Source organism: Hemiscyllium ocellatum, chromosome 2, assembly GCF_020745735.1.
Source record: "Hemiscyllium ocellatum isolate sHemOce1 chromosome 2, sHemOce1.pat.X.cur, whole genome shotgun sequence".
Classification (NCBI taxonomy): domain Eukaryota; kingdom Metazoa; phylum Chordata; class Chondrichthyes; order Orectolobiformes; family Hemiscylliidae; genus Hemiscyllium; species Hemiscyllium ocellatum.
In genome coordinates this window covers 74,103,623-74,247,801 of record NC_083402.1, presented here as the reverse complement: position 1 = coordinate 74,247,801, position 144,179 = coordinate 74,103,623, and the positions used below count along the sequence as shown (strand labels likewise).

Here is a 144,179-nt window from a genome sequence, read left to right as displayed (position 1 = left end):
GTACCAGGCAATGCTAAAAATGAGGTGTCACTCTAGTGATGCTAGAACACAGGACTAAGTGTATGCTAAACAGGGGAAGCTGTATGTCAACCAACAGATCAGATCTGAGCCTCTACAGTCTTGCCATATGCAGTTATGAACTGTAGTGAGCAATTAAACAACCAGCTGAAGGGGAAGACTTAAATAAAAATTACCCTATTGCCATAAAGGAGCCCAGCAATTCGGTGCAAAAGAAAGGCTGAAGCATTAGCAACAAGCTTCAGCCAGAAGTCTATGTCAACCAGCACCTGAGGTGTCCAGAATCACAGCCAGTCTTCAAACAATTCAATTCAGTCCACGTGATATTAAGAAAAGCTAAAGGCATTGGGTGCTGCAAAGGATCAGTTAGTACAATTCAAGTTCTGTGTTCCAGCATTCCAACCCAAACTATTCCACCAAAGCTGAAACATTGACATCTACCTAACAATGTGGAAAGTTGTTCAGGTATATCCTGTCCACAAAAAGCAGGCCAAACTGAACTGGACAAATTACTATCCTATCAGTATGTTCTCAATAATTAGCAAAGAGATGAAGAAAGTCTTCAGTGTGCCACACCTGAGTGAGGCAGTGTGCTGGTAATCAAGCCCTGCTATTCTTGGAATTATCATAAAAGTTAAAGGTTTTATCAAAGCACACAAAACTCACTAATTTTCCTGTTTTGTGAGATCCTTGTTAACAGAAAGCATGGACCAGTTTTACATAGGTTTAACCATGTTAACAAGAATGACTTTTTATTACACATAGATACAGGCTATAGACAGACAATTATGAACTGTCAACATATAAAAAACAATTAGCAATTCTAAACCCCTCATAAAATTCAACCCTCCAATCCCATACATACACATACAGACAAACAAATGGTGGAGGGAAAGACTGGAAAGGGAATATAATGATCCATTAGGTTTTGCTATGATGATTCTTTAGCTTACCAGGACTTGTTACTTCTCATCCTCTCTTATCCAGGTACTTCCATTTGCTTGCAGGAGACACACTGACTGGTTCACAACTTATTAAGTCTCTGATTTATTGGTTAAAATCAACAGCTGAAAATAAACGGTGAGGGAAAATAAACTGGCTTGCTTCAGGTTTTGGGTATTTTTTTGAGACAGAGAAAGACATTATCACTCTTTTCTGAAATCTGAAGGATTCTGATCCTATAGTGCACATCAAAAAGGTGTTCATCTATCTAGGAGCTAATTGCATATATGTTGGCAGGCAAAAGGCCTCACTTATTGTTAACTGATCACCATTGCATAGACCAATTCGCAACATTTTGCTAGCTGAATCTCCCTTCATACATGCTGCTTGGCTCTAGCAGTAAACTTCTCTTACTGCTTGAATAAAAAGCAGTGTAAAGAACACTTACAATGTGTGTTGTAGAGTCATAGAGATGAACTGCATAGAAACAGACTCTTCAGTCCAATTTGTCCATGCCAACTGATATCCCAACCCAATCTAGTCCTACCTGCTAGCACCTGGCCCATATCCCTGCAAACCCTTCCTATTCATATACCCGTCCAGGTGCCTTTTAAATGTTGCAATTGTACTAGCTTCCACCACTTCCTCTGGCATCTCATTCCATACACGTACCACCCTCTGCATGAAAAAGTTGCCCCTTAGGTCTCTTTTATATCTTTCCCCTCTCACCCTAAACCTATGCTCTCTAGTTCTGGACTCTCCCACTCCAGGGAAAAGACTTTGTCTATTTATCCAATCCATGCCTCTCATGTTTTTATAAACCTCTATAAGGTCACTCCTCAGCCTCTGACGCTCCAGGGAAAACTGCCCCAGCTTATTGAACCTCTCCCTATATCTCAAATCCTCCAACCCTGGCAGCATTCTTGTAAATCTTTTCTGAACCCTTTCAAGTTTCACAAATCCTTCTAATAGGAAAGAGACCAGATTTGCATGCAATATTCCAAAATCGGCCGAACCAATGTCTTGTATAGCCGCAACATGACCTCCCAACTCCTGTACTCAGTACTCTGACCAATAAAGGAAAGCATACCAAACGCTTTTTTCATAATCTGATCTACTTATGACTCCACTTTCAAAGAGCTATGAACCTGCACTCCAAGGTCTCTTTGTTCAGCAACCCTCCCTAGGACCTTATCATACGCCCTGCTAAGATTTACTTTTCCAAAATGCAGCACCTCACATTTATCTAAATTAAACTCCATCTGCTAGTTGATAATCTACTATTCAAAAGTGCCTTTCTGTGAAGTTTGATTTTTAAAACAGTTTTTTGTTCATTTCAATTCACAGAAAATCTAAAAAGGTATCTTTTTTACAGGCCCCATCAAACATCACTGATGCTCAGTTTGGTTTGTGGACAGGGCCAGTCAGTTCCAGATCTCATTGCAGCCTTGGTCCAATATGGAAAAAAGAGATGAACTCCAGAGATGAGGTGAGTTTGACTGCTTTTGACATCAAGACAACATTCAACTGGTATTAAAGTGCCATAGCAAGACTAGAATCAATGGTGATTAGAAGGAAAATTGTCTCCTGTTTGGACTCATACCTAGCACAAATAAAATTACTTGTGATTGTTGGGGATTAATCATGTCAGCCCCAAGATATAACATCTCTCAGGCCCAACAATCTCCAACTGTTTTTTCAATGACCTTACCTTCATCATACAGTCAGAAGTGGAGTTGTTCACTGATGATTGTACAATGTTCAGCACTACTTGTGACTCCTCAGATACTGAAGTAGTCCACATCCAAATACAGCAAGACTTGGGCTGACAAGGGGCAAACAACATTCAAGCCATACAAATAACTGACAATTGTCATTTCCAACAAGATGGAACCTAAGCAACACCTTTTGACATTCAATGGCATTATCATCACTGAATCCCCATTGTTAACATTCCTAGTCCATTGACCAGAAACTGAACCATTCCAGCCATGGGAATACTCTGGCTCCAGATCAGACACTAGAAATTCAATGTTAAGTTACTCACATTCTGTCTCCCCAGTGCCTCTCCACAACCTACATGATGCACCAAAGTAACTTGTCAAGACTCTTTCAACAACACATTCCAAGCCTGTAATTTGTACCACCTGAAAGGACAAGGGTAGCAGCGGCATGGGAACACTACCACCTACATGTCCCTCTCCATCACCCAGATTTGGAATTATATCATTGTTCCCTCATGGTCACTGGATCAAGTGACCATGTTTCTTCAGGATTTGGAGATGCCGGTGTTGGACTGGGGTGTACAAAGTTAAAAATCACACAACACCAGGTTATAGTCAAACAGGTTTAATTGGAAGCACACTAGCTTTCGGAGCAACGCTCCACTATCACCTGATGAAGGAGCGTCACTCCGAAAGCTAGTGAGCTTCCAATTAAACCTGTTGGACTATAACCTGGTGTTGTGTGATTTTTGACTATGTTTCTTCATAGCAGCATGGTGGGTACTCCTACACACCAAGGATTGCAGCAGTTCAAGGCAGCTGCTCACCTTCAACTTTTCCATGGCAATGAGGGCTGGACCCACATTCCACTTACAAAGAAACAATAACATTATACTTAATTTTGATTAAAATATTGTTCTGCTTCCAACTGATGGTAATAATGGATGAAGCAGATCCCAGATAGAAAATTGACTTGACAGGCATAAATTTAATATTTGCTATTTTTATTTATTCTTGTGCTCAGTCAATGAACTTATTCACTAGGGGCAGCCAAGTAATTTTACAAAAGAACATCAATGTATATTGTACACAAATGGAAAAGAAACAGAAACTGTTTTACAGAAGAACTAATGGAAACAGAAATGTACAAACATCAGAAATAAAGTTTCGACCTTTTACCTTCAGCAACCTTACAGATACTCAGACCTCAGTGAAGGAACTCCCTGCTTCCACTTTAAAAGCTTCTTGTGCAATTGGCTGTACTCAGTTTCTTGCTGACAAACTGCTGCATTCACTTGCTGTTACCTTCTTTCATTAATGACTCCTTCTTTCATTAAAACCCCTAAACTAATTGCTAACATTGCTTACTTACATCTTAACATGTGTTCCTTCAGCTCATATATTCGAAAGTCTTGTGAAATAGCTTCCTTACTGGCACCTTTAAAACTTTTGTTTTTGAAGCTTTTCTCTCATTAACTTCTAAGTCACTCAGCCCCTCTTTTTGTCTGCCAACACTGTTAACTACTAACCTAAACTGCTTCTTTTCCAGGCCTTGTGTGACATGCTTGTTTCTTTGAAATAAAATCCCTGCACTTTCACTAACCTTCTGGAGATGTTCTTTTTCTAAAAAGAAGCCTTTTTCTGTCTCTGTGTCACAGAATACTTTGCCTCTTCTCCCCAACATTTTCTAACTCTATTCACCTCAAAGGTAAATTTTTTAAAGACCTCATGTAAAACATGCAAATAAACTCCAAACAATGATGCACAACACTCAAAATTTAAATTCTAAAATTAAAGCAAAACTACTGTTTCACCCTCCTGAACAAATAATATAACATCACGAACATTCGTCACAGTACTCCTTCAGAAAAGACCTAAACTGAAACCACTGGGAACAATTTCTCGGAGGTAATAATCCCCTAATTAAAATACCAGAATTTATTCATACAATAGCCTCAAGTCACCTCTTAAATATTTTACCTTGAATGATGGTGTTCTCTTTCCTCACAAATTCATTTTTTCTGGCCATCCAATGTCTTAATGGTGTTTTGATTCAGTTCCAGTGAAGGAGAAAAATCTGTTATACATTTACTTTAGCACAGAGTGATCTTACCTTAATCATTAAATCATTAACCTTTACCAAGTACTACAATACCAACATGCATCTTGCCTGAAGCCTGGAGCTTCCAGAATGCTACAATACTCTGCACCATGAAGACATACTGTTACCTTTCCAAATGAATGTCAGCATTATTCTCCAAAAAAACGATCTTTTCAAATTAACAGTTATCAGCCTGACTGGACTTCTTCACTTTTCTGCAATCACTTGAGAAATACAATAACATCATAACATCATAATCCTTTTGTCTCTAGTGGCCAAAGAGCAAGAAAAGGAAAAACAAGGTATAAATATACTATCCTATGAGATGGTAACTCACAAATGATAGCTGAAGGAACATGTCTACCAGTGAAGGTTGAGGTCACCATACAAATCCACTTTAAATACTATTGAAATTTTTCTATGTCTGATTTAATACCTCTCAGAAGAATTTTATTTCTTTTAGAGGATTTATGTATATTGTGCTCTGCCTACAGCTGAGACTGGATGTTTAGGGGTTTGATGCCATTCCGCCATTAGTGGTTCTGCCTAGTTATAGAAATATCTAAAACATTCCTCCAGTGATAGCCAAGATGAAAAATCTAGCAAGCAGTAGAGACCTTTATCCTACTAATCCAGGAAACACACTGGGTCTCTGGTGAATCGTGAGTAACTTGACCATTATTTTATTCTGTAATGACCTACAATTTACTGAAAATTTGAACTACAGTATTCCTGCATCTATGACATTTGGGTGGAAATTGTGTGTGATTGATCTAGGCTAGTTTTACTACTCCACTGGAACCATCATTAAACCCATTTATTAATTATGCAAAGTTTTTGTCCTCCCCATTCAAAATAGTGGGACTGTGAAATTAGTGGATTTGCTTACTTTAACCAGTACTTGCAGAAATAGAAAGGCAGAGATAAGTTGCTATATTACTGAGAGAAAGCCTTATGGTTTTGATTGACTTCTCAGCAAATGGATCAATAGGGCTTAGTTCTGGCACAGGATTCCAAGAGGAAAGTGCATGAGAAACAAAATTTGCTGTGTTGATAAAAATGAACTGAAATAAAATAATAAAACCATTTGCAAATTGTTACAATTTCTGATATAATATACAAATATGCACAGAAAACCGATCACTTGCAAATCCACTTGTGACCTTCTTACATTATGTTGCATGGTAGGAATAATATTGCAATAGTTTGCGCAGCGAAAACCACAACCCTAGATAATAGCAAGGGGAATCCTAGCTGTTTAATCGAGGATGTATTATATCTGATTCAAAATGAGAAATTCACCAGTTTAAAGAAAACTACATTGGTAAAGATTATTCAGATCATGAAGAATAGTTGTCTTATGTATATTTCAAACAACAATGGCAAAGCTGGTTAAAATGAGGCAAAAGAGTCAGGATCTTGCTGCTATTTACCAATAAGATCAGGATAATTTGTTGTGATGGCATAGATACAAGGCCAGATATATAGATAGTTGCAATTTCATGTTAATTCTTTCCTTCCTTTCAGGAGAATACAACTTAAAAGGGAATGCCTACTCTGGAAGATTACATCCCTTTACTGTAAATCCTGCTTCTAACCAAACACATCATGAAAACAATTAGGATAAATTTAGTGAAGTGAAGAGATTGTACATACAACAATGTCAAAACACTAGATTTAAACCTTTGAATAGATATAACAACTCATTTATTAAAAGGATAGAAGAGACAGTCAGTCATTCTGTTTCTACATAGTCTTTGTTGTCTCTCAAAGAGTGTTGGTGCACAAATTGTTTCAAGATATTTGTTGTGAGAATTCCCAAGAAAGCATGCATGATATTCATAAAATGAATCACAGATTTACACACTTAAACAAAAAACCTGTGCGTGTATGCCAGATCATTATTTGCGTACAATATGAAAGATCGGTGCTGGGTCCTCTGCCTTTCCCAATTAATATCAATGATTTAGGTGTGATCATAGGAAGTACAGTTAGTAAGTTTGCAGATGACAGCAAAATTGGAGGTGTAGTAGACAGTGAAGAAGGCTACTGCAACAGTACAATGGGATCTTGATCAGATGGGCCAATGGGCTGGGGAATGGCAGATGCAGTTTAATTTAGATAAATGTGAGGTGCTACATTTTGGAAAGGCAAATCAGGGCAGGATATATACTTGATGATAAGATCCTGGGGAGTGTTGCTGAACAAAGAGATCTTGGAAATCACGTTCATAGTTCCTTGAAAGTGGAGTCGCAAGTAGATAGAATAGTGAAGAAAGCGTTTGATATGCTTTTCTTTATTGGTCAGTGCATTGAGTACAAGGAATTGGGAGGTCACATTGTGGCCATACTTGTCATTGCTTAAGCCACTTTTGGAAAACTGTGTGCCATTATGGTCTCTCTTCTATTAGAAGGATGTAGTGAAACTTCAGAGGGTTCAGAAAAGATTTACAAGCATGTTGCCAGGCTTGGAAGATTTGAGCTATAAGGAGAAGCTGAATAGGGTGGGGTTGTTTTCCCGGGAGCTTTGAAGGCTGAGCAGTGACCTTAAAAGAGGTTTATAAAATCATGAGGGGCATGGATAGGATAAATAGTCAAGGTCTTTTCCCTGAGATGGGAAGTCCAGAACTAAAGGACATAGATTTAGGATGAGAGGGGAAAGATTTAAAAGGAACCTAAGGGGGAACTTTTTCACACAGAAGGTGGTGCATGTATGGAATGAGCTGCCAGAGAAAGAGGTGGAGGCTAGTACAATTACAACATTTAAAAGGATGGGTACATGAATAGAAAGAGTTTAGAGGGATACAGGTCAAGTGCTATCAAATGGAACTAGATTAATTTAGGATATCTGGTCAGCAAATGACAAGTTTGACTGAAGGGTCTGTTTCCATGCTGTACATCTCTATAACTCTATGACTTCCATTTATCCCATAATTGGTAGCTGTCCTTTTAGTTGCTATTGCCCTGTGCTCACATAATCTTTCCCTGAACTTTTTTGCCTCTCACCTTTCTGTCTTTTAATCCCATCTCCCCTGTCGCCTATCACTGTCCTTCTGGTCTTTCTATATCTTGGCATGCCTTTACACCTTTCTGGCACCTTCAAAGAAATAAATGTAAACACCTCAGCAGAACTGGCAGCAATTGTGGAGACAGAAACAGAGTTAACATTTCAGGTTGATGATCTTTCATCAGAATTATTTGCTGATACTTCATATAAATTAATGTAAATTCTCTCCATATATAGGCTACATATGACAGCATGGAACACTTATAGTACCAAGGAACTTCACAGGTGACAGGTGACCAAAACTTTTTGTAAAGAGCTAGTTTTTAAGGATTATGATAAAGGAGAGGTAGGGATTTCCTGTATTTTCTAGATACCTGAAGTCATAGCTGACAATGGTAGAGCAAAGCAAGTATCAGGTGCCCAGAATTCAAGTTAAGGAGCTCCCTGCAGGCTATAAATGGCGTGTACAATTTGTTACTTAGTTTGGCACAACTACTGTGGAGAAATAAAAACCTTTATTGCACCAAGAGCAATTACATGAACATTGTGCATTGATACACTGTAAACATGTCAGTTTCTTGTGGAGTAAAGCAAGGGCAATATAATGCACTATTGAAGAAAAAGAAAAGGTCAAAAGGATAAAGGAGAGTCAATGAATTAGTGGTGAATTCCTTTGGGTTCTACTAATAAATTATTTTTAATTTGTGCATCATCAGTGAGCAATTTATGCTAAAACCTCCAAAGACATTTCTAATGTAAGGCAGGATTAACTCTAATTGGCAGAGGCAGTTCTAATGGTGGCCTTTATTTATAAATCCTGGCAAATGGCAAGGTTAGGATAGGTGACTCTGCACAGTTAACCCAGATGACACTTTTGACATTTTCTCATAGATTATTGTCTGTACAGCTGGGCTATCAATCACTTCTCACCCCTCTTTTATAATCAAGCATCCAAACATTTGAGATGTAAGTAAATCTCTGGTAAGATTAACTTTTTGAATTCTGATTACCATCGACTGTATTTGCATCAATTTTAAGTGGGATTAAAATGTAGAAGTAAAATCCTTTTTATTGTCATGTAAAATATATTAAATAAGAAAAGAATTATGTTTGAAAAATGTGCCACAACAGGAGAATTCAATTTTCAGGGATATGAAAGACACAATTAAGCTTTTCACAAGAACAGTGGTTCCAAAGTGGCGTTTGGCAGCTCTGGGGCGAAGCAGATGACTGTGGGAGTTACTTGAGAGAAACTAACTTTTAGTTAAATTAAACTAAACTTAAAATTTTGTTTTAAATTCATCAATGTGTCCATGAACTAGGAAATGTTTTATAACCATGCTGTCAAAGTTTTGTAATTAGGTTCATTTTCTTAAAATTTAGCGATAGAATATTTAACTTTATTCCCAAATATGCCACTAAGTACAATAAATACAAATATTAAAAATTACTGTACTGTTAATAGCTAATGAGCATAAAACATCACATCAAACTGTTTGTTCCTTTGAAACTTTTTGACTGAAACTTTTCCAGTTGTATAGTGTAATTATACAGTGCAACTATACAATATAATGTGATTGAGGATATAACCCTTTAAAATGGAGACATGGCTAAAATCAGGGAGTGTTTTTCAAAAAAGCCACCAGCAGTGAGAATGAAACTACAAGCTACAGTAGGATTATCGTGGGCACAACAGAAGTAATGACTGATTCCATGTCTGTGCTCCTCTCTAGACTTGTGAAGCAAAACAGTAACTAACATAAAACAAGATAAAAGAAGCTTAAGTCAAATGGAAAATATATTGAGATAGGACTCACTTGAACTAGATCCAATAACTATCCTCAGCTACTGCGTAGTCTATGTGGAAAAATACATTTTTTAACATAGGCATTTTTGATACAAAGACAAACCATGAAAATGTTTCGAAAAAGCGTCATCACAATTTTTGACTAGCAAGAAAGACTGAGGCTCTGTTTCAGTCAATGTCAAAGGCCCTTGAAGGATCATATCTGGGAAATTATCGTAATGCAAAGTCAGGAAGCCTCATTCTGTAGTCAAGAAATCAATTGCATCTGCAGGCAGAAATGCAGTTGGTACTATAACTGGAGAGAAAACCATAAAGGCTGATGAAACTGTTCTATTGTCAATGACACTGTCACACTCTGCATCGCTGAATGACTGATAGCATTCTGACTAAATTTGTAAGTCAAATATTTAGTAGCAATCATTTTGGTCTGTACTGGATTAACCTACGGATATGCTACCTTGATTTATTTTAGGATAGTCGGGATATAAGAGCATTTTGAGTTGCAAAACACTACCTAATCACGCTACAGCTGAAGAGATTTCTGACCACTAGTCAGCTTCATCGCTAAACGTGGAGTTTTGTGGTCAAAGCGTGTTAGAATCTGCATAGGTGGGAGTTCAGTGAATGATATAGAGTGACAGTGGAGCAGTGACATATATGAAAACAGTCGTCCTAAAAGCAAAGGGATGCTGTGTAACATACAGAGGGAGATATTGTTACTAATAATGTGCTTGCCAATTTACAGGAAATGCTGGACAATAATGTGAGAATAGTTAATTTTATAAATACATATCCTATCAAAAGGACATGCAGATGGCATGGGGGGGGGGGGGGAAGGGTTGCCTTGTTAACAGGAAATAAAATTAAATTGATAGCAAGATGTGCTGCAGATTTGGAAGACATAGTAAAATCTCTGCAGGTTGAGTTGAGGAATGACAAATGAAAAAAAGACCCTGATGGGAGTTTTCTACAGGCAAAATTAGAGTGATGCTGGAAAAGCACAGCAGATCAGGCATCATCTGAGGAACAGGAAAATCAACGTTTCAGGCAAAAGTATCTAAAGTTCCTAGCAATAGTCAGACAGTGGGGAATAAATCAGAAGATTGAAAAAGTATGAAAGAAAAGCATTATTACAATAATCATGGGGTACTTCATTATGTAGGTAAACTGGGAAAATCAGGTTTGGTAGCCAATTTCAAGAAAAGTTATTCGTGCAATGTCTACGAAATTTGTTTTAGAGCAGCTTGTGATAGAGTTCACTTGGAAACAGACAATTCTGGATTTCGTGATGTGTCATGAGGCAGACTTGATCAGGGAGCTTGAGATGAAAGGACTGCGAGGATATGGAGTGACCATAATATGGTAGAACTCACCCTGCAGTTTGATCGAAGAAGGTGGAATCAGATGTAACTGTAGTACAATTCAGTAAAGGTAACTACAAACTCATGAGAGAGGTGTTGGTCCAAATTGATTAGAAGGGACGTTTAGCAATGAAGACAATGGAGCAGCAATGGCAGGAGTCTCTGGGGGTAATTTGGAAGGCACAGCAGAAATTCATCTCAAGAAAGAAGATAAAAATACTAAAAAGAGGATGAGGTAACTGTGGCTGTCAAGCGAAGTCAGAAACAGCATGAAAGCAAAAGAAAAAGCATACAATGTGGTGAAGATTAGTGTAAGCCATTGGATTTAAAAATCAGCAGAGGATAACTAAAAACGCAATAAAAGGGGAGAAGATAAAATATGGCGGTAAGCTAGCCATGAACATAGAAGATGACAAGAATCCTTTTCAGATATATAAAAGGTAAGAGAGAGACAAGAGTGGAGATGATGTAGAAAATTAGTAATGGGGAAAAAAGAAATCTGGAGGAACTGACTAGGTACTTTGCATCAGCTTTCTCAGTGGAAGACACCAGTGGCATACCAGAACGTCGAGATAGTCAGAGAGCAGAGGTAGTGTGGTGACTATCACTAAGAAGAAGGTGCTGGGAAGCTGAAAGGTCTGAAGGTGGATACATTACCCAGACCAGATGGACTACGTTCCAGGGTTCTGAAAGAAATAGCTGAGGAGATTATGGAGCCATTGCTGGAGTAAGGGAATGCACCATGGGACTGGAAAATGGCTATTGTAACATCATTGTTAAGAAGGGAGGAAGGCATAAGACAGGAAACTATAGGCTGGCTAGTCTGACCTTAATCATTGATAAGAACATAAATAATAACATAAAAGAGAGTAGGCCATCCAATCCTTCACGCCCGCTTCGCCATTCAATAAGATCATGGCTGATCTTTTTGTGACGTCAGATCCATTTAACTCCATTCTCACCACAGTCCTTAATTACTTTATTGTTCAAAAACATCTACCTTAGTTTCAAAAACATTTACTGAAGTACCATAATTTACTTCATTGGGCAAGGAATTCCATAGATTCACAACCCTCGGGGTGAAGAAGTTCCTCTCAATCCAGTCGTAAATCTGTTCCCTCTTATTTTGAGACTATGCCCTCTTGTCCTAGCTTCATCTCTCTACTTCTATCTTATCTATTCCCTTCATAATTTTATATGTTTCTGTAAGATACACCCTCATTCTTCTAAATTCCGATGAATATAATCCCAATTTACTCAGTCTCTCCTCATCAGCCAACCCCCTCAATTCCAGAATCAACCAAGTGAACCACCTCTGCACTCCCTCCAGTGCCAGTACATCCTTTCTCAAGGAGACCACAGTACTCCAGGTGTGCACTCACCAGCACCTTGTATAGCTGTAACATAACCTCCCTACTTTTAAACTCAATCCTTTTAGCAATGAAGGACAAAATTCCATTTGCCTTCCTAATTACTTGTTGTACCTACAGACCAATCTATGTTTTTTATGCTCAAAGACACCTAGGTTCCTCCGCATTGCAATATGCTCCAATTTTTTTACAATTCAAGTAATAATCCTTTTTACTGTTACTCCTACCATTTATTAACATTGTATTCCATCTGCCAGGCGTTTGCCCACTCACTCCATGTTCCTCTGCAAATTTTGATAGTCCTCTGCACACTTTGCTCTGCCACTCATCTTAGTGTCATCTGCAAACTTTGACACCCTACACGCGGTCCCCAACTCCAAATCATCGATATAAATTGTAAATAACCTCTGAGTCACAACACTAGTCACAGATAGCCAGCCAGAATAGCACTCATTTATCCCCACTCTTTGCTTCCTGTTAGTCAACCAATTCTCTATCCATGCTAATACTTTACCCCTAACGCCATGCATCCTTATCTTATGCAGCAGCCTATTGCGCAGCACATAATCAAAGGCCTTTGGAAATTTAGGTACATCACAACCATTGGGTCCCCATTGCCCACCTTGCTCGTAATGTCTTCATAGAATTCCAAAAGACTTGTCAAGCATGACTTGCCCTTCATGAACCGATGCTGTGTCTGCCCAATGGGGCATTTCTATCAAGATGCCTTGCTATTTCTTCCTTGATAACAGACTCAAGCAACTTCCCCATGACAGAGGTTAAGCTAACCGGTCTATAATTCCCTATCTTTTGTCAACTTCCCTTTTTAAACAGTGGCATCACATTTGCTGTTTTCCAATCTGCTGGGACTGCTCCAGAGTTAAGCGAATTTTTGAAAATTACCGCTAGTGCACCTGCTATTTCTCCCGTCATCTCTTGTAATAGCTGGGATGCATTCCATCAGGGCCAGGAGACATCTTGAAAAATGCCCATAATACAGATGAGGAAGTGCTAGATGTCTTGAAACGCGTGAAAGTGGAATACAGGGAGAACTAGCCATTTGGATACGGATCTGGCACAAAGGTAAGACAGAGGGTGATGGTGGAGGGTTGTTTTTCAGACTGAGGTCCTGTGATCAGTGGAGTGCCACAAGGATCGGTGCCGGGTCCTCTATTTTTTTTTTATTTACATAAATTATTTGGATGCGAGCATAAGAGGTACAGTTAGTAAGTTTACAGATGACACCAAAATTGGAGGTGTAGTTGACAGTGAAGAGGGCTACCTCAGATTACAACAGGATCTTGACCAGATGGGCCAATGGGCTGAGAAGTGGCAGATGGAGTTTAATTCAGATAAATGTGAGGTGTTACATTTTGGGAAAGCAAATCTTATCAGGACTTATACACTTAATGGGAAGGTCGTAAGTAGTGTTGCTGAACAAAGAGACCTTGGAGTAAGGTTCATAGCTCCTTGAAAGTGGAGTCGCAGGTAGATAGGATAGCGAGGGCGGTGTTTGGTATGCTTTCTTTATTGGTCGAGTATTGAGTACAGGAGTTGGGAGGTCATGATGCGGCTGTTTAGGATATTGGTTAGGCCACTGTTGGAATATTGCATGCAATTCTGGTCTCTCTCGGAAAGATGCTGTGAAGTTTGGAAGGGTTCAGAAAAGATTTACAAGGATGTTGCCAGGGTTGGAGGATTTGAGCTATGGGGAGCGGTTGAATAGGCTGGAGTGTCAGAAGCTGAGGGGGGACCTTATAGAGGTTTATAAAATCATGAGGGGCATGGATAGGGTAAATAGACAAAGTCTTTTCACTTGGGTGGGAGCCCAAAATTAGAGGGCATAGTTTTAGGGTAAGAGGGAAAAGATATAAAAGAGACCGAAGGGGTAATGTTTTCACGCAGAGGGTGGTAAATGTATGGAATGAGCTGCCAGAGGATGTGGAGGGATATGGGTTGGGTGCTGGCTGGTGGGGTCTAGATTGGGTTGGGATATCTGGTCAATATGGACAAGTTGGACCGAAGAGTCTGTTTGTGTGTTGTACATCTCTATGATTCTATGACTTACCCATCCTTAGCTCCATTAGCTTGCCCAACACTACCTCTTCCATAATAATGATTGTTTCCAGGTTCTCACTTACCTTTGTTTCTTTGTCAATTACTGGCATGTTATTAGTGTTCTCCATGTGAAGACTGATACAAAATACCTGTCCAATGCTTTGGCCATTCATCATATCCCACAGCTAAAATTTCCCTTCTCATCCTCTCAAGGGCGTACGTTTACTTTAGCCACTCTTTTTCATTTTATATATTTAAATACATTTATTTATTTATAAGATTTTAGAGGTCATTATTAAGTTTGTGTATGGTAAAATAGCTGAGTTATATAAAATAGCTTAGTTTCATCAACGGGAGTTTATGTCTGACAAATCCAATAGTATTATTCGAGCAGGTAGAAGCAAGTTAAACAAGGAAGAACCAATGGACGTGGTCTATTTGGTTTTCCAGAAAGTCTTTGACAAGTTGCCGCGCATCAGACTGCTAAATAAGAACGCATGGTGTTCTGGGAAAGGTACTGGCGTGGATAAAGGATTAGCTGACTAATAGAAGGCAGAGAATGTGGATAAAGAGAACCTTTTCAGGATGGCAGCCAGTGACTAATGGAGTTTCGCAGGGGTCAGTGTTAGTACAACTACTGGTGTTATACAGTAATAATCTGGGTAAAGGAACTGAGGATGTTGTTGCTAAGCTTATCGATGACATAAAGATAGGCAGAGGGTTACGTAGTATTGAGGAAGCAAGGAGGCTGAAGAAGGACCTGACAGGCTAGGAGAGTGGGCAAAGATGGAATACCATGTGTAAAATGTGAAGTTGTGCACTTTGATAGGAAGAATAGAGGCATAGACTACTTACTAAATGGGGAAAAGCTTCAGAAATCTGAAGCACAAAAGAACTTGGGAGTTAAGGATTTTCTTAAAGGTTGACATATAGGTTCAGTTGGCAGTTAGGAAGACAAATGCAATTCATTTTGAGATGGCTACAATAGAAGAGCAGAGATATACTGGTGAGGCTGTACAAGGCTCTGGTCAGACTGCAGTTGAAATATTGTGAGCATTTTGGGTCTAGTATCTAAGGATGAATGTGCTGGCAATGGTGTGGGTCCAGAGTGGTTTACAAGCATGAACAAAGAATGAAGGGCTTGTCATAGAGAAGCAGTTGAGAACTCTGGGTCTGTACTCAGTGTATAGTAGGATGGGGGAGGGAATCTGATTGAAACGTACAGAATACTGAGAGGTCTGGATAAAGTGGATGTGGAGGAGATGTTTCCACATGTAGGAGAAACTGGGGCCTGTGGGCACAGCCTCAGAAGATGGGACGATCCTTTAGAACTGAGAATGAGGAGGAATTTCTTCAGCTCGAGTGTGGTGAATCTATGGAACTCAGAGGGCTGTGGAAGCCAAGTCATTGAGTGTATTTAAGAAATAGATAGATTGGCTCCTGATTAGTAATGGTTCAAGGAGAGAAAGCAATAGACTGAGGTTGAGAAACATACCTGCAATGATCAAATGGTGAAGCAGACTGATCTAATTCTGCTCCTTTACCTTACAGTCTAAGAGATTGTCCCTCAAATACACATACTTTTTCCGCATTACATAATAAAATGGGAAATAAACCGGTCAATCTGTTGCTCCACATTAATGTTAATTGTTATTGTAGAGGTAAAACTTGAACTTCATTCTGAGATTAATTATTTTGTACAAGCAATCTTCTCGGCAAGTCTGCTTGACACATCTTAGATGTCTTGTTTGGGCTACCTGTCAGATGTTTATTGTACCTATGTTAAATTTATGACTCCAAGGACTGAGCATGCCAATATTCAAATGTCCTTGATAAAATTGAGGCCATGAATAAAAGGCTGGAATTTTGAGCTCATTGTGTGCAGAAAAATGACACTTAAATATTTCCAAGTCTGCACAAATTCTTGGTTATTAATGAACTAACTTTGCATAGCATTATAGGTGACGTCAAGCACCATATTTAAAATTGAGATAGACAGATTCTTGATCAATGGGGGAATTATGGGTTATGGGAAAATGCAACAAAGTGGATGTAAGGAATGTTGGATCAGCTATGATCCTATTGAATGGCACAACAGGTTCAAGGAGGCAAATGACCTATTCCTTTCTGTTGCTTATGGTCTTATATGACTGAATGGGTACAACAACAAAATGGTTACTCCCCAGCCTCATCAATGGAGCACAAAAACATCTAGGAATGCTACCTTTTCTCAAATTTTCCTGCAATTTCTATGTCACACAAGGTGACTATAAAAATAAGAGAGCCTTGCTGACAATAACAACTAATGATGTGGAGATACCGGTGTTGGACTGGGGTGGGCAAAGTTAAAAATCACCATAACACCAGGTTAGAGTCTAACAGGTTTATTTGGAACTACTAGTTTCGGAGCACTGCTCCTTCATCAGGTAGCTGTGGAACAGGATCATGAGACACAGAATTTATAGCAAAATATTACAGTGTCATAAACTGAAATAATTTATTGAACAAAATTAGATTGTTTTTAAGTCTTTAATCTTGTAGAATGGGTTGCAGGTTTTGGTTCATTGATATGTAAATCCCAGAACTTCTTTTAAGTCACATTCTTGCGATAACTGAAGGTTTTATTTAAAAAAAGTGACATCTCAGCTCAGACAACGCATTAAAGGTGTGAAGTTAGAGTCTGTTGTATCCCAATTTTGACTCAAGACTGATTCTACTTCCAGAGTAGGAATTTATAAAATATTACATAGATTGATTGCCTGCAGATTGTGCGCTTTTTGAGCAAAATAGAATGTATCTGCAAATTTAATAACAGGATAAGATACCGTTGACACTGTAATCTTTTGCCATAAATTTTGTGTCTTATGATCCTGTTCCACAGCTACCTGATGAAGGAGCAGCGCTCCGAAACTAGTGTTTGCAAATAAACCTGTTGGACTATAACCCGGTGTTGTGTGATTTTTAACCACAACAACTAATGGGACACTCAAAGTTGAGGTTCAACAAAAGCAACTGACAGATTCTTGTATCCAAATGCAGTGATATTTTTAATCAACCTGTTCAGATGTGTTATGACACATCTATGCTGCATAAGTAGGAAAGCTATCCTTGCACCACAAGAATCTCTGAATACAAGCAGGATATCTGCAGCTGTCATAGCTGCCAAAGCTTTCATTCTGTTCATGGCAAGGTACCTCCGTGAAAGAGGATTTTTGATATTCGCTCGAATGAAATCATAGTATCATTACCCTACATCTGTTGAAAGCAGTTTGTGTCTGAAATCACCATGTTGTAAGTAAAAAACTATTACAGACATAGATTTTCCTGTGATATGCAATTATAAACTGATTTACAAAATCTGCAGTTATTAGAGAGGTAGTTAAAGAGAAACTGTTTGTAGGGTATGCAGGATATTAGTAAATCTGAATAAGACATAAAGGTATGGAATAAATGTATTATAATAATCAAATGGAATTTCTCACTGATGATGCATAATAAATAGTATCCTCGGGATTTCATCAACACATTTATTGCATTTTGTGTCCTAATTTTTGTTCTTTCAAGACTTCCAATAACTCATCATTTTGCTTTTCTCAATACCTAATTTCTCAATATTTTATTTAACAGATTTTTTTTTGGTTTGCTAATCATTACACTTATTCGAGCAGTTATCTCAACATCAATAACCATACATGCAACCGAATTTTATAAAATAATTGTGGTTTTGTATTCTGTGGCATAAGTACAGATGGAGGTGAGACATGATAATTGCAGAACTATATTTGGATCTGTGATTTCTGAAAGCAGGAAAGTGGTAGTAGTTGCAATCACAATGGTTAAGTGTAACATCAGGTAATGTCACCCCCCAAAACAAGCCCTTAAAGCTGTTACTAAATTAAAGACCGGCCCTCATATCATTAGGAGAATTTCTATGCATCAAGAAAATCCAAGAGACTAATAATCCAGGGATCTACCAACAAGGATTCAGAGTCTCACCATTGTGGCAGGAAGCAGAGAGTGATGGTCGAAGTGTTTTTTTTGTGATTGGAAGCCTCTGTCCAGTCAGGTTCCGCAGGGTTCAGTGATGGATCCTTTGCTATTTGTTGTCTATGTTAATGATCTAGACAGGAATGTAGGTGGTATGATCAGTAAATTTGCAGATGACAAAATTTGGTAGTGAGGAAGACAGCCTTAGTCTACAGGATGATATAAACAGGCCAGTCAGATAGGCTGATCAGGGGAAAACAGAATTTAATCCCGATAAACGTGTGAAGTGATGGATTTTAGGTGGATCAAGAAGGCAAGCAAGTACACATTGAATGGTAGGTCCTGGGATGTACAAACGATCAAAAGGGCCTTGCCGTGCATGTCCATAGATCCTTAAGGGCAGCAGAATACATGGAATACCTGCCTTTCTTATTCAAGGTATTGAATACATGAGCATGGAGGTCATTATGGAGCTGTATATAATGTTAGTTAGGCCATAGCTGGTATACTATGAGCAGTTTTGGTCACCACACTGTAGGACAGATGTGATTGCACTCAACAGGGTGCAGAGGGGAGTCACCAGGATGTTGCCTGAGCTGGAGGAATTCAGCTGTGAAATTTGAATAAGTTGGCTGGGGTTGTTTTCCTTACAGCATAGAGAGAGAGGAAATAATTTGAGGTGTACAAAGTTCTTAAGGACATAATCCGAGTAGATTGGAAGAAACTATTCCACTTATCAGAGTTGTCAATAACTTGGGGGCAAATTTTAAGATAAGGAAAAGGACGTTTAGAGAATTTGGGATTTTTTTCACTGAGAGGGTTGTGGGTATTTGGAACTTACAGCCTGAAAAGCGTAGTAGAAGAAGGAACTCCAAAGACATTGAAAAACTATTTAGATGAGCACTTGAAATGCCATAGCATACAAGGCTATGGGCCAAGTGCTGGAAAACAGGATTTAAATGAATAGATGTTTGATGATCGGTGCAGAGATGTTCAGTTGAAATGTCTTTCTGTGTTCTAAAATCCCTTTAATCATGCTTTCACATTTTCAATACAAAATGCTGTAACATCTAGGACATTAGGATCATCCAATAACAAGATTATGTTTGGCAAGGGTTACCAAAGAATCTGTCCAACCAAACTACCATGTCAGGTACTTAGCACAAACAAATATAATCTTCAGACTACTCCAGTATTTTTCAACTGAAACAAGTTTTAGCCAAAAATATTATAATTTCTTGAAACATTATTTAAAACATAAATGGTAAAAAAATACATTCATCTCCTGGTCAAAACGTTGGCTCATTTGAAAAGCCTTCTGAGATACAAAACATATTTGATAAATAGAGATTTTTGATTTTTGGAGTGGACAGATCCAGGGGTGAAAATGGTAAACAAATTGCTCCAAATTTTGCACCGTCAAAATCGATATTGGATAACACACAGGCTTGAAGTGACACAATGTAAGCTTCCCCCAATTACAATTATCTAGGATGGTCTCTAATAATTTTATCTCATGCTTTTCTTTCCAGTGAATTGAAATAAGATTCCAGAAAGACATTTTTCTCAAGAAGATTAGTGTAAAATGTGGTGCAACTGTCAGTTCTCCTAATCCAATAATTTTGTCTCATGTTCAAATTCTTGACAAAGACATGATCTTTGTCTACTACTTGTGTTTCTGAGTAATAATGCAGCTGTCAATTTGGCTGCATTCATCAAGTTATGCATAGTAATACTTTTGACTTTATTCAGGTCACTGAATTTTTAATCAGTTCTTGTATTAAAAAGTCCAGCACTGGCGTACTGGTTTCAGTCTGATCCATACTTTCCTTATGTCACCCTTTCCCAAGGGTACATAGTTTATAGATATAGTTACTGTTGTTCAAGACATATTTAAACAAACTTTTAAATGACTTGTTAAGTTCTAGATTTTTATCACAGGGCCCTGAACCAAAGAATGCAGATGCCCTTCCACTGAATGTTACGGTTACAGCTACCATAATTTACAGGAAGAATTCTGGTAACTCTGTTGACTCCATGTTTTAACCAAAGATATTCTTCACCATTGAATTCTTCAGCATTCACTAAAGTGGCTGTGCCTACAACAACAAAATGATTAAAACACAGTTAGTTATCCACAGATTTAATTATCACTAGCAAAATAACTTGTCAAAAAATTCAGAATGATGCAATATTACTGCAGTATTGCTAACATCAGAAAATATGGTACCCACAATCACACACAGAAATGAATTTGCTTATTTGTTTCGCATTTTGACTTCTTTTTGTACCATCTGAGTAACCCACTTCTTTCTTAGTCAAAAATCTTGAACAATAATAATCCAATCCAAAACCAGCGATGACAATTTTAAGAAATAGTGATCACTGTTGCAAGTTGGCCATTGAGGCAGGCTGACCTAATACTTTGAAGAAAATAATATCTACTTACTAGACTATTTTGCTTTTCACCTTTTCTGAAAAACAAACAGACCTATCTAATGTGATTATGTCATTTGCACTCAATTTATTCAAATGAGACTTTTTTCACCAACAGTAACTTTCTTTAAGATTTAAACGAGAAATCTGGAAATGAAAATGGGCCTTAATAATCAGACACATGTGATTTTTAAAAAATAAACATGAAGGTTAAACTGCTTTTTTTTCAGGAGAAACTAAGTTCAACTTACTAAAGACAGCAGATCCAGATTCTTCATTCATAAAAACCATTTAGGCAGACTTTTCTGCTTATTACGATAATTGACAAAGAACTTATTAATATTTTTTAAGCTGATGGGACAGAAATACCACTAAAGGGCAGCAATCAATACTTCTGAGAATTATCTAACTTATCATGTGGGAAATGCTCAAACTTTTTCCTTCTATTATAAGGATTGATTGGCTGGGCTACATTTTACATTTTAGCTCATCCTAAATTGTAGTGAGAAAAAGTTTCTGTATTATTCATTTGATTTTAATCATATTAACTTGTTTTTGTTTAAAATTAGTGAAAAAAGAACCTGACTGAAAATTGTGTCTAGAACGAAAGAGGGAGCATATTATTTTAAGGTGCAAGTAATCATTACCTAACCTCTAATTAAGTGCTCAATTAGTAGAATGGATAATGCAGAAGTTGCAATAAACATAATTTGTAGATTGAATACATCAGGGTAATAATTAAGATTAAGTCTTACTGTAGTAAGGAATGGGTATTATTTCGTTTAAAACTTAAGGGTTTGCAATAAATAAATAGTAACAATTCCTCACTTGGTAATTTTACATCACAAAACATGAGATTAATGAACATATTCTACACACTTTGTATCAACAGCCTAAATCAACTAAGTGCCTATAGGTAGCATTCAAGCATACCATGTCCCAAGTTCTCTTAATTAGTAAATATGCAGAAGGAATATCATTGCTGTGAAAGTCCCAGGCAGGTAGAATACTCAATCAGAAATGCAAGTAAAAATAGATGGTTTTAAAAACCCAGTTATGTAAAGACATGCAAAATTAAGAATATGCAATTCCCATACAAATTAATAAGAAAGTAATTTTTAAAAATAAGCATATTTCTTTATTTGCAAACTGGACTAACAAATGAGACTTTATATATGTAGGGTAACAATAAGAATACCATGGTACTAACTTCCAGTTGTATAAAATCTTAGAATCATTCACTCAAACAACTGGTGCCCAGGCAGCAGCTGCCTTAAAGAGATATTATACTTGGAACACTTACAAATTGTTGTATCCCATATGGACTTGAGTTTTCAACAAACTATAATTATAACTAAAAGTTCTGTTCCCACCTGTTTGCATTCAAAGTTTTCCCTCTGTCAATTTTAACAAGGAGGAATTAACGTATTATTTGCATTGATCCTTTGTGCTAAGATTGTGAATTTACTACACATGAATACTTTTAAATTTCAGAAATTGCAAAAATTTTGCTGAGCAGCAATTCCAGGAAAATAGGAATAGACAATGTTGATATTTTAAATCAGTAATTGGTTAGAAAAAAAATAAAGAAATTGTTTGAAGAGAGGGATAACGTGCTGACAGATCAAACCATAGTAGATTATTTAGCACCAGAGTACCAGGTGGTATGCACAGAGATAATAAGCATTTTTAAAAGCAAGTCCTATGGAAATAGTGCAGTCACTACTTCTGAAAAGATAAAAATAATACAAATTTATCATGAGTATTTTCCCACAGGGCTTTATATAACATTCCATTCATTTTCATCAACCATACATAAATGTATGAAAACTTTCATCATAAACAAAGTTAAAAACCTAAACAGAAATACTCCTCATGATTAAATGATCAACTTGTCCAGTGTATCTATTAAGCAATCATGTAGAAATATGAGGGTGAAATCCTACCAGGCTCTGAACAATATGAGCTATGGTAAATTGGTTATCTCAATGTTGAGATCAACTCACTGCAACTTTCCCAATTTACTCAAGTAGGCTGGCGAGATCCTTACCAGGGAGTGGTAGTTTCTAATTGATTGTTAGTTAAGTGGCTGGTTAACAGTCCAACTCGACAGGTCACAATTGTACCAAATTCACCATATAAAGTAGTGATTATGAAAACACTACATGGAAACTAAAGCAAGTTCATTGCAGGTTCAACTCACTGTTTTCTCCAAAAGACCTGTGTTGTCCATTGGGCACCAACATCTCAGGCACACTCCAACTGGCAGCAACCACATGCACCTCATATCGATAGATTTGATCTGATATATGTCAGCCTTTATCAATCCACTTACAGGATGCTTCTGCATTTCAATGTTTCACCTCGGGCTGCACTGTCACCTATCTTTTGTAAGACTGTAGCAAGGCCATTTTGTTCTCAGGGACACACAGGCAGCTAATGACTGGATCAGACTGCATCTCTAAGTTCTTCACTCACCGTTATTGTGTTCACTCACTCTGAGCCTGCTGGGATGCTCGCAGATTCCTGCCTTGCTCTTTTTTTGCATTTTGCCCCCTCACCTGTCTCAAATTATTTTGGGCTTGCAATGCCATTTGGCAAAGACAGAAAGACAGAAAGCTTGTTACAGTTGTCAACTGGCATTAGTCCTGTCAAGGGGGATAGCCTTTGCTCAGAGGATTCTAGTAGTAGTACAACCTCTGATAACAGTTCAGACTGGCCTTCAGTCAGTTAGAGTCAGAATCATATCCTCATAAGAGATAAGGAACAATTGGTCTTGACTCTTTCTTACCTAATATGGGCTGGTTTTCTCCTGGAATGAGAGAAATAGAGGTAATAAAGAAGAAGAAAGTGGATGTCACAATTATTATTGTTGGTGCAGATGGAGAAGTTTCCTGAGCGAGTAAGGAGACAGTTCAGAGGGCGTACAGGATTCACGTGTTGTAGTTTAGGGTAGGTGAGGACTTAGGAATATATAGCAGGCATTAGTGAAAGTGATAGAGTATCAGCCTTGATCAAATGTGAATGCAGTAGCAGAGATGGTGAGTGTGATGTATCAGAAAGAAATGTTGGTACATAGGCTGGCAGAGCAATGAAGGACATTGGTTTTCTTCCTACCGTGCTAGATTTTCCTCCAGACAGCTGACACTGATTCAAATGATTGCCAATCTTGTACCAGGCTGGCACGGTCTGATATCATGGCGTCCACGGCTAGTCCTGGAGAAAGAGAAAATTCAAATTCTGCATCACCCTATCAAGCAGGACCTCCAGGACTGTGCCCATAAAGAGGGGAAAGGATGTTCTCCTCTTTGCCATGTCTGAAGTAAATGTCAGGAACTGTGAAGGCCAAGTAGATACTGCTTGTCCCTGTGCACAATACCCTTTTAAATATGGCCCCAGCGCCAGAAATTCCAGTCAGTTCCAGTGTATGGCAAGTTGTTCTGGAAATAGCATGTAGTAAGATGTGATAGAAACAGACATTGATTCTTGCTGCAAGGACTTGACTGGCAATTAAAGCCATGGGTTTGGAAAGAGACAGTGAGAAAATTTGCTTGGGTTAGTGTCAAGAATTACTACATGATCCTCGACAAGACTCCCATTTAGCCAATAAAATGGTAAGATTCCATCCAAGTAATTAATACAGAAGAAAATGCTTTCTTTAAAGCATTTCGGTATTTTAACAACAAAATCAATTAATTAAATAATTCTTTTGTTCATTTAAAGACATTTATTTAAATAGAGTGCACTGAGTATTTCATTCCTGGAGCTTTCAGAGCGTAACTGTATAATGTTGGCATAACTGAAAGAACTTCATTGACGTTTGTTTCAGTTTTATATTTTGTGACTTGATCCCATGAAAATACAAGATTGCTGCACATAGGACATTTCAATCTATCATTCTGTATAAAATCACAACCTCAAGAGGCTGAAAACAAAAATCCTTGTATCTACATTATGTCATCCTAGATGTCTGAAGTTTTATATAAAAATAGCTCAAGAAAGATTTTTTTCCAAAACAAAGTATACATTTGACTGCCAAATTGTTATAAATGACACAGACTCAAGAAAATACCTCACTATCCAGTGTTAATTTCCAGAGCATTTCCGTTAACAGGAGGCTTTTAAACCAATATTTAGGATTTCATTACAATTTTATCTACATAAACATAGTGCCATGGGATTCTAAAGAAAAACAAAACTAAACAAGTGCAAATTAAATTTTAACAGGACTTAAATTCAAATTCCAAATAAGCAAAATAATACTTCAAACATAACCAATGTTTCCCAAATCATGTGGAAGATATTTCAGTTAAAAAAGCATTCTGAATAAATGATGAATATTTGATGTTGTACGTGCATTAACTGATAAATCCAAAAAAAAACAAATTTTCAGCTCATTTCAAATCTGCTACAAAACATTTTCATGACAGAAATAAAATAAACTTTAAAATGGAGAAAACACACTAGTACAAAGTTTTTAAAATATCCCTTCAGAGATAAGTATCATAAAACAATTGTCTTATGTCGTCATTCAAGTTCATTAATTGTATTTTCATAAATTTACAAATTAAAAGGAAAATAAAACATCTGTGTGCAACAAAATGTATCTGTAACCTTTAGTATAAGGAATGTCCTTGCTTAATGCATAAGGAATAACTTGATAATAAACTTAGGAAAGAGACATCTAACCAAAACATTGTCAAAACATTCTGGTTAGAAGATGTTAGTACGTGAAAACTTTGAGAGTGAAATACATAAAGATTGAGGGAAAGAATTCTAGAAATATAACCTGGGCAGCCAAAGGTTCAGCATCAATGATGGATGAAGGGAAAAGCACAAAATGCCAGTTGTAAAACTGTGCACGGTTATTTAGATTAAGTGGAGAATATAAAGTTACAATATAGAAGCAGTCCACAAAAAGTTTTTAAAAATGTTTAGAGATATCGAACCAATGTTAGTCAGAAAGGGCAAGGGTGAAAAACTATGAGACCAATAAAGGACTGTGTTATGGTATTTAAACATAGGGAATGCAGAGGTATGCATGAGGGTTTTAACATCAAAGGAATTAAACTAATAACAAAGGTGGACGTAATTTACCTGTAAACAAGCATATGTGGTGTTTGAAATAGTGCTTATGGTTGAACAGGCTGAAGTTACAATTAAGTTAAGATGAGTAGAATGGGGTTCGTGATAAGACAATGGAATTTATGGTGGGACCAAGGATCACAGCTATGATGAACCAAATGTTGATGCTGAAGAGGTTTTAATTATTTCAGAGTTTTACAGCAATAAGACATTTTGAATGTTCCAAGGAAACAGTGGAGAAGTAAAGCAGAATGTCATTAGCATACACTTGGAAGCTGCTCCAATGTTTCTGGATGAGATCAAGAGGCAATGTATTACAATACTGGTGTGGAATGCAGTCCATTAAATTAATCTGAGGTACTGTGTGATGACATGTAACAAAAAAAGGAAGGTGGGAAAATCAATTGCTAGGGAATTAGTGTCCATGCTTGCATAAACTAGGAATTGACCTTAAACAAGCCGAGCTACAAAGCTGAATAACAGAAGACAGTAGAAAAGAAACATGGTTCAATATTTGGAGATGCCAAGACAATAAAGGAACATGGTCACAGAGGGTCTCATTTAAAACTCTGAAGAAGCTGACATAGGTACGTGCAAACCAAATTGGAGGGATTTGAACAGCTACAGACAGATAGGTAAGTGTAGGCTAATAAATCAAAAGGCACTGAGGAAAAACAAGTTGTAAATACATGGTAATTGGAGAGGATAGCAGGATACAGAGTGGGAATTTGAGGATATGCTGATCATGGTAACAAGTATAATGAAAAGGTCCTCATACTTGCTGTTGAGGGGACAACATCACGATAAAGTAGTGGATTGGAGGAAGACGCTACCGTTTGAAGATGCAGAGGAACAAAACACATTGTAGAGGTAAAAGAATGGTGGGAAGAGAAAAGAGTGCAAGAAAAGAGGAAGAAGAGTGAAAAGTGAATGTATTGGAGGGGAGAGAAATTGGGAGGGAAGAGAGTGGGGAGAACATCGAGAGTAGGAGTAAAAAGAGAGTGGGAGGGAGGAGAGAGTGGATGAAAGACAGTGCTGAGAGGAACAGAGTGTGTGGGGAGAGGGGGGGAGGGGGGAAAGATAGTGAGGGGGATGCAGTGAGATGCAAAGAGAGAAGGGGGGAGGGAACATGGAGGAAAGAGTGTGCAGAGAGTGGAAGAGATTGTGGTGCAGAAGAGAATGCGGGGATATCCTGTTTAGCCTTTCTAATAATCCACTTGCATCACTCGCTGGGCTAGCATTTGTCCATCACGAGTTGTACTGGAGAAAATGGAAGGAAGCTCCCTTCTTGAACTGCTGCAGTCGATATAGTTTGGACACACCTACAATGCTGATAGTAAGGGCCTGCCAATGCCACCAAAGGAACAATGATGTATTTCCAAGTCAGGATTGTGAGTGGCCCAACGGGAACTTGCAGGTGGTGGTGTTCCCAGGTATCTGTTGCCCCTGTTCTTTTAGATGCAAATAGCTGTAGGCTTGGAAGGTAATGTCTAAGGATCTTTGGTGAATCTCTGCAGTGCATCTTGTAGGTGGTACATACTGCTGCTATTAAGCATCAGTGGAGGAGGGAGTGGATGTGGTGCAAATCAAGCAGGCTGCTTTGTCCGAGATGGTGTCAAGCTTCTTGAGTGTTGTTGGAGCCACACTATCTAGGTAAGTAGGAAGTCAAGTAGTAAGTTTCTCACTGCAGTATTTCTAGCCTCAGACCTGTTGTTGAAGCCACTGCATTTATATGGCTCATCCAGTTCAGCTTCTGGTCATTTGTAATCCCCTAAGACAACCCTTTCATCCCAGAAATCAGCCTGCCAAATCTATTTTGAACAGTGTTCAATACCAGTATATCTTTTTTAAACATAGGGACCAAAAATGTACACAGTACCAGATGTGGTCTCACCAATACCCTGTGCAGTTATAACAAGATTTCCCTGTTAACTCAAAGTCCCTAGCAATAAATACCAAATTCCTTTTGTCCCTCTACTTACTTATGTATCATTGCCAAATTTGGATCATTCCATTCTGTCCCCTCCTTCAAGTCATTAATATAGATAGTAAATAATTGGGGACCTAGCGATTCTTGTGGCACTCCACGAGTTAGGTCTTTCCAACCTGAAGATGACCCATTGATCTAGACTCTGTCTTTTGCATGTTACCAATCCTCAATCCATTTGAATACATCATGCCCAATAGCCTTTCACATAGCACCTTACTGATGCCTTCTGAAAATCCAAATGCACAACATCTACTGGTTTTCCTGTATTTACTCTGCTTATTATATCCTCAAAGAACTCTTAAAAATTGTCAAAAGTGATTTCCCTTTCACAAAACAATGTTGACTCTGCTTGAATACATTAAGATGTTCTCAATGCCCTGCTATTTCTTCCCTAATAATGGATTCTAATATTTTCCAAACAACAGCTTCCTTCCACCCGACCCTCACTATCTTGTGGGTTAGATGATTCGATGCTGTATCAAGTGAAATGCCATAATATACAGACAGGGATAGTTTTGCTGTTGGTTAGAGCAAAGATATAAATAAGAGCATTGCTGAGGAATCCAATAGTGGCAGAAGATTGTGGTAAATTTCTACACCAAGTTGTAAGCGTTCTGTGAGTTTTCTTTTTGTAGTCAGATAGTGAAGGAATGTAGGTGGCTAGTAAGGGGAATGATGAAGTAGGCATCTATAGAATTGTCATATACTGAAACCATTGATTAAGTGAGGCTACAATCTATAGCAAGGTCAATGGGGCATACCAAAGATATGGGTCAAGAAGAGTTTAACTGAAGATTTAAATTGAAAGTTGGGGAGAGTGGTAAATTCACATGAGAAGGGGCTCAGGAGAAGCTTGCGGAAACTGGGTTGTGTTGCAAGACAACTAAGCCCAATTAATGATTGGAACATATTTTTAAAATAGGAATAAATTTGTGCTCTTTAATTTGAGGATATTGCTGTCGGGGAAATGGCAAACATTTCCACTTTATCCATTTATTGAGATCATCATTTATTCTTGCTTGAAGTTCAAGATTAATTTTACAGGAAAACATCTTAAACCCTACTGAGGTGGAACTGTTCTTTTTCAGTACAAATTGGTTTCAAAATTAAGCAATCCTGCTCTGCTGACCTACGTCAAAGTTATTTGACTTTACTGAAGATACCTATATCTTTAGAAAATAAATCTGTTCATAATCAAAGTATTGGTGTAGGGGCAGCAGGATGTCAGGGATATTCAAATATAGATCTAGAAATACAAACAAACAATTTCCTAAACTACTTCTCTAGTTCTTCCTCAAAAGCTATATTTTCTGAATTCCTCAAAGGTTGAGGCATTGACTTGTTGATCCAGGGTGCAATTGTACTCAATAATGTTTATCAGAATCACTATGGCAGGCAGATGAAGGACAAAAATTCAGTTTCTCATCACAATTGCTATTCAGTAACTAAATGTGAGGAAGGACAGGATGACAGTTAGCTTTAATGTCCCATTTTAACTTGAAGGCATGCAATCTTTACCCTTATATATAAAGAATGCTGACTTGGTCAAGGTACTAATGACATGAAAGTAATAAAGAAAATGGGCACAAAGGAGTAAGAATAGCACTATAGATTTTCTAATGCATCTAATTTTAAATGTGGCAATTGATTTAAAATGGACCATCAATCGTATAACAATTCATTTTCCACTCCTCTACATCATTTATATAAAATACCTGAATATTTATAATGCAGAAACAATCACAGCATGTTTGCAAGTGCTTTAAAAACTGTTATCTATATCATCTTAGTTTACATTAGGATCTTTTAAAAAACATGAAGAAAGAATGGCCAAAATATTTTAAAATTTATTCAGGTAGGTTTCTTCTATACAAATGTACATATAATAAAATTTGGTACTATTTTGAATTTTTGAAATGTTAGTTTAGATTGTTAATAAGTTCCAAAAAGACTAAAACAGTTGATTATTTGGCAGATTTTAACACACTCACTATCTTGGCATTAACCTTTGAGGATGTTACACAACTTGCTTTTGAGCCTCCAGATCTCCTTCCTGTGGAATTCAGTGGTAAATTAGGTGTGGGTGTCATGTCTAAATGGGTAGCTTGTGAGTTATTGTTGTTCTGGTTACTGTTTATGGATTCCACTGGTGAGCAAAACTGTCCAACATATTTGTTCAATGGTTCACCCATTTCTAGACTAGGTGGTGACCTTGGTAATGTTCCTTCACTTTCTGTGCCCTTCCTGTTATCTAATTCAGAAACTGTCTGTTCAATTTCCACAACAGGCTCCTCAAAAGTCACTCTAAGCTTTAAATTCTGAGAAGTTCTACTCTTTGAAGATGGTGACTTAAGAGCACTTTTAGGACTGTTTGTAGTTTTTTGTGTGGTAGTGTTGTCAGCACAAGGCAGAACTGATTCCTCAACAGACTGGGTCCTGACTGGACTTCTTATTTGATGCTGAGAGTCAGGTACTTTATCATTGCTTTCAGCAATACAAGAATTACTATGTTCCTCTGATGAACCAGAGGCTTTAAGGGAAAAAGGAAACATTCTCCCTACTGCTGAGGCATGCTTTTTAATCATGAAGTGGACTTTTGCAGTGCATTCCTCTTTTTCAACAATGGGCTCTGGTCGTGGTTTGTCAGCTCTTTTAATGGGAGAGTTCTTCTGATCTTCACTGATATAGGAGTCAGTGTCTGACTCACTAGAGGATCTCTGAGAATATCTCAGTCTGGTCAATTTCAGTTCCCTTTTGTTTCTCAGGACTTTCCTTGCAGATCCTGTCACAACACTTGCCTCCTGCTGATCTTGAAATTCCAAAGAAAGTTTTTCCTGTGTGCACACATTTCCAGAAATCTCTTCCCCCAAGAGCTGACGTAGAATTTTGTCGGATTCTTCACCTTTCTGTTTCAGTACTGTTTTTTTGGTAACCTTTGGTTTTGTTTCATTGTTGTGAGTAGTTGCACTCCCGTTTGTAGTTAAGCCTGGCATCCTTTGATCACAGGATGAATGACTTTTCTTAATGTTTTCGGATGGTATAGAGGAACTGGTTGATGTAGAAAATAAACAAAAACATAACACAATATATATAAGCATGAATTAATGATGAATTATTTGTACTATAAATGTCCAAAAATGTTTTAAACTGCTATGTTGAACCAAGATTAACGTAATTTCATTTTTAAAATGCTAATTTGTCAGCACAATTAGAAACATCTGCCACAACCTATTTCTCACAGATATTCACAAATTGAAACAGTTTTTAATGCTATTTTCCATCTGCTTGGTTGGTGATTTTTAGGACAATTCCTGGGCAACTTACAAAATGGAGTGGATATCAGGATTAGGCTTGGTGAGGTAATATTAAAACAGCAACAGTGTTTATTACAGAGAATCCATTGCTCTATATAGTCCCAGTCTCCCATCCAAACAATAACAAATGGTTTACTTTTTCACTTTATTCATGTCCCCCAACTCCCTTGGTTATAGAGTATAATTGTTTCACCATTCAAAACTGCATAACGTTATTTGTACAGATGTAGCAAAAAAAGCACAATAGTTGGAAAGTTGCAAAAAAGTCCCAGTCTCATTAATCTGGCTGAGCAATTTCATTTAAAACACAGCACCTTGTCTCTTCAAGTACAGGTCAATTTCTTTAAGCTATCCTTGGATTTATGTTTCCCAATAGTATTAGTTCCTTACATGGCAAGGAACAGTTCAAACTGAAAGGGCTTCTGAAAATGTAACCATTTTAAAAAAGTAGATATGGTCTAAGAGACCGATATACAACTGAGAATAACAATTTCTATGTGGTTAGAAGATGCAGGATTATAAAAACAAATGTGAAGCTAATGGAAGAAAGTTGATTGCTGATGAAGCATGCCTTACAGTTGGATATTAATGTGGCTGAGTCCAAAGGTAGCTCTCCATTTATATGGAAATTGGTTTATTAAGTTTTTTGCTTGGATGTAATGTCAATGCATTACAGCTGGGGTACACCACTTCATTAATTTTTTCTACTGAAAATGAATGTGTCATTGTACAACTCTTATTGATAAAAGAGTCAATGGTCCAAATAGGCAAACTGGAGGTTTATAAAAAGTTCCTTTTGAAAAACTTCAGCTGGGTTTTTACTGATTGGATATTTATCCTGGAGCATTCAAAGGAGTTTTGCCTCAGAAATAGTTTCACCTGTGGTCCTCTTTGGAAATAGGAAAGGTTTATTTTGCATATTAAAATTAATTCCACAGCCTTTCAATGGCAGCCATCATTTTCACTGAAACCTGAGCTCGCATAGAGTCTACAGCACTGCATTGCAGGCATCAGATTCATCCAGATAGCACACGTTGAGTTTTTTCGCCCCACTCGCTGCCTCAAGGAGATCAGTAAGTCCAACATAAAATGGCAATCAAACTTACGATTTTCCCAGTTCATGTGGCAAAGCTATATGCTGCAGTAATCACTTATGGAAAAGAGCCCATACATATCATTTGCAATTCTAAAATTAATTAGTACATACATGATATGAAAAGCTCACTTACGCAAAACTTGGAAACTTACATCTTAAAATCAATTTTGTTATTTTTTTCTGCATTTAGATGTCAATAGTGACTGAGCAGCAAGGTGCAAAGGTGGTGTATTCAAGCATCAACTGAGAGTTGAGTATGTCATTTATCATTGACAGTTCACGGCAATAGTGAGGGAATGCTGCCCAGCTACAGTTCTCAAGATGAGGCATTTAATCATGGTATCTGTTAAGTGATCATAAAATATCCTCTGGTACGAGTGGAATTCTCTTGGTATCTCAGCCAACCAACAAGGCTAACATAGAATAGCAAGTTTATGTACAAATTGGCTATGACATTTTGCTATGCTTCAAAAGGACTTAACTATTTGCAAAATGCTTTGGGAGATACTGAGATTATGAAAAATTATGGAATCATGGTTGATCTGAAAATTCTCAACACCATTTTTCTACCTTTTTCTTTGTGGTGATTGGAACCAGGTTTATCTTGTTGACTTTGAAATCACGGATTGGAGTTGTCAACTTCAGCCAATCAGGAAGCCCTGGCTGACCAATACAGACAGGGGATTTGCAGGAGCCTGTGCCCCACAACCTGAGCCGCCTCCGAAATTTTAATTTTGTCCCATTCAAGAATGTTAAAAGGCGCGCCCTGTATCGACTGCTGCTGCACACCGTCCACCTCTTCTCCCTCATCCACCGCCCGGACACGCCCTGGCGTGCCCATTTGCCACCGGGCGGTGGGGATCCCCAGTGGAGGGCCCTCTACGCAGGAGTCCTCCCCCTTTCTCTCGGGGATCTGGGGTGGAGGGTGCTGCACGCAGCAGTCCCATGCAACCGCAGATTGCGGTGGTTCACGGACTCCCAGCCCAACTGCTTGTTCTGTGGTGCTGTGGAGTCCGTGGACCATGTGTATATTGGGTGTGGGCGTTTGCACTCCCTTTTTGATTTTCTGAAAAACCTTCTCCTCTGTTTTTGGTTGCACTTCAGTCCCACACTCCTGATCTTCGGGCACCCGGTGCGGAGGAGGGAGGGCAGGTCTGAAGACCTCCTCGTGGGTCTGCTCTTGGGCCTGGCCAAACAGGCCATAAACAGGTCCAGGCAGCGGGCCGTGGAGGGGGTCGTTAGGGCCGACTGCTTGCCCCTCTTCCGCGGTTACGTTAGGGCCCGGGTGTCCTTGGAGAAGGAGCACGCGGTGTCCACCAACACCCTGGAGTTGTTCAGGGAGAGGTGGGCACCGCAGGGAGTGGAGTGCATCATTTCCCCCTCCAATGCTATTGTGACTTAGTCCCTGCCCTCCCCTTCACTGTTTTTGATCACACAGCATTGCCCTTTGATGTGAAGGGCACTGCTTGTTACCTGCCACTCGTGTGTTTTCCTATTTTTCCTGGTGGTGGAAATTAAATAAAGATTTGTGCACTTTGTGTCTCTCACTGTGTCTCACACCTGCTCACACACACCATGGGTGCTGGGGAAAATAAGCACTACCGCAGTTAGGCGGTAGTGTGGGGGTTAATAAAAAAAAGAAAAAAAAAAGACAAACAGGGGATTTGATCACACAGCATTTGCCCTTTGATGTGAAGGGCACTGCTTGTCACTGGCCACCTGGGTGTTTTCCTATCTTCCTGGTGGTGGAAATTGAATAAAGATTCGTGCACTTTGTTCTCTCACTGTGTCTCACACTTGCACACACACACACACCATGGGTGCTGGGGAAAAAAATAAGCACCTACCGCAGTTAGGAAAAGAAGAAAAAAAGAAGAAAAAAACAAACAAACAGGGGATTCAGAATATCCTCAGTTGCAGGACTGACTCCGAGCTGGCTGGCCAGAGCCAGTGTACAGTGCACATGTAGATAAAGGGTGACTTTGTGATGGGATACCGGCCTTTGTGCAGATATTTCACGTTATAAGCTTTGAATCCCTTTCCGATTAAAAATCTGTCGAAGCTGGCCTCAAGTATCCATAATGACCCACCCACGATAACAATCTGCAGTTAGAAGTTCTCAGATTCACTACCATATAAGAGAAGAAACCCCTCTTCGTCTCTTGTAAATAGATGACCAAAATAGAAACTGCTGGAAAGCCCTACAAGTCTGGCAGCATCTGTGGAGAGAAATCTGCGTTAACGTTTCAGGTCGAGTGCCCCTTCCTCCGAACAGCTCTGAGGAAGGGTCAATCAATTCAAAACAATAACTCTTTATTTCTCTTGACAGATGCTGCCAGACCTGCTGTGCTTTTCCAGCAATTTCTATTTTTGCCTCTGATTTACAGTTCTTTTGGCTTTTCTTAAATAGATGACCCCTTACTCTGAGATTATGCCCTCTGGTCCTAGACTTTCCCACAACAGGAATTAACATATTGACATCTACCTGTCAAGCTACTTAAGAATTTTGTACGCTTCAATAAAATCGCCTCTGATTCTTCTAAATTCCAATGCGTACAGGCCCAACCTTCTGGATCTCTCCTTAAAAGATCATTCTTCCCTATCCGGTATCAGCTAATTGAACTATCTTTGGATTGTCTCCAATGCCAGTACTGTAAGTCTTTCCTTAGTCAACAGGCTTAAAAACTGTTTGCAGAATTCCATCTGTAGTCTGATAGTGCCTTGTAAAGTTTTAGCAAAACCTACTTACATATATATCTCATTCCTTTTGAAATAAAAGCAAACACCCCATTTGCCTTCTCAATCACATCACTGCACTTGGATGCCAGCTTTTTGTGATTCATGCATGATGTCTCCCTAACCTCTCCTCTTACAGCAGTCTTTTTGCATTTAAATTATATTCTGCTCCTCTATTCTTCCTGCCAAATGGATAACCTCAAATCTTTCCACATTACAGTCCATCTACCAAATTTTTGCTTAATCTGTCTACATCCCTCAGCAGACTCCATGTCATCTTTAGCACCTGCCTTTCCACCTATTTTTATGATATCTGCAAATTTGGCTACAGTACATTTACTTTCCTCAATCAAATCATTAATATTTATCGTGATCCCAGCACCGATCCCCTGGCACACCACTAACCATGGGGTGTCATTGTATATGCTTCCCTTAACCAACTCTCTGTCTTTTATCAGTTAGTTGATCCTTTATCCATGCTAATATATTACCCCCAACGCTTGGACTCTATAATTGCACAGATAAATGCCCTGATTCTATCCATAAATGCTGGGTAAAATTACAAATTGTTAAAGAGAGAGAAAAATGTGGAGTAGTATTGAACAAAGAGTAAAATCAGGAGAAACAAGACTGGAAATGAAAATAGGGAAGAAAACTATCTGAATAATTTAATTTACAAAGATGAGTAAAGGACTTCAATACTGGACAAACAGAAGGATATCAAGCCAGTGTTATCTACTATTATTGATATCAGATTACACCTTCTGGAAAATGGCTGACTACGGATATCAGGCAAGAACATGTTTTGGCTTTGATTTCTTTCCACCCTTCATCCATCACATCACACCATTCATCGATAAATAGTCTATCAATATTGATGGGTTGATAATGCAGTGACAGGATTCCAATATATGCTGGAGTGGCAGGCACCAACTGAAACACCATTAAATTTGCACATACAAAGCCTGCAATGTCTCTTATTATTGCTGGTAAACACTCCGTAAATGCCTGTGAACAGAGAGGCCATGAAGGACTTGGAAAAAATATTACATATATGGTGAGGGGAGGTTTGCTGGGTGGGCTAGAAATTTGAGAGTGTTTGAGAAGTGAAAACGGTCACCAAAATATGTATTTTTCAAATCCCTTGTCTACCCTATGGATTCAGGGCTCCTTCCTTACTTATTAGCTGTGTGAATTTTCAGGTAATTGCCTCTCCTTTCATGTTCAGCTATCTCTTAACATTTCCTTTCAGGCATTGCAAATGCTCCTTCAGAAAACTCAAGTTGAGTTGAAAAATCTCTTATAGCTCTTCAAAAACTTATAAAATGTTTGTAATTTTATTGTGAATTCCTTTTAAAAAACAGCCAAAGTAATAAATTTCACTTGTACACAATTTTGACAACGTCTGTGCTCCCAATATCATTTTAAATCTACACTTGAAATTACGGTGAGATTATGGAAGACTGGGAACAAAAAGCATACTGCCTTTGAATTTATTTAAGATCTGTATTGTCTATTATGTATCAACAGAATAAAGTTTTGGCTTTGGTTAGTAAAACCACATGAAAAATTATAGGAATAAAACAAAACACACAATAAACATTCAACAGGTCAGGCAGCATCTGCAAACATGAGTGAGCAACCAAACAGATCTTGCCCTCCTACTCCACTAAATATGACAAATAATCTACAATTAACAGATTATAGATACTTTATTACAGAACTATAGCCTGTACTTGTTTTAGTTCTTCTGAGCCTAGTGATGTGTGAAATTTTACAAGATAACAACTACAGGGTGACAATCTGATCATGAAGTCAAGCTTCTGCCATTTGAAAACAATTAGATGAAATGAATAACCTTGCTCCTGCATTGACTTTAATAAGTTTGGAAAAATTACAATGGAACCAGGAATTTACCCTTTTGTACCTGAAGGAACAAGTCCAAATTTACACTTATGTTGTTTGTTTAAATATATCAGAAGCTACTGCAGAACCTAAGATTTAACATCAACCAATTTGGAGGAGTAGGTTGGTGTGATGTTGTTCACTATCTATAAATTCATAGGTATCAAGATATTTGACTTTAAGTACCGTGCGGGATTCAGTTGAATTTGAATGAGTAATTCTGTTGCTAAATTTGCTTATGTTTCAGTATTTAAATATTCAGGACCTTTTGAAAAACACAAACCTTTGATGAAAAAAAAATGAAATAGCAATCTTATGCATGAACATATATTTGGTACCTAGCAGATTGGGGTTCAGCTCCTTCTGTCATCTGGTCTTGTAGGAAATGCTGAAGTTGGTTTTGCAAGCCGATCTGCTTTGCTGTTTGTCTATGAAGTCAGACAGACATATAAACACATAGGACTGTGTCTTTGCTATTTAGTTACACTTAATTATTTGAATAAAGAATTATGTTTATACTGAACAATGTACAAGTAATGCAAGATCTTTGCATTACAATCAACACTGAACTGCATTTTTAAAGTTTATATTCCCAGATGCATTTCTGGCCCACCCTGCTGAGTTGTTAAACAAGTATCTGGAAGTTCAGTACACATCTGGTAAAAGCGGCAAACATGCTCACATCTAGCACTGTAATGCTCAGCATTTTCGATATATGGTCTACCACATACAAATGTATGTATGTTGGCAACCATGTAAGTAGGGCTGGCAATGAAGAGGAATACACTCAAAAGTGAAATATAATGAAATGACTGCCTCCTACAGGAACTAAAGTGATGAAGCTGAGTGAAAACCTCTGGAGGACATCTCTGCTTTCAAAATCACTTGAAAATATTAGAATGCCTACAGTGTGGAAACATGCCCTTTGGCCCAACAAGTCCACATCAATCCTCCACAGCGTAACCCACCCAGATCCATTCCCCTACCCTATATTTACTCCTGCATATCCCTGACCACTATGGGCAATTGAGCATGACCAATTCACCTAACCTGCACATCTTTGTAATTAAGGGAGGAAACCCACACAGACACGGGGAGAATGTAAAACTCCACACAGACAGTTGCCTGAGGCTGGAATCAAACCCAGGTCCCTAGTGCTGTGAGACAGTAGTGCTAACCACTGAGCCACCATGCTGCCAACATTGGTAATATTCAAGTCAAGCAATATTCCCATTAAAATATTGACATCTGAAAATGTGTTAACTAACCTACAATGTAATGTTAAGATACTGCATAATTTAAAAAAAATAAATGCTCGAGAAACTTAGGTCTGCCAACATCTGTTGAGAGACAAATACAGTTAACATTTCAAGTACGATACGATTATTTTTCAGAACTGAAAGGAGTAGAAAATGATCATTTTTATGCTGTTGAAAAGGGGAGGAGGTGTATATGTGACAAATGATGAAGGAGCCTAAAGCAAGAGACAAAGGGGATGCTAACTGAGGCGAAGGAATGAAACAGATGCAAAATAAGTGCTAATGTTGAGTGCGAATAGTCAAAATTAGGTTGGCTTTGCAAAGAGCAACCTCATGCTAAACTTTTTTTTGATGGAGCAAGATTGTAATCAAATAGAAGACAGTGTTCATGATATAAAGTAATTGAACTTAATGCTGAGTTCCAAAGGCTACAAAGTGCCTCCATGGAAAATGAACCGCTGTTGGTCCAGCTTGCATTGAACTTCACTGGAACACTGCAGCAGGCCTAGGACATAAATGTTAGCATGAGAGCAAGATATTTTATCCAAATGTCAAGTGACTAGAAGATTGGTTCCATTCTTATGGACACAGCAGAGGCGCCCCACAATATCATCACCCAGTCTGTATTTACTTCATTAAAGTGGAGGAATCTGCATGGTGAGCTGCAAACTAGATCAAAGAAAATACAAGTAAGTCACTGCTTCACTAGGAGGTATGTCTGGAATATTGAACAGTAAGGATGGGATCATTAAAAAGGCAAAGGTCACATACACTGCAAGTTATTGCATGGGAAGGTACTAGGGAAGTTGTGTAAGGAAGTGTTAGGAATGGCGGTGTAGTAGACCAGGGTGTCACAGAGGAAACGGTCTCTGTGAAATGCCAATAATGGAAGAGAGAGGAAGATATGTTTGGTGGTTGCATTCTGCTAGAGGTGACAATAATGAGGGAGGATAATCTTTTGAATGCAGAGGCTGGTAGGATAGAATATGTAAACAGGGAAAACCCTGCCATTATTCTGAAGGAAAAGTAAGGGTGAGAGCAGACACGCATGAAATAGATTGAACATAACTGAAGGCCCTATCGTCACAGGTGGAGGGGTTGGATGAACTTTAGTTGAGGAAATAGGAGGACATGTTGGAGGCAGCCTACAGAAAATGCAACAGAGATGGAGAAACTGGGATAATGCATTGGAGTCCTTACAAGGAGCATTGTTTCAGTAAGCGTAGTCAAGGGAACTGAAGGTATCAGTAGGCTTGCAATGGATATTAGGTCACAGCATATCTCCAGAAAAGGAAGCATGAAGTCAAGAAAGGGAGGGGAAGGGAGGGGAAGACACCTGCTGAGTTTCCCCAGGACTTTGGTTTTATTTCAGATCTCCAGTATTTGTAGTATTTTGTTTTTATTTTAGAGCAAGTTGTATATAGAAGCTAAATTAAAATATAAAACTAAACATTGAGGGCTGCTGTTTGAATGACAAATTTTACCATGCAACTCATGAACAAAGGGACGCTATATTTACAATGATAAATACAAACTTAATGTTATCCACCCACCAGTTAGCATGGAAAAACAGAGATGCTGATAAAAACATAAACTATAGGAAATATTTTACTTATGTCTTGGACAGCTGATTTTACTAATATTTTCTACCAGTTAATGTGCTGCTGTGAAATAGAAACAACTAATATATACATTTAAAACTAAATATATTTAATTATAAGAAACTAAGATGACTATATAGTTCTAAGGCTACCCAAAATCTTAGGTATGGTATCAAAACAGCTGTAAATTCAGAGTAAGCAGAAGTACTGCAGAAGCAGGAAAGCTGAAATAAAAACAGAAAACATAAGGAAAATCCAGATCAGTTGGCTTTGAGGTTTTTTTTTGTTTCTGTTCTAAATTGAAGATGCCATTTTCTACTGTTTAATGTATATCCTGCCATAACATTGATCAATTTGATGTGCCACACTTTTATTTGTCTATTTAAATGAAACAGTTTCTATATTTACAAATGCAAAGCAATTAATAAGAATTTTTTCAGAACCTGTTATGTCATTTACTATGCTGCTCAATATTTCAGCAACTTTTAGTTTACTTCTTCTTTTATCATGTTTACAGCACTGTCACTTACTCTTTTAGTTGTTTTGTTAACTTCACCACTTGTGATGCTAGAGACATACAGGTTTCCACAACTACGAGGTAACGTGAACAAGTGGTATGTCCATGTCGTTCTGCACTCTGGGAAGGCTTCTCTCCATCTTGATTCTGTATTGTCACATTTGCTCCATATTCGACTAAGGTCTAAGGAAACATACTTAAGCATAAATGAAAAGTAAAATAAACAATTCTACTTAGAATACTAACAGTCATTTAAACACTATCAGGAATAAACATTCTGAAGTAAGACAGAAAAAAATGAGAAAGATATATTTTAAAATTATTTGAATTTATTGAACTTAATCATTTTAACACATCAAATATATTTGAGAAATCACATTTAAAAATGTAGGTACACAGACTAAATGTGATTTTCAAATTTCGGACTCTGTTCATTTCTTGTCCTTTATAATTTTGATACTAATTATATAACCACAAAATACTAATTATAAAACTAGTGGTATACCTGGAGATCATGTCTATTGATAGTGCACTGAACTCTCACATACTGTGTTAATTAGATCTCTCTCTGTCAGTTTGTCCAATTTGAGCACTGGAGTGTAAGTTTTAAATCTAGGTGGATAATAGGGGTTCTCTGTGCTGAGTACATCTATTGGCCCATCCGTCATTGCTGTCATGAGGCCCGAGCCATTTGGAAGCACAGGTCTCATTTACATGCCACTGGTGAATTCAGACAGTTTGCTGCAGTTAATCAATTTTGGGAAGGCAGGAAAACATACAGCTCCCATGCAGAGTGAGAACCGAGGGTGAGGGTTCCTCCTGATTACACAAAAACAAAACATTTCATGCAGGGCACTTACAACTGGCAGAAAGAGAAAACTTTTATGTCATTAATCTGGGCGATTGAAATCCAAGATCTGAAGGTGGAATGACTGCATTCAAATTTACTACAACAGCTATTTACATTCTAATTGGAAGCTACATGTAAACAAAATAACAGATGGAAAATGTGTGCATCTTACTCAAAGTCTTTGAAAGCTATTTTTATTATAGATCAGTGATTCATACCTGAAGGCAACTCAGGTGACCATGTTGGGTAGCAACATGAGCTGCAGTGTTTCCATACTGATCAACTTCATCCAAAGATATTCCTTGTTCCTGCATATATTGTAGAAGCCACAGGAGAACTTTTTCCTAGGAAAATATGTCCATTGTAGCAATTTTGGAATACAATGTACAAGTGCCAATAACCACAACACCACAATCTCCTCTGAAGAATGCCAAATATTTCAATATTTAAATTGGCACACTTCCACACAGGCAAATGTAAATCAACGCATATCGAATGGCTTAATTTTCAAAATAAAAAAAGCATTAATACATTAAGCTGGTATAAAATGCAAGTTAAATTGCATTGCAAAGCCACCACAACAGCATAAAAACCAAGTACTGGGCAGCTTTGTCTGTTAATAATTGAGGATTTCATTAATCATACTTGAAATGTTTGTGTTATATGATTTTTTTAGAAAAAAACTATTCATCTCTAACATAAGGAAGACATTAACAAGTTGCTTCATTGCAAATAGGTCGCATTTTGGTTCACGAAGTGTGCATATAATTCCAGTTTGCTGCAAACTAAAACAGAACCAATAACCTGAAGTAACAAAGTTAATTTTCATAAATAGTGAAAAAGGAAGATAATGAGGGAATGGAGAGTCACAAGTTTGGAGAGGGATAGGTTAATAGTTCATTAACATTACAGTTCAGTGTAAAATAAGACGCTGCTTTGAGCAAGTTGAGGTTATCATAGAATGTAGGTCAAAAGGCTAATCAGTAGAGCTTTGAAGTTAAATAAGGAGGTTCTCAAAAATTCCAAATAAGAACTATAACAGCATTGGGACAGAGATAATAACAAAACAATAGGAGGATGGAAATTGACAATATTCATATCTTTGAGTGATAGTTTTGATCTGCTCAAAGATAAGCTGCAAAACTTCACAGTGGCATGGTGTTTCAGTGGTTAGCACTGCTGCCTCACAGTGCCAGGGACCTGGGTTTGATTCCAGCTTCAGGCAACTGTCTGTGTGGAATTTGCACATGCTCCCCTTGTCTGTGTGGGCTTCCTCCGGGTGCTCCAGTTTCCTTCCACAGTCCAAAGATGTGCAGGTTAGGTGGATTGGTCATGCTCAATCACCCTAAGTGTACAGGGATTGCAGGTTAGGGACATTAGTCAGGGGAAATATAAAGTGATAAGGCAGGGGAATGGGTCTGGTGGGATACACTTTGGAGGGTCAGTGTGGATGTACTGGGCCTAAGGGCTGTTCCCACACTGCAGGGATTGTAAAGACCAGAAAGAAAAGATGCAAGCATCATTACTCATGGGTGATGAATTACATTTGATAAGCATGCATTGTTGTGCTGCCTGTTCACTTAAAGTGATTACAGCATGCAAACAGTGCAAACCAAAATGCTGAATTACCATAGGCCAGCAGGGAGCAAAGGTTGTCTGATACTACAAGATCTAAAGCTTGTCTGTATCACTTAAAGGAAGAGATGAATTTTGGCTGGAACAGGTGTTGGATGTTACTGAAGAAGAAATCTTCTCTGTAACCTTCAGCATCCCCTCCATTCCAGTTGCTTATTTTCTGTGTAGCGACTGCTCATTTTCATTGTCATGGTGTAGTCTAAGGCGGATTAAAACTAATGCATCCATGTCTGACAATAAATGTTTGACAATAAATGACTTGTAAAACAACTTTTAAAATGTGTCACACAAAACGTTAGTAATTCTGGAAGTCACCAAACATTTTTGCAATCCCAATTAGAGACAGCAGAAATTAATCAGCAACTAATCGGAATATAGTTGATGACGAAAAAATAAAGTAGTTGATGATCCTTTTGGATTGTATTACTACCGGTGGAAACTATTCCTACTGTAGAATGTGTATTCAGCTGTGATTGGCTGAGTAAAGGCATATATCGTATGGTAGTGCCCCTGCCCTGGACCAGTAAGGCCCACCTGCTCCAGAGATTTGTAATAACATTTCTGAACTGGTTAATGAGAAAAATAAGTTGATTTTAAAAAACGTTTTAACCTCAAAAGTGCCATCAGTGGAGTCAAATTAATAATACATATTGATTAAGATCATGATCTGCTAATTCTGCATACTTCTGGTCAATAATCTGCTTTCTTTTATTGGTCAGAGTATTGAGTACAGGAGTTGGGAGGTCATGTTGCGGCTGTACAGGACATTGGTCAGGCCACTGTTGGAATATTGCATGCAATTCTGTCTCCTTCCTGTCAGAAGGATGTTGTGAAACTTGAAAGGGTTTGAGAAAGGATTCACAAGGATAATGCCAGGGTTGAAGGATCTGAGATACAGGGAGAGGTTGAATAGGTTGGGGCTGTTTTCCCTGGAGCATCAGAGACTGAGGGGTGACCTTATTGAGGTTTATGAAATCATGAGGGGCTTGGACAGGGTAAATAGGGTCCCTGGGGTGGGGCAGTTCAGAAGTAGAGGGCATAGGTTTAGGGTGAGAGGGGAAAGATATAAAAGAGACCTAAGGGGCAACTTTTTGACGCAGAGGGTGGTGCATGGTGCAGGCTAGTACAATTGCAATGTTTAAAAGGCATCTGGGTGTGTATATGAATAGGAAGGGTTTGGAGGGATATAGGCTGGGTGCTGTCAGGTGGGACTAGATTGGATTGGGATATCTGGTCGGCATGGTCAAGTTGGACTGAAGGGTCTGTTTCGTGCTGTACATCTCTATGACTCTATGACATGCACCAAGGCTTTGACCAAAATGGAGTCTGGTCAGCCATCACCTCAAAAGGGCTGTGAAACTTGATGCGACAGCATAGGATCTCGTGGACAAGAAATCATGATATGGACAAAGCCTTGTTTGAAAAGCAGTTGCTTGTGAGCTTCCATTGTGATCTATCCTGCATCCCTGATTATTTGTAATATTTTTGAACAATTCTAAGCTACCATCACTAGAAATACTATTGAATTTTCTCATGAATCCAAAACATTGGAGTTTTGTAGGGATGAAGAAGAGCATTATAACTCATCTGAAAAACCTAATTAGTTGACGATTGAATCACGCCTTATTATAAAACTGCAAGTTTGAATAGTAAACATGAACCAGATACTTTATTACTAAACAGAAGATTTTGGCTCACAATCCACTGCCAACATTCTTGTGATGCAAAACTATTAGCAACAAAAGTAATCAATAACTCAAGTGAATTGTATGAACACTTGATTGTAAATTCTAATGATTTATTTTAATGTTTTAAAGTTTCTTTAATTTGAAAATTGAGGAATAGCCATGAAAGACTATTGCAAAGGGTTCAGAAAGAATGCTTTTTCATCTTCAAACTAAAGCATGAACTGTTTTAATAGAGTTTAAAGTGCTTGCTTTGGAGTAAAGATAAAAGAGACATGATGTAAATCTTTGGCTAATGAGGACTTGCAGATTACTCCATTCAAACTGCATTGTACTTACATAATATATTCAGTTTTGTTACCCATGAGAAACCAAAATATAATTCTCACCAAAATACAGCAAACACCATGCTGATTAACTCTGGAAAGGATTCATGGTTGAAATATTAATTGCATGTTAAAATATATATAGTCATTCAATTGCATGGAACATGAGTATTGCTGGAAAGAAAACAATCCTGGATGTGTGAAGAATTATGCTGTTAATCAATTGAAGACTTGGTTGGGTTCGCTGTGGGGTGCATTTGCATGTACAGTAAGCATGAGTTGATCCCATCGACTCCAGCAAACAATTTCATTAGTGCAGGTACATGTAACATAGTTAAATTGGAGATGAATTTTCGAACAGTAAAGAACAAGGCCTCAAATTTTCTTATATTTCTGCAGAAAATGTTGACAAACCAGGTTTCAACTTCAGCTTTGAAGATTTATTTGATGCTGTCCACCTCTCTGGGGAATGTAAACACTGAAGAGTCACTCTAGTAATTTCTATGATTTATGCAAAGGATCATGCTCAAAAGGTCAAATTGCCTTTAATTTCACAACTGTTTGACATTGCAAGCTTTACCAAAAACTCTATTTTATCTATTGAGTCATACAGCTTGGAAACAGACCCTTCGGTCCAACCAGTCCATGCCAACCCTGTTTCCAAACTAAATTAGTCCCAACTGCCTGTACTTAGCCCTTTTCATAAACCCATTCAAATATCTTTTAAACATTGAATTAACTGACATCCATCACTTTCTCTGGCAGTTCATTCCACACACAAACCACTCTCTGTATAAAAATACTGTCCCTCATTTATTTTTTAAATTTTCCTCTTCCCACTTTAAAAATATGCCTTCTAGTTTGAACTCCCGCACCCAAGGGAAAAGACTTTAACTATGACCTGAGTGATTTTGTAAAGCTCAATAAGGTCACCCCTCAAGCTTGTACACTCCAGTGAAAAAAGTCCCAGTCTTTCCAATTTATTTTTTATCTCAAACCCTCCATTCCTGGCAACATCCTGGTAAATCTTTTCAAACCCTCTCCAGTTTAATAATATCCTTCCTATAACAGGGCGACCAGAATTGCACACATCCTTATGGCATAAGCACATAAACAACTTTTGACACTACAGGTTAAACAATGAGCATGAACATAACAGTTGAGATAACTATACATTCATGTTAAATTTATAGGATCCAGATAGGATAGTAAGATTGGTATTAAATCATTATAAATGTGAATGATGGCATTTTATTTCTTCTACAGGTTTTGGCTTACCTGTCCATAGCATGCAGCATAATGTATAAGTGCAGGGTAACCATCTGAAGGGCTCAACTCAGCAATGGCTTCGGTTTCACTCATCAGCCAGCGCAGACATTCAAGCTGCCCTTCCTGAGTTCATACAATTGAGATAAATTGTCATTGCATTTAAGCATACTGCAGTTACATAAAAATACTGCATATTTAAACACATGGGGTATTGCTCCAACAGCAAATGCTCCATAGTATAATGGATTTTAAACTTTCCTTGACATTCGTGCTATATTTATGGCCTTGAAGGTTCCATGTTAGTTAACTGGAAAATTTCATCAAGGAACAGAAGGACACCTGGTTTTCTTCACTATACACAGACACAGAAGTGGATTTTTGGAGTACTTTTTTTTAAAAGCAAGGAATTAATTGGTGTGCTTAGAATTTTCACCACTGAGGAAATACAAATCAGATATCCTTAACAGTGATATTCAATATACATAATGCAGACAGAAATAAAACTGAAATTAAAACTCTGAAATACTTAAAGGAAACAAGAGTGAGAAGGCTCAGAGCATTTTGAGCAGTTGCCAAGTAACATGACAAATAACATAAGTAACAGCGAGCAACATGCCAGGTTCTGGCCTGGAATTAAACCCACTCAATAAACCAAATGCAGTGTTTAAAAGACAGAAGAATTTGGAATATGAGCCATGAGAACAAATGGACTTGAAGATCCACTCTCTTGTTTCCAAATCTCTTGTTCTATCCATTTTGAAACTGGCAACTGGAAACACAGTCCTACATCTTTCTTCTCATTACCAAGCCTTTAACATTCAGAACTACATGAGATGGAAGAGAAAAATTCCAAAATACAACCGACTGAAACTACATTTTAAGGAATAATCTGCATTTTTGATCCATTCATTAGTGATGTTAAATCTTGCTTAGATAATGGAGGTGGCAAGGCAATTTTGTCTAACTCACTTAATCTGCTCTTAGAGGGCGGTCTTTCTCTGAAATTCCATACAAAACACCATAATAAACTCATCCTCATTGAGGTCAAAGCATTAAATGTTTTCAAGGAGTTAGACATCATTCTTAGGGTTAAAGGAATAAAGGACATGGCGAGAAAGCGGGGACAGGATACTGAGCCAGATGATTAACCATGATTATATTGAATGGTGGAATAGGTTTGATGGGTTGAATAGCAGATTTTTGCTCCTATTTTTCTATGCTTCTATGCAATGTGTATAGTTTTGCTGTCCTTATTTAATAAAGGATATAACCCCTTTTAAAACAGGTTGGACGATTACTCGACTCATTCATGGACTGAACATTTTATGAACAAAGGTTGAATGGGTTGGGCCTATTCCCATTGGTGTTCAGAAGATTGAGAGGCAATCTTAATTAAACAGACAAAATCTCGATGAGGCTTGATAGGATGAATATGGAATAGGTGTTTTGCTAAAACCAAGTAGACCACAGTTGGAATACTTTGAACAATTTTCTGCTCCTTATCCAAGGAAAGACATACTGGAATTAGAAATAGTCCAGAGAAGGTCTACTAAGCTGATACAAAATAGTGCTTCCATACCCGATAGGAGGTTGAATAGGTTGGGCCTGTACTCATTAGAATATAGAAAAATGAAAGGTGACCTTATTGAAACATGACTTGACAGAGTAGATGGGGAAAGGTTGCTTCATCTTGTGGAAGAATCTAGAACCAGAGTCCTTAGTATCAGAATAAGACATGTTGCACATGAGAGATGAGGAGGAATTTGTTCTCTCAGAGGGTACTGAATCGAGAAATTCTTTACTGTACATGGGTTTTGAGGCTGGGTCATTAAGTATATTCAAGGTTGAGATAGATTTTTGATAGACAAAAGAGTCCAAGCTTACAGAAGTTCGAAAGGAAAATGGTGTTGAGACTACAATAAGATCAGTCACGAGCAGACAGAGGCTTGAGAGACTGAATGACTTACACTAAATTCTATGTTCCTATGAGAGGTTTCAGTTACAAGGATATATTGAATAAGCTGGAACTGTTCACCTTCGAGAAGGTTGAAAGGAGATTTAATCAAGGTGTTCAAAAATTTGAGGAGTCTGGGAAGAGTAGATTGAAAGAAACTTCCCATTCGTGGAACTGTCTAGAAAGACGAATCACTAATTTATGGTGACTGGCAAAAGAATCAACAGAATGTTGAGCAATAGCCTTTTTTTACTCAAGGAGGTATTTGGATTTAGAACATACTGCCCAATAGCATGATGACGATTTTCAAAAGACATCTGATAAGTGCCTAAAAGAACACAAAATGCAGGGCAAGAGGTAAAGTGAGGGTGAGTTGAACCACCTGAACTGCAGAGAGCAAGCATGAACATAAACAACCAAATAACCTCCTTCTATGCAAAGATCATTCAATATTTTAATAAGGAACCGAAACTAGTGGGTGATAATTCGCAGATATTTCCTTTTCTCTATTCGTGGGATGCAGGAGTTTGGCATTCTTAGCCAATCCCTAGTTGGCCTTGAGAAGATGGTGCTGAGCAAATCTCTTTAGCTCAGCACATTGCATCCATCAATTGGTTGCAATTGTTCCTGATGTCCTTCTAGTTTGCAGCAGCAATATGGATTTTGCTTTAATATTCAGAGCTACTTTTGGCTTAGTCTACACATCGAGTTTGCACACTCATTTTAAATCCTTGCTATTGACCCGACTGAATGATCTAAATTGACATTAAAATGAAGGTCAAGGCCCTCCTTGGGTTAGATCCAAAGAGTTATAGCTTTGTGTATACAGCTTAAATGCACATCAGGTAACTCGATCTGTACTGAATTGGACGCAATCTCAATGTGCTGCTTTGGTTCAGACAGTGACAAAGTTTACATTTTGCCCTATTAAAAAGAAAATCAAACTTACTTGACATTGTGAAGATGAGGAAAAGATGTTTTACAGTACAGGTTTGCTCTATTTCCCAAATTTCACGTACCTTGTTCACACAGCAAATATTGGTTAATTGTTATGTTACCTACCTTTACTGCCAAGGAAGATGGGGTAAGTTTCTCGTTATTACGCTCTGTCAAGCATTCCTCTGCCATTAAAGTAGTAAGATGTTGTAAACACTCTAGGTGTCCTTGAGAAGCTGCAATGTGCAGCAGATTATTTCCTTTTTCATCATGGATCTTCTCCAGATTGTCAACAGTTAAATGTGGCTAAGTGTTATGTGGGAAACAGAAAGGATGACCAGATGAGAATCTGCTTATAACTTTATACATTTTTCTACTTGTAACTTTCCAGTTAAGCCACATATTTTTGTGCAAAACGTCATTCATTTGCAGTTGAGGAATTCATTCAAGCACATGAGACTTCACCAGGAATTAGTCAGCAGTGTTTTTGTATTCAATAGGATAAAATTAAATGCTAAATCATTTCAAACATATATCAAGGCATAAACAGAAGATGACAGAATTTACTACAAAAAAGCAATAATCTAAATGGGTATAGTCATAACATATTACAGTAATTCACATAAAGTAATTCAGCATATCAAGTTCTTGCTGTCTGTCTGTCGAGGTTTTCAGTCAGTCCCCTTCTCTTATTTTATGCCTGCACCCATTCAATTCCCTTTTGAAGTCCCTGCTTTGACCATCCTCACAGGAAATGAATTCCAAGCCATTACCACTTTTTACGAAAACCTTAAAATCTGAGTTCCGTGGTCCTTGTGCCATTAGCTAAAAGGAACAGCTTTTTCTTGTCTACTTTATCTGAACTGATCATACTTATCCACACTTTTATCAAATCTTCCCATAGTCTTCTTTCCTCCAAGAACAACACTAGCTTCTTCAATCTAACCTTGTAGCTGAACTCCCTCATCTCTAGATCATTCTGGTAATTCTCTGCATTCTCTTAAGTCATCTGAAATTCTTCTCAAAACGTAGTGACTAGAATTAAATAATACATGAGTTGTGGCCCAACTAAGATGTTATAAAGGTTCAGTGTAACCTTTCTACAAACTCTCTGTATGTTCCACAAAGTTGAAAATCTACCCAGATTTACATTTCCCCCAGTCCCTCAGTTTCTGCATACTATTTAGAACTGTGCCATTTCATCTGTACCGCCTCTCCCTATCCCTTCTCGAAAAATGCATCAACATCACACTTGTCTGTATTCTGCTAGTCCATCTCCTGCTCCAACCTGATAACAACCCTGCTTTTTATCCATTGTCAAGTTTTGCATAAGTGGCAAATTATATTTTATTTTTCATTACACAGTTTCATAAAAAATCATAATTCCAGCACTGACTAATGAGGAAATCATTGTATTACCCTACAATCGGAAAGATAACTGTTTACCTTGGGTTGGTGTTGTCAATTCTTAAACCTTGTAGCACTCACTGAGATATGGTTAGAAGAAAGGTGACAGGGCATCCCAAGCCACCGGGTGTGTATGTGTGTGCGTATGTGTGTAAGGAGGATGTCCAAGAGGGGTCTTCAAATGAGGCCATCAGGCTAAAGCATAGAAATTAAAAAAAGGGTGATTACTGCGATTATAGTCCAGGCCTTCCAACAGTCAGAGGGAAAGAGAGCAGCAGATATGCAGTTAAATCTCAGAAAGGTGTGTAAGAAACAACGTTATATTTGTTGGGGATTTCAATCTTTCTAATATTAACAGGATCATCTTCAAGTGAAAGGATCAGATATGGTGGAATTTTTAAAGTGCATCCAGGAGAGCTTTTTGAGCTTGTAGGTAGATAATCCTACCAGAGGTGGGGCAGTGCTAGAGCTATCCCAGCGAATGAAGCTAGTAAAGTGGGTTGAAATTTCAATGGGTGAGCACTTTGAGGATAGTGACCTCAACTCTAAGTTTTAAAGTCATTATGGAAAGGGATAAGGATAGTATAGAAATTAAGTGTCTAAATTGGATAGGCCAATTTCAATATCACTGTAAAGGATCTTGCAAAAATACTGGGACCAGCTACTTGTAGGTAAGTCAACACCTAAAGTAGGAGTCTTTAAAGATAGTATAGTTAGAATTCAGGTTCAGTATGTACCTCTAAGAGTGAAAAGTGAGGGAACTCTGGATGTCAAGGCATATCAAGAGTTTGATAAAGAAGTAGTAGGAAGCCTACGTTCATGTACAGAGCAATAAAACCAGGGGAGATCAATCCAAAATTGGGGTTTGAATATTGGTGTAGGATGTTGCTTAAAAAAAGACATTTGGATGGTGAAGAGAGTCTGCAGAATACCTTTGACAGATAGGATCAAGAAAAACCCCAGGACATTTTATAAGTATGTTAAGAGTAAGAGGATTTCACCAGGGAATAAGTGGGACCTATTGGAGACCAAAGATACAACCTGTGTGTCGAGCCAGTTGACATGGGTAAGGTCTTAAATGAATACTTCTCAATTGTATTCAGGGTAGTACAGTTGATGTGGTTTACATGGACTTCAGCAAGTTCTTTGACAAGGTCCAACATGGAAGGCTCGTCCAAAAGGTGAGAGCCCAAGGAATCCAAGGCAAGTTAGCAAACTGAATCCAAAACTGGCTTGCAGATAGGAGACAAACAGTGATAGTGGAGGGATATGTTTGTGATTGGAAGCCTGTGACCAACGGTGTACCACAGGCATCGGTCCAGAGATTTTGCTTGTCATTTACATTAACGACTTGAATGTGAATGTAAAAGTATAATTAGTAAGCTTGTACATGACTCAAAAATTGGTGGTGCTGTTGATCGTGAGGAGGATGGCCTCAGGCTACAATCTGGTATTGATCAGCTGGCAAATTGGACAGTGATGACAAATGAAATTTAATCTTGCTAAATGTGAGGTTATACATTTTGGAAGGTCTAATACAGGAAGGACATACACAATGAAGAGAAGATTCCAAGGGAGTACTGAGGAACAAAGGGACCTTGGTGTACAAGTCCATAGATCTCTGAAGGTGTTAGTATAGGTAGACAGGGTGTGAAAAAGGCTTTAGGATGCTTGCCTTTATTAACTAAGGCGTAGAATATAGGAGCAAGGAAGTCTTACTACAACTTTATAAAGCATTTGTTAGGCTACAGGTGAAATATTGTGTGCTATTCCGGTTGCCAGAAGGACATAATCGGACTGGGAAAGATGCGGAGGAGATTCACCAGGATGTTGCCTGGGATGAAACAGGTTAAGAAGAGAGACGAGATAGACTGGGTTTGTTTCACTTCAAGGCTGTGAGGGTGGGTGAGATCTGATTGAGATATACAAAATTATGCCACACAGAGTAGATTGTGAGAATCTTTCATATGGTAGACATGTCTAAATATCAGAGAGAATAAGTTTAAGATAAGGAGCAAATGGTTGAGAGGAGATTGGAGAAAAACAATTTCTACCCAGATGGTGGTAGAACTATGGAACGTGTTGTCTGAGTGGGTGGTGGGGGCAGATACTCTCACAATATTCAAGAAACATCTGAATGAACACATAAAATGACAGGGCACAGTAGGCTATGGACCAAGTGCAAGGCGATAGAATTAGTGTGTTTCTTGTTAGTTGGTTGGCATTGACATAGTTGACCAAATGTTTCTATGCTGTATGACTCCCTGACTTCACAAAATCCTTCTTTAAAAAAGATTCACACAGAGCACATCCATTCCATTCCTTTAAGTAACCTTCTGTAACTTAAAAAATGTAATTATGTTAATCATCAATGCTATTTCATAAATCTCTGCTGGCTCTCTTCAATGAAAACAGTCTATGTTTTTCGTCTGCCTATGCCTGAGGTAAACTGATCAGCATGTGATTACCAGAAATCTCCTGCAACCTTTGTCGTCACATTTGTTATTCATCTTAGAGTCATGGAGATGTACAGCATGGAAACAGATCCTTTGGCCCAACTCATCCATGCCGACCAGATATCCTATCCTAATCTAGTCCCATTTGCCAGCACTTGGTCCACATCCTGCTAAACCCTTCCTACTCATATACCCATCCACATGCCTTTTAAATGCTGTAATTGCACCAGCCTCCACCACTTCCTCTGGCAGCTCACTCCATACATGCACTACCCTCTGTGTGAAAAAGTGCCCCTTAGATCCCTTTTATATCTTTCCCCTCTCACCCTAAACCTATGCCCCCTAGTTCTGAACTCCCCAACCCCAGGGAAAAGACCTTGAATATTTATCCTATCCATGCCTCTCGTGATTTTAGAAACCTCTAATTGGTCACCCTAGCCTGTTCAGCCTCAAATTCTCCAACATCCTTGTAAATCTTTTCTAAACCCTTTCAAGTTTCACAACATCCTTCTGATAGGAAGGAGATCAGAATTGCATGCCATATTCCAAAAGTGGCCTAATCAATGTCCTGTACGGTTGCAACCTGACCTCCAACTCCCATACTTCTCTGGTACTTCCCCTGTACATACAGAACATTGAAAGATTATGACAAACCCTTTAATTCATGTCCCTCTAATATGCTAGGCTTTTCGAATGATAATAGAAACATAGAAAATAGGTGCAGGATTAGGTCTATTGGCCTTTAAAGCCTGCAGCATCATTTAATATGATCATAGCTGATCATGCAATTTCAGTAATCCAGTTTCTCTCTATATCCCTTGATCCCTTTAGCTGTAGGGGGCAGGTCCAGCTCCCTCTTGAAAAGATCTGATGAACTTGCCCCAAAGCTGCCTGTGGTAGAGAATTTCACAGTTTGACAACTCTCTCAGTGAAGAAATTCTTCCTCATCTCAGTCTTGAACGGCTTATCCCTTATTCTTAGTCTGGTAGACTGCGACCAGGAGAAAGTCAGGACTACAGGTGCTGGGGATCAGAGTCGATAAGTGTGGTGCTGGAAAAGCACAGTATGTCAGACAGCATCTGAACAGCAGTAGAACCGATGTTTCTCGCATAAGTCTTCATGTGTGGGGAGAAGGGGGCTGAGAGATAAATAGCAGGGTAGGGACGAAGCTGGGGGGAAGCAAGCTAGGCAGGTGAAAGGAAGATGCAGGTGAGGGAGGGGGGCGATGATGATAGGTCGGAGTGGAGGATGGAGCAGGTAGGTGGGAAGGAAGATGGACAGGCAGGACAGTTCAAGAGGGTGGTGCCAAGTTGGAGTGTTAGATCTGTGAAGAGGTGAGGGGATGGGAGATGAGGAAACTGGTGAAATCAGCGTGTGGTTGGACAGTCCCAAGGCAGAAGATGAGACATCTTTCTCCAGGTGTCGAGTGGCTAGGATTTGGTGGTGGAGGCGGCCCAGGACTTGCATATCTTTGGCCGAGTGGAAGGGGGAGTTGAAGTGGTTGGCCACAGGGCTGTGGGGTTGTCCCAGAGATGTTCTTTGAAATGTTCCACAAGCTGGCGTCCTGTCTCCCCAGTGTAGAGGAGACCACATCGAGAGCAATGGTCACAATAGATGAGGTGTTTGGATGTGCAGAAAAATCTCTGCAGATGTGAAAAGATCCTTTGGTGCCTTGGATGGAGGTAAGGGGGGGAGGTGTCGGTGCATGTTTTACACCTCTTGAGGTGGCAAGGGAAGGTGCTGGAAGTGGAGGGTGGGTTAGTGGGAGGTGTGGACCTAACAAGGGAGTTGCTAAAGGAATAGTCTCTGCAGAATGCTGATAGGGGGTGGGGACGGAAATATATCTCTGGTGGTGGGCTCAATTTGTAGGTGTTGGGAATGGCAGAGGATGATCCGCTGTATCTGGAGACTGGTGGGGTGGAAGGTGAGGACTAGGCGGTTCTATCCTTGTTGTGATTAGAGAGGTGGGGTTCAATGGCAGTGGTGCAGGAAGTGGAGGAGATGCGCTGGAAGGCATTGTTGATCACGTGAGAGGGTAAATTGTGGTCCTTGAAGGAGGAGGCCATCTGGAATGTTCTAGAGTCAAATTGCTCCTCCTGGGAGCAGATATGGCAGAAGCAGAGGAATTAGGAGTAAGGGATAGTGTTTTTACAGGAGGGGGACATGGAGGAGGTGGTGTAGTCCAGGTAGCTGTGGGAGTTGGTGGGTTTAAAGTAGATGTCCGTGTTGAGTCAGTCACCGAATGGAGATGGAGAGGTCCAGGAAGAGGAGGGAGATGTCCAAGATAGTCCAGGTGAACTTAAGGTCAGGGTGAAAGGTGTTCATGAAGTTGATGGCCTGTTCAACCTCCTTGTGGGAGCACAAGGTAATGCCGATACAGCCATCAATGTAGCAGAGGAAAAGGTGGGGAGTGGTGCCAGTCTAATTATGGAAGATGGATTCTTCCATATATCCGATGAAGAAGCAGGCATAGCTAAGGCTGATGTGGGTGCCCGTGGCTGCCCCTTTGTCTGAAGGAAGTGGGAAGATTCGCAGAAGTTGTTACAGGTGAGGACCAGTACAGCCAATCGAATAGACCGTGACTTCTAGTTCTGGACTTCTCCAACATCGGACCCTTCTTTCCACACTTGCCTGTCCTGTCCTATCAGGAATTTATGTTTCTATGAGATCCCATTCTTCTAAATTCCAGTGAGTAAAAACCTAGTCGATCTAGTCTTTCTTCATATGTCAATCCTACCATCCTGGGAATCAGCCTGGTGAATCTTCGCTGAACTCACTCAATAGCAAAGAATGTCCTTCCTCAGACTAGGAGACCAAAACTGCATATAATACTCAAGGTGTGGCCTCACCAAGCCTGTATAACTACAACATGAAGGCCAATATGCCATTAGCTTTTCTCACCACCTTCTATACCTGCATGACAACCTTCAGCAACTGTTTCACTATGTCATCCAGGTCTCTTTGAGTCTCTTTTATTCCTAAACTGCCACCATTGAGATAATAATCTGCCTTCCTATTTTTGCCACCGAAGTGGACAGCCTCGTATACGTCTACATTATATTGCATTTGCCAAGTATTTGCTGCTGGGGCAGCATGGTGGCTCAGTGCCTCAGTGCTGCCTCACAACGCCAGGGTCCTAGGTTCAATTCCAGCCTCAGGTATCTGTCTGTGAGGAGTTTGCACATTCTCCCTGTGTCTGCATGGGTTTCCTTTCACAGTTCAAAGATGTGCAGGTTAGATGAATTAACCATTCTAAATTGTCCATAGTGTTCAGGGATGTGTAGGTTAGGTACATTAGTCTTCAGAGGGTCAGTGTGGACTTGCTGGCCTGAAAGGCCTGTTTCCACACTGTAGGAATTCTAATTGTATTTGCCAGCCTGGGTCCAAGTCACTCTGCAGCCTTTTAGCATCCTCCTCACAGCACACACTACCATGCAGCTTAGTGTCATCTGCAAATTTTGGAGATACTGCATTCAATTCCTTCGTCCAAATTGGTAATATATATTGTGAACAGCTGGGGTCCCAGCACTGAACCCTGCGGTATCTCCCTCATCACTACCTGCATCTCTGAAAAGGACTCATTTATTCCAACTTTTTGTTTCCTGTTTGTCAACCAGTTCTCTATCCACATCAATACCTTACCTCTGATGCTACAAGCTTTAAGTTTGCTTACTCATCTCTTGTGTGGAACCTTGTCAAAAGCCTTTTGTAAGTCCAGATACGCAACATCCACTGATTCACCCTTGTCCACTCTACTGGTCACATCCTCAAAAAATTTCCAGAAGACAAGTCAAGCACGATTTCCCTTTAGTGAATCCATGCTGACTTGGATTGGTCTTTTTAAAATTCATTCACAGTCATTCCATGGAAGTGTCTCTGGCTAGGCCAGAATTGATTGCCCATCCCTAATTGCCCAGAGGGCAGTTAAGAGTCAACCACATTGCTGTGGGTCTGGAGTCACACATAGGTCAGATCAGGAAAAGATGGCAGATTCCTTCCCTAAAGGACATTAGTAAACCATATGCATTTCTCCAACAATTGACAATGGATTCATGGTCATCATTAGACTCTTATTCCCACATTTTTATTGAATTTAACTTCTACCATCTGCTATGGCAGGATTCCAACCCAAGTCCCCAGGACATTACCTGGGTCTCTGAATTAACAGTCCAGAGATACCACAAGACCATCACCTCCCTGTGACCACATTCCAAATACTCAGTTATTACATCCTTAATAATTGACTCCAACATTTTCCCCACCACTGATGCCAGGCTAACCAGACTACAATTCGCTATGTTTTTTCTCTCCTTTTTAAAAAAGTGGTGTTATATTAGCTACTCTCCAGTCCATTGGAATTCTTCCAGAGTCTATAGAATGCTGGAAAATGATCACCAAGTGTGTTCACTATTTCTAGGGCCAATTTGTTAAGTACTCTGGGATGTAGAGCATCAGGCCCTCCGGACTCCTCGGATTTTAATCCCATCAATTTCCCCAATACCGCTTCCTGAAGAGTAAGGCTTTCCTTCAGTTTCAAAACGGGGAGAAAGTGAGGTCTGCAGATGCTGGAGGTCAGAGCTGAAAATGTGTTGCTGGAAAAGCACAGCAGGTCAGGCAGCAACCAAGGAACAGGAAATTCGACGTTTCGGGCATAAGCCCTTCTTCAGGAATGAGGAAAGTGTGTCCAACAGGCTAAGATAAAAGGTAGGGAGGAGGGACTTGGGGGAGGGGCGATGGAGATGTGATAGGTGGAAGGAGGTCAAGGTGAGGGTGATAGGCCGGAGTGGGGTGGGGGCGGAGAGGTCAGGAAGAAGATAGCAGGTTAGGAAGGCGGTGCTGAGTTCGAAGGATTCGACTGAGACAAGGTGGGGGGAGGGGAAATGAGGAAACTGGAGAAATCTGAGTTCATCCCTTGTGGTTGGAGGGTTCCCAGGTGGAAGATGAGGCGCTCTTCCTCCAACTGTCGTGTTGTTATGGTCTGGCGATGGTCCTTCAATTCCTCCTTCACGCTGGACCCCTTGTCCTCTGGCATTTCTGAAAGTTATTTCTGTTTTCCTTCGTAAAGATAGGTCCGAAGTCTTTGTTCAGCTGATCTTCCATCTCTCTGTTGTCCATTATGAATTCACCTGATTTTAACTGTAAGGGTCTTACATTTGTCTTCACTAGTCTTTTTCTCTTCACATATCTATAGAAGCTTTTGCAGTCAGTTTTTGTGTTTTCCGCAAGCTTACTCTTGTATTCTATTTTCCTTTTCCAAGCTAAACCCTTAATTCTCCTCTGTTGCATTTTAAATTTATCCCAGGCCTCAGGTTTGCTGCTTTGTCTGATTAAGGTCTAGGCCTCCTCTTTAACTTATAACATTATTCCTGATTTGCCTTGTTAGCCATAATTGAGCCACCTTCCTTGTTTTACTCTTCCACCAGATAGGGATGTAAAATTGTTGCACTTCATCCACTTGTTCTTGAAATGTCTGCCATCGTCAACCCCTTAAGTAACCTTGGCCAGCTTATCCAACGCATGACTCATACAATCAAAGTTAGCTTTCTTTAAGTTCAGGATCCTAGTCTCAGATTTAACTGTGTCATTCTCCATCTTAGTAAAGAATTCTATCACATTATGGTCACTCCTCTCCAAAGGATCCTGTACCACAAGATTGCTAATTAATTATCTCTCATTACACAATGCCCAGTCTGGGATGGTCTGCTATCCAGATAGTTCCTCAACATCTTCGTCGAGGAAACATTCCTCATATATTCCAGGAAATCTTCCTCCATCACATTGCTACCAGTTTGGTGAGTCCAATCAATAGACAGATTGAATTCACCCATAATAACTGCTGTACCCTTATTGTCCATATCTCTATTTTCCTGTTTGATGCCATCCCCAACCTCACAACTACTGTTTGGTGGTCTGTACACAACTCCCACTCACGTTTTTTTTCTTTTGGTGTTCCATAACTCCACCCATACAGATTCCACACTGAACAGACTGATGTCCTTCCTTGCTATTGTGTTAGTTTCCTCCTTAACCAGCAACATCATATCCACTAATAACTGTCCGCACAGTTAATTCATCCACCTTATTACAAATGCTCCTTACATTGTGACATGGAACCTTCAGGCTCATTTTTGTGACTTTTAGGATTATGATATAATGTGGCCCTTTTTGATTTTTGTCTTTGCCTTCCACTTTCACTTTTCCTATTACTGCCTTTTGTTTCTGTCCCCACATTACTTCCCTCCGATTTCTTGTATTGGTTCCCATCACCCCTGTCATATTAGTTTAAACCCTCCACAAGAGCACAAGCAAACACTCCCCCCAGGACTTTGGTTCCAGTTTTGCCCAGATGCTGACCATTTGCTTTGTACTGGTCATACTTCCACCAGAACCAGTTCCGATGTCCCAGGAATTTGAATCCCTGCCTCTTGCACCATCCCTTAAGTTATATATTCATCTTAGCTATCTTGCCATTCCTACTCTTTGACTAGCACATGGCACAGGTAGCAATCCTAGGATTACTACCTTTGAGGTCCTACTTTTTACTTTAACTCCCAACTCCCTAATTTTAGCTTGTAGGGCCTCATCCTATTTCAAGTTTATACTTTTGGTGCCTATACGCACCACGACAGCTGGCTGTTGAGCCTTCCCCTCCAAAATGGCCTGCAGCAGCTCTGAAATATCCTTGACACTTGTACCATCCTGGACTCTTGTTTGCCACAGAAACACATGTATTCCTCTTACAACGGAATCTCCTATCACTATAGCTCTGCCACTCTTTCTCCTGCCCACCTGTGCAGCAGTGCTAGCCACAGTGCATGAACCTGGCTGCTGCCGCCTTCACTTTGTGAGCCTTTCCCCCAACAGCGTACATCTGGTTTGGAGGGACTGCCTTCCTACTTTTCCTCTGTCTGGTTGTCACCCATTCCCTATCTTCCTCAGTGATTTTTATCTACTGTGAGACCAACTAACTGAATCTGCTATCCACTATTCCCTCAGCCTTGTGGATGCTCTAAAGTGAATCCAGCTGCTGCTCCAGAGCTGTCAGGCGATCAGACAGGAGCTACAGCTGGACACACTTCCTGCACATGAAGGAGTCAGGGACAATGGAAAGGTCACTGAGTTCCCACAATTTTAAACTATTTGCTCTGTTGTCTTGAATCTATTGTGCTACGATCTGTACAGCCTTGTGAGGCTTTCAAATTGTAGAGAGCATTTTTCTTTGTTATATCTTTGTCTGACATTAGTCAGTGCCTTATCAACATCTTGCTATAATCATTCTATATGTATGCTTCAGACAGAATTCATACTTCACAAAATGTCACTAAACTGGAAGTGAAATATCAAAAAATGAAACTGGTTGGCAAAAGATCACAATACTTAAATTGCAACTCTAGGTTGACATGGCATAAAGAGTTCAGCTGGCATGCCATTTCTGTTCAATTTGTAGCATAATTTAACTCTTGAGTACATGCAGAGAATTTATTTCAATTAAACTTTGCTACATTAATCAAAAGGGGCCTTTTATTGAATTGTTTTTAAACACATCATTGCAGTTCTTTGTCAAGTTAAGTGACCTAAATAGGCATGTTTAGGAAGTGTTGAATGGTTTCAGACAAGTAAGAAAAATACCTTTCGAAGATAATTCCCTGAGGTTTGATAAAATTAGGCATTGTGGAGACAGGAGAAACAAAACTGAGCATTGAATGTGTTTCAAAACTGGAATGATGTCAAAATGACAAAGGGCACACTACCTGAATGCATGGTATTCACAACAAGATAGGTGATCTAAAGGCACAAATAGGGATGCATTAGTATGATCTAATTGCCAGAAACTTGGCTGCATGATGACTAGATTTGAGAACTGAATATTCAAGGATATTTGATATTTAAGAAGGACAAACAAGAGGAAAAGGATCTTACTGAATAGTGGAGCAAGCTTGAAGGTATATTTCTGTTCTGATTTTGTATGCTGCATATATTAAGCTGTCACTCTGGGACCAAGATAAATCATGAAAAAATATAAAAGGTGCTTCCTGACTCAGCCAGAAGTCTTTGTTTTAAATGGAGTTTCCATGTAAACTCAAGTAATTCTTTCAATCTCTAGTTAATTTTAGTTTAGGAGTGAATCGAAAATCCCATTCTTTGACACAAAGGGATAAATACAATTCAAAGGTGATTTACTGGTGCTGGCATGTGAGAAAACTTAATTTATCTGATCGTAGATTTGAACAGCATGCCATTTGTTTTTTCTTATCAGGTGACTGAACAAAAATTTTTGAATCATAGTAGTAGCACTTTCTGACAATAAGGAAGTAAATGCTAGTACAATACACATTTAGAAAAATATGCAGGAAATGTCATGGAGCAACTGGCATTTTGTTAAGGTCACTGGGTAAGAAATCTGGTGAGCCTGACTAATGTTCTGGGCACTTGGGCTTGTGTCTGTGAATAGGAATTCAGTAAAAACCCAGATTTTTAAAAAGCAGCAGGATAAAGCATAGCCACGATGTAAACATTGTTGATGGTCATAAAACAGATCTGGTTCACTGATGTCCTTAGGAAGGAAACCTGTCGTCCTCACCTGGTCTGGTCTACATAGAGTCATAGAGTTGTACAGCATGGAAACAGACCCTTCGGTCCAACCTATCGATGCCGACCAGATATCCCAACCCAATCTAGTCCCACCTGCCCCTTCCTACTCATACATCCATCCAAATGCCTCTTAAATGTTGCAATTGTACCAGCCTCCACCACTTCCTCTGGCAGCTCATTCCGTACACATATCACCCTCGGCATGAAAATGTTGCCCCATAGGTCTCATTTATATCTTTCCCCTCTCACCCTAAACCTATGCCCTCTAGTTCTAGACTCCCCAACCCCAGGAAAAAGACTTTGCCTATTTACCCTATCCATGCCCCTCATAATTTTGTAAACCTCTATAAGGTCACCCCTCATCCTCCGACGCTCCAGGGAAAACAGTCCCAGCCTGTTCAGCCTCTCCCTATAACTCAAATCCTCCAACCCTGGCAACATCCTTGGAAATCTTTTCACAACATCTTTCCGACAAGAAGAAGACCAGAATTGCACGCAATATTCCAACAGTGGCCTAACCAATGTCCTGTACAGCCACAACATGACCTCCCAACTCCTGTACTCAATACTCTGACCAATAAAGGAAAGCACACCAAACGCCTGCTTCCCTATCCTATCTACCTGCGATTCCACTTTCAAGGAGCTATGAACCTACACTCCAAGGTCTCTTTGTTCATTAACACTCCCTAGGACCTTACCATTAAGTGTATAAGTCCTGCTAAGATTTGCTTTCCCAAAATGCAGCACCTCGCATTTATTTGAATTAAACTCCATCTGCCACTTCTCAGCCCATTGGCCCATCTGGTCAAGATCCTGTTGTAATCTGAGGTAATCTTCTTCGCTGTCCACTACCCCTCCAATTTTGGTGTCATCTGCAAACTTACTAACTGTGCCTCTTATGCTCGCTTCCAAATCATTTATATAAATGACACAAAGTAGAGGACCCAGCAGCTATCCTTGTGGCACTCCATTGGTCACTCCAGACCCACAGCAATGTGGTTGACTTTTAAATATCTTCTGATAGCAAGCCACTTAGTTCAAGGGCTATTTGGATAGGCAATAAATGCTGACCCACCCAGTGACTCCCATATTGCATGAACAAATAATAAAAGAAAAGTAGAGCCCAGTTTACAAACTATTATTGAACTAAGCTGGATCGTGATAATATAGTGAAATTTTATGGAGGTTTCATCAGGTTGTTGTTGTATTATTTCCCCAAAACAACTGAACTGCTTTTTGCACATATTTTAGAAAGAAAGTCTAACATGAACACGATATTCGCAATGTTCTGACATTGAATAGAACATAAGTATTAGCACACAAGATACTTTTACCTTTTTTCTGTCAGAACAAAAGCGAACTTTGAAGTACGAGCACACTGGATTTATGCTACAAAGACAGCCCGCAGTTTGTGATAAGTTCCTGTATATTTGCATCAAGATAGATACACAATTGAAACAAAATCAAAATGCCCAGGAAATTGTAGAAATTTGAGTCTATGTGAGTTACTCGTACAGGCACAATATATCCAAATCTCAATTCTTAATTGGTCTCCAATTTTGAATATGCCACCTTTTATAATAATGGCCTCACCATAGTTGTATAACCTTATGTATACTTCCTTTAAGACCTTCTTTAATAGCCTTATTTTCCATTCGCACACTATATTAAAACTGAAGTTTATCTGATTAAAAGCTTGCCTATGTGTGTGAATGATGGAGAAAGGAGTTGAAAACTAAACTCGAATGTCTATGCTATGATGCAAGTTCAGTGTTTTCATTTGATTCTGTACTGCTTCTAGCAAAGTTTTGAGGAAATTTGAACAAAACTTAATATTGATAGATATGGTGCATTTACAGATCTGGTTTACAAGTTGTGCTCAAGGAGGCAATCCCAGACTATGTTGAGCAATATATTTTATTTGTAGACTTGGGAGGAGGACTTTCTTCTTTACCTTCATTAGGTACAATTTACTTATGGCCAACTTATCACTCCATATTTCTTGAACTCATTCACTGGCACACCAAAAGTATTCATACAAAGTCCAAGAAATTGCATTTTAATTGTTACTGAAACTTTAAACATACAGACCCCAAAGAGCTAAATAATACTGTTAAGAACATACTTTGAAATGATGATGACAGAACCCTGCAATTAACAGGGAGCCTCAGAATTTATTGTAAAAGTTATTCAAAATAAGGCAGAACACCTAATCCAAGTTATTACCCAACTTCAGCTTTATACTGTGTTGTCATTCAAAAGCAGTTTCTTTGGAAACAGATTAGCAAACTGCTTACTTGCAAAGCTGGAACTGGCCAGAACCTTGGGTAAAGGTTAAGTAGCTATGGCACTGTTGTACAAACTTGTAACGTCACAAATTCTCGTGAATACCAAAGTATGAAAGAGGCCCCAGTGTTTTCATCATGAATTCAGTCAGATTCACAGCTTATTTGGAAATAACTGTAGGGAAGTGATCCTCAATAACACAATTGAAGCTGTTACACATTTTAATAACTTGTGGTACCTCCTGAAAATAATTGTGCTCTTAAAAAATTGACCCTTTTGGGGCGAGCAATGTTCATTTAAAACATCAGCAATACAACACAAACATCAATTTACTGTACTTTTATAGCAATTAGAAAGCTTTATTGACCACGAAAAAATGTGCTGCTTTCTCAGCTGGAGTAATAAATCAGATAATGATGCAACATTTATGCATAAAATTCTGAAGTAGGTTTAGCTTTCAAAAAAATTTAAGATTATTGCTAAAAAGCCATCTTCAATGTTGTTCTAGAGCAATGTTGAAAATTCCTGGGACTCTCAGCATACAGGCAATTCCATAATTGGCACGGAGTTAAAAAAAATCAGAACAAAAAATAAAAACTTGACTTTAGCATCCAACCAGTTTACTTTTTTTGTTACTATGTATTTTTAAAATATTTACAAACAATTGTAATAGTTCACTTACCAGCAATGAAATCTGTCCTTCTCTGACTATGTTTAAAATACTTTTGACATTTTTTGCTTCCTCACTTGTCTCTCCAGGTCTTCCCATGCTAATCCCATTTTTATTAGCATTTCCTTCTTCTAGTTTGCTGTCAGCTGGGGTTTGCAGAGACAATGTCTTTGGTCGAGAGTTTTGCAGTGTACCACTCATCTTGTGTCCATGTGAATTAACAAACAAACCTGAAGTTCTGCTAGCCAAATCTTTTTCCTCAGCTTCAGCATTATATATTACATCACAGCCATTTGGTGATTCAGAGCCATCTAAGCTGTCGGTTGCTTGCTTGTGAGGTTTTGTGACAACTGGTTTTGCTCTCCTCAACTCCAAACTATTTACTGGTGACAGAATACAAAACTGTGTTACGTTGGTTGGTGAGTTCTCATGCTTCACTGCTGAGCAGATCCTGCTGCCATCATCTCTCATTTCCATGCCTGGCCTTTTCTCTGAGGCAACCTTTGTGTAAGGACTACATCTTTGGGAAGGAAAGTGGTTTAATTTAATGTAAGGCACATCCAATATTTCATCCATATCCAAATCATAATGTTCAAGTTCACCAAGCAAAATGCTGGTGCCAGTGTCTTTGATTTTAAATAACTGTCCATTGTTGTAACAGAAGGTATCAGGCTCACTTGGATTTTCAGTAACATCTTGCTTTTGATAGTTACCCTTGAGTTTATGCTGTTCAGTATCTCTATCATTTTCAGGGCTTTCTGGTTGGTGCTTCAGAGGTGAAACTCTTTTCACAGGTCTGAATTTACTGTACACATCTGCCGTGCCTTTGGTTTTTATTCCACTGCTAATTGACGATGTACCTCCCGAAGGCCAATTTGAACTAGAAACTTAATATTAAATTAAAATAATTAGTAAAATAAAAAGTTCAGATACTGTTCTTAGAATAAAAATATAAGCTCCTTAAACATTCTGTATAGAAGAACCACTTTCATTAACAGCACTAAAAAAAAGATAATTCAGTGTATTGTGATTCTGCCAAGATGTACCAAGATTTGAATTTAATGTTTATTTTATCCACTCATGGGATGCAGCCATCATTGGCTGGCCAGCAATTATTGCCTGCCCTTAGTTGCCTTGAGAAGTTGATGTAAACTACATTCTCAAATTGCAGTTCATGTGCTGTGGGTAGACTTACAATGTCCTTAGAGAGGCAATTCCAAATTTTGACCCAGTCACAGTGAAGGATCAGTGATACATTTCCAAGTCAGAATGGTGAGCATCTTGGAGGGGATCTTACAGGTGGTAGTGTTCCCACGTATCTGTTGCCCTTGTCCTTCTAGGTGGAAGTGGTCATGGGTTAGAAAGTGCTGTCTAAGGATCTTTGGGATGCCAACTGCGAGAACTACTGGTCTGCCAGCTTACCTTGGGTTTCAAGGGATTTGATTTTGGTGAATCGCCCACCACTGCCCTCCAAATTGCCTGACTGGAGGAAAAAAAATGGCATGCTTTGCTGTTTCGCATTTCACAAGCAAAATATTTCAAAAGATTTCCCCATATAAATGAGGGAGCAATAATCATTATTTTAAGTACTATTGGACCTTACATCTTTATCTGCTTAATGAGTAAAATATAGTATCAGAGACTCAAGAATTAATGGATTGTCTTTCTGCACTTAGCCTCAAACTTTTATTGGCAGTTTTCAACTTAAAGCCAAATTTAAATACTGTAGTCAATATATCAATAGTTACTTGTCTATTGAGGAAGGCATTTATCAGATTATGAACAATATACTGTCTAAATACATACTTGTTTATAGACTCATAAACAATGCATACTTTCTTAGGGATGGGAAAATAACTTGCAGCTTACCAAACATACAAAAATGTTATAGCTTACAAACAGCCTAGTAACTTTATACAGGGAATCCATTGTGCTTTTCTAGATCCAGTGTGCAAGAGTTAGGGCTGTGCTTTTATATTGGTTTTATTTACATGTGAAATTCTTTCCAAGTGATATGGAAAAATAGATGCCAGATGTTTCCCAGCTGTTTTCAACTGACAGGAACCATTAAAGACCTTGAGGCAGACAAATCCTGTCCAGGGTTTATGAAAACAATTCCTTGCAAAGGCAGATCCAGACCTTCAAAAGTTGGCAACATTTTGAATTTGCTATTCCTATTCCATTATTCTTTCCCTTATCATACACACATAGTTCAAAGGAAATTTTCAAAACTTTCCTCACGTGGTAAATGTATGAGGAATTATGGTCAGTGCAAAACCGACTTCCAATTTGATAAGTGTGATGCAATCAATTAGGTAGAGTCAGTGGTTAATCAGTCAGAACAAACCTAACCAGATAAAATGAATACATCTCCTTGCTTCCTTTCTGCATTGTTATTAATCTGAATTTATGAACAATAACTAAATCACTAAAGGTCTTTCTTGCTTCTAAATGAAGAACACTCAACCACTTCTATATTACATGGGAAGAAGAATTTTACAGTCTCTTATGGGTTATTTGAAATTTGGGGAGGGGGACCAACATCAAATAATGTAGATGCCTTTCACGCTTCCTATCACCTACTTGTTCCTGGTCTGATTACCACTTGCTGAGTAGAAATCAACATCTCTGGCAGCCTTGCTACTTTCTACCAATCAAGACTCTTAAGTGGTCAACTAACAGTTACATAAGCTGAAAATGTGTTGCTGGAAAAGCACAGCAGGTCAGGCAAAATCCAAGGAACAGGAAATTCGATGTTTCGGGCATAAACTCTTTATCAGGAAACTTTTTCCTGTTCCTTGGATGCTGCCTGACCTGCTGCGCTTTTCCAGCAACACATTTTCAGCTCTGATCTCCAGCATCTGCAGACCTCACTTTCTCCTCCTAACAGTTACATAAGGGTCACTTCTTTCCAGCCACAATTTTCCACTGTGAGGAAGTAGCTGGCAATGAGCAGGAAGACTGACAGGTATACCTGTTTGGGCCTTTGGCTAAAATCAAAGGGAGCTGTCTCCCAAAGCTCTGTCCATTAAGCCTGTGCAGCACATCCTCATCTCAGTCCCCACTTTACAGAGTCCTTCCATTGCACCAAGAATCCCCAATTATTTTACCTGTCATCCAGCTCCTAACTGAATGCAATCCCAGCCGTACCCATTGAATCAGGTGGCACAAGTGTGATAAGATAAACCAGCAGCTCTTCAAATCGGGACCTCAATGTAAATTGGCTGACAGTTAAGGGTGACATTTTTGACAGCCCCACCACTCATAAAATACTGCCTTAGTTGTTGAAATAATCAACTCTTAATAATGGGCATTAGCATATAAGAAAAAGATATTAGGAAAGTGACACAGTCCTCAAAGAATATAAACAAAGCAGGAGAGGACTTAAACATGGAGTTAGAAGCGCTAAAAGGAGCCATGAAATGTCCTCAGCAAACAGATTAAGGAAAATCCCAAGGCATTTTGTATGTATATAAGGAGCAAGTGGTAGCTATAGAAAGGATAGGTCCACTCAAAGACAAAGGAGGAAATTTATGCATGGAGCCAATGGAAGTGGGTGAGGTCTTAATGAATAACTTGCATTGGTACTCACAAAGAAGAAACAAATGGTGGATTGTGAGTCCAGAGAGTAGCATGTTGATATTCTAGGGCATGTCAATATAAAAAAGATGTTGGATCTTTTGAAAAGCATTAAAGTAGACAAGTCAGCTGGACCTGGTGGGATCTGTTCTAGAATACTTAGTGAGGAAGGTGAGGAAATTATTGGGGTCTTGTACAAATCTGCATATCCTCATTTGTCACAGAAAAGGTCCCAGAGGGCTGGAGAATAGTTAATGATGTTCCTTGTTTAAGATAAGCAACAAGGATAATCTGGGAAATTACAGGCCGGTTGGCCAAAAATCAAACAGCTTTAGAATAACAACACTGTTTCTGGACAGATGGCATTACATGAATTTCAGATTTTGAGGAGAAATCCAATAATTTCAAAATTTGTTCTAATTGACATACTGCACAGTAAAGCTTTTGCAGTGAGATAACCACCTTAAAACTTGCAGACAAATACTCCAACGTTAACATGAAAGTGTGTATTTGAGATCAAATTCCATTTAAGGTTAATTGATTTTTGTTCTGATTTTTAACATTTCACAAGTATTTTTACATGCAAATGAAACTAGTGAATAGCCTAGTTTTCAACAATTGTTCTACTCTAAATGAGTACATTTGTTTCCCAGCACATAAAAGTATTGCTGAAAAGAACAATGGATGAAACAAAAGTCACATTGAATAAATGTTTGTTATTGCAGAAACATCAAGTACAATAACTAAAATAATCATTAATCACATTTTATTTTAACAAGAGAAATAGCCACGCAATGTCTGATCCCCAATTTTCCCTCATATATGCTCTTAATGTCTTCCAAAATGTTACTTATTTGTCGCAAGTGGATAATGTTAATTATTGAGAAACATACAAGAACATCTACTAGCAGATGTTTCAACAACACTGAGAAAGAATCACAGTTCACATATTCTACAAATGAGTTAAAGTTATCTTCCTGGAAAACTCAACTGGAAAACTAAGTCTTCATTAATACAACACTTTGCATTTCTCTTCTCCACATTTTACCTCTGTACATAGGATGCACCACAACCTCAGGGTCAATAACAAATAAGGCTAATTGCACAGCTACAACTGTGAAGTAACTGGCTATAGGTGGCTGACTTTTCTAGTGATTTTAATTTTATCTACCAGAAAAGATGAAAATATATCTTCATAAGACAATTATTAAACCAAGAGAGTGCAGGAGAAAGTCCATGGCTTTAATGAAAATATAAAAAATAATAAGATAGTGAAAGGAGCAGAGGTAGCAGTTAGACAGAATTAAACAAACCTTCTTGTGAAGCTACAATGCCTAGTTAGGCTAATAAACAAGCATTTGCATCTGTGTTCATAAAGGAAGAGAATTCTCCCAACCTAACATGAAAGGAGAAGGGGTAAAAAATTTGGAAAAGATCAATACAAACAATAATACATCTTTATGGCAGAAAACAAGAGATAGAGAAATTACATCACAGGGAAGCAGACAGACAAACAGCTGCTCAGTATCTGCTATTTTTCTTATAAAAACTAGGTAAGTTCAAATTGACTGATGCTGGAATCCCAACTGTTTATAATCTATAATAATGACTTGTTGAATGTCCAAACGCCCAAACTTGCTAATAATACAAAGATGGGTGGGAAAGCAAATTCTGAAGAGCATATAACCGATCTACACCACTGTGCAAACATTTTAAACGAGTGAAGCACACACAGCTGATGGAGTATAATTTTTTTATTCAGTTGTGGTATGGGGTATTGCTGGCTGGGCCACTATTTGTTGCCTATCCCTAGATGCCCTTGAGAAAGCGGTGATGAGTTGCCTTCCTAAACAGCTGCTGACCATGAGCACAGATAGAAGGGAGTTCCAGGACTTTGGCCCAGTTACACCAAAGGAATGACAATATATTTTCAAGTCAGGGTAGTGAGTGGCTTGGAGGAGAACTTGTAGATGGTAGTGTTTCCATGCACCTCCTGCCTTTGTTCATTTAGTGAAAGTAGTCATATGTTTAGATGATGATGGCTTAGGAGCCTTGATGTACGTTTGCAGTTCATCACGAAGACGGTACACTGCACTACTACTGATTGTTGGTGGTGGTGGAGGAGTGAATGTTTGTGGACATGCTGTCAATCAAGTAAGCTGCTTTGTCCTGGATGATGTCAAGCTTCTTGAATGTCATTGAACCTGTACTCATACAGACAGGTGAGGGGTATTCCATCATACTCTTGACTAGAGTACAAAGTTACTCAGTACAATAGTTCTAGCCTCTGAACTGCTCTTCAAGCCACAGTATTTATTTGGGTAGTTCAGTTCAGTTTCTGATCAATGGTAATACACAGGATGTGGATGGGGGAATTCAATGATGTAATGCTGCTGAATGTCAAAGGTGGTTGTCTGGCATTGGTGTGGCACGAATATTATTTGTCAATTCTCAGCCTAAGCCTGGATATTGTCCAGGTTTTGCTGCATTTGGACATAGGCTGCTTCAGGATCTGAGAAGTTGTAAATGGTGCTAAACATCCCCACCTCTGGCCTTATGATAGAGGGAAGCGCATTGATGCACAAGTTTAAGGTTATTAGGCTCTGGACACTGTTCTGGGGAGCTGCCACAGAGATGTCCTGGAGCTGAGATGACTAAGCTCTGATAACAAAGGCCATCTTCCTATGTGCCAAGTATGAATTAAACTGATGGAATTTAAACCCCTCCCCCCCGCCGATTCCCAATGACTCCAGGTTTGCCAGGGCGCTTAATGCCACACACTGTGAAATGTGGCCTTGGCATCACCTCTGGAGTTCAGCTCTTCCATCCTTGTACAACTTTAGCAAAAAAAATGGTATTTTTATATACCATTTTCCTCGCAATAAACAATAAAATTTCATTTGCCTTTCTTATACTCGCCGTACTTGAACAATAACTTGTTGTGATTCATTTCTGGGAAGTGCAGATCCAAACCTCAACAACACACAAATCTCCAGAAATGTTGCCCAGATCCATCTGTACTGCAGAGTTCTGCAAACTCCCTCCATTTATAAACATTCTATTCTTCTTCCCAAGATAGACAGGTTAAAATTCTCCCCGGGATCAGCAAGTACCTGTTGATTGTGGTGCAGCTTAAGGGAATGAAAGGTCTTCTCCTGTTTGTATTTTTTATGGTCTTGTTGTCTTATGGTCTTAACTTTAAAGCGTCTTTGACTTGAACTGCTTCAATGATTCAACCTATGAATCAGGAGCAGGACAAGTTCATGTTGTTGGAGCAGCACTCCAGACAAGTGGGATGTAGTCCATTAAACTTCTGATTTGCACCTTGCTTTCTTTTTTATTCATTTATGGGACATGGGCTTTGCTGGCTGTCCCTAGTTACCCTTGAGAAAATGGTGGAATGCTACCTTCTTAAATTAGTCCATATTCTAAAGGTAAACTCAGAGTACCATTACAAAGAATATTCTAAATTATAGATGGTAAACAGGTTTTAGAAAATCAGGAGGTAAGTTACTCTGTGCAAGATTCCAAGCCTCGAGCCAATTTTTTTGGACACATTATCTATATGACTAGTCCAGGTTTAGTTCCTTGTCAATGATAACCACATTATTACTGGGGCATTGAAGGTCAAGTAGCGATGATTCAATTCTTTCTTGTTGGAGATGGTCACTGCCTTGTACTTGTGTGACACAAATATTCCTTGCCACTTTTCAGCTCAAGCCTGTATACTGTCTTGATCTTACCGCATTTGGACATGGACTGCTTCATTATCCGATCTTAAGATGGAAGGGCCACCACTGACAAAGAGCTGAAGATGGCTGGGCTGAGTATATGCCCCTGAGGAAGTCTTACAGAGATGTCATGAAGCCATCAGGTCTGACCTCTAACAATCACAACTGCCTTCCTTTGTGAAAGGTATGATTCCATCCAGTGGAGAGATTTCCCAATTCCCATTGATTCCAGTTTTCCTAGGACTCCTTGATGTCACACTATGTCAACTGAGGCCTTGTGGATTAGGGTAGTCACTATCACCATACCCCGGGAATTCAGCTCCTTTGTTCATATGTGAATTAACAACATAATCGGTTTAGGAGCTGAGTGCTCCTGGTGGAACCCAAACTGAGCATCGATGAATAGCTTATCACTCAGCAAGTGCTGCTTGATCAAACTGCTTATTGCCAACTTCCACTACTATACAAACAATTGAAAATAGACTGTTGCAGCGGTGATTGGCTGGGTTAGATTTGTCCTGTTCTTTGTGTACAGGATATACCTGAATAATTTTCGACATTGTCATGTGGATGCCAATATTGTACAGGAACAGCTTGGCAAGGGGAATGGAAAGTTCTGGAGTACTATTGCTGGAATACTGTCAGAGCCCATAGGTTTTGCAATATCCAAAGCATCCAATCATTTCTTGATATCACATGGAGTGAATAAAAATAGTTGAAGATTGGCATCTATGATGCTGGGGACCTCTTGGAGAAGCCAAGATGAATCATTCACTTGTACTTCTGATCGAGGTTGTTGTGAATGATTCAGAATGATGTGCTGAGCTCCCCATATCGAGGACAGAGATATTTTATGGAGCCGCCACTTCTGGTACATTGTTTAAGTATCATGACTAGATGTAGCAAGACTGCAGAGCTTAGATTTGGTCAGTTGTCTGAGGATTGCTTAACCCTATCACTTACTGTTTAGCATGCAAGTAGTCCTCTGTTGTAGCTTCAAGTTGACACCTCAGTTTTAGGTATGGCTGCTGCTGCTCCTGATATGCCTCCTACACTCTTCATGGCACCAAGGTTCATTCCAAGAATTGACGGTAACAGAGAAGGGATATGCTAGGCCTTGAGACTGAGTACAATTCAGCTGCTAATGGCCCATTGTACTGCACTGATGCCCAGTTTATGGGGGAAGGGCAGGAAAGTGGATATGAGGAGGGAGGGATCAGTTATGAGCCTATTGAATGACAGAGCAGGTATGAGGGGATAGTCCTGTTCCTATTTCTTATAGTCTTGCTGTGAGTCTGGAGCCACATGTAGGCTAGACCAGGTAAAGATGGCAGTTGCCTTCCCTGAAGGATTTTAGAAATCAAGTGGGTTTTTCATAATAACTGACAATGGTCGTCGTTGTCATCATCAGGCTTTTAATCCCAGGTTTAAACTGAATTCCAATTCTACCACCTGCTTTGGTGGGATTCTAACCCAGGTTCCCAGAACATACATATGTCCATGTATTACTAATCCAACAACAATAGCAATAGGCTAATGTTTTCCCCCAATCATATCCGATTACTGCAATGATAAGGTTATCTTACGTGAAATTTTTGGACACATTGGGTCTGTATTATTGGAATTTCGAAGAATGGAAGCTGCTCCTTTGAAACATAAAAATCCTGAGGGAACTTAACAGGGTGCATGTTGAGGGAATATGTCTCTTTCTGGTCAAGACTAAAATTAAATGGCACAATTTTAAAAATGTGGTCTCCCACTTAAACTGCGTATGAGGAGTCATTTGTTTTCTCTCAAGGTGATTAATCTGTGAATTCTCTTCTGCAGAGAGCAGTGGAGGCAGTGTCCGAGTTAGATTGACTACCTTGCCAATCAAGTGTGCAGAGCTAGGCAGGGAAATGAAGTTGAAGTCATAATCAATCAAATCAGTCATAATCATAGAAAGTGGCAAAGCAGGTCAAAGGGCCAAAAGACCTATTCCTATTCATTGTTCACATGTTCATATAAAGAGAAGTTATTTAAAACAAAAACGTTCAAAATAGAAATTCGGCCTAATGGGATTTGCTTATTGAGAGAAGAATGGCAAAAAAGGCAACGGCTCTCACTATGATCTTTAATATCTTCTCAGTTTAGGGAATTATGCCATAAGTGATCTAAGCCATCTGATTTCTGTATATTTTAAAATTTCATTTATTTTATGTTTGGGTTTTAAATTTTGAGTTAGTAACAATTGGGTTTTCTGCACGTTGGAAGGTAATTATTGACTGACAATTATTTCTATCACCATGTTAATTTCCTTAAAAACAGCTTGAGGGAGTACTTTTGCATCCTGATGGGATTTGTTTACGTTAGGATTTTAGGATCCAGAAGGCAGACAATTGTAACTTAAGGTTTCGATTAAAAATTTATGGACTGGGTTTTTTTTTAAGCTTGGGGAAATGTTCTATCTTAGAGAGTTCGTTGTTGCAGTTTTACACAGTATGGGGTTGTTCTGTGAAGTCCTTGCTTGGAGATGCACATATAGAGCAGTGCCTTGACAAAGTGAGACTATAGCAAAACTAGATTACCTTAAGAATAAGGAATTGCTGATTATCCCTACACTTTCATTTTGGGATGAAGCCCATTAGAGGACTTGAAACTCTGAGGTTCCAGTCTAAGAGTTAAAGTTACAGTTTTCTTAAACATATCAAAGTATTGCAGAAAGGGATTCTGTTGTGAGTACTATCCAAGGGTTCACAAGGTTAATTATAGGGATGAAACGTTTGTTTTATGAAGAGAGTTGAACTGTTGTGACCTATACTCATTATAGATTCAAAGAATGAGAAGAGATTTAATTGAGATATAAAATGCTAAAGGGTACTGACAAAGTAGACACAGAGTGAATGTTTCCCTTGTAGTGCGATATAGAATGAGAGGTCATAGTTTTAGGCAAAGGGGTAGCAGATTTAAAATAGATGAAGAGAAATGACTTCTCTCAAAAGGTTGTGAATCTGTGGAATTGTCTAACAATCTGAAATAAATAAAAGCACATTAATGGTGTACAAAACCCATTAATTCTAAATACTGACCTCAAAAATGTTGTTCAAATAAATCGTCATGACTACAGAAATGCTTGCAAGTTAATTTATATGTACAAATCCTGCCATTTAGATTATACCTATATCAAATCTCATCTAACATGTATTTTCTTTGTGAGACACAGTGAAAGACACAAGGTGTATAAATCTTTGTTCAATTTCTACCACCAGGAAGAAAAGTGGCCAGTGACAAGCAGTGCCCTTCACATTAAAGGGCAATGCTGCGTGATCAAACAGTGAAGGGGAGAACATGTATCTTTACAGTGAAATTAGACCATTTAATACCCAGGTGCAGCTAGTTTGTTTGTCAAAATGAGCTCTGCTTTACTTAATAGGCTTTGGATGTAAATTATTCAGCTGAAAATTCAGGTAATTTACTGCTGGTGGTTAACAGGTGTAAAAAAAAACTATGGGTGATTTGGTCAAGGGGGAACAAAAGTTCAGTTGTGTGCAAGACCAACTCTGAATATAAGAAAAGGAAAACAGAAAGAGCTATGGCCTCTGAGTCAGTCACTGTGAAAATAGCAAATGCTGTACAATGTAACATCCTGGCAGTTATGAAGTTATATAAAGTTTGTGAAAAATAGAAAGGAACAATATTATGAAAATTTAATATATTGGGAAGTGTGGGTATACAAGAGTACCTACGTGAACTTGTATTACAGTCAATGAAAGTAGACAGGCAGATGCAGAAGGCATTTAGGAAGTCGAACAGTGCATTGGCCTTCATTGCAAGAGGATTTGAGCTCAGATATACCAATGTAATCATGGAACATCGAATCCCTACAGTGTAGAAACAGGCTATTAGGCCCAACAAGTCCACACCAACCCTCCAAACAGTATCCCACCCAGTCCCATTCCCCTACCTTATTGCTTTATGTTAACCCTAATGCACCTAACCGACACATCCCTGAACACAATGGGCAATTTAGCACGGCCAATTCAACCAACCTGCACATCTCTGAACTGTGGGAGGAAACTGGAACACCTGGAGAAAACTCAGGCAGAAGTGGGGAGAATGTGCAAACTCCACAGAGACAGTCACCTAATTCTGGAATCGAACCCAGGTCCCGAGCACTCTGAGGCAGCAATGCTAACCGCTGAGCTACTGTGCCACTGTTTTCCTTACTCAATTACACAAGGCCTTAGTGAGACTGTCTGAAGTCAACATGCAGTTGTAGTCTCCCTACTTAAGAAAGGATAGATATGCCATAGAGGGAGCAAAATGAAGGCCACCAGACTGGGGCCGGTGGAACAGTCTTATGAGGAGAGATTGGTTTGACTGGGCATCTATATTCACTAGAGTTTTAAAGAGCTTTTCTTTTTTGTAGATTGTTTTACAACCAAGCATGGTAAATAGTTGAGACTCAAATTTGCTTTAACATATTCTGGAACTTTTTTTTAAGCTCAAAGGAAACATCCATAGCTGAGACTTTTGAGTGGGCAATCCTGCGAAATCCTTGGAATAGGATGCCAATAAGAAAAGTGCTCGTGAAAAGGAAAGAATATATAGTGAACTAGATTACTTTAGAGTGAAGCATTTGTGTTAACTTCAGACCAGAAATATTGGGATAAAACTCTGAAGAGGTTATTTAAAGTGGAGTACATAACTACAGGAAGAAGCTATTTACAGTTCCAGTTTAAAAGTTTAAGCCGCAAGTGACTTACACTTACCAAGGTGGGAGACACAAACATACTGATTAGATTAGACTTACAGTGTGGAAACAGGCCCTTCGGCCCAACAAGTCCACACCGACCCGCCGAAGCGCAACCCACCCATACCCCTACATTTACCCCTTACCTAACACTACGGGCAATTTAGCTTGGCCAATTCACCTGACCCGCACATCTTTGTGACTGTGGGAGGAAACCGGAGAACCCGGAGGAAACCCACGCAGACACGGGGAGAACGTGCAAACTCCACACAGTCAGTCGCCTGAGTCGGGAATTGAACCCGGGTCTACAGGCACTGTGAGGCAGCAGTGCTAACCACTGTGCCACCGTGCCGAGTAGCACTTTGGATACTTTATCAGGAGAGTTTGTGTTAGGTACTGTACAAAAACAGTTTGGATCTTTGTAATTTATAAAGGTGTATTTTGGAGTTTGTGATCATACTTTTGCTGGACATTTAAAAATCTTTCATCATGTATTATAATTAGATGGAACTTTCTATTCTATCTTCATTTCTATTATAATTAACTTACATGTTAATGTTAAAGCATTGTATGCTGATGTTTCAAGTGAGAAACCACTCTGTTAAAGCCACAGTAAAAATATGATGTATTAAGCCATGTTCCTGAAATAACTCCAGAGCCAGTATCCCGTCACCAAGTCACCCTTTATTCACGTGTGGAGAATCTTTGATCCAGCACCCTCAGAGGGGGAAATAAAGCACTCCATCCCCCGTGATATCCCACCTTTCCCGAAAGGCATCAAGAGCAATGGTGGACACTGCATATTCTCTCTCCAATTCACCCGTGCTCCAACTTAACCCATAAGTGGGGCAGGAAGTTGGCAGACCCCCTCCATGGCCCGCTGCCTGGACCTACTTATATCCAGCCTTGCCACACACAGCAGCAGACTCACAAGAAGGTCCTCTCATCTGCCCACACCCTTCCACACCATGTGCCCAAAGATCAGGCACATGGAGCTGAAAATACTCCTGTTCTTATCACCCTGATTGGACCAGATGAACAGCCTCAATCTAAGGATTTCACAAGACTACCCCACTTGGAATCAAGTCTCTCAGCCACGGGGATTTCCCCTGAGTTTAAGAAAAAAAACAAGTTCCAGAACATGTTAAAGCAAATGTTGAGGCCGTATTATTTACCATGCTTGGATGTAAAACAATCTAAGTTGAAGTCATCTATTAATGGTGTACAGAACCTGTTAATTCTCAATCGTTATTCTATGAGATTCACCTGGCTGATCACCATGTCCTGCTCGGAGTCAGAGGATACAAACAGGTTTTTTTTTGTAGCTCCTCCTGGGGCGTTTTAGCACCGGCTTAGGTTCCTCCAACTCTGCCTCTGATATGGGTGACTCGTAACGCACAGAAGCCTGCCCCTTGCACCTGGATCATCTCAGATGAAATTCATTCTCTTGCTCAGGTCACAAGGGCGGCAATATCCACCATATCCATCTCAGATTTGGAGGTATCTTCAACGTTTAACAGGAAGGGAGAACCCAAGGGTTCCAGAACAGTTGGAAAGGCTGTCCGGGAGCCAGGCATGTTTTGCTCTTGCACCGTTCGTGACTTTGCAGCTTTAATATGGTCCATATGCTTGTTCAGAACCAAATCCAAAGTCTGATATTGTCCGCCTTGACTAGAAGTGTGTCCAGAAAAATTAAAATTATTATGGACTTGTTCAGTGGTAGTACCAATGATGGTCTATCTGCCAGTGTGAGGCAGCTCAGTGCATCCACATTTACTACTTGGCCTCGGGAAGGGTGTTATAACTTCTACTTACTAGTATTTAGAATTAAGCCCACCCCAGAACTCAGCCTGTAGCCATGGGCACCACTGACTTGTCCTCCTTAAGAAGACCTAGCTTGGCTTAGTAGTCCATTATGATTACAAATTTATATTGGCAAAGGTATTGGTGGAACTTCGTGATTCCAAATATGACTGTCAAACCTTCTTTCTCTATTTGGGCATATTTACGCTCTGCATTAGCCAATGTCCTGGATACAAATGTTATTGGGCATTCCTCTGCTTTGGGCCACTTATGAGCCACCTTAATGCTGTACAGGGAGTCATCACATGTCAATAACAGATCTCACTTGAGGTCATAGTGTGAAAACACCTAGGAGGGTGATAGTTGTTTCTTCATTTTCCTTAAAATTATAGCTGGGCTACAGGATCATTTCCAAGACTGACTTTATTGGTCAGGGTTAAAAATCACACAACACCAGGTTATAGTCTGACAGGTCTATTTGGAAGTACAAGCTTTCAGATTGCTGTTCCTTCATCAGGTAGCTCATGGGGCAGGATCACAGGACACAGAATTTATAGTAAAAGATCAACATGTCATACAACTGATGCGATGTAATGAACAAACCTAGTTTTAATTAGTCAGTGCATTGAGTTTAGGAGTTTTGCAGGTCATTTTGCAGCTGTACATGGCATTGGTTGGGTCACTTTTGGAATACTTTGTTCAAAATTAGTCTCCCTGCTATAGGAAAGATAGTTAAACTTGAGAGGATTCAGAAAAGATTTACAAAGATGCTGTCAGGTTGTATCGTTTGAGCTGTTGGAAGAGGCTGAATAAATTGGGGTTATTTTCCCCAGCGGAACATCGGAGACTGAGGGGTGACCTTATAAAAGTTTATAAAATCGTAAGGGCATGGAGAGGGTGAATAGTTAAGATCTTTTCCCCAAGGAAGAGGAGTCTAAAACTAGAGATCATAAATTTAGGATGAGAGGATAAAGATTTAAAAGGAACCTAAAGGACAACTTTTCAACGAATGTGCATGTGAGGGAATGAGCTGCCACAGCAAGTGGTGGAGGCCGGTACAATTACAACATTTAAAAGGCATCTGGATAGGCACATGAATAAGAAGGGATGTGGGTCAAATGCTGACAAATGGGACTAGATTAATTTCGGATATCTGGTCAGCATGGATGAGTTGACCAAAGAATCTGTTTCTATGCTCTACATATCTATGATATTTAGTTAAGAGTTGATGCAAAGCTGTCAGGATGGAGGATAGATTATGTATGAACTTGCCACAATAATTCACCAGCCCAAGGAAAGACCTAAGTTCCAGAACAGATGTGCAAGCTGGGGCACCTTTATCAGCCTTACTTTATCTTCCTCTGTAACCTGGTCTTGTTGACTCTGTAGCCCAAGTAGATCACTTGGGGTGCTTAGAACACACATTTTTCGTTTCTAAGGCATATGGCGACCTGGGAGAAATGTCTAAGGATTATGTCCAAGTGCTCTTTATTGGTTTTCTCTGTTATTAGCACATTATCTAGATAAATAACAACCAGGGTTAACCTTATAAAATAGTTTCCATCATTTGCCAAAACATTGCACAGACAGACGTTACACCAAATGGCAATCTTGTATATTAGTACAAACTTTATGGGTATTAACTGTAGCATACTTCTGGGAATCTTCCTCTAACTGCAATTGCAGGTACAAATGGTTCATGTCCAGCTTCATGAAGCACAGCACCCTCTGCCAGCTTTGCATATAAATTCTCTATGAGAGGCATTGCATATTTATCCAGCTGCAAAAAAATGATTTACCATTTGTTTAAAATCCCCACAAAGGTGACTCTGGGTGGGTCTTACAGAATCATGGAATTGCAGGGTGGCCTTGACTCCTTTGATAGTCCCTGGACCTTCCTGACAAACTTCCAGATATTTAACCAGGACTTCATTCAGGCATCCATGTTCTAATCAAAAAATGTTGAGCCAATCTACATGAATCTTTCTCAATCAATTTCACCCCATCAAGCTTGGGCCTGAGGCTTTTACTACAATCAGTGGTAACTGAACCAGCTCCTTCTCATAAGAGACCAGAACCAAAGTTGTACCCTTAATCTGTAAACATTCCCTGGTATTGGTTGTCAGTCTAACTGAGGTCTTGTGTAAACTTAAGGGTTAGACTCCAGTGCAAATTTTGTTAGAGACTAGTTCTGCGATCACTGAAAAGGCTGCACTGGCATCGACTTCCATTAGAACCTGGTGACTATTTACCCAGACATTTATTTTGTTTGGTTCTGATTTGGATGTTACTAAGCAATTTAGTTGTTCCAAACTAGATGTGGTTGGACTTTCTAGGTTGTGCACACTCTTGAATTACCAGCCTATGAGTTGTCTTACCCAATTTAGGTCTACTGGGACTCTTTTGCTGTGTCAAGTTTACATACTGGCAGCAACTACAATAGCTTGCTGGCCTGAATGCTGAAGAAAATTTTAACCGTTTGGCTTTGTTTTAAGGTTTTGCTGTGGGCTGACCTAGGGTCCCTCTCTTCAGGATATATCCCGAGTGACATGCTGCAATTGCCTCGACCCAAGTCGTGTTCCCCAAGCTTAGTCGGACTGGCAAAGGTGTCCACTTCCATTGGAATACTCTGCAACTCATACGCTCCATTTGATGCATTTTTCAATGATAGAGCCAGTTGTAATGCTTTTTGAAGACAGATTGAGCTTCAGATAGTACACAGTTTTGCATGGTTACATCAATATTCCACAAACATCAATATCCAACAACCGTCTCTCAGCATCTCATTCAGGATTAAATCAAAGTCACATGCAACTGCCAGTCGTGTTAACCTTGTTAAAAATCCTGACACAAATTTTCCAAGTTCTCGAATTGCCAAGTAAAACCAATAGCATCTCAGAACTGGAGGAGACTTGGGATTGTAATATTCTTAGCTGAATTGGTCAACTCTTAAAAAGTTTTAATATCTGGTGCCTCAGGCTTCTAATAACCAAAACGCTACAGGTCCACAAGCTGTCAGGAGAATTACTTGTTGCTTTTATCTGCTCCAATCTTATTTGCCCAGAAAAAATAATGCATTCTTTCCACATTCTGAGCCCAGTCATCAACGGCAAGATCAAACAAGTCAAGCTTCCCAAATAACGGCATGAAAACAGCAATGTTTTACCCAACTGAAAGATGACTTTTGAGGGCAAATTTCAACAAGAGAGTGCTTTTCTCTCATTGTCACTGAAATAACTCCACAGAAACTGGTATTCAATCAGCAAACTACTCTTTATTTACATATGGAGAACCCTTGATACTGACCCAGCTTCGTCAGAGCCACCTCTCAGAGTGTCACAGGATGTGTGACACTCTTGTTTTTATCTGTCAGCCAGGGCTCCCTGGTTAGACCAGATTAACAGCCCCAATAAGGAAAATCATATTCTGTAAGGTCTACCTGGTTGACTTCATTACAATCACTACAGTTCCTTTTTGGGATCAGACAAGTGTCAAGTGGTGCATCTTGGAAGGAAGAATGACCAAAAAAAAGCTCCCCCTACTTAATGTAGGCATATTCACGGTAATTCAATTTGCCTGCTACACATAATAGCTGGTGTAACACAAGACAGAATTTCTAGGTGAGTATTCCTGTCACATAATGAACAGTCATGAAATTAAAACTGTATACTTATAAAAATTAGAAAATGCTAAATGAAACAAATTTCCATAGTGATACAATACTAATGAAAAGGTAAAAACATGTAAAAGGTAAAAACAGTTAAATTAACCAAACACTGTCATTAGCTCATACATTCATTTGTCTACTGATCTTTGTAATATGTTCTGTTAACTGACAATCTCTCAAAATTATTATAATCTTAGAGACTCTGCATTTCATGTAGGTTATGAGAATTCACTTAGTTTACATTGTATTAGCTCAGCTGCCTTTAATGTTGATTGAAAGAATTGTTAAAATTATTTCTGAGCAGTTAATCCTATTTTAACTTGATTCTCTGTGTTAGTAGTACCCAGAGGAATCTAATTAAGTTGATTCTCGCTGGGTGAGCAACAATTTTCAAACTTCAAAATGGGATAACAGTGGGACAAACCCAGGGAAGTATTGCTTTAAGTCAACAAGATCCAAAAAAGCATAGAGGACAAAAGTAAGAAATTTTAACTTTACAAATCACTGGCTAATCCTCAGCTAGAGCGCTGGTGTCCAATTTTGGGCTCTAGGCCTAGGGACACCAAGTGAATTTTTTGTGAAGAACCAAAGTAGAATGTTAAAATGGCATTAGGGATAACAGAATTCTAGTTATTTAGACGCACTTAGGAAGCGAAGATGGTTTTTGTTAGAGCAAAGAAAGATATGAAGGAAAGGTATTCAAAATTATGCAGGAAATAGAGTGAAACTAATTCTATTGGCATTAAGATGATAACCGACTGTACAGATTTAGGAGCACCAGCATAAGAACCAGGAAGCAAAGTCTTTTTATTAAACATTGAATTACTGAGTCTGTAATCCTGGTTCTAAAGAAGATGAAGAAAGAAAGGTCAGTAGTAACACTGAAAGGGAAAGAAAATAATTGTAGAACACTGGGAAGCAATGACGCTCATAAGATATTTATTTCTTGGTTAAAAAAAAGGAAGCATATATCAGGTATAGACAGGATAGATTGAGTGAATCCTTAGGAGAGTATAAAGAAAGTAGGAATAGACTTAAGAGGAAAATCAGGAGGGCAAAACAGGGACATGAGATAGCTTTGGCAAATAGAATTAAGGAGAATCCAAAGGGTTTTTACAAATATATTAAGGACAAAAGGGAACTAGGGAGACAAGCAAAGATCAGCAAGGCAGCCTTTGTGTGGAGCCACAGAAAATGGGAAAGATACTAAATGAATATTTTGCATCAGTATTTACAGTGGAAAAGGATATGGAAGATATAGACTGTAGGGAAATAGATGGTGACATCTTGCAAAAAGGCCAGATTACAGAGGAGGAAGTGCTGGATGTCTTGAAACGGTTAAAAGTGGATAAATCCCCAGGACCTGGTCAGGTGTATCCGAGAACTCTGTGGGAAGCAAGAGAAGTGATTGCTGGGCCTCTTGCTGAGATATTTGTATCATCGATAGTCACAGGTGAGGTGCCGGAAGACTGGAGGTTGGCAAACGTGGTGCCACTGTTTAAGAAGGGCAGTAAAGACAAGCCAGGGAACTATAAACCGGTGAACCTGACCATGGTGGTGGGCAAATTGTTGGAGGGAATCCTGAGGGACATCATGTACATGTATTTGGAAAGGCAAGGACTGATTCAGAATAGTCAACATGGCTTTGTGCATGGGAAATCATGTCTCACAAACTTGATTTTATTTTTTGAAGAAGTAACAAAGAAGATTGATGAGGGCAGAGCAGTAGATGTGATCTATTTGGACTTCAGTAAGGCATTCAACAAGGTTCCCCATGGGAGACTGATTAGTAAGGTTAGATCTCATGAAATACAGGGAGAACTAGCCATTTGGATACAGAACTGGCTCAAAGGTGGAGGACAGAGGGTGGTGGTGGAGGGTTGTTTTTCAGACTGGAGGCCTGAAGGATCGGTGCTGGGCCCTCTACTTTTTGTCATTTACATAAATGATTTGGATGCCAGCATAAGAGGTACAGTTGGTAAGTTTGCAGATGACACCAAAATTGGAGATGTACTGGACAGCGAAGAGGGTTACCTCAGATTACAACAGGATTTGGACCAGATGGGCCAATGGGCTGAGAAGTGGCAGATGGAGTTTAATTCAGATAAATGCGAGGTGCTGCATTTTGGGAAAGCAAATCTTAGCAGGACTTATACACTTAATGGTAAGGTCCTAGGGAGTGTTACTGAATAAAGAGACCTTGGAGTGCTGGTTCATAGCTCCTTGAAAGTGGAGTCACAGGTAGATAGGATAGTGAAGGCAGTGTTTGGTATGCTTTCCTTTATTGGTCAGAGTATTGAGTACAGGAGTTGGGAGGTCATGTTGTGGCTGTACAGGACATTGGTTAGGCCACTGTTGAAATATTGCGTGCAATTCCGGTCTCCTTCCTATCGGAAAGATGTTGTGAAACTTGAAAGGGTTCAGAAAAGATTTCCAAGAATGTTGCCAGGGGTTGGAGGATCTGAGCTATAGGGAGAGGCTGAACAGGCTGGGACTGTTTTCCCTGGAGCGTCGGAGGCTGAGGGGTGACCTTATAGAAGTTTATAAAATTATGAGGGGCATGGATTGTATAAATAGACGAAGTTTTTTCCCTGGGGTCGGGGAGTCCAGAACTAGAGAGCATAAGTTTAGGGTGAGAGGGGAAAGATATAAATGAGACCTAAGGGGCAACTTTTTTCATGCAGAGGGTGTGATGTGTATGGAATGAGCTGCCAGAGGATGTGGTGGAGGTTGGTACAATTGCAACATTTAAGAGGCATTTGGATGGGTATATGAATAGGAAGGGTTTGGAGGGATATGGGCCGGGTGCTGGCAAGTGGGACTAGATTGGGTTGGGATATCTGGTCGGCATGGACGGGTTGGACTGAAGGGCCTGATTCCATGTTGTACATCTCTATGACTCTAATAGCTGAATGTCCTCCCTACTTCTGTGGTATGACTGTATGATTCTAGATATTGAACCAACTCACATGCAAACAGTGAGTATTTTGACAGCACAGTCCACACAGGTTAGCACTAAAACAAAAGCAAAACACTGCTTCTAAAATAAAAACAAATAATGGACAAACTCAATAGGTCTGGCAGCATCTGTGGAAAGAGAAACAGAGTTACATACACAGTCTAATCTTCCTTTCCTTTGCACATAGAAGAGAGGTGGGGAAGTGATGGTTCTTACACAGATAGAAGAGATGGGGAGGAACAAGTAGCACAGAATGTCAGGTCCTATGGATAAATTTTTGACAGACAAGGAAGTCAAGGATAATGGAACAGGAAAACTGAACTGAAATCGCAGTCAGATCAGCCATGTTTCACTGAATGACAGAGTAAACTCAAAGGACCAAATGACCTACTCTTTTCTCATGTTCTGAGCTGCTGCTAGTCTGCATTTTCCCAGCAATGTTTTTATTCCACACATGTGTATTTGCTAACAAAGATCATTGTGGACTGGGCTCATCTCTCTCAATTTAACACTGCTAATGGATGTATTCATAACCTCATAGTAAATTGAAATTTCAAGTGAAAGCAGAAACTCACACTTTTAACACTCAGGGGCCTGAATCACAAGTAATATTTGCAATCAGATAAAAGCAACATTAAATCCAAGCAAATAAAAACCAAAAGAACTGCGGATGCTGTAAATCAAAGACAAAATAGAAATTATTGGGAAAGCTCAGCAGGTTTGGCAGCATTATGGAGAGAAATCAGAGTTAATGTTTCAGGCAGGTTCTGAGTAAAGGTCACTCGACTGAAATGCTAATTCTGATTTCTCTCCACAGATACTGCCTGACCTGCTGAGCTTTTGAAACCAAACATTCAGGTTATTTAGAGATTACAGAATCATTAAAAATGGAATTCTGGTACCCAACCCCAAACCAAGCGAAGGTTATTGGGAGGATGGACACTGTCTGCCTCAGCCTTCAGATTTCTTCTCTAAGATGAATCCTTCATTGTTGCATTACCTGATCAAAGGAAGGTTGGGAAAGATAATGTGGGGTCAGTTTCTCTTCACATCACTAGCATTGGAAGATACTGCCTTTAAATTTGCAAATTTCTCAGTTGGAGAAGGAGAAAGACTACTGTTAACAGAGCAGATTGTGAACTTCTAGTCTACTGAGAGAAAGGCATGGTGAAGTCTGTTGGGAGCTACAAACACTAGAATCTGTTGTCAGAGATGTCGGTTCAATTATGTTTTAAATACTGAGGTCCACATCACAGAACACTGCCAGTGCTTGAACAGACACTGAAACACTGTTCATAATACTTTTGTGACCATGGAAATCCAAAGAGAGTAAAAACTATCCATCAATAAATTACCTTTAGATAAGTGAATTTGGCAGGGTTACCCTGTCCTAAATATAAATAACTATCTACTGTCATTACCATTTTGCAGGTCTGGAGAGCTTCAAACCCAATTTCAAGTAGGTTTAAAGATATCCAAGTATTGTTTCATGAAGTATTAAACAGGTCAACAGAAGGTGGAAAAGTGATTCTTCTGTAAGCTAGAGCTAGAGTTAAACATAAACAAAAACACAAATTGCTGACAAGGCTCAGGTGTGGCAGCATGTGTGGAGAGAAATCAGATTTAATGTTTCAGGTCACTGAAACCGAAAAGTTAAGTCTGATTTCTCTGCACAGATGCTGCCAGACCTGCTGAGCTTTTCCAGCAATCTCTGTTTTTTTCTGATTTCCAGCATCTGCAATTCTTTCAATTTTAAAATTAAACATAGGCCTTGAGCAGAAAGGATAGTAGTATCATCAAGATCCCCCAAAACTTATTTATTCCAGATCACCTCTTACTTGTAATTTATATAAATTGGCAAACTGGCATCACCAACTGGGGAAGGGGGAACATGGTTTGCAGTGATGAAGAAAGAGCAAAATAAGGTAAAGTGTGTCATTATGAAGTGACAGATTTGAAAGAAGAGTATGTACCTCAGTGATTAGAAGGATGGAGCATTTTCTTTGGATTAGGTGCTAGGAAGTTGAGTGACTCTTTGCATTGACTTAACATAGGGATGATCTACTGATCATGGCAAAATGATTTTTGAGGTAACTCGCAACTTATACACTTCTTGAAAATACAGGTACACATCTTTCTTTAGATTAGACTTACAGTGTGGAAACAAGCCCTTCGGCCCAACAAGTCCACACCGACCCACACCGACCCACCCATACCCCTACATTACCCCTGACCTAACACTACAGGCAATTTAGCATGGCCAATTCACCTGACCCGCACATCTTTGGACTGTGGGAGGAAACCGGAGCACCCGGAGGAAACCCACGCAGACACGGGGAGAACGTGCAAACTCCACACAGTCAGTCGCCTGAGTCGGGAATTGAACCCGGGTCTTCAGGCGCTGTGAGGCAGCAGTGCTAACCACTGTGCCACCGTGCCGCCCACCATTTCTTCCTTATCAATATATATTAAAATTTTATTGATCTGAGAAGTACCCTTAGTGCAAAAAAGGCATACAAATATCCAATAAGTAAAGCAGGCACACACAAGCACAGTCCCAGCCAAAATTATGCCCAACATATTGGGCATCAAGGCTAAAGGTCATGTCCAGAGCTCAGCACTGAAACAAGCAGCAGGCTCACAACCAACATTCAGGAAACCAAACATATCCACAACCTTAAAGTAACTGTGAGAGGCTGCCACAACAACAAAAAAAAACTTTTAAAATCATATATAGTTACCTGAATGTGGAACCAAGACAAGTGTTCTTTCATGGTCCACAACAGTCATAAAAGATCAGCTGATCCCACCCGATTAACTCGTCCCTTTCAACGAACAGCAAAAAAGCAGCCCAAAATTTAAAACCCATTCACAAAAGACCACAAGATATAGGGGCAGAATTAGACCATTTGCTTCATTGAGTTTGCTCTATCAATCAATCATGACTGATATGTTCTCAACCCAATTCTCCTCATAATCTTTGATCCCCTTACTATTGATCTGTCTTAAATACACTTAACGACTTTGCCACAGTAGGTGGTGGAGGCTATGTATTCCACAGATTCACCACCCTCTCACTGAAGATATTCCTCCTCATCTCATTTCTAAAGGATCCACTCTGGCTGTGGGAGGAATTATAAATTCACCAGACTAATTTAAGTTAGGTCCCAGATTATGTGTGCCTTGGGTCTAAACTGTCTCAAAGTAGGGATTGTTCCTTATTCCAGGTTTGCATGAGCAAGTTAGCATGATTCTTAATCTCTTCACAATCATTCAGCAGAGTAGATAAACACCTTATCAGAATTGGGAGTACAACAATTTATTTTCTTTTGTAAAAATATGTGGAATTACCAGATTTTAGCTAATAATACTTTAATTCTAATAGGTTATAAATGCACAACACAAACTAGGCAAAGCCAAAAATATATAAAACAAGCATATGAATTACCTATCCGGCATTCATTTTGCATTTCACATCTCTTGTATATTTCAGGAACAGCTTTCGCTGAAGAGCTTCCAAACTAGAAAGAAACAAAATGTGGAGAAAAATTATAGAGGAACACAAATTACACAAACCAACTTTCTTTACCATGCTGCAAGAATACATAAATGGTATCGCACGTTAACGATTAAATGCAATGGCAGTATTCCGGAAATTTACTTTTTCAAGTTCCATTTCAAGATACAAAGATGTCAACCTTCTATAGTATGTCATATTTCAACATTATTGAAAATAAAAATAACAAAGAAAATCATTCAATTTTTTATATAATTTTCCAACAATACGGAACAGGAGTAGGCATTCAACCCTTACAGTCTGCTCCACCATTCAAAATGACCATAGCTCATCACCCAACCCAGTGTCCTGTATCCACTTTATCCCATGTCCTTTGGTCCCTTTAGTCCTAATAATTTTATCTATATCTTTCTTGGAAGTTTTCAACATTTTGGCTTTAACAGTTTCTAATGGCAGAGAATTCCACAGGCTTACAACTCTCTGGGTGAAGGTATCCCTCCTCATCTCTGATCTAAAAGACATACCCCTTATTTTTAGTCTGTTACCTCTGGTTCTGGATTCATCGGTCATGGAGAGAATCTTTCCTGTACCCATCCTGTCTAATCTCCCAAACTCCAGTGAATATAATCCTTACAGATCTAGTATCCCACCCCCGCCCCCAAAACCATCCCACGAATCAACCTGGTAAGCCTTCTCTACATTCCCTGGATAGCCAGAACATCCATCCTCAGATAGGGAACCAAAAATACAGAGAGCACAATACTCAAGTAGTAAAGGTTTCTCTCTCTACAGATGGTGACAGACCAGTTGAGTTTTCCCAGCATTCTGTGTTTGTTTCAGATTTCCAACATCCACAGTACTTTGCCATTATTCAAGTATACTCTACAAAGGTCAGGAAATAGCCACCTTGAGCTGAAAACACACATGATAGTTGACATATACAGATGTGAAGATTGATCATCTTCAGTTCGTAGGTAACCAGGTTGTAAGAGTTCACTGATAAAGCACTAATTAATATTAAGCATTGGTTAAGAGAAAGATGATGGCCTCCATGAATTACCAGAGGGTGGTAAGAGGATTAAATTATTCTGCACCGTAGTGTGGCTGTCTAACAGTTCCTCATGCTTAATCCCCAGATTTGGAACATCTTCCCCATTCCCTCACTGCAATTGTTTTCTGGAGTGTTTGTCTTTCCAAACACTTTCAGAGAAAACCCATAGTTTTCTATAACCTTAGTTTCCAGCAGTTTTCTGCTTCTGGATGCTTCTCTCAAGTCATTTATGGCTTTTCCTCTGGATCTGACATTTTGAAGACTAATAAACTAACAGAACTTTTTTGCTATTTGAACCTGCACACACTGCCTGACTTTCTGGATAGTTCTAACTTTCTAATGATGCTGGATGCCTCATTGCTAGGCAACATTCTTTTTTCCCCATGCTTATTCCTAATGCACTGAAATATTTACCTCCAAACCAGTAAATGCTTGATAAAGATGCAACAAATTTCAAACACCCAGTATCACTCACTAAGCAAATCTGAAATGAAACTAAAAATGTAACTCCCCTTCTTAATGCATGCAATATAGAAACTTAATTAAGTGACTAAATTGTAATAGTAAATTGTTTCCATGTACAGTCTTAATTTTTATATTCCATGTATTTTCTTCTATTTCCATTTTTTTAACCAATTTACTTTATAACATCAGTATAACCTATATTGGTTCTTTAAAACACATGCCAAATATTCTTCTCACCTGATTTTTGAGACTTCTGGGTGTAAAAGCTATTCTTAGATGCTAGGAAGAAGAAATTTTGAAGCACTATTCATTAAGTGGCTAAAAAAAATCTAAAAGCCAATCAATTGTCAAAATACAAACATTGATCTGGATTTGTAATTTTTAAACTCGTTTAAGCATTAGAAAGCCTGAATCAGAAAGAGTTGGCTCTTGATACCTATGGCATGATTGTGGCATATGAGACAATTCATCTGCAACCCAAGAAAGATAATGAACCATTTGATATAATTTATGTTATTGCACAGCACAAGCAAGTTTTATATAAACGTTACTTCTGCTACTTCTCTCAAAAGTTTGTGATTCACTCCCCCACAGTGCAGAAGGACACAGATTAAAGTTGAGGAGACAGACAGATTTTTTTAATTAGTAATAGGTTGGAGGGTTATGGAGAACAGCAGGAAAGTGGAGTTGAGGCCAAGGTGAGATTAACGACGATCGCATTCAACAGCACAGCAGGTTCAAGGAGCAGTATTGCCTACTCCTGTTTCTAGTTTAAATGTTCTTAAGTGAACCTCTATTAGACCTATACATGAATTTTTACTGACTGCATATTTTATTTGCTTCAACAATTAAACTCTAAATATAAAAATGCATTTGTTGAACTCATTTGCAGATCACAACTTCTATAAATTATTGACAAAAATAGTATATTTTAAGGCATTGAATTGCAGTCCACATACAAAGTTAGTAAAATACATTGAATAAAAGTCCATTTTACATTTTTTTTCCAGATCTACTGCCATGTTTATTGTACTAATCTGGAGCTGAATGTTTTTGAAAGTTGGCTTCTGTTTCACACCATAAATACTGGAAGCATAAAAAAGCTGAATTAAACAAACTTATGTTTGCAAAACATGGGAAGTAGCAAATTTGACCTTTTGATTAATTTTTCTGCTACCATAAAGCATTGTGACACTAAAGTAGAGATAATACAGAACCCTCTATAATCCTCACACACTAAACATCCAAATTATCTATCAGCTCGTGGTTGTCATTTTTAATTAAGCTTTTCATTTCTCTGTGTTTAACCAGCTTAGTGTACTTGATGTTGCTTTAAGAAACAGCCTCGTACTATGAACAATATAAATTTATGGATCTTTGTCAGTGAAAGAGTGGATTAATTTTAAGTGGGATTAAAAACTGAACAATTAAGTAATATTTAAATTTTGAGTACTTATCACCAGTTTTGTGCATAATATAACTAATTGCATTTGTTGGTTCAAGAAACACATACAATAGGAATCAATTTGACGAAAGTTTGAATTCTCTAGATAATCGCACATTTAATCCAAGCAAAACCAAGAAAGAATGTAACTTTTAATAGGCCTATTTAGGGGATTTACAGTGGAGGCCAAAATTCTCTCATTAGAAAAAAAAACTTATAAAAGCAAGAACATTAAACTACACTCCATAGTTATAATAATAACAAATAGCAGTTCAGATTTAATGCAATATTTGACAGATGACTGCATTTTGAACAAGATGAAATATCAGACAGACAATGGAAGCGGTAGGTCCTGGAATGCTGAAATCTTACATAAGTGTTCCTTTGGCAGTGAGGAGTTGAGCTGTGGATCGAGAGGAGTAATTTTGCACTAAGTTAAAAATCACACAACACCAGGTTATAGTCCAACAGGTTTAATTGGAAGCACACTAGCTTTCAGAGCGACGCTCCTTCATCAGGTGATGAAGCATCGCTCCGAAAGCTAGTGTGCTTCCAATTAAACCTGTTGGACTATAATCTGGTGTTGTGTGATTTTTAACTTTGTACACCCCAGTCCAACACCAGCATCTCCAAATCATAATTTTGCACTGGTAGAGATAAAAAAATTAGAATGACAAGCCTCAGTGGATAGGCAAATTTACTGCCAAATCTATACAGATTTCACTGTAAAGCAGGTAGTTAAAGATGGGAATACCAAGAGTGTTGAGGAAGCAGATAAAAGACACTATGAGCACAGATCACTCTCCAGGTCTGCAAGATCTGGAGAGGTTGAGGGAATGGAATGTGGAAGCTTCTTGAACCAACAAATGCAATTAGTTATATTATGCACAAAACTGGTGATAAGTACTCAAAATTTAAATATTACTTAATTGTTCAGTTTTTAATCCCACTTAAAATCAATCCACTCTTTCACTGACAAAGATTCAGAAATTTATATTGTTCATGCATATAGTCTAACAGGTTTATTTGAATCTGTAAGCTTTTGGAGCCCCTGCTCCTTCCTTAGGCAGCTAGTGAGAAAGAATACATCGGACACGGAATTTATAGCAAAAGATCACAGACATTCCCTCTTCAGAACACACACTTTCTCCTTTTCTCACGAGCACGTGCGTATACATATATCCACATTCTCTCCCTCTCTCTCCCACACACAGACCCTCTCATACACATGTACTCTCTCTCTTTTCTCTCTGACACACACACATTATATATCTATGGAGTCAAATTGCAGGTTTGAACTGGCAGATACATTCTTTTTGTTCAAAAACACACAATCTATAGACAGGCAGTAGTGTGGCATTTTATAAATTCCTACTTTGGAAATAAAACCAGCCTGGCTCCAGGATGAGATACATAACAGACTTGAAACATGGCCTCACACCTAAAATACATTGTCTGACCTGGGGTGTCACCTTTATGCTGATAAAACTGAAGTTAACTTGGGGAATGGATTTACACATTAATCAATCGAAACCTGCATTGCGATTCTAACTGATTAAAAACGTAATAGTCCTTTAGGTTTTTACAATACATTTGCATAAGTTGTATGACTCTTTGATCCTTTATTACAAATTTTGTGTCCGATGTATTCTCTCTCACTAACTGCCTAAGGAAGGTTTGGGAGGCTTCAAAAGCTTGTGGTTTTAAATAAACCTGTTGGATTATAAACCGGTGTCATGCGATTTTTGACTTTGTCCTCCCCAGTCCAACACCGGCTCCTCTACATCATGTAAATAAAGGATGACCTGGTGCCAGGATACCAACCTCCGTGCAGTTATTTTAGAAGCAATAAATGGAAGGAATGGGATTTGCAAAGTCCATGTAAAAAATAAATAAGTATTAAATTGGTAGTTTACAAAAAAATGGAGCAGCTGAACATTCAAAGATTGAATATGTCAGAGAATACTGATTTAATTAGGGTAAACATTTTGTTCAAGGCTCATGCAACTCTTTTAAAAACTAGGATAGTGTAGAATTCAGAAGTTAGCTACCATTTAATTTTTTTAAGAGTAGTTCAGAGCCAAACAATGGAACATTAAGCTCAACAGCCACGAGAGATAAGTATCAAATGCTGATGTGAAGGAAGCCTTTTGAGCACATTTTAGACAAGTAAAGGTAATAAATTAAAGTCAAGATTGATGTATAGAAAGCAAGTAATTCTGCATGATAAAATAAAGGATAAAATTTAAAGGGAATATAAAAACAAAGGAACTGGAGGTATACATGCATAAATCATTGAAAGGTGATAGGACAGTTAATGAAGTATGCAGCATTTTGGGCTTTACAATTAAGGTAAAGCACAAGCCTCGTGATAAACTCAAAACACTATTTTAACCACAATTTGAGTTTCCCTGGGCATCACATTTTAGAAAGGATGTAAATGTCTTAGAGAGCTTGCAGAAAAGGTTCATGAGAATGATTGAATCGCTACATGAATAGATTGGAGAAGCTGAGGTTGTTCTCCTTACAGAATAGGAAATTAAGAGGAAATATTGTTACACATGTTCAAAGTCATGACGGATCTGGGAAGGAGCAGATAGGGTGAAACTATTGCCATTGGTAGACAAGTTGAAAGCCACAGACTTGGTGGTTAGCAAAATAAGCAATGGCAAGAGGAGGAAAATCATTTTCTGCAGTGAGTGGACATGATCCAGAATTAACAACCAGGGAAGGTGAAGGAGACAGATTCAAACATTATTTTCAAAATAGAGTTGGATAATTGAGAAAGCAAATTGCGGGGCAAAAGAGAAAAGACAAAGGAATGGGCACAGTTGAATTGGACTTGTACAGACTTGGCAGAAACATGATGGGCTGAATGTCCACCTTCAGTGCTGTAAACATTGTATGGTTCCATTGTTTAATCAAAATCGTCAGCTGCAAGGGTGTAATGCTCATTTCCACCCATTATCAGATACGCTTTTATGTAAAACATGTAAACATTACTTAACCATAATTCAAAATGAACACGCAGGTCGATCCGATATCAAAATAAGAGAACCTGTCGACAAGCAGACATGGAAAGTTCTAACTGTCCTGATATAGTACATACTTAAGATTACTCATCATTTCAATGCATCTTCACATCACAACACAATTTAGGTAAGATTTGCATCTCACTCCTGTATTCTGCTTTCAGCTCTCTTGCTGTTGTTAAAGGTTGCTGATGTGGAATCGAGGACCTTATATTTAAATGAGACTGTGAAGGGAGCAGGAGACAGAACTTCTGGATCGAACACCTCATGGTATTTTTTTTCCAGTCACCTACTGAAATTAGCCACAGGACATGGTTCCCGCCTGATAGGGACAGCAAATAATAACAGGGATTGGACGTTGACAGAGAGCCAGAGGTTATGATAGAGATGGAAAATGTTAAAGACTTTGTTTGGTGTGAGGTTAGTGATATTGGCTGCGCAACATGTTAATTATACCCAAACACATGCAGGCACAATGTTCTGAAAATAACAAGGCAAGGCAAGACAAGACCAGCAGCAAAAGGATGGCTACATTTTTGCAAAAGCTTGAAGTAGCTATTAACATAATAGTCCGATTTCATGTAACGGTCAGAGCAAATCAGTGACCACTTCCAATCTAAGGAGTAAGTGTCATACTCTTCTCTCTTTGCTACCTCACATTCTCTCTCTGCTACTGGACACACCTCCCACCAAAGCTCATGCTCTACCACTCCCATCAATCTATGCAGCATCGTCACTTGCACCAAACTTCACATACCAATAACCCTGAGGGCCTCTGCACTTCCTATTCACTTGCTCAGGACATATGTTCACCTTTCGACCATAAAGCCAACATCAATAGCCATGCTACCCACTTTCAACTCCCCTTTACAGGAGAAAACAGGGTGATAATAGAGATGTTAACAGGGTAGAAAGAGCCAGAATACATGCAGGGGTGCTCAATATCTGGTCCCTCACCCACTATAAGGAGACAGCCCTGCCCTGCAAAGGAGGGGACTGGGACCTGCTTGGTGGGAATGCCTAATTTAAAAGTTTGGGAGCACAAGTCATTGTGACAGCTCTACAACTGGATGAGAAAGAAACGGCCCAGGCAACAGGCAATCGGACGCCTGACAGAGAGCAGGTACCTACTCAGACCCAGGCAGGAGAGAAACCTGTAGTGTCAGCAATCAGAAACTTTATCCACATGAACAGGTAGGTACAGGAGCAATGTGAGAGGCAATAGGCCTCCTAGCCCAGAGACTGCAGCAGTGCAGCTACAATTATATGGACCTGACTGCTTCTATGATAGCAGGGAGACAGGGAATCTGGCATTCACTCCCATGTACCACTTTTTCACAAGGAAATGTCAGGAAGTTGCCAGCCAGAGGAAGAATCACACAAAAACCCCTCCGATGTCTCCTCTTAGAACTGTCTAGAAATGGCCAGACCCTACATCTCCATCTTGCCTGGTCCCCTCCATCCACTGGGAGTTCAAGCCGATCACTGTGCCTGAGCAGTCGAAAGAAAAATATCCTAAGGACCAGACCAAACCTTCCAGGCCAAAAGCCTCCACTGATAAGCACCCAGCAATGGAACCTGGGACAACAATGAGACACAGCAGGGAAAAAAAATAAATCCTTTTGTAGACACTTGGGTGGCTTTGCATTGTATGTAAAGTCTCATGTTTGCATAAATGTTCATAGTTTTACAATGTATCTGTTTGTTTGAATGTCTGTGTAACTCCAAATGCAAACCATTCCACCTTGATACCTAACTTCATGCCCATACTGAATGTACCACGGATCCATACCTACACTGACAGCCTCCTGCAGTATATGGAAGCAAGGTGAACAAGGTATGTCCTCGGGCATGGGTTTTTCTGGTTGTGTTGCTCTTTATGGACAAACATCTCTATTATTTCCCTGACCTCTCCGAACAAATGTGATATGAATGAGCCGCCAGCAATATCTTTGAGGCAGGGAATTGTAGAGCCTATAGGGAGCCAGTGGATTAAGGTTACCAGAGATTGGAGTCCCTGTTGGTCTGTGTCCTTCCTTGCCTGGAAAGGGCCACACTGATCCTGTGGCCTTCACCCTCATAGTTTGAGACATTTCACCTGCTCCAGCTGTATTCTTCACCAATTTTCTTTCATGTAACATTATTTCAATTTCCACCACCATAGCAGGTGACAGTGAATGCACTTTGGGCAGTAATTTCCAGTCTCTGCCTCCATGAGTTGTTCTGTCTGGTAGAATAACCTTGACTTTCCTGTTGCTTGCCATTCCAATTATTGCTCCCGTGCTAATTTTTTTATTCTGGGCTTGCTAGTATTTCAATAAGTTCAACACAAAATATCCCCCATGTCTGACAATGCTTTATTTTATCGAAATTACGTAAACTGTACAAAGAATACTAATAAAATTACTTACAGGAACATCATCACTAAAATCTATTGCATCCAAATCCAAATACTCAGGAGTATCCATTGTTCATCCAAGCACATTTTGGGCAATTGCTTGCCAAGTACAATATTCCTAGAAATACAAAAAATACATCATGAAACATAATTACAGATACACGAGTAATCTTTTCACTTTCAAAGATTTCAAGCCACGTAAAAATACAATTATACTTGAACAAACTTACAAGCAAGAAATAGGAGACTATCCAAAAGCTTCTTTTAGAAAGAAGCATTTCAAAATAATTTAAGAGATAATGATCAAGGTTTGTGAAGGTTTGTTGCTCAGGTTGAGGTTTAGGGTGTAGGTATGATCGCTGAGCTGTAGGTTTGATATCCAGACGTTTCATTACCTGGCTAGGTAACATCATCAGTGGCGACCTTCAAGTGAAGCGAAGCTGTTGTCTCCTGCTTTCTATTTATATCTTTCTGCTGGATGGGGTTCCTGGGGTTTGTGGTGATGTCATTTCCTGTTCATTTTCTGTGGGGTTGAAAGATGGCATCTAGATCTATGTGTTTGTTTAAGGCGTTGTGGTTGGAGTGCCAGGCCTCTAGGAATTCTCTGGCATGTCTTTGCTTATCCTGTCCAAGGATAGATGTGTTGTCCCGTAGTAAAAAGTGAGGTCTGCAGATGCTGGAGATCAGAGCTGAAAATGTGTTGCTGGTTAAAGCACAGCAAGTCAGGCAGCATCCAAGGAACAGAAAATTTGACGTTTCGGGCCAGAGCCCTTCATCAGGATTTCCTGATGAAGGGCTCTGGCCCGAAACATCGAATTTCCTGTTCCTTGGATGCTGCCTGACCTTAGATGTGATGTCCCACCAACACTCTCAAACATAAACTAACAAACTTAAAAGACCCAGTACAACCCATGGACAAAACCAATGTCATCTACAAAATTCCATGCAAGGACTGCCACAAACACTATGTAGGACAAACAGGAAGAAAGTTAGCCATCAGGATACACGAACACCAGCTAGCCACAAAAAGACACGACCTTCTCTCCCTCATAGCCCTACACACGGATGAAAAAAAAACCATCATTTCGACTGGGACAACACATCTGTCCTGGGACAGGCTAAGTAAAGACATGCCAGAGAATTCCTAGAGGCCTGGCACTCCAACCACAACGCCATAAACAAACACACAGATCTAGATGCCATCTATCAACCCCTCAGAAAATGAACAGGAAATGACATCACCACAAATCCCAGGAACCCCATCCAGGAGAAAGATATAAATAGAAAGCAGGAGACAACAGCTTCGCTTCACTTGGAGGTCACCACTGATGATGTTACCGAGCCAGGTAATGAAACGTCTGGGTATCAAACCTACAGCTCAGCGAGCAAACCTACACCCTAGATAATGATCAGCCAAGGCATAAACAACTTTTCTATTCTCCAAAACAGTGCAACTGGATCCTTCATAGACGAGCAGATAGGGTTTCACATCCCTTCTAATGACATAGCTCTTATACACAACAGATGTGCAATGTTACTTTTAAAAAATCGCCATAAAACTAACTCAAGAAGGCAAACCCAACTTATACTTAGAAACAATGTTTCTCCTTTAGAAAACAAACTCTTACTTAAAATCTTGTAATCATAATGTGAATAATAACACCTAAATCAATGATATGTTAATTTATAAAATATTCCACTTTGACACAGCACTTTGCCATTCTAACACAAAGCATTATAATGCAGCACAGAAAACTGCAGGAAGCCAGTCAGACCTTCAAGCTTCTTCCACTATTCAATAAAGATTATCATGTCCAAAGCCCATCTGCAGCTAATTCATCAATGACCTTCCCTTCTTCATAAGGTCAGAAGTGGGGATGTTCAGGGCCATTCACTATGACTCAAATACTAAAGCCCCTTGACCTTCAATTGAATTTCCCCACTATTGATTTCCTGCACTATTGATCAGAAACTGAACTGAACTAGCTATATAAATACAGTGGCTACTTGAGCTGGTTCGAGGCTAGGAATCCTGCAGTGAAAAACTCACCTCCTGACTCCCCAAAGCCTGTCCATCATCTGCAAGGCAATAAAAAGGAATGTGATGGAATACACCCCATTCTTGCCTGGATGAAGCTCCACCAACATTCAAAAACCTTGACACTATCCAGACCAAAATAACAAATGTGATTGGGACCACACTCACAAACATCCACTCCCTCCAGCAGTGACACTCAGTAGCAACAGTATGCACCAGTTGCAAGATGCTCAGCAAAAATTCCACCAAATGTCTTGAACCACCCCTTACCAAACCCATGATCACTTCAATCTAGGACAAGGGCAGTAGATACAGGCACATGGAGATGTCAACACCTCCAATTCCCGCTCCAAGCTACTCACCATCCTTCAATGTTTTTGATTCAAAATCTGTGTTTCAATACATTATCCTGATCCTGAAGCTATGGTCTCTCACTCTAGATTGCTCCGCAAGAGGAAATATCCTTGCTCCATCGATTTTTCAATCCCCTTTAGCATCTCAATTAGATCTCCTCACATTCGTCTATGGTACGTGTACGGAATGAGCTGCCAATTGCAACATTTAAAAGGCATCTGGATGGGTATATGAATAGGAAGTGTTTGGAGGGACGTGGGCCGGGTGCTGACAGGTGGGACTAGATTGGGTTGGGATATCTGGTCGGCATGGACGAGTTGGACTGAAGGGTCTGTTTCCGTGCTGTACATCGCTATGACTCTATGACTCGACCTCCAGAGAGTAGAGTCCTAAATAAACTGATTAAGTTCTCTTCATAAGACAAATCTCTCATTTCTGGAATCAACCTAGTATAATATCCCCTCTGAATTGCCTCCGATAAATGACATCCCTCCTGAAACAAAACTATACACAATACTATAGACATGGTCTCTCTAATGCCTTATGCAATTGCCCAAAATTTTCCTACTTTTATACTCCATACATCTGGCATGTAATGCCAAAATTCCATTTGCCTTCCTTATCACCTGCTTACCTGCATAGGAGTTTCCTGCACATCATGCATGAGGGCACCCGGATCCTTCTGCCCTGAAGCAAAGTTTCTCTCTGTTTAGATAATTTGCTGCCTTTCTATTCTTCCAACCAAAGTAGAAAACTTCACACTCATTTACATTAAATCCAATTGGCCAAAATTTGGCCCATTTCACCTAACCTATCCATATCCATTTCTAAATTTTTTACTACTTTTCTGCAACTTACTCTTCCAACTCGTTTGGTGCAATCTGAAAATTGAGCTATAGTACTTCCTATCCCTACATTCAACTCATTACATTAATATAGATTGTAAATAGTTGGAGCATGAGGACTGAACCATGTGGCACCCCGCTAGTTACATCTTGCCATCCAGAAAAAGACCCATTTATTGGAACTTGCTGTGTTGTTGGCTCCCCAATCCTCTATCCAAGCAAATAAGTTACTCCCAAACCCTCGTGTACAACTTCTTGTGTAGCACCTGCCTCAACCAAACTTCCATGTAGAGCATTCAATACCCTAACTACTCACTGATCAAGAAGTTTCTTTCACTCATCACCATTGCTTCTTTTTCATATCACTTTTAAGTTATATCCTCTTATCATTCTTGTTCCTTTTATGAACAGGAATAGCTCCTCCCTAACTCCTCTATCTCGGCTGCAAATGATTTTAATAACCTCTATCAAACCCCCTATCAGCCTTCTTCACCCTAAGGAGAACAGACCCAACTTCTACAAACTATCCTCATAACTGAAGTGACCAATAGATTTGAATGGTACTCTTGGAAGATGGCAGCAATTGGTTGCCATACAATTAATATTAATATAAATATTAATGGCTAATTTCATGCTATATTGAATAAAGCTGAATTTAAAAGAATCTCAGTAATTTATTTTCAAGTATTTAATATTCTGCTTGAAATGTATGCGACTGATTAACTTGGAGAGACCAGTGTTTAACATTTCACTGTTTCACTAATGTTTTTTAAACTTGCTGCTGTCTTAATTGTAGTCAAACATTTCCACTGAATTTCCTCCAGCTGGGATCATTTTGTGCTTACCAAAACACCGACCGCAAATGAGGCAGTGTGCAGGCAGAAAGACAGCAAAATATTGCAGCCCATGAAATTAAAACATAAATGTTCTTGGGCTAATGCTAATTTTTATTTTCAACGAACTAAATATGAACTTGAGATTTTTTTTAGCAATCATTTTAGAAATAACCAATTATCTACAAAAGGAGCTGCACTCAAACACAGAACAAGTCATTTGTCAAATACTTTTTCACGTAAGTCTTCTTCAAAATAACGTTCACAAAATTTCCAAGATTGGAAGTTCTCTCTTTTTTCCTTATTCGTAAGATATCTTCTCGTTATATATCTAAGAAAGGGGCTTGGTAATTTGAAATTAAACTGCAAAACATATCTGAAAATCTGGCTCTTCCTCTTTTCCCTTGCTCATTACAAAAATGGAAATGAGATCTAAATATTGTGATGCTGAATTCCACATCTCCACCTAACGGGAATACTGATGAATGAGGCGAAGAGAAGGGTGAAAATATTTTTCAGACTGCAAACATCCTAGCGATCATCATTTGATAATTCCCACTCTAGCACTGTCAAACCCCAGAAAAAAAATTACACCTTGTTGAATTAGGTGCAAATCAGTTTTTAAAATGCACACCAACTCTATAGTTACTGCTAAGTGCCCTTACTGGCCCTGAAAAGCTAACTTCATATTTACGGGATTTTCAATTTATCCATAATAATAAAACAAAAATCCACATTTCTAAAACAGTAAGAGAAGTGAATTAATTCAAGTATTGTGTTTGAAAATTCAAATGTTTTTGGGCACCCCCGTACCTATTTGTTGACCTAATTCTACAGTGCACCAAGACATCTAGATTTAAATAGCCATGGTGAAAGGGAGATTCTCACCAGAGATTACAAGGATTTTCTTTGTCACTGACTACAAAATCCAGGCCTGTGTTTCATTAATGTTTATGCCATTTACAGACAACATGATTCATATGTTCAGCAACAGAATTGCTTTGACAAAAACTGCAGTGGAGTGTGTATTCTCAAAAATTTAGTTTAATTCAAACAACGAGACAAGTTGCAACAAAAATAGCAGGTTTATGTTAGCTTGGGTTGAAATAACCTGGTTTCATGTTTACTCAGCATAGTTTTGTCTATAATCTTCTAAATTAATTTATAATTTTGAAATATTAACAAGGATATAACCAGGAATCATATATGGCATCACTAATCAAATTAAGAGTATACAATACATAATTTGGAAGGGCAATTTAATATTAGCTTTTTTAATGAAACTTTTGATCTTCAGAATATTGGCAAAGAATCATTTATCATCCATGCTTACATGAGCTGATATAATATATGACTCATTCAGCTTCTGCTCCATGAGAGTTGGATATGAATTCGCAAGAGTCTGATAGCAATCGTGAAAGCATGTATCTACATCAAGATGGTGGAAGGAAAGTTGGCTCAATCATACACATTAGGTTAGTCTCAAATTTCATTTCTGGTTTCTGCTAAGTTTGCAGGAACTAAGGTATCTTTCTACTAATTACCATTCATTCTCCTGCACTGAAAATGCTAATGGAGGCGAAATCAAGGACAGATCATATGTGGTTGCAAGGTTCCATTCACAGCAAAACTTAGACCATCTGGCTATTAGACTAGATGAGATTGAGGTTCATAAGGAGGTGGTATTAGCAATTCTGGAAAGTGTGAAAGTAGATGAGTCCCCTGGGCCAGATAGGATTTATCCTAGGATTCTCTGGGAAGCTAGGAAAGAGATTGCAGTCTTTGACTTTGATCTTGATGTCATCATTATCTACAGGAATACTGTCATAAGACTGGAGGATAGCAGATGTTGTCCGCTTGTTCAAGAAGGGGAGTAGAAACAACCCTGGTAATTTTAGACCAATGAGCCTTACCTCGGTTGTGGATAAAGTGTTGGAAAGGATTATAAGAGATAGGATTTATAATCATCTAGAAATGGTTAATTTGATTAGGAATAATCAACATGGTTTTGTGAAAGGTAGGTCATGGCTCACAAACCTTATTAAGTTCTTTGAGAAGGTGACCAAACCAGTGGATTAGGGTAAAGTAGTTGATGTGGTGTATCTGGATTTCAGTAAAGCGTTTGATAAGGTTCTCCATCGTAGGTTGTTGCAGAAAATACAAAGGCATAGAGTTGAGGGTGATTTAGTGGTCTGGATCAGAAATTGGCTAGTTGTAAGAAGACAGAGGGTGGTGGTTGATGGGAAATGTTCATCCTGGAATTCAGTTACTAGTGGACTACCACAAGGATCTCTTCTGGGGCCACTGTTGTTAGTCATTTTTATAAATAACTTGGATGAGGGCATAGAAGGATGGTTAGTAAATTTGTGGATGACACTAAGGTCGGTGGAGTTGTGGACAGTGCAGAAGGATGTTACAGGTTACAGAGGTACACAGATAAGATGCAGAGTTGGCCTGAGAGGTGGCAAATGGAGTTTAATGTGGAAAAGTGCGAGGTGATTCACTTTGGAAGGAGTAGCAGGAATACAGAGTACTGGGCTATTGGCAAGATTTTTGGTAGTGTAGATGAGCAGAAAGGTCTTGGTGTCCATGTGCATAGATCCCTGTAAGGTGCCACCCAAGTTGATAGGGTTGTTAAGAAGGCATACAGTGTGTTAGCTTTTACTGGTAGAGGGATTGAGTTTTGGAGCCATGAGGTCATGTTGCAGCTGTACAAAGCTCTGATGCAGCCACACTTGGAGTATTGCATACAGTTCTGGTCGCCGCATTATAGGAAGGACATGGAAGCTTTGGAAAGGTTGCAGAGAAGATTTACTAGGATGTTGCATCATATGGACAGAAGGTCTTATAAGGAAAGGCTTAGGGACTTAAGACTGTTTTTATTAGAAAATAGAAGGTTGAGAGGTGACTTAATAGAAGCATATAAAGATGATCAGAGGATTAGATAGGGTGGACAGTGAGGGCATTTTTCCTTGGATGGTGATGGCTGGCATGAGGGGACATAGCTTTAAATTGAGGGGTGATAGATATAGACAGATGTCAGACATATGTTCTTTACTCAGCCTTCTAACTTTAAGGGCACTTAAATGGTCATTGGATATACATATGAATAATAATGGAAGAGTTTGGGTTAGATGGGCTTCAGATTGGTTTCACAGGTCAGCACAATATTGAGGGCCGAAGGGCCTGTACTGCGCTGTAATGTTCTGTTCTATACTTGCATAAATAATAGCAATAACAGTGTGGCATAGATTAATCCTCATTAAATTTTCTGTCAGCAACATATAAATCTGAAATGGTAAGGGAAAAGAGAGAAGTTAAAAATAACTGTAAAAATGAATAACCAAAATATGCAAGCTTACCCAATGAAAATGTAATCACTTGAAGTTTTAACAGACTTGCTTAATTTGTTTCGGCATCCTGCTGATTCCAGAAAACTGCTGAAAGTACACGTGACTAAGCTAAAATTTCTATATTTTTGCTTAAATGCAACGGATAGCATTTTGCTTTGTATTGGAGGCAGAGCCAAGATTGGCATCTTGGATAAGTACATTGTTTTATGATGACAGTCTGCGTAAATTGAGCCAGACGTCTCCAGATATTAGTTTAAAAAAAAGACATCACCTCATTGAAGAATGCAAGATTCTGCAGGAGTTTGACAAGGTCGACAAGAAAGTTATTTCCCCTGGCCAGTGAATGCAAAACACAGGAACACAATTTCAGAACAAGGGGTCAATCATTCAGGTTTAAGTATAGAGGTTTCTTCTCTTAAAATGTAAAGCTTTGAAATTCTCTGCTGTTTTTCACCACATCGTAGTTTAACTACCAGCCCTTCATGAGAGACTTTTGTCAAATGCCTGATAGAAGTATTGGTACAATGTCATCATTCCTGACGTGAAACAAGATGCTCAAATTCAGAGAAGCTAGTCAGGGCTTACCTTTCTTTGCTAGACTGGCAATTGTAAGTCACTTTACTTCCATTTGTTCAGTGTAAATTAACTTGAAATAACAAAAGGAATCAGATAGATCTTTGATGCATTCTTGCCCAATCTCTATGCTTAAACATGGGCATCACATGGATCATTTACTGCTTTATTGAATACCTTCATGCTGTTCACAAGTGCAACCCCAAGTTCTTTGCATTACCATTTCAACTCTCCACTGCACTTTCTGCACTGTTGCAATTAAGCTTGAGGACTAACTTATTTTTTCAGCTAAGCATTGTGCAACTGACTGCTTTGAACACAAACTTTTCTGAACAGATTTTAAGACTAACCCCACTTTTCCTTCAGTGGGAAAAGCTGGCAAAGTGAGATGAGGGTTCTGGTATTTCTGGCAATTAGGAGGACAAATGAGCACATTAGAAGTTGTTTTAGCAGACATGGGTAGAAAAGAATTAATTTGCTGTAGTGATTGGAACCACGTGGATCTTACTGACTGTGAGATCCTTGATTGGTGTTATTAACCTGGGCCAATCAGGGAGCCTTGACTGACCAATCTAACCAGGAGAATCTCTGCAGTTCAGGTGACTGATGCCAAGCTGGCTGGCTACACAGCCAGCACGTATTGCAATTATTTTTGGGGAATCTGACTCCTGAACTAGCTGATCTACACATCCAGTTCATTACTGGTATTCCTTTTTTTTGAGAACTGATTTCTGAACTAGCTGATCTTCACAGTCAATGTGCTACAGGTGTATTTCAGTTCTCATTAGGGAACTGTTGTTTGACTGGCTGGTTACAGCCTGTGTTTTACTTTTCTTTTTGTATTTTGAAAAAAACACTATACAGCTTTTGTGGCAGGGCTTAGCCATTGCAGTCTTTTTTTTTTGCAAATGTTTTCACTTTTTATTGGTGTTTGGACTGAGCCACCGTGAGAAAATGCACCTTTCCAAATAAACTGTTTCTCTGAAGGTAGGCCTGGGCTCTGGCCCGAAACGTTGAATTTCCTGTTCCTTGGATGCTGCCTGACCTGCTGTGCTTTAACCAGCAACACATTTTCATCTCTGTGGGTGGACTAGGCTTGTGTAAAGACTGAACACCTGTGTGAGTGCTGGAAGTGATATTTGCTGCTTGTTGGAGTGGACCATCCCCTGTGAGTTAACTGCACATTTTATAATGAACTGTATTCCTGTGAGTGGGCCTGGTCCTCTGTGGATAGACCAGGGCTCCATGGAAACTCAACACCTGTGTGTGTGTGCTGTGGGGTGTGCATTTGCTGCCTTCAGGACTGGACTTTCCTCTACAGTGGATGCTGCCTTTAGTTTTGGGCTCTGTTTTTGGCATACTGGAGTGGACTCTATTTCTGACCATACACTTTGTATACTGGGAGTGGACTCTGTTCCTGGGAATGGACTCTGCATTCTGAACAGAGCTGTTCATGATAATGGACTCTGTACCAGAGGGATTCTGTTTGTTGGTAATTGACTCTGACTCTGTCTTGTTGCTTGTTGGTTTTATCACCTGCACTATCTCATGTGTCCCAGGGTCTGGCAGGCCTTACTGTGAGCTGGGAGGCTCAAAAATCTTCTCGAAAGCTGTTACCCTGAGAGCCAGAGGGTAGATAGGCCATCCTGTGAACCTGAAGGTGGGTAGGCTGCCTGAAAGCCAGAGGGGGGTAGGCCACCCTGATGCTGGTCGCCCTGAGAGCTGGAAGGTGGGTAGGTCGTTCTGAGCGCTGTCATCCCAAGAATGGTAATCTGGATGGACTGTCCTAGAGGTGGCCGGAAGATGTATCAAAGCAGCTGAGAGCCAGAAGGTGTGTAGTGGCAGGCTGAGATCCGGAAGGCTTGTGGGCTGCCCTGCATGCTGTTGTCCCAGGGGATGGGCTGTTCTAGAGATGGCAGGAAATTGAGTCAGGGCAGTGTCGGGGTGGTCGAGAGCCAGATGGTATATAGGGGCGTAATGAGAGCCGGAAGGTGGGTAGTCCATCCTCAGTGCTGTAACCCCGGGAAGGTACTGGGGCGAGCTGTCCTCTAAGTGGCCAGAAGGTGAAGGGCGGTTAGGGAAGCCAGAAGGTGGGTAGGTTGTCCTGATCGCCGTAGTCCGGGGAGTCCTGTGGGGAAAAAGGACTAGCTGTTCTAGAGGTGGCTGGAAGATGTATCAGGGCAGACCGAGAGCCAGAAGGGGCATAGGGGTAAGCTGTCTTTGAGTGGCCAGAAGGTGGGAGAGACAGGTGGTTTGCTGGGTTGTCGGGGGTGTCTGAGATATGTGCACTGTTTTATTGTTCAGTTTATCAGACTGTTTGTATGTGATTGCGTCTACTGTTTCTTTCTTGATAGAAGGTGGGATTTGAGGTGAACTGGTTGTACAGTGGGGTTTGGGGGTCTGGCTTTGCTGACGCTTTCCTCTGTAAATTGCTGTTACTTGTAAATTACTGTTCACTGTTAACTGTTTGTAATTTATACCGGTTAATTAAAATTTTTAAAACTAACGAGGAGAGTCTCCTCAGTTCAGGTGACTAACTCCAAGCTGGATGGCCACACAGCCAGCGTATACTGCAGTTGTTTGTGTTTTTTTGGGGGGGGGAACCTGACTCCTGAACTGGCTAATCTACACATCCAGTTTGTTACTGGTATTTCTTTTTGAGGACAGATTTCTGAACTGCCTGATCTTCACAGTCAATGTGCTACAGGTGTATTTCAGTTCTTATTGGGGAACTGTTGTTTGACTGGCTGGTTACAGCCTGTGTTTTACTTTTGTTTTATTTTGAGAAAAGGAATGTACTGATTTTGTGGCAGGGCTTAGCCATTGCACTCCAGTTTTTTTTTGTCTACACTTTCCTTTTTGCATGTGTTTTCACTTTTTGGTATTTGGACTGAGTCCCTATGAGTCAATTGCACCTTTCCAGATGAACTCTTCCTCTGAAGATAGGCCAGGCCCTCTGTAGGTGGATCAGGTCTCTGTAAAGACTGGACAGTTATGCGGATGCTGGAAGGTGAGCATTTGCTGCCTGTTGGAGTGGACTCTGCCTGGGTGCTGGAACTCTATTGTGAGAATTTTGTTATAGTGTGTGGGTTTAGTAATTGATTGTATTTGGTTGCGGGTCAGAGTGGGCTTGTTAGTCTTGGAGAAGCCAGGAACTGGAGAGTCGACGAGTGGCCTGGGAGAAAGCAGGCTGTGGTGGAGATGGGGAGGGTCTGTTAGTAAGACAGATGGTCGGGGGCCAGGCAGCTGATAGCCTGCCCATAGGAAAGCTGGTCAGGAGAGGGGCAGCCAGTACGCAAGCTGGCTGGGGGCCAGAGGGTTGATGACCGACTTGGAGGAAAACGGGCCTGTTCCAACAGATGATGGAAAAAATTTTCCAACGGCTACCTGAGATTGCCATTTATCTGGATGATGTGTTAATAACTGGGAAGACCAATAAAGAGCAATTGGAGAACTTGGACATAGTGTTTAAAAGTTTCGCCCAGATAGGCATATGTGTTAGAGGAAAAATGTGTTCTAGGCACCCCAAGTTACCTACTTGGGTTACAGAGTAGACAAAACCTGGTTATATCCATTTGAACATAAAGTGAGGGTGATCAAAGGTGCCCCAGCTCCCACATCTTTACCATAGCTGAGGTCTTTTCTTGGGTTGGTAAAATATTACACCATTTGGCCTCAGTCCTAGCACCTTTTATATCTGCCACTGACAAAGGGCCAGCCTTGGATGTGGTCGCATAAGCAAATAGTAGCCTTTAGGGAAGTGAAAAAGCAGCTGTCCTCTAAGATGTTGGCCCACTATGATCTGAAACAAGAGGCAGTGCTGACATGCGATATCTCCCCTTCCGGATTTAGAGTAGTGTTGCCTCGCCAGTGTCCCAACAGAGGAACACCCAATAATGTATGCTTCTGAGACTTTGGCTGATGTCAAATGCAAATAGGCCAGATAGACAAAGAAGGCTTGGCAATCATCTTTGGTGTGAGAAGGTTCCATCAATACCTTTCTAGACATGAGCTTGTCATAGTAACGGGCCACAAACTTTTGGTAGAGCCACTTAAAAAAGACAAGACAGTGCCAACCATATCTTCTGGTCAAATACAGCAATAGGCCCTTATTCTGAACGCACAAAAATACAATTTGGAACACCATCCAGGAAGCCAAGTGACCAATGTAGATGTCTTGAGTTGCCTTCCACAGCCAGATACTCCTCTAGCGGTGCCTCCCCTGGAAAAGTCTGTTCTGATTTTTAAACTTTCTGGGCACCCTTCTGGTCACTGCTGTCACTTTCCAACTATGGATACATAAAGATCTCTCCCTTTGTCACCTATCAAGAAAACGTCAGAATCTGGCAAAACTAAAATAGCTGGTGGTAATGAAGGAAACAGAAGGCTATCACAACCGGAAATAAAACCTTTCTGGTCCCGGTGAGCCCAGATCACTGTCAAAGATGGCATATTACAATGGGGAGCAAGAGTGATTATTCTGAATAAAGATCGCCGACAGATACTGATGAACTCTTAGTGTCATCCAGGATTTCCAAATTGAAGATGCTGACCAGTTATGTCTGGTGGCTAGGACTGGATGCTGATATTGCTGCATTGGTGGGGCAGTGCCCAGAGTGCCAATAAGGACAAAAGTTGCCAACACTGGCACTCCCACACTCATAGGAATAGCAAGACCTGGTTGCATATCCACTATGCCAGTGTTTTCATAGGCTCAATGTTCCTGGTCATTGTGAAAGCTCATTCAAAGTGGTTGTACATGCATAGTTCATTCAGCAAACTCAGGAATGACTAAAAGGTTATGAGCATTGTATGATACATGGACTCCTGGAAGTATTGGTCATGGACAATGGTATGTCATTTACCATCAGGGATTTTGAGTATTTCTGAAAGGCATTTGGAATCTATTATTCATCCAATGGTCTAGCAGAAAGTGCTATCCAAACATTGAAGGCAGGCTTAAAGAAACAGGCTCACTTAATACTAAACAGTCCTGGTTCCTATTCTATTATAGGACCGCCCATCACAACTGTAGGGATCACTCCAGCAGAGTTACTGATGGGGAGTAGATACACACCAGGTTAAATCTGGTATTCCCCAACCTGGATGGGGGAAAGAGGGTGAAACAGCAGCAGGAATGCCAACGCTGGCCACATGTTTCTTCTGAGCAAGAGAGAGTTTACTTCAGGGAATGAAGTTTAGTGCCAGAACCATGGAAATGGCCCTGCATGGGGACGAGGGGAAGTTGACAAGAGGTCAGGTCCCATGACTTAAAGTTCAGTGCATGAGGCAGTCCTGAACAAACATGTGGTTACTTGAAAGTTGCTACCTCTCAAACGGGACAGCAGCAAAACATAACTTGTGCTGCAGATCAGCCAGAAGGCCTGTCAGAAATCATGGGTTCTCTCCCTTTTGTCACCTATCAAGAAAAAGTCAGAATCTGAGATGGATGCAGCCTCCGTATCATAGAATCATAGGTCTGTTTCTGCGCTGTACATCTCTCAGTCCAACTAGTCCATGCTGACCAGTTATCCTAAATTTAACCTAGTCCCATTTGCCAGTTCTTGGCACATATTCCTCTAAACACTTCCTATTAATGTACTCATCCAGGTGTGTTTTAAATATTGTAATTGTACCTGCCTCCACCACATCCTCTTGCAGCTCATTCCGTACACTCACTACTCCCTGCATGAAAAAGTTGCCTCTCTGGTTCCTTTTTAAAGCTTTCCCGTCTCATCCTAAACTTAAGCCCTCTAATTCTGGACCCCCCCCAAAATGAGGGGAAAAACCTCGTCTACTTACCCTATCCATGCCCCTCAGGATTTATAAACATCTAAGATCATCCCTCAGCCTCCAACGCTCTGGGGAAAACATACCCATCTTATTCAGCCTCTCCCTTTAGCTCAAACCCTCCAACCCTGGCAAAATCCATGTATTTTTTTTCTGAACCCTTTCAAGATTCATACATCCTTATAGAAGGGAGACCAAAACTGCACACAATATTCCAAAAGTGGTCTAACAATATTTGGATAATCAATAGTCACAGGTGAGGTGTCAGAAGACTGGAGTTTAGTTAACATGGTGCCACCATTTAAGAAAGGTGGTAATGAAAAGCCAAGGGCATTATAGACCTGTGGGCCTGACATTGGTGGTGGAAAGTTCTTGGAGGGAATCCTGAGGGAGAGGATGTACACATATTTGGAAAGGCAAGGACTGATAAGGAATAGTCAATGTGGCTTTCTGCATGGGAAATCATGTCTCACTAGCTTGATTGAGTTTTTTGAAGAAATAACAGGATTGATGAGGGCAGAGCGGTGGACGTGATCTATAAGGACTTCAGTAAGGCATTCGACAAGATTCCTCAAGATAGACTAGTTAACAAGGTTAGATAATATGGAATACAGGGAGAACCAGCCACTTGGATACAAAACTGACTCGGTAGAAGACAGGGTGGTGGAGGGTTGCTTTTCAGACTGGAGGATTGTATCAGTGGTGCGCCACAAGGATCAGTGCTGGGTCCACTGCTTTTCAACATTTGTATAAATGATTTGGATGTGAACATAGGAGGTATAGTTAGTACACTTGCAAATGACACCAAAATTGGAGGCATAGTGGATAGTGAAGGTTACGTCAGAGTACAACAGGATCTGGATCAGATGGGCCAATGGGCTGAGGAGTGGCAGATGGAGTTTAACTTAAACAAATGTGATGCGTTGCATGTTGGAAAGACAAATCAAGGCAGAATATACACTTAATGGTAAGGTCCTAGGGAGTGATGCTGAACAAAGACCTTGAAGTGCAGGTTCATAGTTCCTTGATAGTGGAGTTACAAATAGATTAGATAGTGAAGAAGGCATTTAGTATGCATTCATTTATTGGTGATAGCACTGAGTATAGGGGTCTGGATTATCGCCAGTAGAAGAGAAAACGCTCTCGAGATGCTCTGGACACAAGGGACAGGGTATGGCCCGATACATGCCATTGTCAGAATCTGAGTTGGAGGAACCAGACCTGGGGTGAAAATGTCACAGGAGATAGTGCTTGTAACCAGGTGGATCTTATTAGAACATAGAACATTTACATTACAGCGCAGTGCAGGCCTTTTGGCTTTCGATGATTTCATGGGTCGGTGCAACAATCGAAAGCTCGTCTAATCTACACTATTCCATTTTCATCCATATGTTTATCCAATGACCATTTAAATGCCCTCAAAGTTGGCGAGTGTCCTACTGTTGCAGGTAGGGCATTCCACACCCTTACTACTTTCTCTGAGTAAAGAATGTACCTCTGACATCTGTCCAATATCTATCACCCTTCAATTTAAAGCTATGTCCTCTTGTGCTAGCCATCGCCATCTGAGAAAAAGGGCTCTCACTGTCCATCCTATCTCGTCTTCTGATCATCTTGTATGCTTCTATTAAGTCACCTCTCAATCCTCCCTCTAATCCCAGAGTCCCTCAGCCTTTCCTCACATCTCCTTCCCTCCATACTGGGCAACATCCTGGTAAATGTCCTCTGCACCCTTTCCAACACTTCCACATCTTGCCTGTAATACAGTGGCCAGAATTGCACTCAATACTTCAAGTGCAGCCGTACCAGAGTTTTGTACAGTTGCAACATGACCTCATGGCTCCGAAACTCAATCTCTCTACCGATAAACGCTAACACACAGCGCGCCTTCTTAACATCCCTATCAACTTAGGTGGCAACTTTTCAAGGATCTATGCACCTTGACTGAGACCCTTGATTGTCCAAAGGTTGTCAATGTCAATCAGGAAAGCCCTGACCAATTTATAACCTGGAGATTTAGAATCTCCACAGTTTAAGGGACTGACTCTAAAGGAAGGAAATATAACCAGGAGATTTTGAGTGTCCTCTGTTTAGGTGACTGACTCTGTGCTGGCTGGGCCACAGTCAGTGTGTTACATCTGCTGTTGGTCTCTTTGTTTTTGGGAGAATCAGATTCCTTAACGCGCTAAACTATATAGCCAGTTTGTTCACTAGATATTCCTTTTATTGAGGAATGATTTCTAAACTGCCTGATTTACAGTCAGTGTTTCAGGTGTAATTCAGCCCTCATTAGGGAACTGTTATTTCACTGACCGGTTACAGTCTGTTATGCTTTTCCTTTTGACTTTGAGAAAAGGGCAATGCTGACTCTTGTAGCAGGGCTTAGCCTTTGCACTCTGGATTTCTTTGTATTTTGATTGTGTTCACTTTTTTTGTGGATGGACTGAGTCCCTGTGAGAAAATGTACTTTTCCAGATGAGCTGTGTCTGAGTAGATCTCTGCAAAGACTGAACACTTGTATATGTGCTGGGAGGTGAGCACTTGCTGTGCCCTGGAGTTCAGGAGTAGACCCAACCCTTGAGTTACCTGTATCTTTACATTGTGAGTGGGTCTGGTTGGCTATGGATGGGCCAGGAGTCGATGGAGAGAAGGGGGATGGGCTGTCCTAAAGGTGGACAAAAGGTGTGTCAGGGCAGTCTGCGGGCTGAATGGTGTGTCTGGGTGGGCAACAGCCAGATGGTATGTAGAGGCAGACCTTGAGCTGGCAGACATATTGTCCTCAGTGCTGTCACTCCAGGTGAGTACTGGGGTGGACTATCCGATAGATGGCCAGAATGCACAAGAGGATGGTTAGGATGTCCTGATTGCTGTTGACCCGGGGGAGAGTGGGGGAAACAGTTTGGGCTGTCCTAGAGGTGGCCAGAAGGTGTCAGGGCAGACTGAAAATTGTAAAGGACATGGGGCAGACTGAGAGTTGGCACGGGTGTTGGGGAGGACTGCCTTTGAGTGACTGGAAGGATGGCTTACTGGGTTGTCAGAGATGTCTGATATATACACTGTTTTACTGTTTGGTTTATCGGACTATCTGTAGGTGCTTGCATTTACTGTTTCCTCCTTGATTGATTGTAAGGTGGGATTTGAGGTTCATTCTCATTTCCCTGTGAATTAATTGTACAGTAGGGTTTGGAGTCTGGCTTTGCTGCCCCTTTTGTCTGAAAATTGCTGTTTCTTGTATACATCTGTTAATGTTAATTGTTTGTTTGTAATTTTGTACTGGTTAATAAAATAACCAGGAGATTTAGAATCTCCCCAGTTTAGGCAACTGACTCTGTGCTAGCTGGGCCATGGTCTGTGTGTTACTGCTATTGTTGGTTTCTGGGTTTTTTTTGGGGGGTGGGGGGGGGAGATTCTTAAACTGGTTTACAAAACCAGTTTTGTTAACTGGTATTCCTTTTTTATTGAGGACTGATTTCTAAACCACCTGATTTACACAGTCGGTGTTTAATTTCTCATGAGGGAATTGTTTCACTGGCTGGTTACAGCTTGTGTGTTACATGTTTTTTTTTCTCTCTCTTACGTTTGAGCAAAGGACTGGAATCGGCTGATTTTGGGCCATGTGCAAACAGTGTGTGGGTACCTTGGATGAGTACACCACCACCGTCGCAGACTTCATCAGCAAGTGTGTGGAGACTACATACAGAAGAAGTCAATCCGGGTGTTCTCCAACAGGAAACCCTAGATGAATCAGGACATACAGAACTTGCTAAAAACTGCATGAGGCCTTCAGATCAGGAGACCCACTCAAATATAAGGAATCCAAGTATGACCTTCGAAGAGCCATTAGGACCAATACCGATTCAAACTGGAGACCCAGATTGACACTTGACAACTATATGGCAAGGGGTGAATGACATCACAGGTTCTAAAAAGAGACAGTGCAAGATCAGATAAGGACATATCATTCCCAGATCATCTCAATGTCTCTGCTCGCTTTGAGTGAGTAGAACTTCGGCAGAGTGGTATCACCTATTCTGACAAGTTCTGACTAACCTATCCCAATATCACTGCATCAGAGGTCTGATCAGTTTTTCATCGTATGAATCCAAGGAAAACGATGGGACCAGACAGAGTACTAGGCCGGGCAACCTGCACATGCACAAATCAACTGGCAAAGGTGTTCTCAGACATCTTCAATCCCTCCCTGCAGCAGGCCATTGTCCCTGCCTGTCTCAAGAGGGCCAACATCCCTGTGCCCAAGAAGGCTCATGCAGCATGTATATATGACTACCGCCCAGTGGCCCTAACTTCAGTGGTCATGAAGTGCTTTGAAAGGCTAGTCATGGCACTAATCAACTCCAGCCTCCCCACTATTCTTGACCCACTCAAATTTTGCCTATTGGACCAACAGAACCACATCAGATGCCATATCACTTGCCCTTCACTCCTCCCTAGAACATCTTGACACCAAGAACAGCTATGTAAGAATTCTACTCACTGACTACAGTTCAGCCTTCAAAACTATTATCCCCTTGAGACTGATTACTAAACTCAGTGATTTCTGACTAAGCTCCACATTCTCTGCAACTGGATCCTCAGTTTCCTGAGCCATAGGCCACAATCAGTGAAGATTAGACACAATTTTTCATTGACACTAACACTCAATACTGGAGCCCCCCAGGGGTGTGTACTCACTGTGTACCTATGACTGCATTGCCAAATATCAGACTAATGTCATTTAAAAGTTTGCTGATGACTTGTCAGTCAAATTTCAGATTACCAAAAGGAGATGGAAGACCTGGAAAAAAGGTGCACTGAGAACAACCTAGCTCTCAATGCCAGTAAAACCAAGATACTCGTTATTGACTTTTGGCAGGATGTTATTCAAGACCCCTACACATTGTCAGCACAGAGGTGGAGCAAGTGGATAGTGTCCCACTCCTGGAAGCAGTCATCCACAACAAGCTTTCTTGGACTCTTGTTGGGCCTTTGTAACCAGTGAGTCAACGTCTCCTCTTCCTCAGGCAGCTGAGGAAATTTTGGCATGACTGCAAATACCCTTGCCAACTTTTTATAGGTGTGTCACCGAGAGTATTCTGTCTGGATGTATCACTACTGGTATAGCAACTGTGCATTCAAGAACAGAGACTGTCTGGGCTGAGTTCACCACTCTCTGCAACAGTCTCCAAAGACAACCTCCCATCTACAGAATCCATCTACAAGACCTATTGTCAAGGAAAGGCCGCCAGCATTCTTAAAAATCCATCCCACCATGGCAATGCTTTTCAACAACCTCTACCATCGGGGAGAAGGTACAGAAGCCTGAACACGTGCACCAGCCGGTTTCGCAACAGTTTCTACCCTACTGTTGTTAGAATACTGAATGGACACTCAAACTCAACATTCGCCTGTACCTGTGTTTTTTGTTTTTGCTGTTTACCTATTTATTATCTTTGTTACTTATCTGTGATCTGCCTACACTGCTTGCAAGACAAAGATTGTCACTATGCCTCAGTATACATGATAAAATCAATTCCATTCAAGAACTAAGCTAATTTTGTGGCAGGGTTTTCTCTTTCATGTTTTCACTTTCTTTGGTGTTTGGTCTGAGCCCTTTGTGAGAAAATACATCTTTCCAGATGATCTATTGCTGTATAGGTAGGCCTGGCCCTTTGGTGACTAGGCCTCTAAACACTGAACACCTGTGTGCTGGGAGGTCAGCAATTGCTACATCCTGGAGTGGACCAAACCCCTGTAAGTTAACTGCAGCTTCACAACAAACTGTTCCTGTGAATGGACCTGGTTCTCTATGGATGGGCTAGGCCTCAGTTGGAGACTGAACACCTGTGTGCGTGCTGCGAGGTGTGCATTCCCTGCCTGTTGGACTGGACTCTATTGTGTCACTGGAAACTGTGTATTGTAAGGATTTTGTGAATTGTTAATGCATGAATTGTCATTTAATTAATTGGCCCATGCTCAAAACACTCAGTATGTAGGGCAGCTAGGAGCTTTTAGGATTTTTTTTGGGGGGGGGGGGGGGGTGGGGAGGGAAAAGAGAGGTGGAACGAACCTGTTAATGTGCAGGGTGGTTGGGGGCTTGGCAGCCAAAAGCATGCCTGTAGGAAATTGCTCAGGAGCGGGGCAGCCCATACATTAGCTGGCTGGGGGACGGAAGGTTGTCTACCAGCCTGGAGGAAAAGAAAGCGGGCCGGGAGGAACCTGTCAATATGTGGAGTGCAATTGATAGCATCCTCGCAGGAAAGCCAGTTTAGGGCAGGCCGGTCAGTACGCAGGATGTTTGAGCCACACGGCCACTGGAAGCCCGTGGGGAGGGCCAGTCAGTACGCAGGTAGGCTGGGAGCCAGATAGTCTATAGTAACACTGGCCAGGTAAAAGGGTCAGTCAGTGCATGGGGCAGCCAGATGCTGGAAGGCCGACAGCCTGACTGTAAGAAAACAGGTCTGGGTGGCTAGTACACGGGGTGACTAGGAGCCACTGGCCTACGTCCATCCTGGAGGAAAGTGGGCTGGGGAGGGTCAGTCACTACGTAGGATGGGCAGAGACCAGTAAGCCAACAACCAGCTCGTAGGAAAGCTGCCTGGGCTGGTCCGGTCAGTATGCAGGGCGACTGGCAGCTGGATGGTCAACAACCAGCCCAGACAAAAGCGGGCCTGGGGAGGGTCGGTCAGTATGCAGGACAGCCAGAGACCGGAGACAGCGGAAGGCTAGCTAAGGATGGTCCAATCAGTATGTGGTGTGGACAGGTGTCTTTTTTTTTTAAATAGTTATATTGGATCTGTGTTTTATGCACTTTTTTTTCTTATTTGATTGCACTGTCTTGTCTGAGTTTGTTACTGTTACCTTCGACTGAAAGTAGGGTTTTGAGGTTTGTCCTCCTCTCCCTGAAAGCTGGTTGAACAGTGAGGTTTGGGGTTTGGCTTTACTGCCCTTTCCCCTAGACATAGTGGTTTTCCTGTGAACTGCTGTTTTCTGTTTATTGTCAACTTTTTTTAATATATTAAAACAGTACAAAATAAATAGGAATTCAGAGCCTTCTCACTTCAGGGACTGACAACCAAGCTAGTTCCCCATAGCCAGTGCACTTGCATATGTCAGTAAAGGGGGACAAGGTGAAAGGATGCTGGCCTCTTGATTTTTTATTAAATTTTGCTTGCTAGTAAAATAATTGCACAATAATTTTCTGTTACAACAACAGTTTAATGAAAGGCAGGTTCCACCTAGCATCCTAACATTCTTTCAGCCACGAACATGTGTTGCTTGGCATTCACTATTCATCGCATGTTCCAATGAATTAAAAAATAAAGCTAAACACAGCAACATGATGCAAATAAACACTTTTTATGTTTCCATCTCTGAGCTTGGTATTAACGTTTATTCAATCCTCATTAATCTACCATGAAAGATATCTGATAAATAAGAAGAATATGAAATGAGTTACTTAACTTCTGACAGCAAAAGTCAAATAAAACTTTGGAAAATATCAAAAACATTCAGCAATATTTCAAGACAATTGCAGACCTATAGCTAAGAAAGTTGCAGGCATAATTTAATGGCTAGTTACAGTACAAAATTTGCATGAATGCAAAACAAAAATCACTTCAAAGCAAACAATGTAAACGTTATAGAAGCACTACCATCTTATATTTCTATTTATTGTACTCCTCATATGAAATTCAAAACATTTTCAGGGAAGAGAATCGCAAATGTTAAGAATAGGAACTAAAATTATGTTAAAAAGTGGATTGAAAGTAAATAAAGAGAAGGTAAGATGCTAACAATAACTAATTGAAAAAGTAGTGCAGAAGGGTCAAGAAGTAGTGTGTCACATTGGCAAAAGACTTTCCTTTTTGTTTTATAGTGCGAGTACCTGTCAGCCAAACACTAATAAATGCAGGATCGCCCATAGGATAGCTGGGATCTGAACCAACACTGCTAGTAACTGTGTCTCCTCATCTAGACTCTAATCAAACTGAAGAAATATTTATAAGCAAAGAGTTTGAAATAAGTCATGCAGAATAGCGAATTCATTGACCAATCAAGTAAAGGGAGCCAATTAGGCAGGGAAAAAAACAATGGAATTGAGACAAGAAATTGGACAAGTATTTGGTTACATCAACACCAATAACATAATCCTGTAAGACAAGGTTCAACACTTGTCAAATTTAATTTTGAGTGTCATTGACTGAATTGCAGAAATTAAGTCTAATCAAGACAGTAACGTGTATTGAACTGGAATGGACAGACCCTAATGTATGTATTCAGAGGATTTTTTTAAAAAATTCATTCATGGAATGTAGGCACGAACGTTTATTGCCCATTGCAACTGCCCTCCAGTGAGGCAGTGAGCAATCTTCTTGATCCTTCGCAGTAAGTAATTCATAGCACTTTAGGAAGGGAGTTTTAGGATTTTGACTCCGATAGTGAACAAAAAACAAAATTGTTCCCATTGAAGCTCAAATGTGGCTTAGAAGTGATGTTACAGGTGGTGATGTTTCCATGCATTTGCAGCCTTCGTTATTCTAGGCCACAAAGCAGGAGTTCTCAAATTGGGTGTTGGAACTCCAAGTGGGTTCGCAAACTCTAGGACAGTATTGGCCACTTGGACCTCTGACGGACCAACAATTACTTAGGCCCGGACTAACAAAAGCCCCTAACCTTACACAGGACCGCCTTGCTCTCCAGACTCACTCCTGCAGGCTCAGAGATGGTAACTGGCACTTGGCATTTCAATGCAAAGTAACATTTACACTGCACATCACACAGATGTTGTCTGAATCTTGCTATATAATCAAGCTGCTTTAGTATCTTAGGAGTTGCAAATGGTGAGTCTAGCAGATTTGGTTTGATTTTACTGTCACATTACTCAAGTGCAAAAGGAGTATAATGTCACCACAGAAGCTGCCATCTTAGATATAAGTATCTAAGTACAGAAACTTAAGATTGAGGCAGAAAGAAAGAACAAAGTTAAAAATTAAACATTGCAGTAATTGTAATATAGCATGAAAATAAGATTAAAAGTTATATATAGCAGACCTTCTTAATTTTAAGTAGAAAATAAAGAAATTAAGTTTGAAGTTCAAACATTACAGTTTTAAGTACTAGCCAGTGGGACCACACTTCGAGGAAATCACTTCTAGACCGGAAGTCCATACTGAGGCCACACTGAGCCAAGAATCTGCCACAAATAATTCAGGAGAGAAAAGCAATATCAGCTACTGAACATCAAATTACAACAATTAATTTTGAATAAAGGTTCATATTTTGTGATCAAAGGCTATAGCCCGTGTGTGAAAAAATACTGGAAAAAGGCTTTAAAAAAGGAGACAACCCTTTGCAAATTAGCCACCTTTTACTATTTGTCATTTGTTTTTCACAAGTAATGGACATTAATAACAAGTGATGATATAGAGCAAGTGTGTTTTGTAATATTTTGAATTTAGTCGTCCTTTAAAATATTGTTTTCTGGAACAACCCATCAACAACTGAAATAAGAAACATTTAAAATATACTGCCTTACTTGTTTGTTTGTACAATTTTGATGTAATTTTAAAAATACCTTTTTTACAAACTTCAAAATGAAAAACATCATAGATGTAAACAAAGTCTTTCCTAATTTTAAAAATGTAATTGAGCAAAAATGAATTACAGTAACAGAAGGATATTTTGGAACAAGGTAAGCAGACCATGGGGAGGGTAACAAGACAGACCCAAAATCAAGTTCAGACCAAAGCGCAAAGCTTTATAAAGTGGGTATTGTTCAGATCCTTTGGCTGATCATGCAAGCTGATGGGCTGTGATACTCAGCTACATCAATGGTCACAAACAGGAACACCAGCTTAACTCGCACAGAAACCACATCTGCAGTATTTCAAATCTATTTGTTTCAAAGTCACGAAAAGAACTTTTACAGCAGATTTTCATAATGTGGTTCTAAAAATATATAATTAGTTACTCCAAGCAGTTAGTATGTTTGGTTTTTCTCATGTAGTGTACCACTTTCTGTAACTGTACTTTGCTTAAGCTTTATATTTCTGCCAAGAGACTTATTCATCATGCTTAACTATATTAAAACAACTGCATGGCGTGCAACATTTTCCACAGAGTATATTTGTTGCAGATGCATGCAATACCTTCAAGTATGGTACAGTAAGGAATGAACTGTAAGCATTTCCTGTGCAAACTGTACATTTGCCAATATTGTGCTATAGCATAAGAACATGGCATGTTGTTATATGAGGTACAAAATAACAGGCTGACATCCATCATCAGCAAACATTAAACATACATTTTTGGATATCAAACTTAGCCACAGATATTTGAATTGCAAAATTTAAAAAATTAAAGTTGAGCAAAGAGAATGAAGGTGACTATTAAAACAAACTGCACAAATCACTGGCTTCACTTTCCAGAAACAAAATAACCTCCAGTTTATTAGTTAACTAAAGCATAGCAACGTTTCTTCATTCAAAAAGGCATCCTACAAATACAGAGTGGAAGCAATGCTTGTAGATTTAAAACACTATTCAAAAACATCAATGCTTTAAATGTTCCACTCAAGACAACTGTTTATAAAGACATTGGAATTTGAGACCACAAAGGTTCAAATAAGGTCTAAGATTAGAATTAGCATTATGTGGAGAATGTTGAGAGACTGAGCACGTGGCTGCTGCAATGTGAATGCATTGGGCACTTAAATGTGTTCCCAAAGATCCAGATTATATTCAGAGAATTGCAAAGCCAGAGAAAGTAAGTGAGGAGCAAAAACAAATAGGTAAGTCTATATATCTGGAAATGTAATGTCAGAAAGAAAAAAATTGTTGCTTTTAATTCAAACATTTTTGACAGATAAACAATTCAAACACAGATGATAGTGAGTTAACAAATGTGAAAGAAAATCTAGCTGATATGTAGCACTTACCCTGCAAATTCCAGACAGGGTGAATGCTACAGGAGGCAAAAAGAGTAGGCCATCAGTCAGGATCATAAAAGGCTTCTTGCTATATTACAATTTCCTTGCTGCGATGCATAGAACTGAAGACTGGTAACTATTAAAAGGTGAACAAAATGGGTGCCCAAGTGGTAAAGGACTGTCTAACAGGACAAAAGTTGAGGCTGCAATGTAATTGAGACAATTAATGGGGAATTTTAAAACTGGTAAAGAAAGAGCACAATGGCAAGTTTTAAGTCCATTCATGGCTCAACACCATGCCTGCTGGAAACACTAAGTTTCCCCTGGAGCGCTCAAATTCATCACTTGTCTGTGTTGCATTAACAGATATCTACTAAGTCCAAGGTGGGGCTATAAAATAGTTGAGAATGTAAATTCTTGTTTCCAGATATATTTAAGATCTTTTGTAGAGGATTTAAGAGTCTAAAAAAGTATTGCACAACAGCCAAAGATGTAATGCAGATCAGGAATTTATATCTGCATTTACACTGCAACTTTAACCATTTATAAATTGGTTTGTTCATTTTAACTGCAAAGTACAAGTCTAATACATTGTCCCTTGGGTCTGTTACACAAGTTTTTCTGGGAGCTTCCAGAATTCTTTAAGATATTCAGTGCATTAACTTCCATTCGCACAGTGTATGAACATTTGGGCCATTTTTGTTTGAATTAGACCATAAGCCATAACTTGCTGTACCAGGTCATCCAACTGCATCTGCTGTGAATTAACCTGGACGACATGCTGGTAAGTTCTTTTTTATTTTCTGTGTGACAAGTTGATGAGCATCAGGGGAAACTGACTATCTGGCAAAATCTGAACATGAACAGTTATAAATGTGGAGTTTCATTTCTACATAAAGAAGCTGACTGGCAGTAGTTGGAATAATATTAAAATGATACTTAGTCTGAAAGGGATATGACTTCCTTTTCTATCGTGATTGCGGTTTCTACCTATCATGCAGATTAAATAATCATACACCAGTGAAATGGAGAGGCAGACTGAAAGACACTATTGCAATTACCACCTCAATTTTGGCTTGCTCAGCAGTCCTTTATCCTTTGGATACCCTAACAAAGCTAATGGTGGAGATTTGCAACTCCAACAGCAATTCCTAGATTTTTGAGTTCACCTGCACACCTAGCCCCCAATTGACATTTATAGCACCATTTTTACATAAATCACAGCAAGACTGATTAACATCACCATTCTAATTACAGCAAATTATGGTCCAATATAAAGTCAATACTATAGAGACCATTCTGTACACCATAATATTAAAAGAAAATTGCTAATATTATATCAAAAGGTGTTAGAATGCTCTTTTTTCTAGCTGATACTACGAAAACCTGTGCTGAAAAATGTTCAAACCTAAAATTTCTGGCAGCAATAGAGTTACTACAAAAAGTGGAAAAATAGTGTGGAATAAATAGCTGCATAAAATTTGGATTTTCTGTGAAAATGGAAGTATCAGTAAACCCAGAGTTTCTTAAAACATCTAATAGATCAAAAAACTGAATAACTTGTCACAGAATATTTAGACTCTAATGGCTGTAGCTGGATTTAACAGTAGCTACAAAAGAAATCTACAGCCTTTATGGTGGAAACATATATTCTGTTGGTTTGTTACTTGCATTTTCTATCACCATATGATCAGGATCAAACTGAAGGAAGGGGAATACTGTAAACATATGTGTGTTGTCATTAATCTTTGCAGCTGGGGCAAGTAAACAGAAAACCTGTATTCTCTGATTTATGTGGTGCATAAACTATTGCCATACTTCACAGAGCTTCATGTATAGTCCCTTGACACTCATATGGAACAGAACTGAAGCATAATGCAAAGGAGGCAGAGGCCTAATTTCAACTGACAATATAAGCTTATATATTGTATTTGGCCTTTTCTTGCAACTCAATAGTAACACAAAATAGTCTATGAACAAAAACAGTAAAGTATGAAAAAGAAAATAAATTATATTTTATCTCTATTTACAGATCTGATCAAATGGGTTAGGGTCCAAAGGAAACAAGCAGAGGTGGAATTAGAAGTTTAAAATGTAAGGAAGCATTTCTGGAAGGCAAAGGAAACCAAGTCTAGCTGAGGAAGATATGAGTTTACCGAGGTTAACATGTTTTAAAGCAAGGAGCCTGAGAAATACACAGGAACTGAAGGTTCATATTGGGATACGACAGTATATTATAGCTATAACTGAGACTTGACTGAAAGATGGGCAGGATTGGCAACTCAAGATTCCTGATTATAGGGGATTCAGATAAGATCGATTTGAAAAGGAGGAGAGGGTTGTAACACTGATCAGGAATAAATTATAGCCTCATCTGATTATCTTCCTAGATATCACCCTTCCTCACTGCTATATGAGTAGAAGTTTAAAACACAAATGGTAAATATGCTGTTGGGTATGCACTATAGGCTTCTGAATAATCAAAAAGAGAAACAGACTATCAAATTTCAGAGAAGCATAAGAATAAAAAGCCAGTTATAGTAGTAGATTTTATCTGCCCATATATTAACTGGTTTTAGTGTTCATGTTGGAGACAGAACAAAATTCTTAAATTGCATTCAGAAAAATTTTTTAGCCAGTCTGTAGAAACACCACAAGGAAGGGGACAGCTCTGCTCATAATATTTGCAAAGGATAACCAGGTTGGTGGCAGTTCGGAGATAACTACCATAACTTGTTTCATTTGATTTCATTATATTATTGCCATGTGTATTTTGTTACAAAATAGTGTTGTATAGTGACGCCACTAACACAGATTTTAAAAAAATTTAAACGCAGAAAAATGAAGAAATAAAGAAAGTGTCCAACTTTATAGTCCTTCTTCTTAAGTGTTCTGTAATGGGCCATGGATCTGGTGGCCAGGCACGAATCCCCTTTGCCACATTGCCAGAGATGGAATGAAAGTTGCCACTCTTCAGTGCCACCTTACTCAACTAGTACCCTCACTGCTATAAGGCCTTGCTGAATCTCGCCAATACAGGTGCTGCCGGTTACAGAACCAGTCCAAATGTGACTATGCTACAACCACTAATTTACTTTGGGTCCAACTCGCCAATCCACCTGTTGCTGATGTCACCGTGTCTCGTAAATGGCTCAAAATTGCTTCTGCCGACCTCCATCAATCTGTACTGGAAGCAGATGCCACCAGGAACCCAAACTTTCTTCTGCAGCAGCAGCCATGAGTCAACACTAGGCCCATCACAACGATGCAGAAGCCTCCAAGATCCCAAAATTGCCTCCGATACCACTGCTGCGACTCTGCACTGCTGTGTCCACTCACCGCTGCGACTGTGCTCTTCACCAAGATGTAAGTAAAATAAAATAGAAGAGGGGGAGAAAAAAGAAAGGGAATAAAGAAAAGAAACTAAAAGAAAAGTAGATGAAGCAGATGAGCCCCAGACTCAGAAGCACTACTCCACCACCATCTTATGGAGCCAACAAGTCATACAGCACAGAAACAGACCCTTCGATCCAATTAGTCCATGCTGAACGTAATCGCAAACTAAACTCGTCCCACCTGCTTGCCCCAGGTCCATATCTCTCCACATCTTTCCTATTTGTGTATCCATCCAAATGTCTTTTAAACATTGTAGTTATACCTGCATCCATCACTTCCTCAGGAAGTTCATTTGACATGCAAACCACCCTCTGTGAAAAAATTTGCCTCATATCTTTTTAAAATCTGTCTCCTCTCACCTTAAAAATTGTTTCATACTGTTGACATTTCCTATCTTAAGGAAAAGACAATTACCATCAACTCTATTTATGGCTCTCATTATTTTATTTTATAAACTTTTATCAACCTCCTACACTTCAGTGAAAAAGGTCCCAGCCTTTCTTTACCCAGCAACATCCTGGTAAATCTCTTCTGAGCCCTCTCCAGCTGAATAATATCCTCCCTGTAACTGGCTGACTGGAATTGTACACAGTATTCCAGAAGAGGCCTCACTAACATCCTGTACAACCTCAACATAACGTCCCAACTCATTTACTCTAAGGACTGAGAAATGAAGGCGAGTGTGTCAAATGCCTTTTAAACATCCTGCCTATATGTGATGTAAATTTTAAAGAATTATGCACCTGCACTTCTACGTCCCTCTGTTCTACAATACTACACAAGGCCCTATCATTAACTGAATAAGGCCTATCCTTGTTTGTTGCACCAAAATGCAATACTTTGCATTTATCTAGGTTGAACTCCATCTACCCTCCTTCAGCCTATTGACCCATTTGATCAAGACCCTTTTGTAATCTTAGAAAAATTTTAACTAGAAGGATTTAGGATAGTTCCAGAAAGGACAAGGATGGACCACAAATACAAGTTTTAAAGTGGGAAAAGGCTAATTTTATTAACATTAGATACAATTTGGCACAAATGGACTGAGAGCAGCTACTGGCAGACAAAACTGTGTCAGAAGTTATAGTGTGCACAAGGCAAATGTGTTCCCATAAAGACAAAGGATGGGACCAAGACTAGAGAACTGTAGATGTCAAGGGCCATAAAGGTTAAGTTTTAAAAAAAAAGAAAAATTTATGGCAAATACCAAAAGGAGTATAAAAAGTGCATTGGGATCTTAAAAAAGGAAATTAGGAAAGTAAAGAGACTGCATGAGAAAATGTTGGCAGATAGAATAAAGGAAGACTCAATGCTTTTATAAATATATTTTTAAAAAGCAAGAGAATAACTGGGGAAACAGGAGATAATAGTTACCATAGTTGCATAGGGACCTACCTATGAGAAATGGGCACAGTCCTCAATGAATACTTTGCATTGAACTTTGACAATGCGAAAGGATGATGCAGATAAACGGATCAGGGTAGAGAACTATAAAATATTAGGAGAAATTAAGGGAGGGAGCACAACAGAGAAGTGGTGCAAAAGGGTTAAACAGACTTAAGTGGACACATTTGCAGGCTGAAATTAGCTAAATATGAGGCTGTTGAGGGAGGCCTGGGAAGAGATATCAGAGACCTTTGCAGTAATTTTCAAATACCCTCTAGCCAAAGGTGAGAAGCTAATGCACTGGAGGATTTCTAAAAATTGTGCCATTATTTCAAAAGGGATAAAGAGATAGATCACAAATACAAGGCAGTTAGTCTAACCTCAGTCATGCAGAAGTTATTAGAAGAATTCTGAGGAACAGAACATATCTAAATTAGGAGGAACACACATCAATTAGGCTCAGGCAGATGGATTTGTTAAAGGAAAGTAGTATTTTAACAAATTTAATTGAATATTTTACAGGACGTAACCAGGTTGAAGATGTTGATTGAGTGTAATGCATTTGATGTGGTCTACATGAACTTTAGCAAAGTTTTTGTAAAAGTCCCTCCAGTCAGATGGGTCAAGAAAGAAAACTCATGGAATCCAAGGCAAAATGGTACTTTAGATTCAAAATTGGCCAAGATGCAGGAAGCAGAGAGCAATGGCAGAGAGATGTTTCTGACTGGAAGTCTGTTTCCAATAGGGTTCTGCAGGGCTTGTTGCAGGTGCTTTGCTATTTCTGGTGAATAGGAACATAGATTGTTTCCATGCTGTATATTTCTATCAGTGCCTACCAGATATCCTAAACTGATCGAGTTTCATTTGCCAACATTTGGCCCATATCCCTCTAAGCTCTTCCTATTCATGTAACCAACCAGATGCCTTTAAATGTTGTAATTGTACCCACTTCCACCACTTCCTCTGGTAGCTTGTTCCATACAAGCATCATCCTCTGTGTGAAAAAGTTGCCCCTCAGGTCCTTTGAAATCTTTTTCCCTCTCACCATAAACCTATGCCCTCGAGCTTTGGACACTCCAATCCAGGAAAAAAGACCTTGGCTATTCACGCTATACACGATCTACATGATTTTATAAACCTTTATAAACTCACCCCTTAGCTTTGACGCTACAGGGAAAAAGCCCCAGCCTCTTTCTCTATAGCTTAAACCCTCCAACCCTGGCAACATTCTTGTAAATCTTTTTTTAAACTTTAACAATTTCACTGTAGCAGGGAGACCCGAATTGAACACAGTATTCTAAAAGGGTCCTCATCAATGTCCTGTATAGCTGCAAGGTGATGTACCAACTCCTATACTCAATACAATGACCGATGAAGGCAAGCATGCCAAACGCTGCTTTCACCACACTGTCTACCTGTGACTCCACGAACTATGTACCTGCACTACTCAGGCTCTGTTTGGCAACCCACCCCAGAGCCCTACCATTAACTGCACAAGTCCTGCCCTGGTTTGCCTTACCAAAATGCAACACCTCGCATTTATCTAAATTAAACTCCTTGGTCCATCAACCCACCTGATCATGGTTCCACTATACTCTGAGATAACCTTCTTCACTGTCCACTACACCATCTAGTTTGGCTTCATTAGCAAACTTACTAACCATACCTCCCATATTCACAATCAAATCTTTTTATATGAATGACACAATGGAGTGGACCCAGCACCAATCCTTGTGTCACACCACTGATCACAGGCTTCCAGTCTGAAAAACCCTTTACCTTCAAGCAGAATTTTTAATCCAATGAGCTAACTCCTCTGTATTCCATGTGATCTAACCTTGCTGAAGTCCACACAGACATCTACCACATTGCCTTTAGCAATCTTTTTTGTCACTTCTTCAAAAAAACTCAGTCAAGTTAGTGAAACACTATTTCCTATGCAAAAAGCCATATTGACTATCCCTAATCAGTCCTTGCCTTTTCAAATGCATTAAATCCTGTCCTTCAAAATCTCTCCCAATAAATTACCCAACAGTGACCTCAGGCTCACTGGTCTGTCATTCCCTGGCTTTGCCTAACCACCTTTCTTAAATAATGGTACCACATTAGCAACCCTCCAGTTGCCTGGCACCTCACCTATGGCTGTTGATACTACAAATATCTCAGCAAGGGGCCCAGCAATGTCTTGTCTATCTTCTCACAAAGTTCTGCATACACCTGATGAGGTTAATGGTTTAAATTTAAATGTAGGGCGTGTGATCAAGTAGTCCTCGATGACATGATATTTGTAGGGTTGTAAGTGGGAAGGAGAATAGCCATAAATCATAAGTGGTTTGCTAGGAAGAGCAGGGGCAATGAAATTCACAAGGGAAAGGTATGAGTCAACAAAAAATTAAAGAATGAATAGTAGGATCCTGGAAAGGACACAGGAATATTTGTGTGCATGTCCCTGATTTCTGAAGTTGCAGTGCAGGTAGAAAAGATGGTTAAGGAGGCATATGGGATACTTGCCTATATTAGCTAAGGCACACAGTACAAGAACAAGGATGTTATTCTTCAAATGTATAAAACACAACTTAGTCCACAATTGCATGCAGTTCTGCTACTTTCAGATATGGAAAGGGTATGATTGTAGAGAGGATGCAGAGGATATTTCCAGGACGCTGCCAACACTGGACTCAGCTATGGGGCAAGATTGGGCAGATTAGAGTTGTTTACTAATAAAAGGTTTTAAAGATTATAAGGAGCATAAACCTGGTGGAAATGAATTCACTTTTCCATTTGTAGATGGATAAGTAACCAGAGAGTCTAGATTTAAGATTAGATTAGATTCCCTACAGTGTAGAAACAGGCTCTTCGGCCCAACAAGTCCACACAGACTCTCCAATTCCCTCTAACACTACGGACAATTTAGCATAGCCAATTCACCTGATCGGCACATCTTTGGACTGTGGGAGGAAACCGGAGCACCTAGAGGAAACCCACGCAGACACTGGGAGAATGTGCAAACTCCACATGGACACCAGCCCAAGGTTGGAATTGAACCTGGGTGCTGTGAGGCAGCAGTGCTAACCACTGAGCCACCGTGCATGGCAGAAGGATAAGAGGAGATTTGAGGAGAGTTTTGTTTCAATCAGAGGGTGGTAGGAGTCTGAGACTCTCCTAACACTTGAGCAACACTTACATGTGCACTTGAGACCAGAGCCTCCAGGGTTACGTGACAAAAGCTGAACAATAGGATTATGTAGTCAGATCTTTGTTGACTGGCACATACATGATGGGCTATGCGAATCTGAAGCAGAAACTTTGTTTCGCCATTCAATAAAATCATGGCAGATCTGATTTCTCCCCATTCCCACCTATCTGTTGATAACCTTTGTAGCATCACAGAATCTTTTGTGCTATTCTAAGGTAATTAGGACTTTGATTTAACATCTCATTCAAAGAAACTGCACGCTCAGCACTGGAGTGAACCATCCCCACAAATTGTTGTGCACATGTCCTCCAGTGGAATTTTAACCTTCTCAGTCAGAGGTGAAAATACTCAGAACTGAGCCAAGGTGAACATTGATATTTTGCAAGATATTCTAGAAGGCATTCTCAAATAGTGAAAATCCTTTGGCAGTTTAGGCAGAATTTGAAATTGTAAAATTGAAATGCCTGCAGACAACCAGAGGCACATTCTAATGTGGCATACTTATGATGTTCTTGTGCTATTCATCTAGCCATGAGTCCAAACATTTTGAAGTCCTCATTAGGACAGTCACCCTTTACACAATAGACAACAACTCTTAACATTTATTTTGAGTTGCGGAGGAAACTATCTAATGTTATTTATTTCTCATTCCTAGATGTAGTGTGGGTTTGTTTACATGTATGCCAGACCAGATAGGTTGTGGATTCCTTCTGGTAGGTTCTTTCCTCAAAATGACAAACTTAACTTTTCTTTCTGATGCTAAACAACAAAATACTGGATTTAGTGAATTTAACTTCCCCACTAGCCAAATGAACACAATCCCTGAGATTGCTAGTCCAGTGCTGGAATAGCAAACTATCATAATCTTTCATACCATCATGAAAATTATCAGGAGACATAAACAGGTCTGCAGACAGATTGGACATGTGAGATTCTCCTTAGTTTTATGTCAACAGCTGTGAATGAAGGTTTTTAAGGCAATGGGCTTGAAAGCTCAACAAAGACTGAAGATTAAAATTTGCAAAATGTCCGAACAGGAGCTCTGCTGTAATCCTCAGTGTCTGGTTACTGTGACACTGAGCCTCAAAGAGTTTAGCATTCTAAAGAAACATGGTTTCAAGTTTTATTAAAACTGGTCCAAGATTGAGAATTCTAGTCACTGGGCAGTTTTCTTGGGTTAGGCTAACAAAGAACAAGTGTGTCTGTATAAGTTCACAAAGGGCAATTTTCATGTCAAAAATAAGTCATCAGGTGGCATTGAAATAAATTATATAACAAGACATGTGGAGGAACAGGTGAAGCTATCAATTTCATCATGCTACTTTGCAGTAAACATATGTGGTATTCTCCACTAACAGGATGCTGCCATCAAGCCAAAAAGGCACTTTGCCTGTCACACAAATTAGTAATGTGTTATATTAACTTTAATATTGATGTAATGCCAGATACATAGACTGCACCTTCCAATGGACCACATCAAACAAGGCTTCTCTCTGACCATCTGTGAATAGCTTCCCAACCTTGCCCAATCAGTTTATGTTTGCAAAACTCAGAACATTGTCTCCAATATTAGAGGCAATTCTGCTACTGAACAACTTATACTGTATAATCTTCAATGTGCTAAGAATTATACCAAATACAGTGGCGCCTGGACTTACAAACTTAATCCATTCCGGCACCCGGTTCGCAAACCGAAAAGTTCGCAAACAATCAATTTTTCCCATTGCTCGGATAACATAAGAATACTTGGACGGCTGTTCACAGGGCCGTGCCAAAGACGAACTGAATGAGATCATGCGGGGCCTGAGAGCTTTTGCGTTCAACAAGCGCGTAGCAAAGCAGAACAATGAAACCACGTGGTTTCACACGGGCTTTTTGTGTTCGTACCTTCGTTCGTACCTTGAATTTCATACGTACGTTGAAGCAAACTTTTACGTACAATCCTGTTCGTAAACCAATTTGTTCACGTACGGGGCCGTCATATGTCGAGGTGTTACTGTACCAATTTTGGATTGTCGATTGGACTTACTATGTTGCACTTGCACATGCTAGAAGTTACATTTATTCACAGAGGGTCCTGTTTCTTGTTGGTAAAAGGAATATGTCCAGACAGTGCACCTTTTTCATTGAGGAAATGGCTATGGAAACAGCCCAATATCTGCTGCAACCTTATAGCAACAACCTGAATAATCAAGAGTTGAACTGCCTGATTTGAATACAGTCAACAGTTCTGGTGAATCTCTATACTGTATAGAATCCAGCCAATCAACATCATCTTCTCATGCTTGAGAGTTGTTTCTTTTCAAAGCTCAGCAGGTCTGGAAGGATCTATGCTGAGGAAGGGTCATTTGAACCGAAATGTTAATTCTGATTTCTCTCCACAGATGTTGCTGACTTGTTGAGCATTTCCTGTAATTTCTGATTTGTTTCTGACAAGTGCAAGATGAAAACATTTGAACTCGTGCACTTTTTATTGATGATAGAACTGGTCAAACATGAACTCCAGGTTACACAGGCGAGATGGGCTGATATCCTTGACTAATTTCAGACAATCGTTATTTCCTTTCAAAATGCTGCAAATGCTCTTGAGGAATCTGTTTCTGAATGAGGCACATTCAACAATTGCGTCTGGTTGATGGATATTCAATCAATAGATTCATGTAACATCAGCAATCATAAATGTTTGTTTAGATTGTAAAATCAACCCAAATTAGTACCAGAGAAAAACTGGATCAATCGTTGAAAATGAAATGACTGTGATCATGGTAATGAACACATCATCAGCCCATGGTCAACTGGGTTTTTGACAATGCAGTAAAGACATTGAGAAGTTTAAACAGAAATGTAGACTAACAGTCAGTACCTTTCTAAAATGCACTAGCCATCTAAATTGAGAGAGGTTGCAGAGCTCTGACATGCAGTGATCTAGGTTCCCTAGTGCATGAATCACAGAAGTTTTGTATGGAAGTACAGAAAGTAATCAGGAAATCTAATAGTATGTTATGATTTACTGCAAGGGGAACTGAATGCAAGAATTGGGAAGCTATATTCCAATTATACAGGGCATTGGCAAGACCACATCTGGAGTACAATGTACAGTACTGATCACTGTACTTGCATAAGGATATTAATGCATTGGAAGCAGTTCAGAGAAGGTTTCTACACAAATACATAGAATGAATGGATTTCTTCATAAGCAAACGCTGGACTTCTTTCATCTGGAGTTTGACTTAATTGAAACAGATAAGATCCTGAGGAGACTTGACTAATTGGATGTCAAAAGGATGTTTCCTCTTTTGGTCGAACCTAGAACTAGGGGTTCCATTTTTAAAACAATGTGGTGTTGCCACTTTAATATAAAAGAGAAGGCATTCATTTTTTTCTTAGAGTTGGTGGTTATTGAAATTCCCTTCCTCAAAACACTGAATGCAAAATATTTAAATATTTTTAAGGCAGACGTAGGTAGATTTGTAGATTACAAAGGGGGTGAAGATTATCAGGGATACGCAGGATTGTAGTAGAGTTGAAGTTACAATCCGATCACCCATGATCTTACTGAATGGCCGAGCAGGTTCAAGAGGGAAAGGTCAGCTACTTCATTTAAAAGGCTGGAAAGAAAGGGTTAGATGTGTTTAACATTTGAAAGTTAAGTTGAAAGTTAAAAATCCAAACAAAAAGCTTTAAAACCTTCAGCACTTATCTGCATCCAAAAATGAATCATCAGATGTACTCAAATTTCACGGCCTGAAAGAGGAACCAGGTGAGTCTGTTGATGATTTCCTAACATCACCAAGAATGAAACTGCAGCCAGAACATATGAACTCGAGGAGATAGATTAAAGCTGCAACATCAGCTCACTTAATTTGATCGGAAAGCACAAGTTCACAAGATTGTAGGCGATAGACATTACCGAAGTACTTGAAACTACAGTGACAAGGATGTTAGCTACCCAAAAGGTATCGTTAATTGCATGTTCTATATCGCTGAAAAGGCTCACCCTGCTATCCTGTGTTTCAGTAGTCGCAAACTCTGAGGCTTGGCTCAGTAAACCATGAGAAGAGAAGGTCAAGCAATATCAAGAGACAGAATTAATATTTCATATCAGCGATCTTTCAGACAGTAACACTGAGGATTGGAGGCAGTACGTCCATTAAAAAGCTGCCTCCAATCATAAAGATGAAATATTTAATACAAATGTGTCAAGAGCATTTTGATGAAGTGGTTGGATACTTATATAAGTTTTTGAGGATTACATTGCTATAGACCAGTAATGTATCCTCTTTGTAAAGTACCAATAGATTAAAAGGAAAACTTGAAAGAACACTCCAAGGGATGGAAGAGCGCAATCTAAAATACCATGAATGTTGTTTAGAAGAAAATCAGCTACAAAAGAGATTCAGTTTATTTGTCAATTGTTAAATCTTTAGATTTTAAAAAAATGTTAATGAATGGAACAGTTATATTGATATAGAGAAGTTTTGCTTTTAGAGAAAAAGTGTATGTTAAATTTTTATCGTATTCGTAATCATTTTGTGAATACATGTGCTGGTGCCACACTTACTGCTGCACTACATTCATATGCATATATGCAACATGCCTCAATGACTATCGTCCAGTGGCTCTGACTTTCCATAATTATGAATTGCTTTGAGAGGTTAGTCATGATTCATATCATCGCTAGCTTCCCAGCCTACCTCGTTCCCCTACAATTTGCCTACCTATGCAACAGGTTCATGGCACACACCATCTCCCTAGCCCTACACTCATCCCTGGAACATCTGAATAATAAGGATACCTATTGACTACATCTCCTGTTTCAACATTATAATCCCAACCAAACTAATCTCCAAATGTATGTCTCTGCTCCCCATTCTGTAACTGGATCCTTGACTTCCTGACCCATTGATGGCAAGCAGTAAAGACAGATAACAGCACCTGCTCCACATCAATCCTCAACATAAGCATACTCAGCCCTCTACTGTACTCCTTGTATTCTCATAAATATTTGGCCAAACCTCAACTACCAGTGCGCTGATGACACCACCACTGTAGGTTGGATATCAAACAATGATGAGATCGAATGCTTGGTGGTGTGGTGTAAAGATCTCTCCCTCAACATCAGCAAAATTGAAGAGCTGATCATCGACTTCAGGAAGAAAGAAGGAGGGTACCACCCGATCTACATCAATGGAAATGAGGTGGAGATGGACGAAAACATCAAGTTCCTAGAAGCGATGATCGCTAATAATCTATCCTGGACCACCCACATTGATGCAACAGTCAAGAAGGCACAACAATGCCTCTTCTTCCTCAGGAAAGTAAGGAAATTTGGCATGTCCATAAGGACTCTGACCAACTTTTATAGATGCATCACAGAAAAAATTCTATCTGGAAGCATCACAGCTTGGTATCACAGCTAGGAGTACTACTCTACTCAAGACCATAAGAAACACAGCCCATTCCATCATGCAACCCAAACTTCCATCCATCGACTCTATTTACACTTCTCGCTGCCTTGGAAAGGCAGCCAACATAATCAAAGACCCTTCCCACCCCAGTTATAATCTCATCAAGCTCTTCCATCAGGGAGAGATACAAAAGCTTAAACACACGTACCAACAGGTTCAAGAACAGCTTCCTCCCCGCTGTTATTAGACTTCTGAATGGACCTCTCAAATTTTAAATCTAATATTGATCTTGCTTTTTATGCAACTATTTTGCAGCTATAACTCTGTATTCCTCACTCTGTTCAATCACCCTACGATCATTGTATGTTTTGACCTGCTGATACTGCACACAAAACAAAACTTTTCTCTGAAATTAGATACATGTTATAATAATAAAACAAATCAGTGTCAATTAACAATACTTGTTTATTAGCCACATGGAAATACATGCAAGGTGTACACTTGATGACATTCCATTAACTGAATCTGACTGAAAATAAAGTATTCCACTGCACTTTACAATTACTTTGTTGATTGTAGAGCATGCTCAAACATCTTAGAATTGCAAAAGGTACTCATTAAAAGTAAATAATTTATTTAATTATTTTTTAAATGTGCGATTTCAGTAATTTGTCCAACCATCAAGATCAATTAATTAGTATTTTACCTTGCTGTTTGCAGAATATGACTGTGAGAATTTAATTTGCATTTGCTTTCTCTGGAGTTACATAGAAATTGTAACAAAACAGATCGATTTAGCCCATCCAATCCATATTGACACTCACTCTCTCCAGAAATCGCAATTCACCCACTTCCCATATTTATTTCCTTCATATATTTAACCTGCTTTTAAATGTAATTTTTAGTGCTTCAACATGTTAAACATGTTTCAAAGCTTAGCTCCTCTGATGCTGCCTGAACTGCTGTGCTCTTCCAGCACCACTAATCCAGAACCATGTTTCAAAGCTTCACAACCCTCTCCAAAACAATTCTATGTATTTAGTCTATTTCCTGTAACTCTACACCTGTCAAAACATAAAAAACATTCTACCCTGTCCCATCCATTCATAATTTTAAACACTGCTTTAAACACCCCTCAATCTTCCTTTCTAATGAAAGCAGTTCCAACTCTTAAACAGAAACAGAACACTTAAATGCAGGATCAAATAGTTTGTATTCAAGGAAGAAAGAGCTCATATTTCAGGTTAGTGATCTTTAAGAACTGTCATCAATCCAAAATGCTAATACTGTTCCCCTCTCTCTAGCATTCACAGTATTTGCTTTGTTTTTTTTTTGAACTTGTATTTCCTGATACCAGGCAGAATCGTAGTGAATCTGTGCCACTGACTCATTACCACAGTACCACTTTACTATATGTGGAGCTCAAAATAGTACACATAGTCCAAATGTGATCTTACTGAAGTTTTACATAGGTTTATACTACATTTTGAATTTTATATTTTGCATATCTTGCCTCAGAACCCAGTATCATCAGCATGCTTACAGCCTTATTCACGTTAGATCCTTCTTCCAATATCTTGTGAATGAAAACCAAAATGCTTTTGTTTTCTATAATACTTAGATTCACTCAGACTATAGTTGTCTTGCCTACCTTAAGTTTACTGAGATTGGGCGAAAGGAGTGAAGCAATGTTACCGATCCAACGATAGTCTCTGGTCCTCACAATCACGTATCATAAATCGCATTTGTGGTATTATCTGCAAATCTGGTCCCCTTATCTAAATCGTTGGTTGTATACTAGGATATTAACAAACTGTATGCAAATATAGAAGTGCATGCATTTCGTGCGCTGTTCCTCGGTTAAATCCAGCAGTATTTGCACAAGATCATCAACATAAGTGACCAATGTCGCAAATGTACGTTTGCTTTCTTCTCTGGGGGGGATCTCAGACACCAGAGAAACTAAGCTGTAAAGGGTATTTTCCAGTTCTCCCACAGTCGATCCAGCCTGCGGTTCACCGGCTCCAGTCAGTGTTGCTTAGCCCACCCGCCCCTGTTTCCTATCTGGGTAGGACCTGATTACACACCGATAAAGCAGCAGCCACTCACCTCCACCGACACCCGGGATCGAGTGCTGCCCTCCCAGCACAGGGAGCGGGGTGGTGACAGGTTATTGAGCAACCCGGCCCTGCTTCCCGACCCGGAGTGTACACCCAGACCTGCCGCCACTGCAGCCTCTCCCCGCTTCTAGCATGGGGTTTATCCGGAGATATTGATCAGTCTGTGTCCGGCCGCGGACTCTACACTTCACCTTCTCGGTTCAACCACCTCAACCCTGAGCCCCGGCCGATTGATAGGCTAACTAGCCAATCAATGAGCGAAATTGCCAGCCGCTAGCCAATAGCCACTCAGAGAGCGACAAGGGCAGGGTGACAGATCCCGCCCCCGCTCCTTTGTTTGAAGTTCGGAAACGATTATCCTCATCGTTCTTAACGGTAAACAGTTCCAACAATAAAGGGAGAGAATCCGAACCCGTGTTCGAACTTCAAACGGCTCTTCCTGTTACCGCGCTAACGGAATGAGGCTGGGTCCTTACCGCTGCCGCCGCAGGTGAGCTGTGAGCCGTTACCGTTATTCCTGGAGGTTTCTCTTTCCCACCGCCCCGTCCCTCCCTCCTTCCTCGCGCGCTCCGCTCCCCTCCCCGATTCCACCCGCCCCCTCCCAGGGAGCGAGCCCCGCCCCGAGGTCGGCCCCCACCTTTCGTGCCAGCCCAAGCGAGATTTCCTCTAGTCCGCGGCTACGCGGATTCTCCATCTGCAAATTTTCCCTCTTTTGTAAAAACGGGTGGTTTCATAGCCAGCGGCGGGCGGGTTCAGATAATACATGGTGTTCTGCCTGTCTCTGCGGTTTTATTTCTAAAGAGCTCCGTTACGCGCGAGCAGGATGCATAGGCCCCGATGGAGGGAAGCAGGAGCGGGCTAGCGGATTGTTCATGAGATGTGGGGAAGCCTTCCCTCCCCCTCCCCCCACCCCCTGGAAACTTGCCCGATTTTGAGTATAGGGCCATGCTGGCGGCCTCGTTGAGCTCCGGAATTTTGGGCCGACCGCTGGCGCCCGTTGTAACGGAGGCAGCGACACAGCGGGAAGGGGTGTGGGGGAGGGGGAGCCGGCCACAGGGACAGTACTCTTGACTCATTTGGGCAGTACACGGCCGGGGGGGTCCAGCCCCTTCTGGTACCGTGGGGGCACAAGGGGGAGGGCGTTAAGATTTCTGGCTGTTGTTGTAAGGGCACCTCTGGTAGTGGATGGTCATTCTCAGCCGGCGGCTCCACTGATGACAAGGATTCAACATTCAAAACCGCAGGAGGTTCCTGTCCTTAGTACTGTTATAGGGTGTACCTACTACTGAGGATGGCAGTACCTGACTGAATTGGAGAGCCAGTGCTCCAGCAGACTGCACCTTTAGCTGGTCATTTCAGATTTGTACTTTCGTTGTGCGAAGCCATTCGGCCCATAATGCCTGTTACAGCTCTTTAGTTGAGAAATCCAACTAGTTTAATCCCCCTGCTCTATCGCGTTTTTTTTTCTCTCCTTCAATTATTTATCTGATTTTTAAAATGAATGTTTTTAATTGAAACTACTTTCAACGTTCGTACTAGATCACAGCAACTTGCTGCGCAAAAACAATGTCTCATCGTCTTACTTTGCGTGAATCGGACTCTTAAAACTAAATCCTCCAGCAACTGATTCTTTATTTTGCCACTGGGAATAGCTTCTTATTCATTCTGTTATAACCTTTCAAGATTTTGGACACCTTTATCAAACCTGTGTATGTATATTTTGATAGAAAGTATTTTTCAGAAACAATTTAGTGATGAACAAATTTCGAATATAGTACAAAGAATAATCAACTGCAATTTTTGGGAATTTGACTTTAAAGATTTTTTTGACTTTTAGTTAAAATTCTGTCCAGTGTATATTAAAATAAGTAACCTAAATGTTATCAATACTAGAAGTACTAGGAGTAATATTAAAATAATGACATTTTCTTCTTTTCAGCTGTGTTCGCATGTCATTGTTTGCTCTCTCCAACTGTAAATCCTGACCAGGTGTGCTGATTTATGATTAATTGAATAGCTCAAATTTTATTTTTATTGCATGAACTTCTAGGACTTTTAGTAATGCTTTGGAGACTGCATTCTGTTTGCAATTAGAGATTGGTTGATGTTGACCAACTGAGTCAAATTTTGTTTTTATTTAGGGTTCTGGAAGTTTACTCATGTTTTCTCATTAAAATTTAAAATTTCCATCAATTTTTTTCCATTTAAAACAATCAGAGATCTTGGTCATGGTGTTGAACTAGTTGGAGTTTATTTACTTACATAATATTAACAAATTAAAAGTGTATAGCCTAAACATTAGTGATGATGACTGCAATATCCATTTATATTACTTTTAATATTGAACATTTCTCAAAACACTTCACAGTAAGAAAATGAATGCAAACCTGAAGGATACAAAATCAGTTGGAAAAGCTTAGTCAAATTGATGTATTTTTGAAGGAAAAAACTTGGCGCATCAACATCAATAAAGATGATTGTGAAAGGTATACGGAATAAGCGCACATGCATTCTGGAAAATAAGTGTCCAACTGGAGTAGAAGCACAAAGAGATCTAAGTTTTCAGATAGAAAAAGTAGCTAGGTAAGTTAACAAGTCCATTAAAAAAAGTTCTAGTTTATTTTCAAGGTGGAGGGAATTCAAAACAGATTTTGAAAGTAAAATGGCAAAGAAATGTGCCATTCAACCCATTTGGTTTGTGCTAGCAGGAAAAAGTTTTCAAATCCAATCCCATCTTCCATTTCTTGGTCTGCAGCCCAGTAGGTTACAGCGCCTCCAGTGCATTTCCAAGTTTTTTTTAAATGCTGTGTTAGGGTTTTGCAGAGATTCCCAGATCCACACTGCCATCTCAGTGAGAAAAATACACATAAACTCACATGGAACGTTTGAATCAAATACTTTCAAATCTATGGGATCTCATTATGGAATTTTGAATGGGAAATATGTTCATTTTCTACGTATTAAATAACTTTTCCCTCCAGCTCCTTCGCGAATGAGATTCCGAGATGGCATGTTGCCTTCCGGGTGCTAGGGTTAGGGATGTATCGGATCGAGTCTACAGGATTCTTAAGAGGGAGGGTGAGCATCCAAAAGTCGTGGTACACTTTTATACCAATGACATAGCTAGGGAACGGGGTGAGGACCTGTAAAGAGAAACTAGGCAGTTAGGTTGGAAGCTAGAAGGCAGGGCGAGCAGTCATAATCTCAGGATTGCTACTGGTGTCATGTGCTAGTGTGGCTAGGAGTAGCGCATGCAGATGAACATGTGGCTGCAGGGCTGGTGTAGGAGAGAGGGGGGGCTTCAGATATGTGGATCAATGGGATATCTTCTGGGGAAGGTGGGACTTGTACAAGAAAGACCTGAACTGGAGGGACACCAATATCCTGGACATGAGGTTTGCTAAGGCTCTTCGGGAGGTTTGAAACTAGATTGGCAGGGGGGTGAGAACCAGAGCTATGGATCAGATAATGTAGTGTAGGTACTGAACAGCCAGGTACAGTGTGCAGAGAGTCTGTGAAAAGGGACAGACACTTGATAGGGCAAGGGTGCAGTCAGTGTGATGGGTTGAAGTGTGTCTATTTTAACACAAGAAGTATCAGGAATAAGGGCGATAAATGTGGAGCATGGATCAGTACTTGGAACTATGATGTTGTGGCCATTATGGAAACTTTGAAATCATGGGGGCAGGAATAGTTGTTGGATGTCCAAGGGTTTAGATGTTTCAAAAGGAATACAGGGGGAGGTAAAAGGTGGAGGAGTGGCATTGCTAGTCAGGGATACTATCACAGCTGCAGAAAGGGAGGTAATTTAGGAGGGTTTCTCTACAGACTCCATAAGGGTGGAAGTCAAAAACAGGAAAGGAATAGTCACTTTATTGGGAGTTTTCTACACACCTCACAATAGCAACAGAGACATGGAGGAGCAGATTGGAAGACAGATTTTGGAAAGGTGCAGAAGTAACAGGGTTGTTGTAATGGATAACTTTAATTCCCTAATATTGATTAGAACCTTCTTAGTTCAATTAGTTTGGATGGAGCAGTTTTTGTCAGGTGTGTTCAGGAAGGGTTCCTGACTCAATATGTAGCTAGGCTAACTAGAGGGGAGGCCATATTGGATTTGATGCTTGGCAACAAACGATGCCAGGTGTCAGATCTCTTGGTGGGAGAGCATTTGAGTGATTGTGGTCACAACTCCCTGACCTTTACTCATGGAGAGGGATAGAAGCAGACAGTATGGGAAAGTATTTAATTGGGGGAAGGGGAATTACAATGCTATTAGGCAGGAACTGGGGCGCCTAAATTGGGAACAGACTTTCTCAGGAAAATGCTTGACAGAAATGTGGAGTTTGTTTAGGAAGCACTTGCTGATAGTGGTTCAGTTGTCCCATTGAGGCAAGGAATGGATGGTAGGTTGAAGAAAGGTGACAAGGGATGTGGAACATCTAGTCAAGAGGAAGAAGGTTGAGGAGGCAAGGATTAAACAGTGTTCTAGTGGGTTACAAGTTAGCCAGGAAGGAATTGAAGAATGGATTTAGGAGAGCTAGAAGGGGGCATGAGAAAAGCTTTAATGGGTAGGGTTAAGGAAAAGCTGAAGGCATTCTACAGTTGTGTAAGGAACAAGAGTATAGCCAGAGTGAAGGTACGGCTGATCAGGGATTGTGGAGGGAACTTGTGCTTGAAGTCGGAGGAGGTAGGGGAGGTCCTTAATGAACACATTGCTTCTGTATTCACTACTGTAAGGGACTTTGACATTTCTGAGGACAGTGTGAAACAGACTGTTGTGCTCGAACAGGCTGATGTTAAGAAGAAGGATGTGCTGAAAATTTTGAAAAGTTCCCTGAGCCAGACGGGATATACCCTAAGTTACTACAGAAGGCACGGGAAGAGATTGCTGTGCCTTTGGTGATGATGTTTGCATCCTCACTGTCCATTGGAGTAGTGCCAGATGTTTGGAGGGTGGCAATTGTTATTTGCTTGTTCAAGAAAGGGAATAGGGATAATCCTGGGAATTACAGACCAGTCAGTCTTACATCTGTGGTGAGAAAAGTGTTGGAGAGGATTCTGAGACACAGGATTTATAGTTACTTAGAAAACTATAGTTTGATAAGAGATAGTCAGCATGGTTTTGTGAAGGCCAGGTCACGCCTCATAACCTTATTTAATTCTTTGAGGATGTGACAAAACATGTTGATAATAAAAAGAGCAGTGGATGTGGTATACATGGATTTTAGCAAGGCATTTGCTAAAGTTCCCCACATAGGATCATTCAGAAAGTAAGGAGCATGGGATACAGGGAAATCTGGCTGGAGTTTGCCAATGACACAAAGATTGCTGGAGTAGTGGATAGTGCGGAGGGCTGTTGTAGCTTGCAACTGGACATTGACAGCATGCAAAATTGGCCTGACAAGTGGCAGATGAAGTTCAACCTGGAAAAGTCTGAATTGATTCATTTTGGAGGATCGAATTTGAATGCAGAATATAGGTAGGCTTCTTGGCAATGTGGAGAAACAGAGAGATCTTGGAGTCCACATCCATGAATCCCTCAAAGTTGCCACCCAAGTTAATAGGGTTGTTGAGAAGGTGTATGGTGTGTTGGCTTTCATTAGCTGGGGGATTGAGTTTAAGAACGGTGAGGTTATGCTGCAGCTCTATAAGAGTCCTGGTTAGACCACACTTGGAATATTGTGTTCAGTCCTGGTCACCTCATTATAGGAAGCTTTAGAGAGGGTGCTGAAGATATTTACCAGGATGCTGCCTGTACTGGAGGGCATGTCTTATGAAGAAAGATTGAGGGAGCTAGGGCTTTTCTTATTGGAGTAAAGAAGGATGAGAAGTAACTTCATAGAGGTGTACAAGACATTCAGAGGCATAGACAGAGTGGATAGCCAGAGACTTTTTCCCATGGCGGAAGCATCTATCATGAGGGGACATAATTTTAAGGTAATTGGAGGAAGGTTTACAGTAGATGTCAGAGATAGGTACTTTACACAGGGAGTGATGGGTGCATGAAATGTACTGCCAGCAGTCGTTGTCGAGTCAGATACTTTAGGGACATTTAAGTGACTTTTAGATAGGCACATGGAAGATAGAACAATGAAGGGTACATAGGTAAGTTTGATCTTAGAGTAGGATAGAAGACCGGCACAACATCAAGGAACGATGGGCCTATACTGTGCTGCATTATTCTATGTAAATAAAGCAACCATAGTGGATTCAATCTCATTATGGCTACCCATTGTCTTCAGCATACTCTCTAAGGTTATCATATTCTTCCTAAACTGCGATTACCAGAGCCATTCGTAGTGTTTTAACTGTGTTCTGATTGGTGTTTTATACAGCTCTAATGTAACTGCCCTGCTTATTGGTTTGGCAACTATTTTTCCTGGAAGATTCTTCTTAAAAACAAAATCCTAAATAAAAAGTGTTGCAAGATGAAAAATCATTATTTCCAAACTAAGTACGTAGCATTTTGCCAAATGTTTCTGCTAAAATGCTTATGTTGCTTATGATAAAATATGTGGATTAAGTTTATGTATCAGTGTAAAAAAAAATCAAATAAATATAGAGCTCACTCTGCGTTATAATGTTTTTATTTTACTATTTTACCAGTAAAGTCAGCTTTAAAAGAGCATTAACTTGAACTGTGCTGAATTAACAATGTTTTCAGCTATGGTGTCACATGATTAAGAAAAACCTCTAATAGCATATTCATTATAATTTATCATTTAAGCTATTTTAAAGAAATTGCAAACTGAAAACCTCTTCTCCAAACCAAAGACATAATTTATAACCGTGGTACAGATATACCACTCAGACAGGCTTATTTAAGCATAACGATGTTTTCTCGTTAAGATGATAATTTAAACGGAGACGTTCAACATAATGATTAGTCTTTTCACCCCACAATAAAACACAGCTCTGCTCTTTTTGACTGAATGTTTTTTGGGCTCTTTTCATGTTAATGCGATCCAGATTGAAAAGATTGGGAGATGCAAATAAGATGTTAAAAAGCTGCCAGATTTCCAGAACCAAAAGTTTAAGGTCCCTGATCTAGGCCTCAGCCAATAAAGGAAAGATTCTGCCATACTTGCCGGTTCTGCTCTCTTCACCATCTGTAGATACAGACTCCGAAGATTTTCTATAGTTCCAAGAATCCAACCATCTGTGTATTACTTTGCCATGTTTGTCCTTCCCAAAAACATT

General features: G+C 39.7%; 1 protein-coding gene across 6 annotated transcripts; it reads right to left on the bottom strand.

The window, feature by feature from the left end:
- Window positions 1–29,746: 29,746 nt before the first annotated feature.
- On the bottom strand, window positions 29,747–137,527 carry sncaip (synuclein, alpha interacting protein). Of its 6 annotated transcripts, XM_060844741.1 has the most exons (12): window positions 137,453–137,510; window positions 119,649–119,736; window positions 96,771–96,875; window positions 90,121–90,162; window positions 88,299–88,371; window positions 64,392–65,266; window positions 49,095–49,274; window positions 46,088–46,201; window positions 41,382–41,507; window positions 40,327–40,496; window positions 37,275–37,364; window positions 29,747–30,933 (listed from the first exon to the last, which is right to left on the bottom strand). In XM_060844741.1, exons 3-12 carry the CDS (start codon window positions 96,825–96,827, stop codon window positions 29,850–29,852), a joined length of 2,811 nt encoding a protein of 936 aa, XP_060700724.1. In that variant the 5' UTR covers window positions 96,828–96,875; window positions 119,649–119,736; window positions 137,453–137,510; the 3' UTR covers window positions 29,747–29,849. The 6 variants fall into 6 exon arrangements, with proteins under 6 accessions (XP_060700724.1, XP_060700704.1, XP_060700714.1 ...); XM_060844721.1 differs by lacking the exon at window positions 119,649–119,736 and having other exon boundaries at window positions 137,453–137,527; XM_060844731.1 differs by lacking the exons at window positions 119,649–119,736; window positions 137,453–137,510 and adding an exon at window positions 136,966–137,110.
- Window positions 137,528–144,179: the final 6,652 nt, after the last annotated feature.

What these genes read in the sequence shown, in the direction of transcription:
- sncaip (XM_060844721.1), bottom strand. Translation starts at nt 96,827, where the DNA reads ATGGATACTCCTGAGTATTTGGATTTGGATGCAATAGATTTTAGTGAT. An exon ending in ATTTTAGTGATGATGTTCCT is followed by an intron (nt 90,163 to 96,770) that starts GTAAGTAATTTT and finishes TCTTCTTCCTAG; the next exon opens with CATCTAAGAATAGCTTTTAC. An exon ending in GCTGAACCCCAATCTGCTAG is followed by an intron (nt 30,934 to 37,274) that starts GTACCAAATATA and finishes TACATCAACCAG; the next exon opens with TTCCTCTATACCATCCGAAA.